Below are 144179 nucleotides of genomic sequence, written 5' to 3'. Positions count from 1 at the left end.
CAATGGCCCCTGCTTCGCGAGCCAGGAATGGTCCAACTTTGCCAGCAGGTACAACTTTGTGCATGTGACATCCAGTCCCCTGCACCCCCAATCCAATGGCAAAGCGGAAAAGGGCGTCCACATCGTCAAACGGCTTCTCTGCAAGGCTGCCGATGTAGGATCCGACTTCTACCTCGACATGCAGGCCTATCGTTCGACCCCACTCTCCACCGGCTTGTCGCCTGCCCAGCTGCTCATGGGTCGCACCCTCAGGACCACGGTGCCGTCCATTCACGTCCCAGACCTCGACCACGTTCTGGTCCTTCAGCGGATGCAACAGTCTCATGCACAACACAAGGCGGCGCATGACGCTCGGGCGACTGATCTCCCTGCTCTGGCGCCGGATGACAACGTCCGCATCCATCTTCTGGAGGGTGGCTGATCTGCAACTGCTGTGGTTCTTCGGCAGGTGTCTCCTCGCTCGTTCCTGGTTCGTCTGCCAGATGGTTCCATTCGCCGCCGCAATCGGCGTGGCCTTCATCTCGTTCCACGCTCGCTACGAGATCCTCCACCGGTGCCACGCCCTCCTGTTGTCTCCTATGTGGAGATTCCAAATACTCTGCATCCTCCTCACTCTGCCGTGGCCCAGCCCGTTCCTCAGCCGGTGGCTCCTGACCCACCCTTGAGGCGGTCAACCAGAATTCGTCGCCCACCTCAGAGACTTGACTTACGAGTTTTACAATGTTGGACTCTTTGATCTGTTCTGTTATCCTGTTTCATCGTTCCAGTAGTTTGTATATAATGTTCATTTCGTTGTTGGTGTGACACCCTATTTCTCGGCACCAGGCACCTTCCCGTGTAAATAGATTAGCCTCATGTACATAGTCATGTAAATAACACGCACACACATAATCAGGTACATTCACTACACAATATTTATTGTCACGCAGGCACATATTCTTTATATAAAAGGGAGGATGTCATAATATACACCAGTATATCATGGTGCAGACACACACACACACAGATGGACATGCAGTGGGGCCAACCAGCATACACAACACCGCAGCCAATCACTAGTGAGAGCACAAGCACTATAAAGACAGGGGACAGGAGAGTTCCCGCTCATTCTAGTAGCAGCCAGCTCGGAACACAGAGCTCACAGCCTGCAACACAGACATTTACCATGTGCTGAGTGCATCACCTGGTTAGGACTAGACAAGGGTCAACAGTTAAAGCTGGTATTGCATTTACCCACAGTTCAAGTATGTTAATATAGATAACTTTATAATAAAATAGAGTTGCACCACTTCCAGTGTTGGTGACCTGTTTGTGATCCAGAACACCCAACACATCAGTCTCCACTTGATTGCTACCCCTTCCAAAAACATTCACTTCCTCCACCAAAAACACACAGTAGCAGCAATGTGTACCATCTACAAGATGCACTGCAGGAACTACCAAGACTCCTTAGGCAGCACCTTCCAAACCAATGACCAGAGCGTCAAGAGCAGCAGATACCTAGGATCCCCACCACCTCGAGATTCCCCTCCAAGTAACTCCCCCTCTTGACTTGGAAATATATTGCTGTTCCTTCACTGTTGCTGAATCAAAATCCTGGAATTCCTTCCCAAACAGCTGCGTGGGTGTCCCTATATCACTGGAACTGCAGCATTTCAAGAAGCTCACCACTGTAGTGATATCATGGTTGTGTTGTAATTCACCGACTGACCACTAGGAGTCTCATTAGTATATAAGTGAATGTAAGAGTCAGGTGACCTCAGACTGTTTGAAGAGCTGGAAGAGAAAGGTTGCTTGTGCATGTTAATTCTGTTATTTATCTATTGTTTTGTGTATATAGTTGACCCATAGTTAATGTTAAATTGTTTATAGCTTTATCTATAAATGTTCTTGTAATATAAATCAGGCCAAGCGACAAGAACATTACATCCACCACCTTCTCAAGGGTAATTAGAGATGGGCAACAAATGCTGGCCTAGCCAGCGAAGCCCACATCCCATAAATTAATTCTTAAAAACTGTAGGATTTAATCACACTCACCAATGGCTCTCCTCCACCCCCCCCCCCCCCCCACCCCACACTCCACCCCTTCTCCGAGTGTTGGGCCCTCAAATATTGGAACTTTTTACCAATAATACCACTTTGTTATTCACACTGTTGCTTACTCAAATTATGGCCTCAGTCTCCATATGACTTGCACTAGTTAGCAACAAATACAGTCTGTGTTAAAAAGTAAATAGACCAATGATTTGAATTAAACAATGCAAACAACACAGCAAAGTAGGACTTGAATGCTGTAAAAATATAATTTCCAGATCATTTGAATGAAACAACTTAAATTAAGATGATTGGGGCAGCACGGTGGCGCAGTGGTTAACAGTGCTGCTTCACGGCGTTGAGGACCCGGGTTCGATCCCGGATCACTGTCTGTATGGAGTTTGCACATTCTCCCCATATCTGCGTGGGTCTCACCCCCACAACCCAAAAAGATGCGCAGGGTAGTTGGATTGGCCACTTAAACATTTAAATATATAAATAATATATATACTGATTATTACAAGGCCCAGCTCTTCAAATTGGGCTCAGAATGTGAAACAAAGTGCAAGTTCCATTAAGTTCTTCTGGTTGTGCTGCTGTTTTATTTATTTGTGTACTGTGCTCTCATTCATCATGAATGTGGAAAGATCAAACACTGAACAAGCATTTTTGGCATGGTTTAAAAAACATACAGAATAGCCAGCAGGTGGCGCAGATGATAACTAATACCAGGGCAAAGATACAATTCAGCCATAAATTCACATCTCTTTCATTGTGGCAGTCATCCATCAATAAAATTACAACATTAAGAATTAGCCTGGACACACTGTCATGTTTTGTTCGGAGTTTGGTTAATTTTTAACCTGATCAAAATCTACTTGATATATGAAGTTTGGAAAAGTAAAAAATAACAATGTGCTTCATGTTTCTGAGTTTATTTCTAGGCACTTTCGGTCTCAAAAAAGATAACTTCACAGGTTTTGAAATGAGGTCAAATGCTGCAGGCAGGTTCAGGAAGTCTTTAGTTTCAAAAATGCATTCATTGAAAAAGGAAAACCACAAATAGAAAAGGAACCCTGCAAAACACAGGAAACCCTTGGAACCAATTTTAATAGTTGCAATTATATATATATTTATTTATATATAAAGATCAGCAAGTACATAGGAGCCTGTTTTGCTTCATTGATTTTAGTTATGTTATTTTGGTGCATCTAATGTTTTTTGCACAGTCTGTGCCATTTGAACAAATTTACAAATTGATCAATGTTTATATAAATACATGACACTAACTATAGGAAAGCCGATTTTGCAAATTAGGCAAATTCTTATGGATAACCCAAGCTAAACTACTTTGAAGAAAATTTGATGCAAATGTAACTTTTTTTGAGTTCCGTGATGAATCAGATGATTCACTTGAACCCACTCAATCCTCTGTGTGGAAGATGAAAGCCTGGTTGGTGAGTTTAAATGTTGTGTAAGTTATTTAACAGTCGCATTCCATCTGGTGTATATTTGAGTATTCTGCCTACGAAACGTAAATTTATTTATAAAGAAGAGTCATACAGACATGAACCATTGGGCGCCATTTAATGGGACAGAAACAGAGTCCCGTTTTGGGCACGTTTAGGGGCGTGTTTCTTCGCGCTAATTAACGGCACTCTGCCCTGCTTTTGGCCTCGGTGAGGGACACCCCAAATGTTGCCGCACTTGCATCATTCCCTTCACTGACAAGTTCAGCCCTCCAGTGCAGAAAGAGAATTTGTGTAGTCGGGCACCATTTTTAAATGCCACCCCAATATTTTGACCCCCCATAGCCACCCTACCACAGCCTCCGGACCCCCTCACTCCCCCACTGCAGCCAACCTGCCTCTTATAGGGTCCTTGAGCCTCACCCCATCTCTTAAGGGCAAAGCCCGATCCCTGGCACAGGCAACCTTGGCATGCCACCTGGGCACCCTGGTAGTGTGCTCCAGTGACAGTGCCAAGGTGCCAGGCTGGCAGTGCAAAGGTGCCTGTAGGCCCAGGCATCAGACTAAATCACCTTCAATCTGGACCAAATCCACTAGGATGCCCGGGATGCAGGATTCTCCACCATCGCTGGGATGCCCCATGTCCAGGGGGCAATAGATGCAACGCATGTCGCCTTGCATGCACCAGGGCATCAGGGAGTGCCCTTCATTAACAGGAAAGGGTCCCACTCCCTGAATGTTCAATTCATGTACGACCACCACATCCGGATCATGCACGTGTGTGTACCCACCCAAGGGAGCGTGCATGACAGTTACATCCTGATCCCCGTCTTAGAGGACAATGTCAGGATGACAGGTTGACTCTTGGGAGATAAGGGGTACCCGCTGAGGTCCTGGCTGATGACGCCAGTGCAGAGACTGAGGCAGAGACCCCATATAACGATGCCCATGTTACCACCCGTGCTGTCATTGAGCGGTGCATCGGACTGTTCAAAATGTAGTTCCAATGCCTGGACCGCTCTGCAGAACCCCCCAACTCCATCCCACCCCACAATCTGGCCCAGCAGTGTGAGGAGAAGGGACATGCAGCCTTGTCTGAGGAGGAGAAAGAGCTGGACCAGGAGGGGCTGCAGGATGAAGGACAGCAGGCGGCAAGGTTCCGGCATGCCTGGAGCACAAGGGAGGCCCTCAGAAGATTCTCATAGGAGAAGGCTTTGTCCGTCAGCTCACCCCCTCCCCCAATTTCCCCTTCACTCCTCCTTTCTCTCCCCAAATCACCCCTTCCCCCATTCTTCCCTTCCTACTCATTTCCCTCCTTCCCTGTTCGCATTTCCCTTCTTCCTTCCACCCCACCCCTCTCACATTCCCTGAATCTTCCATACGCTCCCCCCCCAAATACCCTGTTCCACTCTCCCAAGGGTCTGTGCATCATCACTCCAGCGTGATGGGCCCGTGTCGGCACTGTCAACATACAAGGCAGGAGATGATGCTAACTCGCTGTGAGGAAAGCTCTGGTGCTCCTTAGTTTCTGCTAAAGTCTGAGTCCTGCCCTGTATCTCGGTTGATAGCGAGCTCATACCCATCCTCTGAATGGGGTCTGCATTGGAGGCGTTTGGTCCAGGGAGTGGGGGTGCAGGCAGATCTACTGTGAAAATTAACGTGACAAAGGCCTCACATGTATCGGGTGTAACATGTTTCAATTGTGAACATTTGACATTTTGATCCCCCCTAGCTGCAAATAGTGACCGCCCCTCCATGCCAATTAGTGATCCTCAATCTTCTTGACCTTTCGTGGTCTAGTGCTGCATCTAGGTGTGGAGCAGCCGGTTGCTCTCTGCGCCCTGTGGTTTTTCATGCCCTTGGTGAATGCTCTCTGTCGGACCTGCAGCCAAGAGTTCCGGGCTGACCTATTGATGTCACTGGCATCGCCATGCCACCCTGTTCTGCCTGCTACCCGGTGTCAGGAGGGTAGGTGGAAATCAGATGAACTGAAGACCACTGTTGTCTCCTTGGTGCCGTTAAATGCGGGCCGTGAACTTGCCAACCTGGCCGTCAACAAACACCCTACCAATCATGCCCAAAATTACACTTCAACATTTTTCCCTTAAATCAAAATGTGCCTGAAGTCATCGTTGGCTGTCCCTTGTTTTGAGAATGACAGCTGCTCAGGATTGTCTGCCCATGACTTTGTTTAACATCTGATCCTCTGGCACCATCATTGTCCATATGATCTTGATAGATTTTGATAACATGTCAAACCATGGTGACTGGGAGCATCTCCTGCAGCCTTCTTCCACTTTCTCAGCTGATGAGTCTAGAAGTATTCCTTTGCCTAGTCTGCCATTGAGGACTTTATGGATCACACTATGTCTGGCACCTATCCCTGACCTTCCCATCATGGTAGCGCCACCGAGGAACTCCTGATGACATCACTCAAGGGAGCGCACAAGCCTCTTCACCCCTTCAAGGTGGTGACCCACAGGAAGGTGGAATGGAGTAGGAGAGAAAGCAAACTGTTTTGTTGTGAGGAGACAAGTGATAGCCCAGTGAGAATAAATAGCCCAGGCGCCGTGCAACAATTATTAAAGATTAAATAAAGAAAAGACAAATACACACAAACAGGATGACTCTACTTCCATGCAATTAAGATGTATAGAACAAAGAACAAAGAACAAAGAAAAGTACAGCATAGGAACAGGCCCTTTGGCCCTCCAAGCTCGTGCCGACCATGCTGCCCGTCTAAACTACAATCTTCTACACTTCCTGGGTCTGTATCCCTCTATTCCCATCCTATTCATGTATTTGTCAAGATGCCCCTTAAATGTCACTATCGTCCCTGCTTCCACCACCTCCTCCGGTAGCGAGTTCCAGGCACCCACTACCCTCTGTGTAAAAAAATCTTGCCTCGTACATCTACTCTAAACCTTGCCCCTCGCACCTTAAATCTATGCCCCCTAGTAATTGACCCCTCTACCCTGGGGAAAAGCCTCTGACTATCCACTCTGTCTATGCCCCTCATAATTTTGTAGTCCTCTATCAGGTCGTCCCTCAACCTCCGTCGTTCCAGTGAGAACAAACCGAGTTTATTCAACCGCAATTGTAGCACTCTTGCGGTTTGGCTGGGGGGCTGCTCTTTCCCTCATTTACCCAGGCGGGGTTGTGAAGAGTGGTTCTTACTGCCTGCACGTCTGCGGTGGCTTGGTTTTCCTCGGGTGTTCTAGTGGCTGATTTACCGTGAGCTTGTTCCCAAATGCGGGACAATCTCTTGACCGCCCACTTCTCATTATGAGCCTCCTCCGAGGGGTCATAATTGCTACAGGCAATCTGTCCTGCTTCCGTGGCATGGGAGATAAGGGTGCGGGTCCACTTGGCCATATTGTCTGGGGACAAATGGGCACGATCTACGTTGCCGAAAACGGCTTCAAAATGAATCCACAAGCGTCCTGCGAACGCTGTGGGGTGTTCAGACTTTTTCTGTCAGCATTTATTCAGACCGTCTACGGGGTCGCCCCGGTTGTACCCGATCGCATCCAGGATGGCAGCCTGCATTTCTGCAAGGGTGCCTCCTCCTACATTTTGTGGGTCGGGAAGGGCTGCTGCGACCGATGGGTCTAAGCTGAGGACCGTGAGCTTCACCTGCTCTTTCTCATCCAGGCCGTACATGGTCGCCTGGTGTTTGACGGTGGCAAAGAAATGGTGTGGGTCTGAAACGGGGAGGAACGGTGTGATTTTGGCACATGCGTCCCGTAATTGGGTCACTGCGAGGGGGGTGGAATATAAGACGTCCGCCGCGTCTGCTGTGGCGGTGCGGTGGGTTGTTACAGGGTTCATGGGAGCCTGTATTACCTGTTGTGTGGGGGGTGGGGGTGCTTTCCTCCTTTGGGGTTTTTCCTGCGCACATGCTCCCTGAACATATCTCTGCGCTGTCTCCTGCAATTCTTCCCAATCAGGGCCGTCTTCCTGTTCTAAACTTTCCCCAAAGGTTTCTTGAAATCCCTTTTGGACATAAAGAAGTGCTTTCAAGTCTGCAACCTGCTTTCGGCACTTTGCATGGTCTAAAGTACTCTGCCTTTGTTCCGTTGTTGTGGCGTGGAGCGCTCTCAAGGCTGCCTTGACATCACTGCATTGTTTCTGGAGCTTCTCTAACTGGTTTTCTGTTTCTTTCTTTACCAGGACTGCACGCTGCAGGTCCTGATAAGCCTTCTCATATTGTGACTGGAAACTACACAAGTGCGCCAGACAAGATTGGTGACCCCGTTTGGCGTCAGCCACCTCTTGGTCCTTTGCTGCTAATTTCCCTTTCAATTCCTGGTTCTCTTTCTTAATTTCACATATATCGGTTTTACTTATCCGATGTATGCCTTCTATTTCCTTGCAGACTGTCCTGATGACCTCCTCTGTGCCTCGCAATTGTGCCAGACAGGACACAATTGCCATCGGCTTGCGCGCCTTTGCTAAACTCTTTCTGTGAATCTCACTCAGATTCTCCCACCAAGTATGCCCTATACTTCCAGGACCTGAGTCGTCATTACAGCAGAAATCCTTCCACACGGGCCATCCTTTGCCCTGCAGAAATTTGCGGATTTCCACTTCCCAAACGGGATACTGTCCCGCTCCTATGCTGCTGACTGGTGCGACAGCAAAATCTTCGGGGTTCATGAGGCGCTGCATCGCTTGCATTGCCTGCATGGCTCTCTCTTATCTGCTCGTTACATAGAATTTACAGTGCAGAAGGAGGCCATTCGGCCCATCGAGTCCGCACCGGCTCCCGGAAAGAGCACCCCACCCAAGGTCCACACCTCCACCCCATCCCCACAACCCAGTAACCCCACCCAACACCAAGGGCAATTTTGGACACTATGGGCAATTTATCATGGCCAATCCACCTAACCCGCACATCTTTGGACTGTGGGAGGAAACCGGAGCACCCGGAGGAAACCCACGCACACACGGGGAGGATGTGCAGACTCCGCACAGACAGTGACCCAAGCCGGAATCGAACCTGGGATCCTGGAGCTGTGAAGCATTTGTGCTATCCACAATGCTACCGTGCTGCCCTACGTTCGAATTTGGAACAGGGGGCCAAGGTGGTGTGGTAGATACGGGTACGGCTTGCGCTAATTTCCGAAATACCTACTGCCGATAGTTTTGACGCAACAAAAAGTCTATCAGTTTTGCCTTATAACCCTGTTAGTTACGCATGCATATACACACTTCCGAATTGTGAATTATTAACCAGAACCGCTTGAACACTTGTGGTTTTTTTGTTGTTGTTTCCGATTGGATTCTAATTCAAAATGTTGGGGTTCTCCCGGAGTGGTTTTCCACTTCTAAGTCGGGTCCCGGCAGGATGTCGCCAATTATGTTGCTCTTTCTAGCTTTATTCTATTTGCTCTGTTTCGGTCACCTTTGCTCACGAGTCGCCAGGTATCTTTATGATACCGCCACGTGGTTCAAGTTTAGGTTATGATTAATAACACAGCACACCGCTTAGTAAGGTTTAAAACAACGGTCATTTATTATATACAACAAGCAATATTAATACCCTAATACTACTTTCTATATAACAAACCTATCACTACTGGCCAATACTTAACTTAGGAAGAGCCCACCAGGTCAGGGAAACGAATGGCTTGTCCAATCAAATCTGGCCCGCGGGATTCAAAAGGCTGCTAGAGGTCGGTGGCTAGGTGTCTCTACCGGATAGCGATCGTTGGATTCACACTTACAGTGGCTGCTGGCTGGTCTTGTGAAGGTCTCGAGCAGGCGAAGATGAGAGAGAGAGAGATCTGAACTTGGACCTTTACTTTTATAGGGCCCAGGGGCTTCCCACCTCCCGGGGCGGCCCTTGACCCTGAGTCCCAAGTGATTGGATTTGTCCCCAATCTCTGGGGTTGATGTGTCCAATGGTGAGGCGATTCCTTGATCGGCCACTGCAGGCGCCGACAGGTCTGGCCCGGTATTCAATTGCTAATATGTTGCAATTGTTCCCGGGGATAGCCGATTTAACTGTGGATGACTGAGTTGATTAGGTGTAAACAGTCCTGAATGAAACTGCGGATACCTGGGTTGATGGGCTGTTGATAGCCCTGAGTATCGATCTGGGCTACGTTCCCAGAGCTGAATATGCGAACCTGTCTGCAGCTGCCTGCTTGTGTCTTCTTGGCTGCTTTTCCCAGCAGTCTTTCGGGTTAGCCATTTTAAACTGGGTTTTGGCCAGATTAATCGGAACGCAGCCATTTTACATGGCTACACAAGTTAGTGAGACACGACCTCCCCTTCACAAAACCATGCTGCCTCTCACTAATACGTCCATTTGCTTCCAAATGGGAGTAGATTCTGTCTCGAAGAATTCTCTCCAGTAATTTCCCTACCACTGAAGTAAGGCTCACCAGCCTGTAGTTCCCTGGATTATCCTTGCTACCCTTCTTAAACAGAGGAACAACATTGGCTATTCTCCAGTCCACCGGGACATCACCTGAAGACACGTCTGCGTGCCTGCGTATGCCGCGGCATTGGCCCCCTCCACTCCTTCTGGGAGACCCAGGATCCGCAGATTATTTCTCCTCGACCTGTTCTCCAGGTCTTCGAGTCTTCCCGCCCACTTCTTGTGTAGCGCCTTGTGCCACTCCACTCTCACCGCCAGGCCCAAGAGCTCGTCCTCATTCTCACTCACTCTTTTCTGTACCTCCTGGATCTTCACCTTGTGGGCCTTCTGGGTTATCCCTAGTCCTCCAATTACCGCCAGCATAGGCGCCAGCATCTCCTTGCGCAGCTCCTCGAAGCAGCGCTTGATGAATTCCTGCAGCTCCGGCCCGCACTTCGCTTTGTCCCCGGCCGCCGCCATTTTGATTTTTTTCCCTCACTTCTCCCGCTGCTCCAATGCCGCTTTTTTGGCTGTTGCACTTCTGGTCCGGTCCATAAAGGTTGGAGGGGGACCTCTCTCTTCACTTCCCCACGGGTTGTCGTCAAGAAAATTCCGTTGGGGCTCCTCCAATGAGCCCGAAAGTCATTAGTAGCAGGAGCTGCTGAATCGTGCGGCTTAGCTCTGCATAGCCACAACCGGAAGACGCCAATGAATTCCCCCTTAACTGTGCCAATTCAAAAACATAATCTCATAAACCAAAACCCCTTTTCAAGGGCGTGGTCCTGCATTCTCACTTGAATAAGACTGGCTTTCCCCGAGATTCTGACCCTGTCTCACCAGCAGGTTTAAACCCTTCCAGAAAGCAAACTATATATTTTAAGTAACCAAAGCAGGGAGCTATAATCAATGGTTTGCTTTTCTGGAACAACTCTTTAAAATGAAAATATAGAGAGACACGCCAAAATACTTATTTTCTCTGTAGTCCACAGCAGTTGAAAAACTGAACGTGAAACTAAAGAAAAACATCACAGCCACAGCTCAGCTCCACCCACAGACTGATATCACTGAAGCCATGTAATAAGACAAAAACCTTTCTTAAAGGGACACTCCCATGACAGTATATTATTTCTTAATTTTTATGGGGTGGGGGTTTCGAAACTAGGCCAACTTTATTGCCCATCCCTAATTGCCTTTGAGAATGTGGTGTTGAGCTCCCTTCTTGAACTGCTCCAGTCCATGTGGTGTAGGTACATCTACAGTGCTGTTAGGGAGGGAGTTCAAGGATTTTGACCTAGTGAGAGTGAAGGAACGACAATATATTTCCAAACCTCCAGGTGTTGATGTTCCCAGGTATCTGCTGCCCTTATCCTTCTAGATGGTCGTGGTCGTGGGTTTGGAAGGTGCTGCCAAAGGAGCTTTGGTGACTTGCTGCAGTTTATCTTGTAGATGATACATACTGCTGTCACGTGTCGGTGGTGGAGGGATTGAATGTTTGTGGAAGGGCTACCAATCAAATGTCTGCTTTGTCTTGGATGGAGTCAAGCTTCTTGAGAAACTCCAGCTGTGATGTCCTGGCATTGAGATGACTGATCTCCAACTACCACAACCATCTTCTTTGGTGCCAAGTATGACTCCAGCCAATGGAGAGATTCCCCCCTATTTCATACGGACTTCAGTTCTGCCAAGATTCCTTGATACCATAGTCAATCAAATGCTGCCTTGATGTCACCCTTGCTTCACCTCTGCAGTTCAGCTCTTTTGTCCATGCTTGAACCAAGGCTGTAATGGGGTCAGGAGCTGAGTGATCCTGGTGGAACCCAAACTGAGCGTCGTTGAGCAGATTATTGCTAAGCAAGTACCATGCGAAAGCATTGTTGATGACCCCTTCCATCACTTAACTGATGATCGATAGTAGACAGTTAGAGCGTAATTGAACAGTTTGGATTTGGTCTTCTTTTTGTGTACAGAACATAGAATTTTCTAAATTGCCGGGTTGATGCCAGTGTTGTAGCTGTCCTTGAATACCTTGGCTGAGTATACAGCAAGTTCTGGAGCACAAGCCCATAGCACTATTGATGGAATATTGTCAGGGCCCGTAGCCTTTGCAGTATTTAGTGCCTTCAGCAGTTTCTTGATACCATGTGGGATGAATCAAATTGGCTGATGACTTGCAATGTCTCTGGAGAAGACCATGACAGATCACCCACTCGGCACTTCTGGCTGAAGATTTTTGTGAATGCTTCAGCCTAGTCTTTTGCACTAATATGCTGGGCTCCTGCATCATTGAGGATGGGGACATTTATGGAGCCTCCTCTACAGTGTGTTGTTTAATTGTCCACCATTATTCATGACTGGATGTGGCAGGACTGTAGAGCTTGGATCTGATCCATTGGTTGTGGGATCATTTATTTGCTGGTTTTGATTGACATGCAAGTAGTCCTGTGTTGTAGCTTCACCATGTTGCCATTTATTTTCAGTATGCTTGGTGCTGCTCCTGGCATCCGTCCTACACTCTTCATTGAACCAGCGTTGATCCCCTGGCTTGGTGGTAATGGTAGAGTAGGGGATATGCCTGGCCATGAGGTTACAGATTGTTGCTGAGTACAATTCTGCTGCTGCTGATGGTCCACAATGTCTCATGGATGACCAATCTTGAGTTGCTACATCTGTTTGAAATCTATTCTATTTAGCACGATGGCAGAGCTACACAACACGATAGAGGATATCCTCAATGTGAATCCCTTTGGATTTCGGCGGCAGCGATGCGCAGGGGACCTCTGGGAGGTGAGTAGCGACGTTAAAACCACTTACCTTTACAGGAGCAGCCCTTTGGATTTCGGCGGCAGCGGTGCGCAGGGGCCTTCTGGGAGGTGAGTACTTACTTTAAAAAGCCTTGCCTTTACAGGAGCAGCCCTTTGGATTTCGGCGGCAGCGGTGCGCAGGGGCCCTCTGGGAGGTGAGTAGCGACGTTAAAACCACTTACCTGTACAGGAGCAGCCCTTTGGATTTCGGCGGCAGCGGTGCGCAGGGGCCTTCTGGGAGGTGAGTACTTACTTTAAAAAGCCTTGCCTTTACAGGAGCAGCCCTTTGGATATCGGCGGCAGCGGTGCGCAGGGGCCCTCTGGGAGGTGAGTAGCGACGTTAAAACCACTTACCTTTACAGGAGCAGCCCTTTGGATTTCGGCGGCAGCGGTGCGCAGGGACCCTCTGGGAGGTGAGTAGCGACGTTAAAACCACTTACCTTTACAGGAGCAGCCCTTTGGATTTCGGCGGCAGCGGTGCGCAGGGGCCTTCTGGGAGGTGAGTACTTACTTTAAAAAGCCTTGCCTTTACAGGAGCAGCCCTTTGGATTTCGGCGGCAGCGGTGCGCAGGGGCCCTCTGGGAGGTGAGTAGCGACGTTAAAACCACTTACCTGTACAGGAGCAGCCCTTTGGATTTTGGCGGCAGCGGTGCGCAGGGGCCTTCTGGGAGGTGAGTACTTACTTTAAAAAGCCTTGCCTTTACAGGAGCAGCCCTTTGGATATCGGCGGCAGCGGTGCGCAGGGGCCCTCTGGGAGGTGAGTAGCGACGTTAAAACCACTTACCTTTACAGGAGCAGCCCTTCGGATTTCGGCGGCAGCGGTGCGCAGGGGCCTTCTGGGAGGTGAGTAGTGAATTTTAAAACTCTTACCTTTACAGGAGCAGCCCTTTGGATTTCGGCGGCAGCGGTGCGCAGAGGCCTTCTGGGAGGTGAGTACTTACTTTAAAAAGCCTTGCCTTTACAGGAGCAGCCCTTTGGATTTCGGCGGCAGCGGTGCGCAGGGGCCTTCTGGGACGTGAATACTTACTTTAAAAAGCCTTGCCTTTACAGGAGCAGCCCTTTGGATTTTGGCAGCAGCGGTGCGCAGGGGCCTTTTTGGAGGTGAGTAGTGAATTTAAAAAGCCTTGCCTTTACAGGAGCAGCCCTTTGGATTTCGGCGGCAACGGTGCGCAAGGGCCTTCTGGGAGGTGAGTACTTACTTTAAAAAGCCTTGCCTTTACAGGAGCAGCCCTTTGGATTTCGGCGGCAGCGGTGCGCAGGGGCCCTCTGGGAGGTGAGTAGTGAATTTTAAAACTCTTACCTTTACAGGAGCAGCCCTTTGGATTTCGGCGGCAGCGGTGCGCAGGGGCCCTCTGGGAGGTGAGTACTTACTTTAAAAAGCCTTGCCTTTACAGGAGCAGCCCTTTGGATTTCGGCGGCAGCGGTGCGCAGGGGCCCTCTGGGAGGTGAGTACTTACTTTAACAAGCCTTACCTGGTCCCGTGTCTGTTCTTCTTTTCTGTTTTATTTGTTTTTATATAAGGCGGGAGCCGGAAGTTCGACCCGCGGACCTCTGGGAAGTCCCCCCCCCCCCCCAACCAATAAATTCTGGTGGAGAGGAAACCCGAGACACTACACGTGTAGTGTCTCCCACCCGCCCTCTTCCTCTAACCTAATAATAAGACCCATTGGTGTAAGGTAAGTGCCATATTATATTATTATTATATTATTAGCATTGTGCAGGTCAAGGTTCGGAGGTGGAGGAGCAGTCTCTGTCAGCGAGAGAACCTGAGAACATCTAAGACACTCAGAAGGTAAGTAAGTGATTTTTAAACTTATTTTTACTTTTATACCTTTTTTCAAATTGTGTGTGTCGGGGGGAAACTGAAGTGACATCACAGAAAAGCTGTGGCCAGAGTGGCTGGTTGGGATGCTACCCTAAATTTTAAAAAAATTTGAGTATTTGGTAACTAATTAAACATAATAACTTAATTATAATTTAGAGGGATATCTAAGCCAGAGATCGGAGAGTATTATAGTTAGCTATCACATTTCTATTAGAAATCTAGTGCTAGGAAACAGATAGTTGACAGTAACTTTGAAATTTTTATAAAAATATTTTTTTTAAGAAAAGACAAATTTTAATTTTAATTAATTGACGCAATGTCAGTTAGAGGGGTGCTGTGCTCTGACTGTGATATGTGGCAGGTCCGGGAGGCTTCCAGCGTCCCGGATGGCTTCATCTGCAGAAAGTGCACCCAACTGGAGCTCCTCACAGACCGCATGGTTCGGTTGGAGCAGCAATTGGATGCACTTAAGAGCATGCAGGTGGCGGAAAGCGTCATAGATCGCAGTTATGTAAATGTGGTCACACCCAAGGTGCAGGCAGAGAAATGGGTGACCACCAGAAAGGGCAGGCAGTCAGTGCAGGAATCCCCTGTGGTTGTCCCCCTCTTGAACAGATATACCCCTTTGGATACTGTCGGGGGGGATAGCCTATCAGGGGAAAACAGCAGCAGCTAGAGCAGTGGCACCACGGCTGGCTCTGATGTTCAGAAGGGAGGGTCAAAGCGCAGAAGAGTAATAGTAATAGGGGACTCTATAGTCAGGGGCACAGATAGGCGCTTCTGTGGACGTGAAAGAGACTCCAGGATGGTATGTTGCCTCCCTGGTGCCAGGGTCCAGGATGTCTCCGAACGGGTAGAGGGAATCCTGAAGGGGGAGGGCAAACAGGCAGAGGTCGTTGTACATATTGGTACTAACGACATAGGCAGGAAGGGGCATGAGGTCCTGCAGCAGGAGTTCAGGGAGCTAGGCAGAAAGTTAAAAGACAGGACCTCGAGGGTTGTAATCTCGGGATTACTCCCTGTGCCACGTGCCAGTGAGGCTAGAAATAGGAAGATAGAGCAGATAAACACGTGGCTAAACAGCTGGTGTAGGAGGGAGGGTTTCCATTATCTGGACCACTGGGAGCTCTTCCGGGGCAGGTGTGACCTGTATAAGAAGGACGGGTTGCATCTAAACCGGAGAGGCATAAATATCCTGGCCGCGAGGTTTGCTAGTGTCACACGGGAGGGTTTAAACTAGTATGGCAGGGGGGTGGGCACGGGAGCAATAGGTCAGAAGGTGAGAGCATTGAGGGAGAACTAGGGAATAGGGACAGTGTGGCTCTGAGGCAGAGCAGACGGGGAGAAGCTGCTGAACACAGCGGGTCTGGTGGCCTGAAGTGCATATGTTTTAATGCAAGGAGCATTACGGGTAAGGCAGATGAACTTAGAGCTTGGATTCGTACTTGGAACTATGATGTTGTTGCCATTACAGAGACCTGGTTGAGGGAAGGGCAGGATTGGCAGCTAAACGTTCCAGGATTTAGATGTTTCAGGCGGGATAGAGGGGGATGTAAAAGGGGAGGTGGAGTTGCGCTACTTGTTCGGGAGAATATCACAGCTATACTGCGAGAGGACACCTCAGAGGGCAGTGAGGCTATATGGGTAGAGATCAGGAATAAGAAGGGTGCAGTCACAATGTTGGGGGTATACTACAGGCCTCCCAACAGCCAGCGGGAGATAGAGGAGCAGATAGGTAGACAGAATTTGGAAAAGAGTAAAAACAACAGGGTTGTGGTGATGGGAGACTTCAACTTCCCCAATATTGACTGGGACTCACTTAGTGCCAGGGGCTTAGACGGAGCGGAGTTTGTAAGGAGCATCCAGGAGGGCTTCTTAAAACAATATGTAGACAGTCCAACTAGGGAAGGGGCGGTACTGGACCTGGTATTGGAGAATGAGCCGGGCCAGGTGGTAGATGTTTCAGTAGGGGAGCATTTCGGTAACAGTGACCACAATTCAGTAAGTTTTAAAGTACTGGTGGACAAGGATAAGAGTGGTCCGAGGATGAATGTGCTAAATTGGGGGAAGGCTAATTATAGCAATATTAGGCGGGAACTGAAGAACATAGATTGGGGGCGGATGTTTGAGGGCAAATCAACATCTGACATGTGGGAGGCTTTCAAGTGGCAGTTGAAAGGAATACAGACCGGCATGTTCCTGTGAGGAAGAAAGATAAATACGGCAATTTTCGGAAACCTTGGATGACGAGTGATATTGTAGGCCTCGTCAAAAAGAAAAAGGAGGCATTTGTCAGGGCTAAAAGGCTGGGAACAGACGAAGCCTGCGTGGAATATAAGGAAAGTAGGAAGGAACTTAAGCAAGGAGTCAGGAGGGCTAGAAGGGGTCACGAAAAGTCATTGGCAAATAGGGTTAAGGAAAATCCCAAGGCTTTTTACACGTACATAAAAAGCAAGAGGGTAGCCAGGGAAAGGGTTGGCCCACTGAAGGATAGGCAAGGGAATCTATGTGTGGAGCCAGAGGAAATGGGCGAGGTACTAAATGAATACTTTGCATCAGTATTCACCAAAGAGAAGGAATTGGTAGATGTTGAGTCTGGAGAAGGGGGTGTAGATAGCCTGGGTCACATTGTGATCCAAAAAGACGAGGTGTTGGGTGTCTTAAAAAATATTAAGGTAGATAAGTCGCCAGGGCCTGATGGGATCTACCCCAGAATACTGAAGGAGGCTGGAGAGGAAATTGCTGAGGCCTTGACAGAAATCTTTGGATCCTCGCTGTCTTCAGGGGATGTCCCGGAGGACTGGAGAATAGCCAATGTTGTTCCTCTGTTTAAGAAGGGTAGCAAGGATAATCCCGGGAACTACAGGCCGGTGAGCCTTACTTCAGTGGTAGGGAAATTACTGGAGAGAATTCTTCGAGACAGGATCTACTCCCATTTGGAAGCAAATGGACGTATTAGTGAGAGGCAGCACGGTTTTGTGAAGGGGAGGTCGTGTCTCACTAACTTGATAGAGTTTTTCGAGGAGGTCACTAAGATGATTGATGCAGGTAGGGCAGTAGATGTTGTCTATATGGACTTCAGTAAGGCCTTTGACAAGGTCCCTCATGGTAGACTAGTACAAAAGGTGAAGTCACACGGGATCAGGGGTGAGCTGGCAAGGTGGATACAGAACTGGCTAGGCCATAGAAGGCAGAGAGTAGCAATGGAGGGATGCTTTTCTAATTGGAGGGCTGTGACCAGTGGTGTTCCACAGGGATCAGTGCTGGGACCTTTGCTCTTTGTAGTATATATAAATGATTTGGAGGAAAATGTAACTGGTCTGATTAGTAAGTTTGCAGACGACACAAAGGTTGGTGGAATTGCGGATCGCGATGAGGACTGTCAGAGGATACAGCAGGATTTAGATTGTCTGGAGACTTGGGCGGAGAGATGGCAGATGGAGTTTAATCCGGACAAATGTGAGGTAATGCATTTTGGAAGGTCTAATGCAGGTAGGGAATATACAGTGAATGGTAGAACCCTCAAGAGCATTGAAAGTCAAAGAGATCTAGGAGTACAGGTCCACAGGTCATTGAAAGGGGCAACACAGGTGGAGAAGGTAGTCAAGAAGGCATACGGCATGCTTGCCTTCATTGGCCGGGGCATTGAGTATAAGAATTGGCAAGTCATGTTGCAGCTGTATAGAACCTTAGTTAGGCCACACTTGGAGTATAGTGTTCAATTCTGGCCGCCACACTACCAGAAGGATGTGGAGGCTTTAGAGAGGGTGCAGAAGAGATTTACCAGAATGTTGCCTGGTATGGAGGGCATTAGCTATGAGGAGCGATTGAATAAACTCGGTTTGTTCTCACTGGAACGAAGGAGGTTGAGGGGAGACCTGATAGAGGTGTACAAAATTATGAGGGGCATAGACAGAGTGGATAGTCAGAGGCTTTTCCCCAGGGTAGAGGGGTCAATTACTAGGGGGCATAGGTTTAAGGTGAGAGGGGCAAGGTTTAGAGTAGATGTACGAGGCAAGTTTTTTACGCAGAGGGTAGTGGGTGCCTGGAACTCGCTACCGGAGGAGGTGGTGGAAGCAGGGGCGATAGGGACATTTAAGGGGCATCTTGACAAATATATGAATAGGATGGGAATAGAAGGATACGGACCCAGGAAGTGTAGAAGATTGTAGTTTAGTCGGGCAGCATGGTCGGCACGGGCTTGGAGGGCCGAAGGGCCTGTTCCTGTGCTGTACATTTCTTTGTTCTTTGTTGTTCTTTGTTCTTTGAAGACAGGACTTTGTCTCCACAAGGACTGCGCAGTGGTCACTCCTACCGAACATGTCATGGGCCGATGCATCTGCAGCAGGAAGGTTAGTGGGTATGAGGTTGAGTACCCTCTTGTTGGTTCCCTCCCTCACAACCTGTCGCAGACCCAGTCTCGCAGCTATGTACTTTAGAACTCGGCCAGTCGTGGTGCTACTAAGTCACTCTTGGTGATGGACATTGAAGTCCCCCACCCAGAGTACATTCTGTGCCCTTGCCACCCTCCGTGCTTCCTCCAAGTGTTGTCAGCATGGAGGAGTACTGATTCATCAGATGAGGATGGACGGTATGTGTTAATCAGTGGAGGCATCCTTGCCGATGTTTGACCTGAAGCCGTGAGACATCATGAGGGTCCAGTGTCGATGTTGAGGACTCGGCAGGGGGCGGGGGAGAGAAACACCTTGTTGCCTGTATACCACTGTGCCACCACCCCTACGGTGATAGTGGTGCCTGGGATGTTATCTGTGAGGTATTATTCCTCGAGTATGATTGTCAGGCTGTTGCTTGACAAGTCTATGAGAAAGCTCTTCCAATTTAGGCACAAGCACCCAAATAGCAGTAAGGAAGACCTTTCACGGTCAACAGGGCTGGGTTTGCCATTATCATTGCCAGTGCCTATATCGATGCCAGGTGGTCTGTCCAGTTTCTTTTCATTTTATTGACTTTGTGGCAGTTTGATACAACGGAGTGTCTTACAATGACATTTAAGAATTAACCACATTGTTGTTGGAGATTTCCTTCCCTAAAAGTGCGTTCGTGAAGCAGCTGTGGTCTTTTTATAGGACAATTGACAATGGTTTCATGGTTATCATTAGATTTTTAATTCTAAATACAAATTGGATCAGATTTCTACCATCTCCCGTAGCGGGATTTGAACCCAGGTCCCCAGAATATTAACCTATGTCTCTGCATCAACAGTCCAGTGATAATATCGCTATGCCACTACCTCCCAGTGATACCTGAACTCAAGACTTTCAGTCTCCCAAAAAACATCCAAGTTGAATAGCGAGGTATAATTACCACACAGGGATGATGCTCAAATCTGGGAGCTGTCTTTTACTTAACAGCAGTATTAAGGTTTTCTGCACTGCCTTGGTTCTAAGATGTAGAAGCTGGTTTGCTGTAAACTTGACTGGAAAATAGCCATCCGATTTTCGGTGACTGCTAGATGCGTCTCCTGGCTTTTCAGATTCTGGGTCATATTCTTTGATTATGCGTTGGGTGTTCAGCTGTCTGCCCCATCAACTTCCTTGACTATACAGTAATGCAAGTCGATGTCAGGGGCCATCCCAATTGCCTAGAATGTGTTTCTCCTCCGTAAGCTAGTCACACTTGATTATTAACTAAACTGCCAATCTAAACTAGTTATGGGGAGTGATGCACATCAATTTTTTGACTTCCCATGTCAGTGCAACATCGTGGGCCGAAGGGCCTGTACTGCGCTGTATCGTTCTATGTTCTATGTTCTAATTGAGGCCCTTTGTATACTGCCTCTGGGCAAATTCATGAGAGGTGGGTTGCTACCGTGCATTTCCAATTACCCAGTTGTCAGAGGAGAGCAGTTTCACCCACACAACAGTATGTGACAGAGATAAAAAAAACAGCATAGAATTTTTTTTAAAAATGGAAACGCAAATGAGTTACCTCACAAAATAATTTCAAAGTGACCAAGAAGTACAAATAGAACTTCTTCATCTGCAGTTATAAATAGGAACATGATTCAACATTCAAACAATATGGCAGACAGAAACAGACCCTCTGATCAGTTTAGCCCATCAGAAAATTAATGCTGCAATTAATACTCAAAAGAAAATATCTGATAAAATTTGGAAAGACTTTTAGCCAGTTTAAAGAGCATTTATATAAAAAAGGCTCAAGAAACAAACAAAGTTTCATTTTCCATGGATGACTTATTTATAATTTTCCATCTGCGGAAGGCAGAGAGATTTGAAAGTTCAGTTTAAAAAGAATTGCTGAAGTATTGATTGTGCTGTATTTACTAGAACATAACAGCGCAGTACAGGCCCTTCGGCCCTCGATGTTGCGCCGACCGTGAAACCACTCTAAAGCCCATCTGCACTATTCCCTTATCATCCATATGTTTATCCAATGGCCATTTAAATGCCCCTAATGTTGGTGAGTCCACTACTGTTGCAGGCAGGGCATTCCATGCCCTTACTACTCTCGGAGTAAAGAACCTACCTCTGACATCTGTCCTATGTCTAGCTCCCCTCAATTTAAAGCTATGTCCCCTCGTGCTAGACATCACCATCCAAGTGATGCTCGATCAATAACTCCAGAAGCGAGATTGGAGACAATTGAAGGCTTTATTACACTAGATGTTTTCCCAGCAGCTTAGGTACAGAAGACAGCTGCTGGGGTGACACGGGCTCTTATACCCCACCTTGCTGGGTGGAGCCAGCAGACAGGCTTAACAGAAGTTGTGATAAGTCAGCACTAAAAGCAGATGGCTATATTGAGGTCCTGCAGTCAGACTTTAGCACTAGGGAAGAATTTATGTTGGACCTCTGGATTACTCCTAGTACCATATGCAGGAGGAGTGTGTGCCTAAGATTACTGAGGCACTGGCACCAATTCTGGGGCAGGTGGCAGCTATTCAAAAAGGGACGCGTCACACCTCAACAGGGCTGGGATCATTGTCCTCGTGAGGAGGCTCACGACTGTGCCTGGTTTTTCTTTTTGGGGGGGGGGGGGGGGTTGCTTAAGCGAAATGTACAAGGAATGGGAATGTTCATCAGCATATAGAAGTAGAAAAACTGCATAAGGTGCATAAAGGGGTGAATACTAGGAGGAAGTTGATGTTGTACCACATTAGATAGAAGGCCATAAAAGGACCACCTGGGATACAAAGGGAGGTTAAGATTGCAGGCATGCAAACAATATGGTAAATAAGGTTGGCGAGCTACAAGCTGGTAATAATAGATCAGTGGACTCCATTGGGACAAAGGTGATGGATGTTTAGAGGTGCAAGGCAAAGCTAGAGTATTTTGTATTTGTTTACCGAGAAAGAGGATCTGATAAAATATTAGCAGAAGTAGAGTTTTTTTTTAAATAATATTTTATTGAAAATTTTTGGTCAACCAACACAGTACATTGTGCATCCTTTACACAACATTGTAACAATACAGATAATAATGACCTTTTTTAAATTTAAACAAAAACAACAAATAAATAAATATTAAATAACAAAAAATAAAAACTAGCCCTAATTGGCAACTGCCTTGTCTCAGGCCCCCCCCCCCCCCATCCCCCCCATCCCTCCACCCCCCCCCCCCCCCAAGTCCTGGGCCGCTGCTGCTGCCTTCTTTGTTCTCCCCTATCTATCTTTCCGCAAGATATTCGACGAACGGTTGCCACCGCCTAGTAAACCCTTGAGCCGACCCCCTTAGGACGAACTTAATCCGCTCTAACTTTATGAACCCCGCCATATCATTTATCCAGGTCTCCACCCCCGGGGGCTTGGCTTCTTTCCACATTAGCAATATTCTGCGCCGGGCTACTAGGGACGCAAAGGCCAAAACATCGGCCTCTTTCGCCTCCTGCACTCCCGGCTCTTGTGCAACCCCAAATATAGCCAACCCCCAGCTTGGTTCGACCCGGACTCCTACTACTTTCGAAAGCACCTTTGTCACCCCCATCCAAAACCCCTGTAGTGCCGGGCATGACCAAAACATATGGGTATGATTCGCTGGGCTTCTCGAGCACCTCGCACACCTATCCTCCACCCCAAAAAATTTACTGAGCAGTGTTCCAGTCATATGTGCCCTGTGTAATACCTTAAACTGAATCAGGCTTAGCCTGGCGCACGAGGACGACGAGTTTACCCTGTTTAGGGCATCTGCCCACATCCCCTCCTCAATCTCCTCCCCTAGCTCTTCTTCCCATTTCCCTTTTAGTTCGTCCATCATAGTCTCCCCTTCGTCTCTCATTTCCCTATATATATCCGACACCTTACCGTCCCCCACCCATTTCTTTGAGATGACTCTGTCCTGCACCTCTTGTGTCGGGAGCTGCGGGAATTCCCTCACCTGCTGCCTCGCAAAAGCCCTCAATTGCATGTACCTGAATGCATTCCCTTGGGGCAACCCATATTTCTCGGTCAGCGCTCCCAGACTCGCAAACTTCCCATCCACAAATAGATCTTTCAATTGCATTATACCTGCTCTTTGCCACATTCCATATCCCCCATCCATTCCCCCCAGGGCAAACCTATGGTTGTTTCTTATCGGGGACCCCCCCAGTGCTCCGGTCTTTCCCCTATGTCGTCTCCACTGTCCCCAAATCTTCAGTGTAGCTACCACCACCGGACTCGTGGTATAGTTCCTTGGTGAGAACGGCAATGGGGCTGTCACCATAGCCTGCAGGCTGGTCCCCCTACAGGACGCCCTCTCTAATCTCTTCCACGCTGCTCCTTCCTCCTCTCCCATCCACTTACTCACCATTGAAATATTAGCGGCCCAATAATACTCACTTAGGCTCGGTAGTGCCAGCCCCCCCCCTATCCCTACTACGCTGTAAGAATCCCTTCCTCACTCTCGGAGTCTTCCCGGCCCAAACAAAACCCATGATACTCTTTTCTATCCTTTTGAAAAAAGCCTTCGTGATCACCACCGGAAGACACTGAAACACAAAAAGGAATCTCGGGAGGACCACCATCTTAACTGCCTGCACCCTCCCTGCCATTGACAATGCTACCATATCCCATCTCTTGAAATCTTCCTCCATCTGTTCCACCAACCGCGTCAAATTTAGCCTGTGCAATGTGCCCCAATTCTTAGCTATCTGGATCCCCAGGTAACGAAAGTCTCTTGTTACCTTCCTCAACGGTAGGTCTTCTATTTCTCTACTCTGCTCCCCTGGATGCACCACAAACAGCTCACTCTTTCCCATGTTCAATTTATACCCTGAAAAATCCCCAAACTCCCCAAGTATCCGCATTATTTCTGGCATCCCCTCCGCTGGATCCGCCACATATAGTAGCAGATCATCCGCATATAAAGATACCCGGTGTTCTTCTCCTCCCCTAAGTATTCCCCTCCATCCCTTGGAACCTCTCAGCGCTATCGCCAGGGGCTCAATCGCCAGTGCAAACAGTAATGGGGACAGAGGACATCCCTGCCTTGTCCCTCTATGGAGCCGAAAATATGCCGATCCCCGTCCATTCGTGACCACACTCGCCACTGGGGCCCTATACAACAGCTGCACCCATCTAACATACCCCTCTCCGAGCCCAAATCTCCTCAACACCTCCCACAGATAATCCCACTCCACTCTATCAAATGCTTTCTCGGCATCCATCGCCACTACTATCTCCGTTTCACCCTCTGGTGGGGCCATCATCATTACCCCTAACAACCTCCGTATGTTCGTGTTCAGCTGTCTCCCCTTCACAAACCCAGTTTGGTCCTCATGAACCACCCCCGGGACACATTCCTCTATTCTCATTGCCATTACCTTGGCCAAGACCTTGGCATCTACATTGAGGAGGGAGATTGGTCTGTAGGACCCGCATTGTAGCGGATCCTTTTCCTTCTTTAAAAGAAGCGATATCGTTGCTTCTGACATAGTCGGGGGCAGTTGTCCCCTTTCCTTTGCCTCGTTGAAGGTCCTCGTCAGTAGCGGGGCGAGCAAGTCCAAATATTTTCTGTAAAATTCAACTGGGAATCAGTCCGGTCCCGGGGCCTTTCCCGTCTGCATGTTCCTAATTCCTTTCACCACTTCTTCATAGAATCATAGAATCATAGAAGTTTACAGCATGGAAATAGGCCCTTCGGCCCAACCAGTCCATGCCGCCCAGTTTTTTTACTACCGTGATCTGTGCTCCCAATCCCATCCTTTCCTGCTCTTCCACCTTGGGAATTTCCAGCCGATCCAAAAACTCCATCATTCTCTCCCTCCCATCCGGGGGTTGAGCTTCATACAATTTTTTATAAAATGTCTTAAACACTTCATTCACTCTCTCCGCTCCCCGCTCCGTCTCTCCATCTTCGTCTCTCACCCCCCCTATTTCCCTCGCTGCTCCCCTTTTCCTCAATTGGTGTGCCAGCAATCTGCTCGCCTTCTCTCCATATTCATACTGTACACCCTGCGCCTTCCTCCATTGTGCCTCTGCAGTGCCTGTGGTCAGCAAGTCAAATTCCACATGCAGCCTTTGCCTTTCCCTATACAGTCCCTCCTCCGGTGCTTCCGCATACTGTCTGTCCACCCTCAGAAGTTCTTGCAGCAACCGCTCCCGTGCCCTACTCTCCTGCTTTCCTTTATGTGCCCTTATTGATATCAGCTCCCCTCTAACCACTGCCTTCAGCGCCTCCCAGACCACTCCCACCTGGACCTCCCCGTTATCATTGAGTTCCAAGTACTTTTCAATGCATCCCCTCACCCTTAAGCACACCCCCTCATCCGCCATTAGTCCCATATCCATTCTCCAGGGTGGACGCCCTCTTGTTTCCTCCCCTATCTCCAAGTCTACCCAGTGTGGGGCATGATCCGAAATGGCTATAGCCGTATATTCCGTTCCCCTCACCCTCGGGATCAATGCCCTACCCAACACAAAAAAGTCTATGCGTGAATAGACTTTATGGACATAGGAGAAAAACGAGAACTCCTTACTCCTAGGTCTACTGAATCTCCACGGGTCCACCCCTCCCATCTGCTCCATAAAATCCTTAAGCACCTTGGCTGCTGCCGGCCTCCTACCAGTCCTGGACTTCGACCTATCCAGCCTTGGTTCCAACACCGTGTTAAAGTCTCCCCCCATTATCAGCTTTCCGGTCTCTAGGTCTGGGATGCGTCCTAGCATTCGCCTCATAAAATTGGCATCGTCCCAATTCGGGGCATACACGTTTACCAACACCACCATCTCTCCCTGTAATTTGCCACTCACCATCACGTATCTGCCCCCGTTATCCGCCACTATAGTCTTTGCCTCGAACATTACCCGCTTCCCCACTAATATAGCCACCCCCCTGTTTTTCGCATCCAGCCCCGAATGGAACACCTGCCCTACCCATCCTTTGCGCAACCTAACCTGATCTATCAGTTTCAGGTGAGTTTCCTGTAACATGACCACATCTGCTTTAAGTTTCTTAAGGTGTGCGAGTACTCGTGCCCTCTTTATCGGCCCGTTAAGCCCCCTCACGTTCCACGTGATCAGCCGAGTTGGGGGGCTTCCCACCCCCCCTCCCCCCCCCCCCTCCCCCCTTGCCGGTTAGCCATCATCTTTTTCCAGCTTCTCGCCCAGTTCCCACGCGGCTGTATTTCTCCCAGACGGTGCCCCCCCGCCCATCCTTTCCCGCACCCACTCCCCCCTTTCCCCAGCAGCAGCAACCCAGTAATTCCCCCCTTCCCCCCCCCCCCGCTAGACCCCCCGCTAGCGTAATTACTCCCCCCATGTTGCTCCCAGAAGTCAGCAAACTCTGGCTGACCTCGGCTTCCCCCCGTGATCACGGCTCGCCCCGTGCGGCGCCCCCTCCTTCCTGCTTCTCTATTCCCGCCATAATTATCATAGCGCGGGAACCAAGCCCGCGCCTCTCCCTCGGCCCCGCCTCCCATGGCCAACGCCCCATCTCCTCTCCCCCCCCACCTCCCCCCATCACCACCTGTGGGAGAAAGAAAAGTTACCATACCGCAGGATTAATCATACAATCCCTCTTCGCCGCCCCCCCCCCCCCCCACTCGTCCCACCACTTTGTCCAAACGTTCATTTTCGTAGTCCAATCATTCCAATTTTTCTTCTACAATAAAAGTCCACGCTTCATCCGCCGTCTCAAAGTAGTGGTGCCTCCCTTGGTATGTGACCCACAGTCTTGCCGGTTGCAGCATTCCAAACTTTATCTTTTTTTTGTGAAGTACCCGCTTTGGCCCGATTAAAGCTCGCCCTCCTTCTCGCCACCTCCGCACTCCAATCTTGATAGACGCGGATCACCGCGTTCTCCCATTTACTGCACCGAGTTTTCTTCGCCCATCTAAGGACCATTTCTCTATCCTTAAAACGGAGAAATCTCACCACTATGGCTCTGGGAGCTTCTCCTGCTCTCGGTCCTCGCACCATAACTCGGTATGCTCCCTCCACCTCCAACGGACCCGTCGGGGCCTCCACTCCCATTAACGAGTGCAGCATCGTGCTCACATATGCCCCGACGTCCGCCCCCTCCACACCTTCAGGAAGGCCAAGAATCCTCAAGTTGTTCCTCCTTGCGTTATTTTCCAGTGCCTCCAACCTCTCCACAGATCGTTTCTGGTGTGCCTCCTGTATCTCCGACTTCACCACCAGGCCCTGTATGTCGTTTTCATTCTCTGCTGCTTTCGCCTTCACGACCCGAAGCTCCTGCTCCTGGGTCTTTTGTTCCTCTTTCAGCCCTTCAATCGCCTGTAATATCGGGGCCAACAACTCTTTCTTCATTTCCTTTTTTATCTCCTCCACGCAGCGTTTCAAAAACTCTTGTTGTTCAGGGCCCCATATGAAACTGCCACCTTCCGACGCCATCTTGGTTTCTGCTTGCCTTCCTTGCCGTTGTTCCAAAGGATCCGCTGCAATCCGGCCACTTTCCTCTCCTTTTTCCATCCGTGTCCAGGGGGAACACCCTTCTGGTTTACCGCACGGTGTTTTCAGCCGTTAAAATTGCCGTTGGGGCTCCTATCAAGAGCCCAAAAGTCCGTTTCACAGGGAGCTGCCGAAACGTGCGACTCAGCTGGTCATCGCCGCACCCGGAAGTCAGCAGAAGTAGAGTTGGTAGAGGTAAGGGAGAGCGTGAAAATTGATGGAAAGGATGTCCTGGAAAGGTTGGCTATGCTTAAGAGTGGGTAAGCCACCTGGTTGCGTTGACTTGTAACGCAGATAATATTGGACTGTTCCTCCCACCACAAACGTTGCCAGACCGGATGGGTTTTTCTGGCATTTTATTTCAGATCTATAATATTGAGGTCTAGACAAATGGAGCACAAGCACAGGGAAGCGGTGGTGAAACTTGATGATGCTCTGGTGTAGGTCACAACTACTGTATTGCATCCAGTTCTGGTCACAACATCTCAGTAAGGATGCAAGGGTCCTTGAGGATGTAAAGATGATTTACCAGCATGCTTCTAAGGACAGGAAATTACAAGGTTATATTGGATAAGCTGGAGATGTTCTCCTTGGAGCAAAGGGAGATTTGACAGAGTGTACATAATTGACAAGAGTGTACATAATCAACAGCTTTATACACGTTAGACAAAGAAAAGCGATTCCATTGGCAAATTGTACAAGAATTAGGGAACAGAGAGTTAAGGTTTTGGACAAGATATCCGAAGGCAATGGTTGGGGTTGCAGGGAGGGTGGTGGAAGCAGAGATGAATGATTTCAAAAAGAAAATGGCTGGGCACTTGGAAGGAAATTTCAGAGATAGAGTTGGAGACTGGGATTGAGTAGATTGCTCAACAGGGACTTGGCCCAACAGCCTCCTTGTGTGTTAGAATAACTCTCTTGATACTGCCCAATCAGCCAAAGGCTTGGAGGCGAGGCATTCACTTAGCAAGCAGAATTTAATTAAATACAAAATGAACAGTATTTATAACAAAATACTGCAAACAGAACTCAACCAAAATTACAATGATTATAGATAATTGTTATCACTTCAGTAAAAAAGAATGCTTAAGTGGCAGATAGTTGCATAATAAAAACGGATTGTTCCGATAAATTATGTGCACAAAATGCGCTAAAGCAGTGTGACCTTCAGGTGTGGTTAATGAGGGGGAAAAAATAAATCATCCAATTGTCTCCATTCTTACCGGGAATCGTGGAGTCGCAGGTCCTTCATTTCTTGGCTGTTTGTGGGACCTTGCAACGCACAAGGTCGCCATAGTGATTGCACTTTAAACACATGGTGGTATGTATTAGAGGTAGTACGGTACCTGTGAAGCCGAGAGGCTATTGGTAGACATACACTGGGTCCTGGTTGGATCTGCCGCCTGCTGGCTCCACCCAGCAAGGCGGAGTATAAGAGCCCGGGTTCTCCCAGCAGCCGCATTCTGTAACTGAGCTGCTGGGGAACAAGTCTTGCTTAATAAAGCCTCGATTGACTTCATCACTTCTCGACTCGTGAGTAATTGTTGTGCTACAACACATACAAATGCTTGAGGGCATTTCGGACAGGCTTTATATAAAAAGAAAGAACTCCCAAACATAGATCACAGGAAAATCTTAAAAAACAGGAAATGGGAATACAGTGAGCTGAGAAACAGATGATCACAATCGGACTGAAATAATCAGAAAATCTATAAAGATTCTGCCTGACCCAGAGCGGACATTTCTTGACTGTGACTGACGCATCACAAGAACTGGAAAATACTCCAGATCGATGGGTTTTAAGTACAGAAGCCAGGTAAGGGGAGGGAAGGGCCAAAGGCTTTCCTTTGAATACTCCAGCATCTCTCCTGGATAGGGTGGTAGGCAGGAACCATTAAATTAAAAATAATTGATGGAGCAAGATGAAAAAGGGGTGGCAATAGGACCAATACAGAAAATGAACGTGTCTTGAGCTAGTATAAACAGGAATAGAAGAACAATTACCAGTGCTACAGCCCAAAAACAACACAGGAGCACTTTTTAAATCATCTGAAATTGTGCCAAGTTCATAAGGTTGTAAAGTACTTTTTTGAAAGATTAGCTTGTGTAACCCAAAATAGCATGTGGTATCCAGTCAGATCAACGATTAGTATATACAGTATCTGCACAGTAGCGTTCCTCTCATAAATTAAGACTATAACATGGATCTTCTGGTCTCCAGTCAGAGACTGGAGGTAACCCAGAAGGTACCCACATAAATCATGACGCAAGCTCACCCCCAGTACTTCTACAAGTTAGAACTTCCGATTGCCAGTTGTACTCTGCCTGGATTGTACAGTGATTGGCCAGAGCCAGGTAGACTGGGGCTGGTTGCCCTATACTTACCCTGGCTTACATAAAGTCAGCAAAACCCGTAATAAATCAGCTGGAGTGTCAAGGCACTCCAGAACAAACAGCAATACTCATTCCCCCCCACCCTACCCCCTCAGACAGTGCTCATCCATTCTGCCTCCTCTCCCACTTACTGGAATCCCTGGCTACTGCCCGGCTGATGTGAGACAAAGCCGCTTTGGCATGGGGCGAGGCAGCATTCGACCTCAGCCGGGGCGAGCAGCATAGATTCGGAGGTTGACACCTCCAGGCAATATTAACCCCAGAAGATTTCTCCTCAATCTTGGCCTGTTCATTTAAATTACAAAAAAGAATGCTGGCCACAGGATATTTAAAACTGCAAAATTAACACTTTTTTGGGGACATTTAAACTATTACCTCCCAGAATATGACAACTAGCGCTATGAAAAGGGGACATGCAGGGAGTTGGCTTTTCCAGGGCTGCACCGATACCGGCCTGGTTTTCTATGGTGGAGGATTCTGGGTGTGACCAGCATTGGAATTCTGGCTTTAAAAGACAACGTGTATTTTCTCCTGTGATTGTCATCAAGTCAGAACCACTGTGGAGCCGATTGGAAGATTTGGACTTATGAGCTGAACAGGGAGCATATAGCTTATGTTACGACACCCTGGGCGAGTGTGTGGTCAATTCCAGCCCCACAGACCCAACATAAGTAAATTAACCAATAATTCGTGTTTTCCTGAAATATTTAACCCGACTGTTCCATAGAGTTAGACACCAGAGGTATGTGTAAAGCATTAGCAAATTGTTTATTTATAGCAAGGTGAGCATATAAAGGAAATCACGGAACAATGGTCTATCAGTCCCCCTATCCCAAAACCACGTCCCACCCTGCACCCAGACACACAAGATAGACACATGGTAAGAGGGGAAGAACTAAAACAATGGGAACAATAAGGTTGGAGATGAATCGTCGCAGCTGCGGTTGTGGCCTCTGTAGGACATACAAAATAGATCCAGATCAATGCAATTCTGACCTTCAATCACCAGATGGCACCTTACACAGGAGATTTGGGTCGGTGCAATTCTGACCTCTGAACACCAGATGGAGCCTCCATCTCCCAGAGATATCACTGGCGCTTTTTACCCGAGAATTTTACAGGCTTTTCTGTTCGCCTGATCTCTTGTACAGAAACTCTGTCTGAATGGCTGGAAAAAACCCAAACTGAGAACTCTCCTCATAATACTTGAGGTGGCATGGTAGCACAGTGGTTAGCACGGTTGCTTCACAGCTCCAGGGTCCCAGGTTCGATTCCCGTCTTGGGTCACTGTCTGTGCAGAGTTTGCACGTTCTCCCCGTCTGCGTCGGTTTCCTCTGGGTTCTCCGGTTTCCTCCCACAGTTCAAAGATGTGTGTGTTGGGTGGATTGGCCTTTAGTGTACAAAAGGTTAGGTGGTTTTACTGGGATAGGGGGAGGTGTGGGCTTAAATATCTTTCACTACACAGTTCTGACTGCGGCCAGCAGTTCTGACTGCTTCCCAGTTCTGAATAGCAGCAGAGAGAGAGATGCCCCTTTTACTGCTCCATAGCTGGGAAGACCAGAGGGGTCCAGCTATCCATGCCCACACATTCTGGTCCTACTCAAAACTGGCTGGATTCGGGACTACATTCTTTGAAGACATGTCAGAGGTCACGGCGGGGGGGGGGCACAAAGAAGAGACACAAGGTGGAACCATGCCCACTTTGATCTTCGGGGCGTCAGACCGGCAGGAGCTCTTGAAGGGGAGGGGGCCAACATCACAGCCTTTTGCGTGGGGACAACTACTCAGGTGGAGATTGGCATCGCTGCCAAGGGCCTCAGACAGGCTGGCAGACTTGGCAGAATTCCTGAGGCTAGAAAAAAATCTAACTTGCGATCAGGGGGTCAGAAGAAGGGTTCCACTCCAGGTTGGGGGGGGCGGGGAGAAGAGGGTTAGAAAGAGTGGGGAGTCAGGGGAAAGCTAGGCGAGAAAGATCAAAGGGAGGGGGAGAGTTAACAATACTAAAATCTAAAAACACCAAATTGTTTGCACTACATCCATTGTACTGATACGGGCTGTATGCCGATTATGCTTTTCTACAACTTTTTGATTAAAAAAAGATAATACTGGTCTACAAATTCTTACGCAGTTGCTTTGACATTCGTACTATGAAGGCCTGGTGTGCTTAAGCAAGCATGGTTAATACTTCTGTTGTAATCGATGCTTGCATAGCGAGATTTAAAAAAATAATAATCTGCTTTACAAGTTAGGCATTTGTTTGTACCCACACGGAGTATAATTTCTTGAAGATGAACATTTAGTTTATATATCAAAAGTAAAATTATTATAAATAAACACAATGACAAGAAAAGGTAGGCTTTATTTTGCTACATTTCTCAGCAGTAGGCAGATATCTATAACACTGATACACAAGATTTGAACTACCATTAGCTGAAAATACAGAAACATTGCAAAAAGGGTGTTGCAGTACATTATTAACAGCAAATAATTTCCAGATAATTTGCTCTTTGCTCCAATAATTCCATACAGCATTAAATTTAAACATTTAATTCTGCCAATGTTAGTTGAAAGTTCTGCCTTTCCTTGCACGACCCTAAAAACAGATTTTCCTTGATTTATAATAAAAAATTAACTTAAATTGATGCTCAATATCTTACACAAGAGGCAAATATTAAATGTTCTGATGATCACTGGTAGTTGTGACATGATCAGTCAGTCAATCAGTATGAATATATGTATAAACCAGCTTTGAAAACAGGGAAAGGCTAAATAGCATAACGTTAAATATATAGTACGAAGTCTTACAACACCAGGTTAAAGTCCAACAGGTTTGTTTCGATGTCACTAGCTTTCGGAGCGCTGCTCCTTCCTCAGGTGAGAAAGGTTTCACCTGAGGAAGGAGCAGCGCTCCAAAAGCTAGTGACATCGAAACAAACCTGTTGGACTTTAACCTGGTGTTGTAAGACTTCGTACTGTGCTCACCCCAGTCCAACGCCAGCATCTCCACATCATGGTTAAATATATAGACCTGCCTTCATCATCGAACTACATTCCAACATAAAGAATTTTAAAAACATTTTTTTTTTTTTTTACAAGTGCAAGCGGTTTAAACATTTTTTTTAAAAACAGAATAGATGCATAGAAGCTACAGGCGCTTTCATTTTAAGCTTTTCAGCCGTCAGCTACATTCATGGTTATTTCAACACCTGGCTATGATCTAGTCTCAAATAACATTTCCATAGTCATTCACTGAATATTTACAACCCCCCATAACTAATAATTGATTGAAACTAAACATCAGATACATTAACTGCATTCAAAAAAAAAAACAAGACAACTGCATGTAAACATGACCTTAAACTTTGAGTAAGTCTGTTGAAATGCTCCATCGCTGCATTTATTGTAACTGCAGAAAACAGAATGCCAGCCACTTTAATGCATGATGCAGTAAAATTGGGCAACTGAATCTGTCCACCAAACCATTAGGAATGAGTGAAAGGCATCTGCTGCAAGCTAAGCTTGAATGCCAAGCCAGTGGTTCTTTATCACTGTCCAGACAAATGTTTCGGATATCAGAACTGACTTGCACTGCTTGGGTCACACTGTAGTAGCCGGACAATGGAAGGGTCGCTCTTGGCACCTTTTATAAATTCTTCAAGCGAGAGTTTACCTGGAAATAAAATTAAAAAGAAATGGGTCATGGCCATCTCATTAAAGTAGAACATATAGACCTCATCCACCCACCTTTCCAACACCCAGTTTTCCATCAATTGAACTGCAGTGCTGTTTTCAGTTATTCACATAGTAACTCTTGGTGTCATTAAGGCGGATATGGATGGAGAAAGATTATATTCCTTAAACAAGTATAGCTCAACCCAATGTCAATTTAATTGCATATTTGCTAATTGGAATATACTACACTTGTTTGAAACATGTTAAATCAGCCGAACAGATCAGGAACGTTTTAGCTCTAATTTATCAGTACTTGTAGTATATAATTAAGCATTTTGCACAATGGAATACAAACTAATTTTGTGACCTGCACTATTCAATTTTGGCAATATCAGTGTCAATTTAGATTAAAATGTCACCTTGAAGGTGCCAATTGCTTGTGTACTCTGCAATTAATTGTTCAGTCATTACAGGCAGATGGCTTTGGGTTGTTGCCATCTGTTGATTTAATTGTAGCAAACCGACACATTTGAAATGATTGCGCACACACAGTTGTACCAAGGGAACCAGAGAGCCATTGATCTCTAATGATCCATTTCTAAACAAGAGTGAGAGAGATGAAATGCTCTTAAATAAAGAGGGAGTCAAACAGTGGCCAGTCATAATTTTATCCTCAAATAATACAACTCCGATGTCAAAAGCCCCTGCTTTTGGAACACCTTTATTGATGGACTGAAATGACTATAAACTGACTGGACAGAAGGTGAATGGTGCCTTACCAACATCAACTAAGTTTGCTGTTATAGATCTAGAATTGACAATCTCTGAACCAGCAGTTGGCTGACACCCTAGATCAGCTATCAGGGATCGCTGCACTGACAAAGGTGCCATCCTATGGCTGAGAGGTCAACCCAAGCCATGTTGGCCACTCAGGTGAGCGCAAATATTCCAGGCCATTTCTTTGAAGAGCAACAAGGGAGCTCTCCCTCGTGTCCTGATCAATAATTTTAGCCATTCCAGCATCACTATAATAGATTATCTAGTCACAACTACACTCTTCCTTTTTGATCTTGCAGTGGAAAAACTGGCCGCACCTACATCACATCAGTGACGACATTTCAAAAAGCATTTCACTAGTAGCAAAGTGCTTTGGGATGTCAAGAGATCAAGAAAGACTAATGCAACGCTTGGCTTTCTTTTCTACGTTTTCAGCACAGCTTCTTTACAGATATTTGGGATCTCCAACTATACACCAAGTTGAACTGGAGTGGGGCAGCACGGTGGTGCAGTGATTAGCACTGCTGCCTCACGGCGCCAAGGTCCCAGGTTTGATCCCGGCTCTGGGTCACTGTCTGTATGGAGTTTGCACATTCTCCCAGTGTCTGCGTGGGTTTCGCCCCCTCAACCTAAAGATGTGCAGGTTAGGTGGATTGGCCACGCTAAATTGCCTCATTGGAAAAAATGAATTCGGTACTCATTTAAAAAAAAGTTGAATTGAAGTGGCAGTGATGTTTACTCTTCCTTCTTTAATTAAATCTTTCATGCATGGTGTTTACCCACAGTACAGATCTCAGATCTGTTTGATTTCCTGTCACTATCCCCATCATTGTTTACACCAATCTGACTAGTATACACAGAAATTTAGAGTGGTATCTATAATAATTAGATTACAAGTAAAAATTAAAAAAAATTAAATAACATAAGACTTTAAAAATAGGGCTGAGTTAAGGTGTGTGTGCGCGCGCGCGCGTGCAAAGATAGTGGCGGATTCAGCACTGGTATTGCCATTGAATATCAAAGGACTCTTGAAGATGGTCATTGCCTGGCACTTAATGTTACTTGCCACTTAGCCCAAGCCCGGATATTGTCCAGGCCTTGCTGCTCTCTAGGCGTTAAATAACAAGAAACTGGCTCGTGCATTAGTCATTTCCCCAACTTTCTCCTTCACCACTGTAGACTGGATGCAAAATGCCGGTCTAGGACTAAATCAAATATAGTCTTTATAACTTACTATTATGACCCCGAACCAACCCCAACAGTGGGAGGATACTGGACAGATATTTTACTTAATTTGCAAGACTGGCAAGGAAAGGATACTTAGCATCAGGAGTAATTCCCCTCACAAATAGGGACATAGTATATTAAAACAAACTATTACTAACACACTATTACTACCTTCAGCATCACAAAGGAAAATAGCTTACAATTAACATGTAAACAATGCTTAACAATACAATGATACAATATCCCGTGGTTGGTGGCTATCTTTTATCACCACTCAAACAAAACCCATTCAGGTCAAAATCCGAAATAAATAGTTAGCAGGCCCAGGAATACTTGCTGTGAAGCGATGTCTTGTATAAACCACTTTGAGAAAGAGATCCTCTCGGAAATTTGTAGATTCCTGCCTGTCTCAAGCCACTGCTTAAACTGCCAGCCTTCTCAAACTGCTGTACACTGTACACAAGTCGAATGTTTTAAACTGCTGGGAGAGCAGTTAAGACTATTCACAGACAGATCCAACTGAATTCAAACTGAACCCAACATCTGATTGCTTCAGCTCCTGGCTCCTCCCATTAACTACAACATTATACTAAAACTAAACACAATGGCTGGAAGTTCCTGATGCGGCAGAGAATCCCATGTCAGGGGAAGAAAAACGGACTCGGCGCCCTCTGTTTCCAATGCTCTCGTCCTGTCCAGTCACCTGCTGGCGTCGGAAAAGAGGTTCGCGACCCACATTAGTGGGAGCATGCAAATGGGCTATTAATGGGCCATATCCTCCTGGCCCTAGGTGATTCTCTGGCCCTCTCTGGGAATCACATGGGTGAGAATTGGTGCTCTTGACAAAGTGCATACCTGTCACGGTGGGCCAACGGGTAACTCTTGAAGAGTCCCCAAAGTCCATCAGAGGGCCACCCTCACCATGCAAGACTTGCTCACCCAACACCACCAGACTATTTCCTCCTCCCCCCCCCCCCCCCGCAAGAGATACCTCTGTCTGGAAGTTAGAGAGAACCCTCCGTACGGGGTTGACCCCCAACTCCACCAGAGATCCCCTAGTTAAAGAGAACCGCCCCCCCCCGCTCCCCAGAGACCCCCAAATAAAGCAGCACACTTTCTTCCCTCACCCCCACCCCCCAGAACCTGTCTGGAAGCCCCCCGCTCCCCTCCGATGAGATCTCTCCAGACTGGAAAGCAGTCCGACAGAGGCACTGCACAAAATCACTGCTTTAAAACTGACTTGTGCAATGCACCTGCTGGCTCAAGCACAGGAAGCAGCATGTCAATTCCGAGAAAGAGAACAGCAGTCAGCTGGGTTTAAACACCCTCGGGTCTTTGATCTGCAGACCATTCATTAATTTCTCTTCGATATTGATATTACTAGGCTGTGATTGGCAGCTTCCACCCCCCACCCGTCAGCCTTGTTCCGTTCACCCTCAATGACTTTGAAGTAGTCAGCTGTGAAACTGACTGCAATGTTATAAAAATGTCAAGCTTTGATTGACAGCTCCTGGACCACATCAGAGTATTTTTTTTTAAATTTAGAGGGGGGGGGGGGGGGGAAGGAGAAGAAAGAGATCCACGCAAACATGGGGAGAATGTGCAAACTCCACACGGACAGTGACCTGGGGCCGAGATCGAACCAGAGTCCTGGGCGGCATGAGGCAGCAGCGCTAACCACTGTGCCCACAACAACAGTCAATTGCTTTCAATACATCTTCCTTCAGGCTTGAGCGACGTTGACATAGTTAACAGTGAAACTAACAGAAAGCATTCAACTCATGATGTGGGGCACGATTTAATGGAAAAGCACAAAATGTCATTCCAGGTGCAATTGGCTGGGTGTTTCCTGACGACCACATTGGTGGGATTACGGCCTGTATTTATTGGCACATAGTGCCAAAAATGAGCCCCCAGAAGCTTCATGCCAGTACTGGTTGTCCCATCATCAGATACACCAGACTCACTTCCAGTAACTCCCCACCAACAAGGGGGAGCTGCTTTTAAAAGCTCCCCCACAATACTCCCAGTCAGAACACCAAGCATGGCACCACGCTTCGGGGATGCCAATCTTGCCAGGCTTCTTGACGAGAGACGGGACATACTGTTCAACCGAGGACGGGCTGGGGTTGGAAGACCAGCAGCAGGCCAGCCAATGGAAGGCAGTGGCCGTCAGCATGACCAGGAGGACCACCGTACAGTGCAGGAAGACCAACCATCTCCATTGAAACACAAAGCGGCTCACAAGCGTTAGTTCCACCTGCCACACCACTGACCTCCGACCCAACCTCCGCCCCCAACAAATCAATGACTGGCACCTCGCACTTTCCAATCACTTGAGTTGTGCCCAGCACACTCCTGGCACCCCCCAGCACAATCCATCCATGTCCAGCCACACATGCCACCTGCCACAGACCAAGTGTGCGGCTCACAATACCCCCTTCTCTGTCCCCACAGGAGATGTTGGCCCATAAAAGGCATGAAAGAGCGGAGTTCCTGACATCAGAGTCCTCACCCCTATGAGGACTGGGCTCTGCAGATCGCAAGGTTACAGAGGAGGGTTACCGACAGCAAGGTTGGCCTGCACCACAGAGATGAGGACCCATGGTCCTTTCACCCAGATGACCTGCCTCAAGTGAGTGGTTCATATCAAACAAAATTATCCTCTCTCTCGCTAATCACATGTCCATTCTCTCGCAGGATTGCTCATCTGATGGGGCCGACCACCCGCCACTTAAGAGCACCTCGCAGGAGAGTGCCTTTGAGACCACTAGCGAGGTGTCACAGCTATTATCCCCACCTTCCACCAGTGCAGAGACACACACCTCGGTGAGTGACACAAGTGGGCAGCCTTCTGGGCTCAATCTGGTGAGCATCACACAAATGTTGACGCACATCAGTTGGAGGCAGGAACACCCTAGGGAGTCAGCAGCCGGCGGTCAACTGAGTTGCAGTCAGATGCCGAGCCTCTGGGCAAGGTTATCCCAGAGCTGATGCAGAAGCTAGGGCACAGCCGTGAGATTCAGGAGTGGATGTCAGGGACACTCTGATGAGTGCACAGCCAATTTGAGGAGTCTCAAAAGGCTACAGGGGCAGGAAATGATCAGTGATGCATCGCACTGAGGCCAACACTGCTAGGGTGGCAATCGCGGTGGCCCTAGCCATCAGGATTCCCTCAAAGTTCCTCGTCATGCAAAACAGCGTGAGCACAAAACAGGTGCAATTCAGCTCCAGTGGGGGACCATACTTTCCCAAGTGGAGAATCCTTCCCAATGTCTCCAATTATCGCCAAGAAACTTCCATTATATAGATAAAAGTCCATTCGCTCAACCTCAACAAACAATATCAAAGGCTGGAATAAATTTTGGTCTTCATTTTACGATGCTTTAATTGTACCTCTGTCTCCTAATAATGTCTGCCGCCTTTCAATCCAGGATTTGTTCAAAACGTGACTGCTGCAGTCACGGACCAACTCCGGCTTTTAACCATCATGGCACCAACTAAATATAATGTAGATATTCCTGCATTCATCATAATACAGTCCAGGAAAGTGAAAATTGGCCGTTGTGTGAAACGCGGCATTTAATCTGCAATGTCAAACTGGCAAGGGCCATTATTGATGGGTTTGTAGAAGAATGAGTATAGGCTTTGAATAAATATGGTGACCTTTAAAGTTAATTTGAATACTTCTATTGTAAAAATGGATTTTATGAACAGCCTGCAGTCTTGAATCAGGAATGGAAAAGGAACATTTGGTCCATATTTCCTGAATTTCTGGCTCCTCCCATCTCCAAATATTTCCCTTCTTTGAAATCTCCAGTTCTTTTTTAACAAATTATGTACTCTGTACATAGAACACAGAACATAGTGCAGAAGGAGGCCATTCGGCCCATCGCGTCTGCCCGACCCATTTAAGACTTCACTTCCACCCTATCCCCGTAACCCAATAACCCTATCAAACCTTTTTGGTCACCAAGTGCAATTTATCATGGCCAATCCACCTAACCAGCACGTTTTTGGACTGTGGGAGGAAACCAGAGCACCCGGAGAAAACCCACGCAGACACGGGGAGAACTTAAAAAAACTCTGCACAGACAGTGACCCAGCGGGGACTCGAACCTGGGACCCTGGCGCTGTGAAAGCACAGTGCTATCCACTTGTGCTGACCTGGTTTTGTATGAATAGAATAAACTGCCAAGTAGGAAATTGTTTCTAGGTCCAACCATCTTGCTGCTTCATCAATGACCTTCCTTCATTCGTAAGGTCAGAAGAGTGAATGTTCACTGATGACTGCACAATGTTCAACACTATTTGTGACTCCTCAGATACTGAAACTGTCATGTCCAAATGCAATGGGACCTAGACAATATCCAGGTTTGGGCTGACAAGTGGCAAATAATATCTGTGCCACACAAGTGCCAGGCACTCGCCATCTTCAATAAAGAAGATTCTAACCATCACCCCACGACATTCAATGGCATTACCATCGCTGAATTCCCGACATCAAGATCCTGCGGGTTACCACTGACCAGAAACTGAACTGGACCAGCCATAGAAAATATTGTACCTACAAAAGCAAACTAGAAATTAGGAATTCTGCGGCGAGTAACTCACCCGACGCACCAAAGCCTGTCCTGCCATCTATAAAGGCACAAATCAGGAATGTGGTGGAACACTCTCCACTTGCCTGGATGAGTGCACCTCCACCAACACTGAAGAAACTTGACACCATCCAGAACAAAGCAGCCTGCCCGATTGGCACCCCACCTACATTCACTTCCTCTACCACTGGCTCAGTGGCAAGGAACTCAGCGAGGCTCCTTAGAGAGCAACTTGCAAACCCATGACCACTGCCATCTGAAGGGCAAGACACATGGGAACACTGCTACCTGAAGTTCCCATCCCAGCCACTCACTATCCCGACTTGGAAATATTGACATTCCTTCATGGCCCACATCCCACAAATTAATTCTAAATAGTCTTATATTATATCCTTTGCGTTTAGTCCTAGTTTCACACTCATTTAAGAATGGTTGTCCTCGCCTCATGTGATCAAGGATCATCCTGATTATCCCTTGAGCAACCAACAGTTTTGTAACAATTTCTACCAACAAATGATGATCACATTGTGATGCTATCTTGGAATAAACTGCAATTGCATCTTTTTACAATAGTTACATCTTTCAGACAATCAACTAACCAACATTCCCACTCAAATCCTCCTTGTATCCATATTTCCTGTAACAACTTACATTTATATAGAGGTTTTGACAGAAAGGTGACCCAGGTGCTTCATAGAAGCATAGTCAGACAAAATGGGCAAGTTGAAGAATGGGATATTAGAAAGTTCCACCAACGGCATAAAAAAAGGTGAGTTTTAAGGAGTGGCTTAAAAGGAGGAGCAGGGAAAGTGTCAAAAGTTTAGGAGAGGAAATTCAAGGATGTAGTCTTAAATGGTTGACAGCACAAGCACCCAACAAGGTAAGGAAATGGTGCTCGTAGCAGAGTCAATAACGGTGACTTTGGTCTTCCCCAAAAAGTGGTTCGTCCTGGACTAGATGTCAGATAAATCACAGAAGCTTGAAAAATTAGAGCCAGAAATTGTCAGAATCACATTCATCACAGCACAGGAGAATGCCATTTGGCCTGTTGTGGGGTGCTAGTTCGCTGGGAGGAGCAATTTACCACATCCCCCCACCTTCTTCCCATAATCCTACACATTCTTCCTTTTCAGATCCATTTCCCTCTTGAATGCAATTGAGCTTGCCTCTGCCCCACACTCGGCAGTGAATTCTAGATCTAACCATTTACTATGAAAGTTTTCCTTCATGTTGCCATTGTTTCTTCTAACAATTACCTTAAACCTGTGCCTTCTTGTGCTCAATTCGTCCACCAACAGCAAGTTTTTCGCCATCTGCTCCGTCCTTACCCTGCATACATGTGGAGGCCGATATAATGCCTTGAATGATTCTATGATGAATCAACATGTAGACGAGCAACAGGAGGGGATGCAAGATTGAGTCCTGGGGAACTCAAAGGGATAGTGCAGGGTGGGAAGGAAATACATGGTGGGAAGAAATCCATGGTTTTAATTGGATAGATGAGAAAGGAATCCAAATAACAGCACTCCCATCGACACCAGAGGATATCCTTTGTGAATTGTAGACAATGTGAGGGGTTGCAGTAGAAAACTACTGACTGACTGAAGGCACAAACAGGTGACTGGGACTGCAAATATGTCGAACACAGCAAGATAGCTAATTATGCTGATGATTCAAGATGATAAAAGGTCGCAGGATTCAGTGACACAGGAAGTTAGAGAAAGTTTGGTTATTCATTCACGGGATTGAGCAATCTTAGCAAGGCCAGCATTTAGGGTCATACCCAATTGCCCGAGAAGTTAGTGGTGAAGCCACCTTCCACAACCTCTGTAGCCCATGTGGCGTATGTATAGACAGAGTGATGTTAGAACAAAGAACATTACAGCACAGGAACAGGCCCTTCGGCCCTCCCAGCCTGCGCCGATCCAGATCCTGTATTTAAACCAGTCTTCTATTTTCCAAGTATCTACATCCCTCTGTTCCCCGCCCGTTCATATATCCGTCTAATTGCATCTTAAATGATGCTATCATGCCCACCTCTACCAGCTCTGCTGGCAAAGCGTTCCAGACACCCACCACCCTCTGCGTAAAAAACTTTCCACGCACATCTCCCTTAAACTTTCCCCCTACCACCTTGAAATAGTGACCCCTTGTAATTGACACCCCCACTCTTGGAAAAAGCTTGTTGCTATCCACCCTGGCTATACCCCTCAATTTTGTAGACCTCAATCAGGTCCCCACTCAACCTCCGTCTTTCCAACGAAAACAATCCTAATCTACTCAACCTTTCTTCATAGCTAGCACCCTCCATACCAGGCAACATCCTGGTGAACCTCCTCTGCACCCTCTCTAAAACACCCACATCCTTCTGGTAATGTGGCAACCAAAACTGCATGCAGTATTCCAAATGTGGCCTAACCAAAGTCCTATACAACTGTAACATGACCTGCCGACTCTTGTACTCAATACTCCGTCCGATGAAGGCAAGCATGCTGTATGCCTTCTTGACCACTATCGACCTGCGTACCTTCAGGGTACAATGGACCTGAACCCCTAGATCTCTCTGTACATCAATTTTCCCAGGACTCTTCCATTGACCGTTTGGTCCGCTCTTGAATTAGATCTTCCAAAATGCATCACCTCACATTTGCCTGGATTGAACTCTCTGCCCAACTCTCCAATCTATCTATATTTTGCTGTATTCTCTGACAGTCCTCCTCGCTATCTGCAACTCCACCAATCTTAGTATCATCTGCAAGCTTGCTAATCAAGCCACCTATACCTTCGTCCAGATCATTTATGTATATCACAAACAGTGGTCCGAGCACGGATTCCTGTGGTACACCACTAGTCACCTTTCTCCATTTTGAGACACTCCCTTCAACCACTACTAGGAAGTGACTCTAGGACTTTGAGCCAGTAACAGTGAAGGAACATCGGTGTAGTTGCAAGTTAGGATTAATTAATTATCTTTATTGTCACAAGTAGGCTGACATCAACACTGCAATGAAGTTACTGTGAAAATCCCCAAGTCGCCACATTTCAACAACTGTTCAGGTACACAGAGGGAGAATTCAGAATGTCCAAATTACCTAGCAGCTTGTCTTTCAGGATTTGTGGGAGGAAACCAGAGCACCCAGAGGAAACCCACGCAGACACAGGGAGAACGTGCAGACACCACACAGACAGTAATGGTGCGCAACTTGGTGGTGACCTGAAAGTGATGGTGTTATTATCCATCTGTTGACCTTGTTCTTGGTGAGAAGAGGTTGCAGGTTTGTAGATGATATACACTTCCACCACTCCATTTCCTAGATGGTGAAGTGTGCTCCTGACTTGTGATTTGAAACCCCAAACATTCTCATGTGACTAAAGTGCTGCAACTTCTCATTACTGCCCTTCCTTCCTCCAAGTAACTTGTCTTATGATTTATTTAGGGCTTTGTCGTTCTCCTTTTTCAAAGATAGTGAAACCAAATGGTCTACTTCACTGTGCAGTGAATGCTCCTCTCCTGTTACCAATATAAACATTCATCCTTTTAGCTACTGGCTCTTGCTGCAAGAAAACTAGACACTTGCTTACACATCTGATACATTTCCTTTGTTACTTACCATCATTGTTTGTGTCCATCTGTCTGAAAATCTTGTCTGTCCGTTTTTCTGGTGTAGATTCATCTTCTGGCATCTTCATCACAGAGGATACCATTTTGTAAATTGCCTGATGCCAAAAAAAAAAAAAACAGGAATGGTTAGTTTATTTCATATACAGGACAACGAAGAAATTGAGAATACTTCAACACCGTTAAAATGTATAAAATGTCAAGCGGGGGACTGAACAAACACTGCGAGCGGGGGATTGTAAACTTGAGCAAAGCGTCAAAATCTGAACTATATGATCCAAAGGTTTATCTCATTCGGACATATGGTGATAAACAAAGTATTGTACTTGTTGCAATCTTTCCTAAGCAGGGCTTTTTAAAATCAGTGAAATAAGGTGGGATGGAACTTTTCCTGGTTTTTTTTGGCAGTGTCACAGCAGGCAGGAAAACAGAGTTAAAACCACAGGCAGCTTTCTCCATTGTGTTATCAGGCATTAGTAAAATCAAGTTGAGGGGACGGGACCACGACATCACACTGGCAGAGCCTGCCCCTACCAGCAACTTTGTTTTAAAAAATAAATTGGGGTGCCAATTTTAAAGGCTTTCCGATACCACAGCCCATGCCACAGTTCCAGGGAGGGGGGGGGGGGGGGGGGGGGGGAAGACAATGCCCGACCATGACCCATGTGTGTAGTGTGTGGAATACAAGAGATTCAGGCATCTGGGGTTCCCGATGTTGATGTCAGGATTCCAGTTAAAATTAGGGCAGCACGGTAGCACAAGTGGATAGCACTGTGGCTTCACAGCGCCAGGGTCCCAGGTTCGATTCCCCGCTGGGTCACTGTCTGTATGGAGTGATGCACGATTAATGACCACTAAAGCGAGGTTGTAGTCCAGCTGAAGGCGTTAATAAGCGACATGTTTTCCCCAGCAGCTCAGGTACAGAATGAAGGCTGCTGGGGCAGCACGGGTTCTTATGCCCTGCCTAGCAGGGCAGAGCTACCATACATCCTAGCCAATAGAAAGCATACAGTTTCCACCAATGGTGCTTCAGCCTATCAGGTACCGTAATACCTATAATACCACATGGAGTCTGCACGTTCTTCCCGTGTCTGCGTGGGTTTCCTCCGGGTGCTCCGGTTTCCTCCCACAATCCAAAGACTTGCAGGTTAGGTGGATTTGCCATGCTAAATTGCCCTTAGTGTCGAAAAAGGTTAGGAGTTATTGGGTTACGGGGATAGGGTGGAAGTGAGGGCTTAAGTGGGTCAGTGCAGACTCGATGGGCCGAATGGCCTCCTTCTGCACTGTGTGTTCTATGTACCTATGTACTGGTAATTGAGTCACACCTTTACTTTGGCACACAATGTGATTTGGGCCTCTTGCAGGATTTTCCACTCTCGTCACAGATCGCATCCAAATGGAAACGGGAACGGAAATTCCCCTCCCCACCCAATGTATAGGGAATGTAGAAGCATGCTGCACACCTATTCGCAGGATATTAATAATCTCTTCCCAAGTCTAGGCATCTGGAAACTTTGTTATGCTTAATAACAATGAGGTGGATTTAAAACCTTCAGGAAAAAGCAACAAGGAATAGATGAGAACACAGAACTGCAAAATCCATTTCTCCTCCCAGTATGTCAAGGATGCACCTTTCCAAACACACACCTTCAAAAGTTGAACATTGTAAGCATTTAAGGGACAGGTTAGTGAGAACAGATTGTGAAGTGCCTCATCGGGTATCTTCAGATTAAAATGACTGCTTGAGCCAACCTGTTAAATTCTTCAGGTTAGCAAAGCATTGCAGTCACACCAGATCCCACTTCTAGGTCAGCAAAGTCACAGCCACTTTCAAGTATAAAGGCTGGACCATCCAACCTATGCAGAGCTGGAATTGTGTGTTTGAGGGTGGGAAGAGGTGTGGTGTCAAGGAACACAAGAAATAAGAAGTTATTGTACAAACAAATAGAACATTGGCATACCTGCACAATCTCCAGCATTTCACCTCGGCTAATGTACCCATTCCCATCCAGGTCGTACATACTAAATGCCCACTTCAATTTCTGTTCAAGCTTCCCTCGGGATGTGACACTAAGTGCAATGATAAATTCTCTGAAGTCAATAGTTCCATCAGCATTTGTGTCAAAGGTGCGGAACACGTGTTCTGCAAACTTTGACGCATCTCCATATGGAAAAAAGTTTGCATAGATTTTTTTGAACTCTTCTACAGTTAAATGTCCACTAGGGCAATCTTTAAGGAAGCCCTTGTACCACTCTTGAAGCTCATGATCTGTGAATTCTGTATTTTCTCGCAGGTCCTGAAGCACTTCTGGACGAAGTTTACTGTTCTGCTTTCCCATCCTCTTGGTTTTGTTTCAAACCTACAGAAAACAGGAAATGCAAGTTGATGTTACTGTAGAATAAATAAATATTAGCTTGCAGCTGAGATTCCATCATTGTGTCTGTCACCCAAGAACCCCAATATGATTAGGCAAAGAGAAAAATGCAAGTGCAGTCCTGTGCTCAAAAATTCCAGATTTGCCACATGTATGTACTATGGGCCAGGGTTTAGAAAACTCCATATCATGGAGTTCACCTGACCTACAATTGCTTATTAATTTTGGTTACGGGGAGCACAAGGGCCTGCCTTTCAGGTGTTATTCAACAGAGGCCTGAAGCACTTTGGAACGAAAAACAAAAGTTTATTCTACGAATTTAGCTAACATTTTATAAACACACACAGTAAGCAGTTTTATCAACAACAACCATAAATACCCCACACAGCTCTCTATGTACAACCCTGAATAAATTTCCCCCTTTAAGCTGTCACGGTGCCGTGAAGCAGCAGTGCTAACCACTGCACCACCGTGCTGCCCATCTTCCACTTTTTTTAAACTTTACTCCCAGTACAGATCGCCAAATATTATACTTTGTTGAATGAGGTGTAACTGTTTTTAAACTAGGGTTATAAAAATGAATAATACATCTTGCACAGAAATATTTGTAAAATTTCTCTATTTATGATAACGTTTTTAATATTTGAAACTTTTCCACAAGTTGGTCTATGATATTTCAGTGTCTACTGAAATATGGGTCTTGGGGATGGTGCAAATGAACTTGAAACCCCCTTTTCAAAGGTGTGGCCCAGCACACAGCCCTCAATACCTGGTATAGGTACTTCTTGTTTCCTGTCCAAAACAGCAGGTTTGAACTCCTTCCAGAAAACAACTATCACTTAAGTTATCAAGTCATCTGGAGACAGCTTTTAAACTGAATGTAGAGAGAGGCATTGCAAGATACTTGTTTGTCTGAATACAGCAGCCAAATGTCAAAATGAAAGCAAACTCTGAGCCAGAAAATAACCCAAACCGAAGCAAAAGTAAAACCCAGAGCCACCGCCCAGTTCCGCCACACAATGACATCATTGAAGCAATTTGAGAAGGCAAAATAATGACATTTAATGATGTGAGGGAGAAGGGGGGGGGGGGGGGGGGATCTCCTCACCACGTTATCGCAGTCCTTGATATCCTTAAAGGATAAGGACCTGGAGCAGTGTGCATCCGACCGTCCGATATCAGTTGAATGTAGATGCCAAGTTGCTGGCAAAGATCTTGCCTTCGCGGATTGAGGACTGTGTGCAGTGGGTGATAGGGGAAGACCAGATGGGGTTTGGAGACATCTATCGGCTAACATGAGACGTTTGTTGAACGTTCAACAAACATCATACGTTATAATGGTGCCCTCGGATGTGGAGGTGGCAGTCGCTATGGTCGCGGAGAAGACCTTTGATCGGGTAGAATGGGAATATTTGTGGGAGGTACTGGGGCGGTTCGGGCAGGGGTTTGTGGATTGGGCCCAGTTGGTGCATCGTGCGCCGGCAGAGACTGCAAGGACGAACTGGGTGAGTTCGGGGTATTTCATGCTGCATCGTGGGACGAGGCAGGGATGCTCCCTTCCCCATTGCTCTTTACCTTGGCGACATAGCTATTGGCAATGGCGCTTAGTGCATCAAGGCGTTACCAGGAGATGTGCAGGGGTGGGTGGGTGGAGCACAGGATCTTGCTATATGCAGATGATTTATTGCTCTACATATCGGACCCATTAGAACGTATTGGGGTGGGGGGGGGGGAATCATGGTCTTTTTGGAGGAATTCGGCCAGTTCTCTGGGTAGGAGTTAAACATGGGGAAGAGTGAGGTCTTCCCGATCCAGACAAGGGGGCAGGAGTGGAGGTTGGGTGAGCTGCCGTTCAAGGTGGTGGGAGCGAGTTTCAGGAAATCTGGGCATTCAGGTGGCACAGGGTTGGGAGCAATTCCGTAAATTGAAGTTGGCACACCTGGTGGAGCAGATGAAGGAGGATTTTAAGAGGTAGGACGTGCTCCCACTGTTATTGGTGGGGCAGGTGCAGGCCGTGAAGATGACTGTACTCACAAGGTTTTTATTGGTGTTCCAGCATTTTCTGATTTTTATTCCAAAGACTTTTCTTGGGAAGATTAATGCGCTGATCTCGGGGCTTGTGTGGGCATGGAATGCCCCTCGGGTGAAGGTGCTGCTGGGGTGGGGACATGGGGGGGGGGGGGTTGCTGGCTGGCCTTGCAAAATATGAAGAACTACTACTGGGCAGCAAATATAGTCATGGTCATGAAGTGGTAGTGAGGGAGGGATCAGTGTGGGAGTAGATAGAGGCAGCCTCTTGCAAGGACACTAGCTTCGGACATTGGTGACGGCATCCCTACCATTCTCACTGGCCTGGTACTCCACATGTCCGGTGGTGGCGCCAGCCCTGAGGGTGTGGAGACAGTGGTAGCAGCACCTGAGGCTGAAGAGTGCCTAGGTTTGGGCACCGATTTGCGGGAATCACAGGTTTGCTCCAGGGGGGGCTGGACGCAGAGTTCCGGGGTGGCGAAGGGCAGGGATGGAGTGGTTTGAAGGCCTATTCATGGGGGGCAACTTTGAGCTTCGAGGGATTGGTAGAGGAGTACAAGATGCCCAGCGGGATTGTTTTCCGGTACTTACGGGTGCAGGACTATGTGAAGAAACAGGTGCCGTCCTTTCTGGACCTGCTGCCCCTGGGGTTGCAGGACAAGGTGGTGTTGAAAATAGGGGTTAGTGATGGCAGGGTGTCGGAGGTCTATAAGGACTTGATGGACCGGGAAGGCACCCCCGGTAGGAGAGGTTAAGTGGGAGTGGGAGGAAGAGCTGGAGAGGGAGTTGGAGGCTGGGTTGTGAGAGGAGGCTCGGAGGAGAGGTGCCAGAATGAAGGTTGTCCCAAGTCCAGAAGTGGCGACTTTGAGTGCCAGCAGACCCGGGAGTCCAGGGGGCACGAGAAGCCAAAGTTTTGGCCTTTGCCTCCCTGGTAGCCCGGAGACGGACCTTGTTGAAATGGAGGGACTTGGGCTGCCGATGCCGGGAGTGTGGGTGAGCGACCTCACGCAATTCTTTAGGTTGGAAAAAATCAAGTTCACCTTGAGGGGGACTGTGAAGGGGTTTGCCCAGAGATGGAAACGGTTTATCGACTGGAGTTGAGAAAAAAAAAAAATCAGAGCCAGGTCATTCAGAGGCAGGAAAACACACCTTCAGGCAAAGAAGGCCCCCCACAAAATGCATAAAGCGACCTCAATTAATTTCAAATCCAAGATTGATAAGATTTTTTTGCTAGCCAAGAGTATTGTAACAACATGAGGTAAAGACAGATGGTTGAAGTTAGGATAAAAATTTGCCACGATCTAAGGTGAATGGCACGTCATTCTCTAGGAGCTGAATGGCCAGAGAGATTTGCATAGGAGTCGTTACCGGTTGCAGGCCTCTGTGATTACATGTGTATGGTGCAAGTGCATTTTTGAGTGGATAAGGGACAATTGAGTGGAGGGATGGATCAGAAATGCACCCCATATTGTTTTGTTCATCCGCATCTGGAATGTATGTAGAATTCAGGCTGGTATTACAGGTGATTGGACTGCGTTTCCTTGTGGAACTGAGAAGCTTTCAGATGATAGCAGATTTAAGTATTCTTACAGCCAGAGAAATAAAATACCCGGTGTGTAGAGAGATAAATTAACAGAGAACATTTATTAGGGCACAGTTTAGAGCACTCCCAAGCAGATTTGAGTAACCCTTTGTAGAAAAGGGCTTTATAAAAGTATGTTTCCCAATCCAACTAGCCAGGCACTGTTGGATGTTCTGGGGAACAAGTTTGTCCAAGTGGATCAAATATTAAGTGGGAGAGCATTTTGGGGACAGTAATCAAAGTAAGATTCAGGTTGGCCCTGAAAAAGGACAAAGAGCAATCCAGAGCAGGGATAGTTAAATTGTTAGAAAGCCAACTTTGATGGATGAGAATGCATCGGAATTGAGCAAGTTGGAATCAATTGCTAGCACAAAAAACAATGGTTGAACAATGGGCCACCTTCAAAGTATTGCAGGCAATGCCAAGATATATTCCCTTGAAGAGAAAAGTTAGAACAAATAAATCCGGAGCATCCTGGATGAGGAGAGAGATAGAGGAAGGAAGTGCACATACAATGTTAGAAAGGCTATCTTTACTTAAAAATAGATAAGCTACCAGGACCGGATGAGATATATTCAAGGATAACAAGGGAGTGAGAACGGAAATTGCAGTGGTGTTACTGATAACCTCCTAATCTTCATGAGACACAAGGGTGGTTGCGGAGGACTAGAGAATTTTGAATGTTACACCTTTTGAAAAGGAGGACAAGGATAAGGCTGGCAACCCCAAAGTCCCGAAAAGACATGCTTGTTATGTGAACTCCACATTCAGAGAATCAGGCTGAAGATTAAAAAGGACCAGAAGAAAAAAAGTGAAAAAGGAATGTGGCAGCTAACGTAACAGGGAATCCCAAGGTCTTCTCGAAGCACGTAAATAATAAAAGGGTGGTAAGAGAGAGTAGGGCCAATTAGGGATAAAAAGCCAGATTTGAATGTGGAGACAGGAGAACGAGCAGAGGTATTAAATGAATACTTTGCACCTGTCTTTACAAAGGATGAAGATGCTACCCAGACTAAAGTGAGAGAGGAGATAACTTGTACACAAAGAATTTACAATTTGATTGGGGCGGGGGGGTGGGGGGGGGGCACAAGTGGAAGCATTAGAAAGTGTATCTTTACTTAAAAAAAAATAGATAAGATACATTCAAGGATAATAAAGGGATGAGATTGGAAATTGCAGTGCCACTACTGGTAACCTCCTTGTCTTTATGAGACACGAGGGTGGCTGTGGAGGACTGGAGAATTTTGAATATTACACCCTTTGAAAAGGGGGGGACAAAGATAAAGCTGGCAACCCCAGACCGGTCAGTTTGATTTTAGTGGGAGGGAAACTTCTGGAAACTATGGTTAAGGACAAAAATAGATAGTCTCTTAGGTGCAGGATTACGGGAAAGTCAGCATGATTCATTAAATGAAAATAATGTGTGGGCAGCACAGTGGTGAGCACTGCTGCCTCACAACACCAGGGACCCGGGTTTGATTCTGACCTCGGTCACTGTCTGTGTGAAGTTTGCACGTTCTCCCCATGTCTGCCTGGGTTTCCCCCCTCAGTCCAAAGATGCAGGTTAGGTAGATTGGTCATGATAAATTGCCTAAGTATCCAAAGGTTAGGTGGGGTCAAGGGGTTACGGGGATAGGGAGGAGGATTGAGCCTGGGTGGGATGCTCTTTCAGAGTGTTGGCGCAGGCTCGATGGGCCTAATGGCCTCCTTCAGCATTGTAGAGATTCTATGTATGACTAACTTGCTGAGTTTTTGAGGTGGGAAGAGAAGGTTGATAAGGGCAATGTTGTTGATGTGGTGTATATGATTTTTCAAAACAAATTTTTATGCAGTGCGACACAACAGACTTGAGCAAATGCTAGCTTGTGGAAAAAAGGGAAAGTAGGCCTTGGATAAAAAATTGGCTGAGTGACAGGAAACTATGATAAACGATAAAAGCAAATTACTGCGAATGCTGGAATTTGGTAGCACAGTTGTTAGCATGGTTGCTTCGCACGGTTGATTCCTGGTTTGGGTCACTGTCTGTGCGGAGCCTACACATTCTCCCAGTGACTGCGTGGGTTTCCTCCGGGAGCTCTGGTTTCTTCACAAAGTCCAGAAAGACGTGCTGTTGGGCGAATTGGACATTCGGAATTCTCCTGAACAGGCGTCAGAATGTGGCGACTAGGGTTTTTTAAATTTTTTTATTATTTTTTTTTTATACAGTAACTTCATTGCAGTGTTAATGTAAGCCTACTTGTGACAATAACAAAGATTATTGGACATTCTCACCAGGTCTGACAGAATCTGTGGAGAGAGAAGGGAGCAAATGTTTATAGCCTGGATGACCCTTTCCCAAAGTTAGAAAGAACTGGTAATAGGATCAGATTTATGTTGAGGGGTGTGCATTGAACAGGGGGCTGGATAGAGAGCCAACGATAGGTGGCGATTTGCAAATATGTTGTGGACAGAAAGGCAACAGGAATGTAAGTGAGATTCAGGCCAAGAAGGGTGCTGATAGTGGCACATTAGGAGATCAGAACGAGAGATCAGAATGTTAATGGCAGAACAAAGGTAAGCAGTATGTCAAAGGACAACTCAGAAGAGGGAACAGATGGCCTATGTGAGGGGGGGGACGACATATTGAAGGAAGAAATGAAGATGAATTGATGGAAATAAAAATGGAGTGAAGGTGTAGGAAAATGAGTTCACAGCCTGAAGTTGTTGAACTCAATGTTATATTATGATCCCAAACCAGACCTCAGTGGATAGAGGATATTGAACCGAAACAATAATATCTTAGTTTATTTATAAGACTTTATGGAAAGAATGATTCACTCAATAGGGCTTTGGTATTTCTAAAACAATTATGAATATAATATTAAACTTTTTAAACTTCACGTCCGAAAAGAACAGCTTGCAATTACCCCTCAACAGTACTGCACAATTTCCCATTAAAACAACAAGAAACATACAGCTCTCAATCGATCCTAAAAACTAGCATGGCTTATAAAACAGATTTGGGGCTCTGGATAGAACCCCTTCAGACTCTGGCTGAATGTCTTAAAAACAAACTTGTTCACCTGGCATGTTTTAGCTTCTTCCTTGTCCCCAGACAAGACTACTCTGCACATATATTATAACTATCCTACAGTGAGAGAATTGTGGACTCAGGGTCAGGCAGATCAGAATTCAGCTCCTTTGTCTCCCAAAAGCTTCTCCAAAACTCCCACTGACTCTCTGCATTTCTGGGCTCCATCCAGCAATGACCTCATCTCCCAAGCTGAAAAATAAATGATCACTGCAGGCTGCAAAAGCACATTAACTCCTCACGGATTTCCCCAGTCAAAAAACATTCCTCTGGTCAATTTCACTTGCTGTTCCCTATAAACAAAACAAAATCCTTTTTAAAACCACTGCAGTCAAACAGGGTATAATCCCAGGCTTTTAACCCTTAAATTGCCCCAATATTTAGAAGCCAATGTTTCTAAAATCCTCCATTCATTACAGTTAAGTCAGAAGGCTGTAACATAATGGAAGATTCGGTGCTGTTCCTCCCAGCTTGTACTGGGCTTCACTGGAACATTGCAGCAGGTCAAGGACAGACATTTGAGACGAGAGGACGGAGATGAAATGAAAAGTGGCAAGAAGACCTGGGCCATGCTTATGGATGGACCGAAGGTGTTCTGCAAAGCGGTCACCCAGTCTGCGTTTAGTCTCTCCAGTGTAGAGTAGACCGCATTGGGAGCGGCAAACACAATAGACCAGATTGAAGGAGGTGCATGTGAAGCGCTGTCTCACCTGAAAAGTGTGTTTAGGCCTTTGGATGTGAGCAGGGAGGATCAAGGTGAAGGTGTTGCTGTGGGAAGAGGGCGAGGTGTTGGGGGTGATTGAGGAGTGGACCAGAATATCCAAGAGGGGACAGTCCCTCCAGAATGCAGACAGGGAGAGTGAGGGGAAGATGTGTTTGGTGGTGGCATCATGCTGGAATTGGCAGAACTGGTGGAGGATGATTCTTTGAATGTGGAGGCTGTTGGGGTGAAAAACGAGGACAAGGGGGACCCGATTCTGGGAGGGAGTGGAAGGGGGAGAGCAGAGGTACAGGAGATGCATCGGACATGATTAAGAAACCATGACTAAAGAAGAAGATGAAGGAAGAATGAAGACATGTCAGGAGCATCATTTTGGAAAGTGACATCATCAGAACAGGTGTGATGGAGGTGAAGGAACTGGGAGAGTCCTTACAGAATGTAGGGTGTGAACAGCGGTAGTCGTGAGAGTTGGTGAATTCAAGCAGAAAAATCAAGGTTGATGCCCCAGTGTAGTTCTGAGGGAATGCTGCAGCGGAGGTACCATTAAACCGGGATCCGCAGCTGGATGTAAAAGATCCCACAGAACTAATTTTGAGGAACAGTAGGGGAGGCACCTCAGTGTCATAGCCAATACGTATCCCTCAAATCAACATCACAAAGAAATGGTCGTCATTATTCATTATATTGTGGGAACTCAGTGTGCAAATCGGCTGCCACATTTACTACACTACAGCAAGTGATATTTTATGTTCATGAAGAAATGTTTTACAAATAAATTTATGCTGGATTTAAATTTACTGCAGTCAAACATTGTGTGCTTGCATAGCAAAAGCATGGGCAATCAGCTGGGTCCTGAACCCAAGGTACAGAACGACACGCAAGTACAAAATGTATCGTCGATCACAGGTGTGAAATTAATTACATAGTAGGAAGATAAGAGCAAACACATCCCTGGCAATAATCCCAGTAGTTTTACAAGCAAAGCTGCTTCTACAACAGAACATACATACATACAAACAAAGGCAAGGTTTTTTTTTGAGTCACATTTTATTTCTCTTCTTTCAGCTTCACTTGGGGTTGCCACAATGCTGGTTTATCAGCCTTTGCCATCTCCTCCTGTGCATCACCCACTCCTCTTTCAATTCTGCCACGTTTAATTCTCCCACCACTGCATCTTTCTATCCCCTCCTGCTCCTCTTCTTCCCAGCAGTCCTATTTCCAACACTCACCTCACCATATTTCCCCCCCTCACTCTCTCTCTCTCCACAACAAATGCCAATACCATTTAAATTCTTCTTGGCTCCCACATCATGTGTCTCTCAACAAAACCGGCAAGTGAAAAATTAAGCAAACATGCAGAATATTTCAAATGAGCAAAAAAATGGCTTTAAAAATTAGATCCAATTAGGAGAGCCTAGTAACATTAATTAGTTCAGTACGAAGTCTTACAACACCAGGTTAAAGTCCAACAGGTTTGTTTCGATGTCACTAGCTTTCGGAGCGCTGCTCCTTCCTCAGGTGTGGGTGACTCACCTGAGGAAGGAGCAGCGCTCCGAAAGCTAGTGACATTGAAACAAAACTGTTGGACTTTAACCTGGTGTTGTAAGATTTCGTACTGTGCTCACCCCAGTCCAACGCCGGCATCTCCACATCATTAATTAGTTCAATTAAAGCATATGCCAGGAGCGGCAAATGTTGTAAAATAAATGGAAATGGATAATCACTGTATATTAAATGTTCAAAATAGTGACATTATGGGGCAGCACAGTGGCATGGTGGTTAGCACTGCTGCCTCACGGTGCCGAGATCCCAGGTTCAATCCCAGCTCTGGGTCACTGTCTGTGTGGAGTTTGCACATTCTCCCAGTGTTTGCGTGGGTTTCACCCCCACAACCCAAAGATGTGCAGGCTAGGTGGATTGGCCACGCTAAATTGCCCCTCAATTGGAAAAATGAATTGGGTACTCTAAATTTATTTTTTTAAATAGTGACATTATAGAATGGTTTGCACTTGCTGCAACATTAATGGAACATTTCTGTACATTTGAGAATGGCTTCTTTTTGTTTTTTATAAAATAAAGCACGTTTAATGTAGGAAAACCCTTCAAGGCATACAAGTGTAATCAAGCTAAAAACGGAGTGAAATGAGGGAGATATTAGGGTTCGCAGCCAAATGAGTGATTAAAAAAACATGGGAGGAAGGGTTTAGGGAGGAAATGACAGTTGAATAAAATCTGGCTAAGCTTTGTTGCATAATACAAATTTGCTTTTATATTGTCCCTTTCCCCACCCCCGAAACATCTCAAAGCGAATGACGTACTTTTACAATGTGGCACCCAATTTGTGCACACCTACAACAGCAATGTGAAAGTGCCCAGATAATCATTTTTATTTTGTGACATTGATGGAGGGATAAATATTGGCCCATACACTGGGGATAATTCCCTGCTCTTCAAAATCGCACCATGGGCTCTTTTACATTTCAATGACGGGGGCAGTCACGGCCTCCGTTGAATATCTCATCTGAAAGATGGCAGCTCCTACAGTGTAACACTCCCAAGTATTATGCTGGAGTGTCAGTTTAAACTGAACCATGGTTTGCACTCTGAAATGTATCTTTGTGAGTTCTTTTGATTGTATGACTGGAGTGTAACAAAAACACTAAACTGCTTCCAGAAAATACAAAGGCACCTGGTCAGAAACAAATGTAATAGCAAGCATGTGGTTTCATATGCAGGTCAGCTAGAATGCCCTGGTTAAGGGGATAATTGAACTTAGTCATCTCAAGGAACTACCAGAATTTGTAGTTTTTCTTGTGGTCAAGTGACAAAAGCAAGTGAACCACCAGCTGGCTAGGAAGCTGCATTTCACACTTCTGTCTCACGGCACCTAGTTTAACTTTGCCATTACCGCTTTCGAACCCTCCATCATTCTTATCAGACTATGCATCCAACATGCTATACTAGATGAGCAGAAATTTCATCCGATTAAATATTGAGAAGACTAAAGCCATTATTTTTGATCTGACATTAAAGCAGTCCGTTTGCAACTTGTGTCACATTTAATTCTAATACAGGCATCTAATCTCATTCATGCCATCATGAAGGCCACCTATCCCACCTCCTTATCACTTGACTTCCCCTGTATCAATTCATTTGCTGCTAAAACCCTCACCCATGCCTTTTGTTACCTCTAGATTCCACTACTCCAACACATTGCTGGCTAATCATCCTCATTCTATCTTGGGTAAAATGTATGAGGTCATCCAAAAACATTGTTGGCCATGTCTTAAATTGAGGCAAGTCAGATTTCCCCATCACTCTTGTACTGACCTACATTGCCTCCTGTTCAAGCAACACCTCGAGTTAATCTCATCCTGGTTTTCAAATTCTCCATGGCTTTGCCCCTCCTCATCTCTGTAATCTCCTCAAACACCACATCCCAGAGATATCTGCACTTTAATTCTGGCCTTTTGTGCATTCCCATTATAATTGCTCCAGTATTGGTGGCTGTGCCTTCAGCTGCCCAGGCCCCAAGCTGTGGAATACCCTCATACTTACTTTCTTTAAGGCAATGTTTTTCAAACTTTTTTTCTCCCTCACTTTTGCCAACTGGCTGATCTTTAGCACCCACGACACATTTCTATTCGGAGTTAAGATAGTGTTTGAGACATAAGCTTTCTAGCTCCTAGCAAGGGAGGGAAGTAAAATGGTCTTATTTTCCTGTTCTTAAATCAGTATCCAGTAGCCCCTGTGCATTGAATTTATGTCAGCATTGAATGAAGACAGGATTAAGCATGCTAGTGATGCCCTATCTATAAACTTTCACTGTCCAGGATGTCATGTGAGAGTACCTTAAGAAATGGATGTTTATAAATGGGTGTGCATACAAATATCTGTAGTGAGAGTACCTTTAAGAAATGGGTGCTTATTACTGCAGTGATGTCAGAGAGTGGGTGGAGCAGAGGTCTGTCAGTCAGCTTTTTACTTTTGTTTTAGGCTGTTTGCTGCAGGGTGTTTTATAGTTTCATTTTCAGAGCTGGATAGCTGCAGTCACAGCCAGAAGGGGTATAAGTCTCTCTCTCTGTAATCTAAAAACTGTAAATCGATCCGTTGGTGATTTAAAACTAATAACTGCTCTCAGTAGTGACTTTAACCTGATGTACTTCTGTTAAAACTTATTTTTCAAGTCTTATGGATATTAAAAGGACAGCTTAAGGATTACTTAGCGCTGTATTCTTTGGGGGTTGTATTTGAATTAATGGTTGCCAAGATGTTCACTGTATGTTTTAAAAAGGCTAACTTGAGTTCATAGAATAAACATTGTTTTAAAAATATACTTTTCCATTTCTGCTGTGCCACACCTATAGAGTGGGCCGTGTGCTCCCCATACCACAATCTATTAAAAGTTGTGGGTCAGGTGAACTCCATGATACACTTTGGGGTTTGCTAAACCCTGGCTCATAACAAGGGTTACGCATGAAGAATAGTTACTCACGAGAAATACTGGCGGGCTGCCAACAATTGTAAACCTGCATTCATTGTGTGACACTTTCTCAAGGGAAAAAAAAAAGTGAAGGAAGAAGACAGGAGGAAGAAAACAACAGACATCACTACAAGAGAGCCATGTGTGGTTCCAAAGAACAAAGAAGCACAGGAACAGGCTCTTCGGCACTACCCGTCATGATACCATCCTTGGCCAAAACACACAGCACTTCCTAGTGTTACATCCTTCCATACCCATCCCATCCATGTATTTCTCGAGGTGCCTTTTGAATGTTGTTAATGTACCTTCTTCCGAACCTCCCCTGGCAACGCGTTCCAGGCATTCACCACACTAGTGTTAAAAAAAAATCCTGCCTCGCACATCTCCTCTAACCTTGCCAGACGGACCATAAACTTATGCCGCCGGGTGACTGACCCTTCCACCCTGGGAAAGAGTGCTTGCCCATCCACATCCCTCAATCTTGTTGATCTCTATCAGGTCACCCCTCAACCTCCTGTCTTTCGATTGAAAACAGTCCCAAGTCTATTTAGCCTCACCGCATAGTGAACACCCTCCAGACCAGGCAACATCCTGGTAAACCTCCTCTGCACTCTCTCCAAAGCCTCCACACCTTCTGGCAGTGTGACAACCAGAATTGTGCGCAATATTCCCAAGTGCAGCCGTACCAAGGTTCTATACAACTGTAGCAGGACTTGCCAGTTTTTATACTCGATGCTCCGTCCAATGAAGGCAAGCATTCCATATGCTTTCTTGACTACCTTGTCTACTTGTGTTGCCACCTTCAAAGATCTGTGGACCTGCAAGCCCAGATATCTGACTTTCTACATTAAGCGTTTTGGCATTTACTGTATATTTCCCTTCTATCGTAGACCTGCCAAAACGCATTACCTCACATTTATCTGGATTAAACTCCATTTGCCATTTCTCTGCCCAAGTCTCCAACCTATGTCCTGCTGTATCCTCTGACAATCCTCAGCACTATCTGCCGCTCCACCAACCTTGGTGTCATCTGTAAACATACCAATCAGACCAGCTACATTTTCCTCCAAATAGTAAATGTATACTATAAACAACACAGAGCCCCCAGCATAAAAACCTGTGGAACACCACTAGTCAAAACTTTCCATTCAGAAAAACAACCTTTTATTGCTAACCTTTCCCTTCTGTGACCGAGCCAGTTCTGTATCCACCTTACCTCTGATCCCATGTGACTTCACCTTTTGTACCAGTCTGCTATGAGGCACCTTGTCAAAGGCTTTTTGAAGTCCATATAAACTTCCACCGCCCTATCCTCATCAATCATCTTGGTCACCTCCTCAAATAACTCGATCAAGTTAGTGAGACACGACCTCCCATTAACAAAACCGTGCTGTCTATCGCAAATAAGTCCATTTGTTTTGAAATGGGTATAAATCCTGTCCGAGAATTCTCTCCAATAATTTACCGACTACCAACGTGAGGCTCACCGGCCTACAGCTTCCTGGATTATCCCTGCTACCTTTCTCATTAGCTATTCTCAAGTTCTCTGGCATCTCACCTGTAGCCAATGAGGATACAAAGATGTCAGTTAAGGCCCCAGCAATTTCCTCCCTTGCTTCCCTCAGTATTCTGGGGTAAATCCCATCCGGCCCAGGAGACTTATCGACTTTAATGTCTTTCAAAAGTCCCAATACCTCCTCCTTTTCAATGGCAACATGACCCAGACTGTCCATACACCCTACCCAAGAGTCATCTTCCACAAACTCCTTTTCTTGGTGAACACAGATGCAAAGTACTCATTTAGCCCTTCGCCCATTTACTCTGGCTCAACACAGATTCTCCCCCCCACTGTCTTTAAGTGGTCCAATCCTTTCCCTGGCCACCCTCTTGGTTTTTACATATGATGGTTCTGGTAAATAAACAGCCATAAATCTGAAGGTAGTGACATTAAAATCTTGATTATAATTGGCTTAAATGCAATTCAATGAATTGATGCGAGTTTATTCAACTTCAAAGTACACTATTAGAAACAAGGTCATCAATGATGATGAATGCTGACGACACTAAAACTGACCAACAGACAACTGACAAACTAACTGTTCTGTTTAAGACCATAAGACATAGGAACAGAATTAGCCAATTCGGCTCATTCTCAATCATGGCTTAAATGTTTATCATCCCCATTCTTCTGCCTTCTCCCCATAAGCCCTTATCCCCTTATTGATCCAGAACCCATCTAATCTCTAGTCTTAAACACAGTGATTTGGCCTCCGCAGCCTTCTGTGGCAAAGAGTTCCACAGATTCACCACCCTCTGGATGAAGAAATTCATCCTCATCTCAAGGATTGTCCCTTCAGTTGGAGGTTGTGGCCTCAGATTCTAGTTTTTCCCTACTTGTGGAAACATCCTCTCCACATCAACTCTATCCAGGCCTCTGTTTCAATAAGATCTGCCCTTATCCTTCTAAACTCCAACGAGTACAGACCCAGAGTTCTCAACCACTCCTCATATGATCATTCTTGTGAACCTCCTCTGGACCCTTTCCAAGACCAGCACATCCTCAGATAGAGCCCCAAACTGCTCGCAAAACTCCAAATGGGGTCTGACTAGAGCCTTATAGAGCCTCAGAAATATATTCCTGCTCTTGTATTCTTGTCCTTTTGACAAGAAACTAACATTGCATTTGCCTTCCTACTGCATTTGCCTTCCTAACTGCCAACTGAACGTGCAGGTTCTTAGGAATCAAGTCACTTTGTGCTTCTGATTTCCTAAAAGCTTCTTCCCATTTAGAAAATAACCAATGCCTCCATTCTTCCTACCAAGTGCATAAGCTCACATTGGATTCCATCTCTTTTAGAACCCTGGGGTGTAGTTTATCTGGTCCTGGTGATTTATTCATCTTCAGACCTTGCAGTTTCCCCAGAACCTTCTCCTTAGTGATGGCCACTACACTCCCCTCTGCCCCCTGATTCTCCTGGAGCTCTGGCATCCTACTGGTGTCTTCCACCGTGAAGACTGATGCAAAGTAACTACTCAGTTCCTCTGCCATTTCTTTGTTTCCTGCACTACTTCTCCAGCCTCATTTTCCAGTGGTGCAATGTCTATTCTTGCCTCTCTCTTACCTTTTACATATGGGGAAAAAATTCTGCATCTTCTTTTATATTACTAGCTAGCTTACACATTTCAGTTTCTCCCCTCTTACTGCTTTTTTAAGTTGTCCTCGGCTTCCCGATCCTCTCACTTCCCACTAATCCTCACCACCTTGTGCTTTTTCTTCCCGATCCTCTTGCTTCCCGATCCTCTTGCTTCCCACTAATCCTCACCTTGTGCTTTTTCTTTTATGCAATCCTTCACTTCCCTCTTCAGCCATGGATGCCTCGCTAAGGGGGGAGGGGGTGGGGGCATGTTTCCTCCTCCTTGGGATGAATTTTGTTGTTGTCTCCCGAATAACCCCCAAAAACCTCTCCAGTTGCTGTTCCGCTGTCATCCCTGCTAGGCTCTCCTTCCAATCAACTTTGGCCAGCTCCTCCTTCATGTCTTTGTAGTTGTCATTAATCAGATTGCCATGATAGACGTGAACAAAGTTCTCTCATATTAATTATTTCGTCAACATCTTACTATAGTCCACCTGGAGGGTTTCGGACTTGTCCACTTCTTTCCCCACAGCATAGCACCCAATGCTGGAGAGCAATATTGGGCAGGATTTAATGGAAAACAGAGTTCCATTTTGGGCACGTTTAGCAGGGTGTTTCCCCGGCACTTGCAGTGCTGAGAAAGACTCCTCTATTAAATGGGCCTCTGCGAGGAATGCCCTGGCAATGCCTCACTTAGACCCATTTCCTGCACTAATGATCTCAGCTCGCCAGTGCAGGAAGAGATCGGGCACGATATGATCTCGACGCCCCCCCCCCCCCCGAACGCCCCAAATTGCCAATTGGGGGTCCGCGAGCCCCCTGCACCTCAAGGGCTGGGCACCTCTGGACCCCGATGCCATCCTGGCATTGCCCCTGCCAGCACCACCTGGCATTACCAGGGTGCCCATGTGACAGTGCCAGGGTGCAACCCTGCCCAGTGGCCTTCGATCACCTGGGGGACTCAGCTGACTTCTGTGAGCCATGCCACGTTCACTTGCCTTTAATGAACCTAAAAGGACATTAGTGAACCAGATGGGACAATGAGCCTGCTTGGTCTTAACAATCTCACTCCAGGTTCACAGGAGTCAATTTGATCTTTGCGAGAACGGAAAATCCAATCTTGCAGATGTAGGTCATTGTGAAGGGCACTAGCAACAAAATGCTAGTTTTACTGAGCATTAGATCCCCCTGGAAGATGGTGCTCCAGAATGCTGGCAACTTCATGGACTGGTGGCGTGCTTTTAGTGTGCTCTCAAAGGTCAGGTGCAGCGGTTCAATCTCCTCACTTGGAGTCAGCCATTAGGTAATTTTTCATCCACCACTTATATCTGAAACTGCTCTAGCAAGCAGCGACAAACATCATCAACGCAGCCAGATGCAACTGAATAAGGCTTGCCAGACTACCGGCTGCTCCTTACTAACACTGTTTTCTTTGATATGCTGTAGCAGTGTGGGGAGCATGTAGTAGTTTTGGTTTTGTACTCACATTTGCCAAACTTCTTTGTAGGCTGTTCATTGTACACTGAGCTAACACTAGCACCGCTCGGTTGTCATGGACTCTACTGACCAGCTCTTTCCAACAGATTCCAATGTGAGATCCTGGCCAGCAGGCACACAGCCGATGTGTCTCTCTGGTCATCTTTCTTGTAACAAAATTATCCAGCTTCACAGTCCTCTTGCCTTGCTAGCAGCTAGGAAATGGAAGACGCTTGCCTCCACAATTTTGCACCCAAAGCAAGGTGCTCGGTGTCAAGTGCATGTGCAGGGCGCATGGCCTGCTCACTGTTGCCTCTTATGGTCGCAAGACTGCATGGCTGATAATGTAGCCATACTCATTTAAATGCTGCTAGCGGCCGCTGGGTGCTTCTTTCTGAATAGGGAACACATTGACCAAAAAACAGTCCACGACCTTTGACACCCATCCAGTGACCGACCCACAGGTCACGACTGCACTTCGAAAAACCCTGCTTTAAAGAGACTTTAAAATATACCTCTGAACAAATTTTTGGTCATCTGACCCAACATCAATGTGGCTCAAAGTTAATAAATACTTTGCATTTATGCAGTGCTTTGCATGACCAGACGTCACAATGCACTTTTTGGAACCGCAGTGACTATTGTAATGCAGGAAACATAACTAATGATAAACACCCCCACTCCTTCAAGACAACAATATAATGACTAGCTAATCTGCTTTAACGAGACATATATTGGGTAGTTTAAGGAACAATTCACTGACCCTTCAAAATAGCACCAGGGTATCTTTTACATCCACTTGTGCAGACAGGTTAATGTTTCATCCAAAAGATGACACCTCAGTCGGTGCAGCACCTCCTCAAGTCAGCTTGGGTTGTGCGCTTAATGCCTGGAGTGAGACTTTATTCTTTTGTCGGATGTGGGCATTGCCGGCTAGGCCTGTATTTATTGCCCATCCCCAATTGCCCATGAGGGGCTCTTTGAGACTCGCACGTCTATCAGGCCTGGTAAGGACAGCAGGTTTTCTTCCCTAAAAAGGACATTAATGAACCAGATGGGACAATGGTTTAATGGTCATCATTTTTAATTCCAGATTTTAATTTTCCATGGGGTGGTTCAAACCGGGTCCCTGCATTACTCGTCCGGTGACAATACCACTACGCCATTGCTCCCACTTGAACCTGGAGATGCAGAGGTGAGTGCGCTATGTGCAAAAGCATTCCTAGGTCCTTCACAAGTGTATGATTCAGACAAAAATAAACAGAGGCAAAAGAGGACAGGATGTCCAAAAGCTTTGGTCTTCAGAAGGGCCTCAAAATGAAGTTCGGAGCTTGGACCCCAGGTAACTGGAGGCACCACTGGCAAATAGTGGAGCATAGCTAGAGAGGCTTACAGAGACATTCTTGGGTGCAATTATCCAACATAAATAACTTTGACAATAGTTTCAAGCCAGAACAGATGGCTGTGAATGGTATTTACACTGTTTCAAAGCACACAAGCATGAGGCAGGCATCACAAGTGATTTCTGGTTTCTGGGAAGTTATTCTAGAAAGAACAATTTCCAGGTTTGTGTCACAATGTCTTTTATGGTGTATTGTTTACTTATAGAAACCCCAGCCACTGTGTAATCTTCAATTGAATTACCTCAAAATAAATCTTAGTCAGTAGTGGTTTGGCTTGTATTATATAAAAAATGCCTTCAATTTGTTGTAGGGACATTTGCAGGAGATGATGAATTGTTTTACAGATAAGCAATGTGCAAAAACTTAAAAATTTTTTTTAAAAATTAAATCAGATCAGAATTGCAGAGAGGACATAAAGCTGTTAACACACAATAGACCAACAATAAACTTGATTGTCTCAATTTCATGAACAGTCATTCAAATGTAAAGGAGGAACAAAAAAAGATCAGTTTTGCCTCTCTTTTGACAAGGGAGTCAAGAAAGTTTTGTTCAATTTTGTTGAATCCAAATCTTTATTTAGATTTAGCTCGCAAAGGAGCAGCACAGTGACACAGTGGTGGTTATCGCTGCTGGCTCACGGCACCGAGGGCCCTGGTTTGATCCTCGCCCCAGGTCAATGTCCGTGTGGAGTTTGCACATTCTCCCAGTGTCTGCATGGGTCCCACCCCCACAACCCAAAAAGATGTGCAGGGTAGGTGAATTGGCCACGTTAAAATGCCCCCCAATTGGGAAAAAAAGAATTGGGTACTCCAAATTTAAAAAAAAAAGCTTTAGCTCCAGACGCTCAGTTTGGGTTCCGCCAGGGTCACTCAGCTCCTGGCCTCATTACAGCCTTGGTTTAAACATAGACAAAAGAGCTGAATGTCAGAGGGGAGTGTTACTGCCTTGATATATAAAGTGTCGTGGGAGTGTTCCTTTAAGAAATGTTTGTCTTATCACATGGCTTCAGTGATGTCATTGTGTGGGTGGAACTGGGCTGTGGCATTGTGAGGTTTTACTTCACTGAGTTTGGACTGGTTTTGAACTTCACAGGTTGAAAGAAGTGTTTCTCTATCTTCATTTTAAAAGTGGTTTCCAGACTACTTGATAACTTAGAGATAATTGCTTTCTGGAAGGAATTCAAACATGCTGTTTGAAAAGGGGAACAAAGTATCACTAACAAGTCTGATACCAGTAAGAATGCTGTGTGCTGGGCCACACCTTTGAAAAGGGGTATCTGGTTTTACTTCGATTTTGTTATTGAATTGGAACAGTTAAGGGGAATTCAGTAAGGGTTACATAGAGTACTGTAGCTGTATGGGGTAGTTATGTTTGTACTTGATAAAAATTCATACTGTGTGTTTATACAAATGTTAACTAAATTTGTAGAATAAAGCTTGTTTTTTGATTAAAAGCGCCCAAGAACTCTGTTGAATAACACCTAAAAGGCAGGCTTTTGTGCTCATGACAACCAAAATCAATAGTCATAGGTCAGGTGAACTCCCACACTATACTTTGGTGTTTTCTGGTCCATAACACAACACGGTATGACATCAAGGAGCCCTAGCTAAATTGGAATTAATGGGAATCAGAGGGGAAACTCTCCGCTGGTTGGAGTCATACCTGGCACAAACGAAGATGGTTGAGGTGGTTGCAGATCAATCATCTCAGCTCCAGGACATCACTGTAGGAGTTCCTCAGGGTAGTGTCCTAGGCCCAACCATGTTCAGCTGCTTCATTAACGACCTCCCTTCCATCCTAAGGTCAGAAGTGGGTATGTTCAGCACTATTCGCAACTCTCAGATATAGAAGCAGTCCATGTCCAAATGCAGCAAGACCTGGACAATATTCAGGCTTGGGCTGACAAGTGGCAAGTTACATTCGTGCCACACAAGTGCCAGGCAATGGCCATCTCCTACAAGAGAGGATCTAACCACCGCCCTTTGACATTCAGTGACATGACCATCACTGAATCCCCCCCAGTCAACATCCTGGGGGTGCCAGTGATCAGAAACTGAACTGGACTAGCCACATTAGTACTGTGGCTACCAGGGCAGGTCATCTTCTGACCCCCCAAAAACATGTCCACGCAACTACAAGGCACAAGTCAGGAGTGTAACGGAATACTCTCCACTTGCCTGGATGAGTGCAGCTCCAACAACACTCAAGAAGCTCGACACCATCCAGGCCAAAGCAGCCCACTTGATTGTTTCCCCTTCCACAAACATTCAAAACCTCCACCACTGCATAGTGGCAGCCATCTGCACCATCTGCTGCACTGCAGTCACTCACCAAGGCTCCTTAGACAGCACCTTCCAAACCCATGACAACTACCATCTAAAGCAGGCATTTTCAAAGTGGGGGTCGCGATCCATGGACGGGTCATGGAGCCATCCATCGCGGCATTCCCCATCGTGGGAATTCAGGCACAACAGCCATAGCAGCCAGTTTTTAAAAATGCCAGCTTCGACCAGCTTTAAAAATGCGGGCATGCTGTGCACTAGTGCTCACTCATCAGTGGGCATGCCCGGAGCCCACAGAAAAACACCGTCTCCTCCTGACGTCAGCACGCTGACCCAGAAGATATTCAGTCTTCCTGCATCTGTCTTGAATATGCTTAATGGCTGAGCTTGAAGAACTCGCTTTGATAGTGAATTTTAGATCTTAAAAAGATTCACAATATGTTGAGTTAAGCAATTCCTCCTCATCGATGTATAAAATCATCGCATTGTGATTTATGGACTATATCCCCAGGCTGTAAACCAATGAGGAAAACATTCTGCATCTGTTCTGTAGCCGGAGAGAATAATGCCCGTTTCAGCGAGGTCATTTCTCATTCTTCGCCACTCTAGACTATAGAATACCAGCCCAGGCTCACCTCTCGCATTAAAGGAATGAGAAAATGATGGGTCGAGAAGGTCGGTCGGTTTGAGTCGCAAAGTTCAGCTGGTGTTGGCCGCGATGATAGCCGATTGGTAAAAATGGGGCCCGGGCAAAAAACTTTGAAAAACACTGATCTAAAGGGACAAGAGCAGCAGATAGCTGGGAACCCTACCTCCAAGAGGTTCCCTTCCAAGTCAGTCACCTACCCCGGACTTGGAAATATAATAGCCTTTCATCACTGTCGCTGGGTCAAAATTCTGGAACTCTCTCCCTAACAACGGTGGGTGTGCCTACACCTCAAGGACTGCAGCAGTTGAAGGCAGTTCACCACCACCTTCTGAAGGGCAACTAGGGATGGGCAATAAATGATGGCATAACCAGCGATGCCCACATCCCGCAAATGAAGTAAAGAAAATTATCCAGGTCATTGAAATGCACAGGTTAACAGCGACCTTTTGGTCATTCATCCAATGTTTGGTAGTACTGACTGAATGGGGTATTTTGAGAGTTCTCAAATTGCTTTGAGAGAATAGTAACATGGTCCTTAGCCTCCGTTTGAACCACTTACTAGGTCACCTAAAGGGCAACCTATCACCTCCTCCTCCCAAGTCAGCATACATTATGTGCTCAAGTCTCGAAATTTAGTTTGAACCTACAACCATTGAACTGACAACTTTGGACTGTGCCATAAACTCCAAAAAGCATATATAACCCCAAAAGTAGTTACATTGTCTCAGGGAGGAACTTCAAAATCTTCTCAGAGCAGCCTAGAAAATAAAGAATGTGAAGTTATTAGAGAATCTGTAAAAAAAGATGCAGGGAAGAGGCTATATGGTTAGGTTTGGGAATCTGGGGTTATTTTTGTTTCAGCTATTCAAAATCACGAAGATCTGGACAGATTGGATTGGATGAATCAAAGGTCATAGATTTAAAGCGATTGGCAAGAGAGAAAGAAAAACATGCAGTGAGTGGTCAAGATCTGGAATACACTGCCCAAGAGTGTGATTGAGGCGGGGTTCAGTTGAAGCCTTCAAAAGAGAATTGGATAAGTATATGGAGGCAGGCTAGTTGCTGTTGCAGAGCTGGCACAGGTAATAGGCTGCACAACTTCCTTCTGTTTCTAATTTGATTCAGCACAAATATCAGCAATTGAGAGAGTTAACCAGAAGGGGCTGGTTTAGCACAAAAGGCTAAACAGCTGGCTTGTAATGCAGAACAATTCCAGCAGCACAGGTTCAATTCCCGTACCAGCCTCCCCGAACAGGCGACAAGGGGCTTTTCACAGTAACCTTATTGAAGCTACTTGTGACAATAAGCGATTATTATTATAACAGCTTTTCCACATTAAAAAAAAGTACAATCAGTGGCATCTAAATTCAGAATCAAAAAGGGACCCTTTGGGGTCAATGGGGAGAAATGCAAATTTTGAAACTTATGAATTTTTAATGAATGTTTTTGACTACATTGTAATGTTCTTGTCGGATGGCCTGCTTTATATTACAAGAACACTTGTAGCTAAAGCATAAACAATTTATGAACATTAACTGTGGGTAGACTATATACAAAACAACAGATTAATAACAGTATGATCATGCACAAGCAACCTCTCTCTCTATTTCCCTCCAGCCAGTCTGAGGGGGTCATCTGACTAACATTCACTTATATACTAATGAGACTCCTAGTGGTCAGTCAGTGAATTACAATACAACCATTTAAAAAAAAAAAAAACTTTATTGGCTTTTCTCATATTTCTAAACAGTTACTGTATACACATTACATTTTTCTTGCCCGCGCTAATTTACTTTATTTTACAGAGGTTTGTTTTGTCCTTCATTTAACTAACTCTATGTACATTTTGTTGCCCTCTGGATCGGTCTTTGATTCCCCCCCCACCCCCCCATTGGCTTCAGCACCCTTCCCCTTCTCTTGTGGTTACCCCGCCTTCCTTCTGCCCCCTCCCCCCCCTCTCTGGTTGCGCAGTCTTTTGGTTTCCCATCTATCTTTTTTTTCCCTGGCTTACTCCTCGCTGCCAGCCTCAAACAGGTTTTGGAACAGGCCGACGAAATGCCCCCAAGTATCCAGGAAGCCTTCCTCTGACCCTCCCAGAGGTCAGCGAGCCAGTCTGCAGCTTTGGATGCTGCTGCCGATCGCTAGCCGAGCAGGATTCTCCGGCGTGCGATTAGGGAAGCGAAAGCAAGGGCGTTGGCCCCCTTCCCCATGTGTAACTCTGGCTGCTCTGATACCCCGAGGATTGTCACTATTTGGCATGGCTTCACCCTCACCCCCACAACCTTGGACATTGCCTCGGAGAAGGTTGTCCAGAACACAGCAAGCTTGGGGCAAGCCCAAAACATGTGGGTGTGGTTGGCCGGGCCCCTCTGGCACCGCTCACATTTGTTCTCCACTTCCGGGAAGAACCTGCTCATTCGGGTTCTGGTCAGGTGCGCCCTGTGCACCACTTTGAGCTGCATTAGGCTTAGCCTTGCGCAGGAGGAGGTGAAGTTCACCCTGCTCAGTGCTTCGCTCTAGAGTCCCCATCCTACCTCTGTCCCCAGTTCATCCTCCCATTTTTGTCTGGTCTCGTCCAGTCATATTTGAGCCCTGTCCAGTAACTGTCCATATATTTTCCCACATAGCCCTTCCCTTACACCCCCCCCCCCCCTTCTCACTCCTTGTGCCTTCAGGTCCTCTAGTGGTGTGCTTTCTGGGGCCCCGGGGTACCCTACTGTCTCTTTGTGGAGGAAGTGTTTTATTTGGAGGTGTCTCATTTCCTGTCCTTTTGCTAGCCTCCACTTCCTCATCAGATCGTCCAGTATCGCCAGTCTGCACCCTACGTAGAAGTCCCCGACCGTCAATGTGCCCCCGTCCCGCCTCCATCTTTTGAAGGTGGTATCTAGCACGGCTGGGGGAAATCTGTGATTGATGCAGATGGGGGCCATGGGGGACATTTTGGTTATCCCGAAGTGTTGTCTCAGCTGGGTCCACGTTCTCAGCATGGCCACTACCACTGGGCTCATTGTGTACCTTATTGAGGAGGATGGGAGTGCTGCTGTGGCCAGGGCCCGGAGGGTTGTTCCTTTGCAGGATGCCTCCCCCATTTGTACCCAATCTGTGTCAGTTTCTTGTACCAAACTCCTCACTCCTTCTGCCGTTGCTGCCCAGTGGTAGTATTGTAGGTTCGGTAAAGCCAAGCCCACTTTGACTTTTCCTCTTTGCAGGTGTCGGTTTGGGAATTCTCAGGTTCTTACCCCCTCCCCCCCCCACACAAACGCCATGATTAGACTAATTACAATACAACCATGATATCACCATACATATTATGCTCCAAATTAACTGAAAGCACGAGATGAGTCAGCCATTTAGTCGGTCACATATTCAAGGGTTCTTAAAAGTCCACAGTAGGATGAGGGTTTGGAAATAGTAACCTGGCAACTTACCTGGAGCTACACTGCTGAAACTTGGAGCACAAATAAAAGACTCAAGTGGAAACTAGAGCAAGAGATATGGAATATAGAGGTTTTTTTTTTTTTAAAAAAGCCTTTCACCTAGAAGGCATTGCACAACATTAAAATGTTGGAAATCAAATATTAAAAACAGAAAATGGTGAATCAGCTGGTCCCCCGAATACAATGGATGTATAGTCCCTCATAGAATTTATAGTGAAGGAGGCCATTTGGCCCATCGAGTCTGCAACAGTCATTGGAAAGAGCACCCTGACCTAAGCCCACACCTCCACCCTATCCCCATAACCCAGTAACCCTACCTAACCTTTTTTGGACACCAAGGGCAATTTAGCATGGCCAATCCACCGAACCTGTACATTTTTGGACTGGAAATCAGAGCACTGAGGAAACCCACGCAGACACAGGGAGAACGTGCAGACTCCACACAGACAGTGACCCAAGCCGTGAATTGAGCCTGGGACCCTGAAGCCGTGAAGCAATAGTGCTATCCACTGTGCTACCGTGACACTCAACACCCTTCTATACCCTGTACTTTGACTGTCCACTCAGACCCTCCACACAAAAGCTGCCACTATGGGAAGCGAAGCAGCTTAGTTCCGAACGATAACCATCTTTTTGTAGGAATACTCAGAATCCCTCCTTGACCAATTCTTCTGTTACTCTAGTGGGGATCATCACTACTGATATCGCTTTGCCTTGCTGCTCAAATCTTGAAAAATTGTCATCCTTCTTTCACTAATCCTTTGCCTTCATATCATGGCAGTGGCCACACAAAGTCACTGTCTTCTTCAGCGAACCACACAAAGTACTGCATTGTCTGTAAAGCATTTTGGATGCCCAGGAGGTAATGTTAAGATGCAATATAAATTCAAATCTTTCTTTCATATGATCCAACCGCAACTTTTCCAGCTCTCTCTCATCCTGGGCATCTGATCCAACCGCAACTTTTCCAGCTCTTTCTTATCCTTGCCAATCTATTTCACGTTAACCAGCAACAACTGCTTGAGAGTATACTTCATTTATTAATATTTGGAACAAAGGAAGAATCCACAGAACTCTTAATCAAAGGTGTTCTCAAAAGTTTGAGCTAGAGATTTAAAGAAACATCAACATAAAACATCTAATGTAGACAACAGATAGATTCGATTAGAGCAGGAATAAGGGATATGGGAAATAGGTTAGTGAACTGAATATTTTCTGAGGCTTTAGAAAAATGGGTGATGTGACAAAGGTATTATACAAGAGCAGATGACAGAAAAAAAAAAAGAGACATTGTAAAAAGCTTGCACTTGTATGGGATGTGGGCATTGCCAAATTTTCAACTGACAGTCAGCCAATCCCAAATAAATATCTCAAGGAAAATACAAAAAAAAAAACACTTCCAATCAGGAATGAAGACTCCATCTGTGAATAAGTTTGTGATGGTGGGATTAAGGAAAACAAGAATGATATTGAGTAAACCAGCTGGAAAATGGGCCTTTTGAAAATGTATGAAGGGTGAAAACAATGATGGATGCAGACTTTTTAAAGCCCAATTGGACGTTTTGGCAAAGAAGCTCTGAATTATACCTATTTTCACATTTCAAAATCAATTTATTTTAGAACACAAGGTTTTTAAATACCATAACATGGTTATCCCTGGATAGAATCAAAAACAATTATCTGAAGTTACACAGCTGTTGTAAACATTTGGTTCGGTCTACACTTAGCACGAAGTTCAATAAGGTTTTATCATTTTTGAAGTTGTTTTTCATGTCGATATATTTCAAATGTCATCTGCAGATATGTTATTCGAAGGTCATGTTGGAATTGCGTTAGATCATTTTGGAAAGATTAAAATACTTCAAACAATTTTTCAATTATAATTCCTAAACTGCTCTTTGTGCACTTTTTTTCTGGAGCGGTTGTGAAATTCAAACATTTAAAATATGCATGCAGATGTATTGAAAATAGGAAACCTTCAGCACTTCTTATTTTGTTCAATGTGTAGAAACCAGATGCCCATTTAGAGTTCCTGGTCGGAATTTAACTGAGCCCATGGGAAGGGCTTGGTGAGCGGGGAGATGTCAGGAGAACCCGGAATTAATTCCTAACATTGGGAAAATTTGTCAAGTTGGGCGCTGGAAGGGCCTGATGTGGAAATCTGCCGGCCAGCGGCAGGGTGTCAATAAGCCTAATATAAAAGTTGTGGGGGAGGTCCCTTGTTGTGAGTTACATCATTCAGTGCCCAATTGAGGAACTCAGAATTTGGAAGGGTGCCAGAGAACAAAAAAGAGAGAAAGCCACTCACCCGGCCTTGCCTCGGACCGACTCCCCTCCCCCTCTTCCACCCCCCCACCCCTCCAGCTCCATGATACCCTCCCCTTGCACCCCATTAAAGAACACACAAACAAGAATTAGGAGGAGGTGGTCATTCTGCCACTCTTGCTCTGCTATTTAACAAGATCATAGTGACTCCGATTGCAGTCTCAGCTCCATTTTCCCGTCTGTGCACCACCTCCCCACCCTGCAACACACACACACACACTCTAACCCATGCTGGCAAGTACCTGATGACACTGAATTGTGTTGGGCCTCCTCCATTGGTTCTCCAAATAGTTTGGGGATCCCATTGTGGGAACTAAATCCTGGCCCATTTCCAACTGTCATTAACTTGCATTCTCTGACACAAATCGTATCAATATAACCTTAATTTTCAGTTATTGGAAAATTTTCCTTGAATATTACAGTGAGAAAAATAGGGTAGATGGAATCTCGTTTCCAGCAGATAGTATTAACATGGGGTCAAATACAGCACCATATCCAATACAGGTTTAAAAAAATACTGCCTGATAATAAACCATCACAACAAACCCATTCTCAATTAATACAGACCTAAAAATATTGATAGCCCTAAAATTCGTTAGAATTTCTCCTCATTTTCTGACTGAATGTTGCAAGAACTTTCAAGTTCTGAAGAGGCTGATTCAGCTGTGCAGAGCAATTAAATGAAGTCTTACTGGGCAACAAAATGCCGAGTATGCCAATCTGAATTTCAGCTGCGCAATGTTAGAGAACTTAATTGAGCACACAGTCATGCAAGGCAAATGCTAACTGAACACAAATGTTGTAAACATACGCTTTAGGGAAGGACAGAATTCCAACAGTAGTAAAGCATTTCTAACAATCATTATCTTATACTGTGGTGCCTAGTTCGATTTCACTAAAACAGTTTGAGAATGTTAGTTCCTAGTTTGATAATGCAGAAATGTATCATGGATAAGCAAAGTCCTAATTTTAAAGAGCTATGCAATAAGCCATACTTCCCACAAGATGAAACGGCGAGGATACACCAAAGGCAACACATCTAACAAACTTCATTCATTTTCACAAATGGCAAGCCACAAAGTGGAGACATTTGATGGATTCATTTAGATTTTGGGCAAAGCTGGCCTTACCAGATGCAGAACGATGTTCTGAAGCAACAAGTGACACATATTCACTATTTTAATGCTTGAAAATACCAAACATAAATACCAAAGCACATGTTGCTCCCACTTCTGCAGCATAGGTTTTAAGAGAATGAAAGAATATATCCATAGTTATACAGTACACCCAAGCCACCAAGCTCTGTAGGGGGGAATTGGAGAGAGAAAAAAGGTTTCTTGTGGAAATGGGTCATTTAGGCATAATTTCCTGTTGATTTACCCAGTTTAAAGTGGCAGAAGCAGAAGGGAAAAATCAGAGAAATAAGGAGTAGAATGTTGGAAAGTATCACTGTTGCTGCAACAAGAAAGAAAATCGCCATATCCATTTTCATCAACAGCAGGCCAAGGTTCACCAATAAGTCCATAAAAATAAGGTTATCTTCCTTCATCACACAATGACTGCTCAAAGTAAAATTTCCAAGAGATATTTATGGAGAGCACATCCTAAGGAATGAATGTGTTGGACCCCCCCCCACGCTGGATGGATTCGATTGTGTGGGCTGTTCGATCTGGTGCTCGGTTTAATAATATTAGTAAGGATGTACTCAAACTTATACCACTGAACACCTTAAGAATCGAACAAGATTTTATTTTTGTGAAAAGAGTGGTGCAGCACAGGGAATGAGGTTGGAAGCAATATAATTTTGATCTGAGATTTACTGAATGCCAACCAGAGGGAAAAAAAAATTCAGAGGGTAGTGGAACGGGCTGCCAGAGGCAGTGGTAGAGGTGGGTACAATTTTTTCCTTCAAAAAACACTTGGAATATCGGCCAAATGCGGGCAAGTGGGACTAGCTTAGTGATAGAAATTGGGCGGCATGGACAAGCTGGGCCGAAGGACCCGCTTCCATGCTGTAAACATCTATGACATTTCCAAAATGAGAAAATGAAGTGTTCCTACAAAAATATGCAATGTATGGATTTAAACGATGAAGAGGGTCACAGTTTAGTTGCAATTAAATTAAATTTCACATGCTACCTTTTCTTAAAAAAAAGTCAGATTGGCTCGCAAATTCCGTGACCACTGTGGCTTTATTTTGCCGGAGTGACAAAAATTGTTGCAAAACACCCAACAGTGTTCTGCAGATTTACAGTAAACATCTGTAGATCCTAAAAAGGAAAATGTTCTTCTCAATAAAAGCAATAAATCCAAAGGCTTCCACAGAGCTCACTTGTCAGGAAATGGAATTTGTACGTCATCTTTATTTTTCCATGTTAAAATTAATTGGCAAAAGTGGACTGTAACTATCCAGAAAAAAATTGCAGCTAGTGCAAAAATTATGCGACCTTACCGGAAGACAATATGAACTGCTTACTAAAGTTGCACATAACTTGTCCACTGAACGGAAGGTATATAAACAAAGCATTTGTATATGCATATACATAAAACAGACAAAAAAAAATACCAGTCATCTTTCATATAGAATGTAGATGCAGAATATACATTTAATGGCTATGTAAAAGTTTTGCAGATTTAATAGAATGGGCAGGGGGGAGGAGAGCGGCACGGTAGCGTCACGAAAGACGTGCTTGTTAGGTGAATTGGACATTCTGAATTCTCCCTCCGTGAACCCGAACAGGTGCCGGAATGTGGCGACTAGGGGATTTTCATAGTAACTTCACCGCAGTGTTAATGTGAAAAATGAAATGAAATGAAAATGGCTTATCGTCACAAGTAGGCTTCAAATGAAGTTACTGTAAAACGCCCCTAGTCGCCACATTCCGGCACCTGTTCAGGAAGGCTGTTACGGGATGTTAATGTAAGCCTACTTGTGACACTAATAAACATTATTAGCTCCTTCTGTAATTGTCAGGTTCAAATTCAATTCAGCGTCTCAATTTCTGTCGTTCCTTTGAAATGGCAAATGGTCCTCTTGTAAAACACACAAGCACGTTAGGCCAAACGGCTCCCTCCCTGGCAGTTTCATCCTATAATTGGATAGATTATTCTTTTATGGGTCAATTTTTGTGCTCAAGGAGAAGAGACACTAGCTCCAGGAGAACCTGTGCACTAGTGACTTGGGATCTAACAAGCATGGCTGACTTCAGAAGAAGGTCTTTAAAACTCACTTTTAGCCCAATATTTAAAAGCACAATTCCTCGTCCACAACACAAAATCAACAAACACCAGACATTTAAATGCAATTCAGCGCTGATATCGCAAGTATCCAGACAAGCCTTTTAATACAGCAACCTCAAGTTTTTGTGCAGTGCAAAACAGAAACAGAATTGTTGACTTCCTTTCCTTTATACAAGTATTCAATTTAAAAATAATGTGCTGCAAAAATTTCAAGTTTGGTGAAATTAAGATTACTTACTTTATTGTAAATTGCACCACACGGCTATTCCAGTAAACTTGCCAGAATACACAAAAGACAGTCGCAATAATGATTAAGAAGCTGCCATTGCATTTAAAATTCAAAGAGATTTATGAAGGAAGCACAATTAGCTGCTTCATCGCTTCTTCACTGCATTTTTAAAACTGCTGCAACAACATGGGTGCAGACTCCTCTTGCGGTTGACCTTCGCTTTGAATTCTGCCTGGGCAACCATCTGACTCACCTAGAGGGAGCTACCCGATAGTCCGCAGCTTAATACAGATTTTCTTCTATCTGCTTCACAACTCACACCTAAAGCTATTTACAATATGTATTCGGAACAGTCCAAGTAAAATAGTAAAAATATTATGGCAGGGCCTTCAAACTGTTGAATAAAGCCGATACGAGAAGATTGCTGCAATACTAGAGTCTGAATCAATAAGCAAATTAATGCTCATTCACTATTCGACTAGAGTGTTGCATTAGCGAATATCTCCACAAGTATTCGAAATTAATATCAATAAAAGGAATAATACACCCAAGGATGATTCATCTACGCAAGAGTTAATTTAATGTTGGAACCCATAATCCTAAACTATTCCCACATCCATGATCAGCTGTTTAAACCGACAATTAAAGGACAGTGAAATTCTAACCTTGTGGTATTTTTTATACTCATTTAACAGAGTTCGCAGAGAAAACAGAAGGATGAGATGTGCTCACGTGTCTTCTTTCCTCAGGCTGTTGATCACCAAGCTCGTGTACCTTTTTTGGAAGACGACTGCTCAGAAAAGTCATCACAGTCGGACTTGCTGAGGGTTAGCAAATCCTTTTACGCCAGATGGTAGCACTACCACCCAGTCTGCACTTTTTAAATCACAAGCGAGGTCTGAGACGATTGCACACAGGAGAATCTGGACAAACTGCTATGACTGAAGCTCTCTAGTCCTTGGAGAAGGGTGAAACACCTGAGCGCGACAGATTGCCGTTTTAGTTCTATTCGGCTCTGTGGGACTAGATTGGCCCTGCCCTGGTGGAATTGTATGCGAGTATGCTTCTGGAGGACAGCATGTCAAATTCTAGAAGGAAAGTTATCATCCTCACCTACAGGTGGAGGGTGAAAGGGAGGCAATTAAAATTGCCGACCCATTTTACTGTTGAGTGTAGACGTTCTGTTCAGGGTCATTGCCAGTCAGGTAAAATCTTCTGAGGAGTTGCCCAGACCTTCATTGTATGCGGCAGGAAGATCTCTGATAGGCAATTGTGTCTCTGCGCAGCAGGAGGCTACGTACACCTGCCTCATCAGCGTGGACCAGAATATCACACACCTACATGATGGATGTACACTGCAGAATGCGGTTTGGGGAGTGAATCCACAATTGGATCCAACTGTTCCACAAACATTAGCAGCACAGTTTCAATCAACAGGTGGAAATGAGAAAGCTTTTCAATCAAATCTGGAGTCAGGTCGGACTGCCTGCTCTCTCCTGTCCACGTGTTGAGTCCATCAGGAAAGATTCTGCCGTAAGATGATCCCAGTCAGGCCAACATGGACTGTACATGGACAACATTACCATTTTTTGCTTGGTTCCGCTGTCGGTGTGCAGACTAATGAACATCGGTGACCCTCGAACTGGCCTCAGGAGCCAAGATAAATCACAACAAGATCAAGGCCATTTGCTTTGGGAACTGGGCTGCATGATCCTTTGTCCCCTTCACTCAGGTCAGACATAGAATATAGAACATTACAGCGCAGTACAGGCCCTTCGGCCCTCGATGTTGCTCCGATCTGTGAAGCCACTCGAAAGCCCATCTACACTATTCCCTTATCGTCCATATGTCTATCCAATGACCATTTGAATACCCTTAGTGTTGGCGACTCCACTACTGTTGCAGGCAGGGCATTCCACGCCCTTACTACTCTGAGTAAAGAACCTACCCCTGACATCTGTCCTATATCTATTTCCCCTCAATTTAAAGCTATGTCCCCTCATGCGAGACATCACCATCCGAGGAAAAAGGCTCTCACTGTCCACCCTATCCAATCCTCTGATCATCTGGTATGCCTCAATTAAGTCACCTCTTAACCTTCTTCTCTCTAACGAAAACAGCCTCAAGTCCCTCAGCCTTTCCTCGTAAGATCTTCCCTCTATACCAGGCAACATTCTGGTAAATCTCCTCTGCACCCTTTCCAATGTTTCCACATCCTTCCTATAATGCGGCGACCAGAATTGCACGCAATACTCCAAATGCGGCCGCACCAGAGTTTTGTACAGCTGCAACATGACCTCATGGCTCCGAAACTCAATCCCTCTACCAATAAAAGCTAACACACCGTACGCCTTCTGAACAACCCTCTCAACCTGGGTGGCAACTTTCAGGTATCTATGTACATGGACACCAAGATCTCTCCGCTCATCTACACTGCCAAGAATCTTACCATTAGCCCAGTACTGTGTCTTCCTGTTATTCCTTCCAAAATGAATCACCTCACACTTTTCTGCATTAAACTCCATTTGCCACCTCTCAGGCCAATGCCACAGCTTATCTATGTCCCTCTGTAACTTGTAACATTCTTCCGCACTGTCCACAACTCCACCGACTTTAGTGTTATCTGCAAATTTACTCACCCATCCTTCTACACCCTCCTCCAGGTCATTTATAAAAATAACAAACAGCAGTGGCCCCAAAACAGATCCTTGTGGTACACCACTAGTAACTGGACTCCAGTTTGAACATTTCCCATCAACCACCACCCTTTGTCTTCTTCCAACTAGCCAATTTCTGATCCAAACTGCTAAATCACCCTGAATCCCATGCCTCCGTATTTTCTGCAGTAGCCTACCGTGGGAAACCTTATCAAACGCTTCACTGAAATCCATATACACCACATCAACTGCTTTACCCTCATCCACCTGTTTGGTCACCTTCTCAAAGAACTCAATAAGGTTTTGTGAGGCACGACCTACCCTTCACAAAACAGTGTTGACTATCTCTAATCAAATTATTCCTTTCCAGATGATTATACATCCTATCTTTCCAAGATTTTGCCCACAACCGAAGTAAGGCTCACTGGTCTATAGTTACTGGGGTTGTCTCTACTCCCCTTCTTGAACAAGGGGACAACATTTGCTATCTTCCAGTCTTCTGGCACTATTCCTGTAGACAAAGATGACTTAAAGATCAAAGCCAAAGGCTCAGCAATCTCCTCCCTAGCTTCCCAGAGAATCCTAGGATAAATCCCATCCGGCCCAGGGGACTTATCTATTTTCACACTTTCCAGAATTGCTAACACCTCCTCCTTATGAACCTCAAACCCTACTAGTCTACTAGCCTGAATCTCAGTATTCGCCTCAACAACATTGTCTTTTCATTTCGCACCTCTCCTATCTCTTCAGACTCCACGCACAACTTCCCACTACTGTCCTTGACTGGCCCTACTCTTACCCTAGTCATTCTTTAATTCCGGACATATCTGTAGAAAGCCTGAGGGTTATTCTTGATCCTACCTGCCAAAGACTTCATGTCCCCTCCTGGCTCTTCTTAGCTCTCTCTTTAGGTCCTTCCTAGCTAACTTGTAACTCTCGAGCGCCCTAACTGAACCTTCATGTCTCATCTTTACATAAGCCTCCTTCTTTCTCTTGACAAGTGTTTCGACTGCTTTAGTAAACCACGGTTCGACCGCTTCCTCCCTGCCTGATAGGTACATACTTATCAAGAACACGCAGTAGCTGTTCCTTGAATAAGCTCCACATTTCCATTGTGCTCATTCATCCCCTGCAGTTTTCCTCTCCATCCGATGCATCCAAGTCTTGCCTCATCGCATCATAATTGCCTTTCCCCCAGATATAACTCTTATCCTGCGGTATATACCTATCCCTTTCCATCACTAAAGTAAACGTAATCGAATTGTGATCACTAGCACCAAAGTGCTCACCGACCTCCAAATCTAACACCTGTCCTGGTTCATTACCCAGTACCAAATCCAATATGGCCTCGCCTCTCGTTGGCCCATCTACATACTGTGTCAGGAAACCCTCCCAAACGGACCCATCTAAAGTACTCGAACAATAGCGTTTCCTGTCAATATTTGGAAAGTTAAAGTCCCCCATAACAACTACCCTGTTGCTTTCGCTCCTATCCAGAATCAACTTTACAATCCTTTCCTCTACATCTCTAGAACTTTTCGGAGGCCTATAGAAAACCCCTAACAGGGTGACCTCTCCTTTCCTGTTTCTAACCTCAGCCCATACTACCTCAGTTGACGAGTCCTCATCAAATGTCCTTTCTGCCACCGTAATACTGTCCTTGACAAACAATGCCACCCCTCCCCCTCTTTTACCACCTTCCCAGAGCTTACTGAAAAATCTAGACCCCGGCATCTGCAACAACCATTCCTGTCCCTGCTCAATCCATGTCTCCGAAATGGCCACAACATCGAAGTCCCAGGTACCAACCCATGCCGCCAGTTCACCCACCTTATTCTGGATGCTCCTGGCATTGAAGAAGACACACTTTAAACCACCTTCCTGCCTGCCGGTACACTCCTGCAACTTTGAAACCTTACTCATGACCTCACTACTCTCAACCTCCTGTATACTGGAGCTACATTTCAGGTTCCCAAGCCCCTGCTGAACTAGTTTAAACCCTCCCGAAGAGCATTAGCAAATTTCCCCCCCCCAGGATATTGGTACCCTCTGGTCCAGGTGTAGACCATCCCGTTTGTAGAGGTCCCACCGACCCCAGAATGAGCCCCAATTATCCAGAAATCTGAAACCGTCCCTCCTGCACCCACCCTGTAGTCACGTGTTCAACTCTTCTCTCCCCCTATTCCTCGTCTCGCTAGCACGTGGCACGGTTAACAACCCAGAGATAATAACTCAGTTTGTCCTAGATCGAAGTTTCCACCCTAGCTCCCTGAATTCGTGCCTTACATCCCTATCCCTACCTATGTCATTGGCACCTATGTGGACCACGACTTGGGGCTGCTCTCCCTCCCCCTTAAGGATCCCGAAAACACGATCCGAGACATCACGCACCCTGGCACCTGGGAAGCAACACACCAACCGCGAGTCTCTCTCGTTCCCACAGAATCTCCTATCTATCCCCCGGACTATGGAGTCTCCAATGACTAATGCTCCACTCCTCTCCCACCTTCCCTTCTGAGCAACAGGGACAGACTCTGTGCCAGAGACCTGTATCCCATGGCTTACCCCTGGTAATTCGTCCCCCTCCCACTCGTTTCTAAGGGGAACGACCACAGGGGATCCCTGTACTGACTGCTTCCTCCCAGCCCCTCTCACCGTCACCCATCTATCTTTATTCTTCGGAGTAACTACATCCCTGAAGCTTCTACCTATGACCACCTATGCCTCCCGAATGATCCGAAGTTCATCCAGCTCCAGTTCCAGTTCCCTAACGCGGTTTCTCTGGAGATGGGTGCATTTCCCACAGATGAAATCATCAGGGACACTGACGGCGTCGCTCACCTCAAACATTCTGCAGGAGGAACATTGCACTACCTTCCCAGCCATCCCCTCTAGATAAAAAAAGAGAAAGAAAGAGCTTACCTGTTATTCCTAGACGGTATGAAGTGGAGATATGTCTCGGGGTGGGCGCGTGGGGGCAAGTGAGGGCTGTAGAACATTTGCACATCATTGCACTTTGTGATGGCCATTTTGAAATGCTTTGTAATGATACTCATTAGATATTTTAAGAATAAAATATATATTTTGCAAGAAAAAATTTATCCATAGATGTAAAATTATACAGTCCGGTTAAAATATTTAAATAAACCTCAATTAAACCTCCACATCTTCCTTTCCAATTGAATGAACAGAAACAAGAAAGTAAAGGTGGAAAGATTCAGAACCATGCACTAGTTTAATCCCCATACTCATCAGTAAGGAATACCTGGTTCTGGAATTATCACCAACGCCAAAATACACAATTTAACTACCTGCTGTAGACAGTCGGAACACTTTCAGTAATATGCTGAGCTAGTTTTAAATTAATGTCATTTACTATCTAAAGTTTCAGGTGACTTCCGGTGAAGAGGATGTGCTGAGAAATCGCACATCAGGTGGCTCTCCTCCCACAAACTGGAAAAAAAGCCACTTTTCACCTGAAACATGCTAAAAACTGAACAATTCATCTCAACGACTTTAGCAGAACAGGGGGCGGGGGAATGGATGTCGGGCAAAAGCCAATCCAGGGGCCGCACAGAAACCAGGAGTGGGAAGAGCCTGGATCAACAACGAACGGACGAGCTGACTGGCGCACTAGGTGGCGAAACCCGAAATTCGCCGGAGCGAGAGGACCCGACCAGTCGCGCACAAAGCCCTCCCTCACCGTGGGTGCCTGGAAGACATCCTGCTCAAGAGCATTGCGGGAGCAGAAACGAAACAAAGTCAGACATTCAGGCAGCGAAGGGCGCAATAGCCAAAGCTCTGGCACACATGCAACTGGCCCTGAACAATGTCGAAAAGCGACTGGAGGCGACGATCACAGACCTGGAAAGGACCGCAATGGACCAGAGCGACCAGATATTCACCCTGGAAAAGGAGGTGGTGAGGCTGGTCACGATACAAGACAGCCTAAAAGGAAAGGTCGAAGACTAAGAGAACCGGTAAAGACGGCAGAACTTGAGAATTGTGGGCCTACCGGAGGGAATTGAAGGTAGGGACCCCATAGATTACGTGGCCCAAATGCTGGGCAACCTGTTGGGAAGGGAGACCTTCCCCAACCCACCAGAAATAGAAAGAGCACACTGGTCACTCAAACCAAAACCAGGACCCAGCCAATGGCGCTTATTGCAAAAATGCACCGGTACCAAGACCAGGAGAGAATCCTGCGCTGGAAAGGTCACAACATCCGGATATACCAGGACATGGGGCTGACCTGGCCAACTGCCGGGCCAAATTCAACAAAGCAAAGGCCGCGTTATACAAGAGTGGCGTAAGATTTGGAATGCTGTACCCAGCCAAGCTCAGGGTCACATTCCAAGGCAAAGAACACTTTGAAAATCCACTTTAAACTATATCTTATTTCTAACGTTTACAATACAAATATAAATCCCTTATTTTCCTCACACTTGCCCGCAACCACCTTTTAAGAATTCCAAAGTCTCGCAATCCTCATTTTCCCGATCTCGGTCTTAAATGGGTGATCTCTTATTTTTAAACAGTGGCCTCCAGTTCTAGGCACAACATCCGCTCCACATTCACCCTGTAAAGATGCCCTCAGGATCTTGTATGTTTCAATCAAGTAACCTCCAACTGTCTATTCCAGGTATTAGTCTACATTGAACATAGTGGATGAGGCCGCCATTCGGCCCATCGAGTCTGCACCTACCCACGTAAGCCCTCACTTTCACCCTATCCCCGTAACCCAATAACCCCTCCTAAACATTTTTGGACACGAAGGGCAATTTATCATGGCCAATCCACATATCCTGCACGTTTTTGGACTGTGGGAGTAAACTGGAGCACCAGGAGGAAACCCATGTAGAAACAGGGAGAACATGCAGACTCCGCACAGTGACCCAGCGGGGAATTGAACCTGGGACCCTGGTGCTGTGAAGCCACAGTGCTATCCACCTGTGCTACCGTGTAGTACAAAATAGTACATTTTCTCTGAACTGCTTCCAATGCATTTACCTCTTTCTTTAAATAAGGTGTGGAGATGCCGGCGTTGGACTGGGGTGAGCACAGTACAAAGTCTTACAACACCAGGTTAAAGTCCAACAGGTTTGTTTCGATGTCACTAGCTTTCGGAGCGCTGCTCCTTCCTCAGGTGAATGAAGAGGTATGTTCCAGAAACACATAGACAAATTCAAAGATGCCAAATAATGCTTGGAATGCGACCATTAGCAGGTGATTAAATCTTTACAGATCCAGAGATGGGGTAACCCCAGGTTAAAGAGGTGTGAATTGTATCAAGCCAGGACAGTTGGTAGGATTTCGCAGGCCAGATGGTGGGGGATGAATGTAATGCGACATGAATCGCATTAAATAAGGTGACATTAGAACTTTGAACACAAGGTGTGGGTTGACAAGTACCACTCCCCAGATTCACTTTCTATAGGACCAAAACTCACTTTAACTAATTTTAAAAAATACATGTAAAATAATCGGTTCTTATATTTCTAGAGAGCTCTCATTCTCTATTTTCTCCCTTCTTTGTTTTGTGTTATATATTCCAACTAATCTAACCTGCCACCCGTATTTGCACAATTATATGGATTTTCTTTAAGTTTGATGCTATCTTCAACTTTTTTATTACGTTAACCACAGATGGTGGGGTCCTCCCCTTGGAATTTTTCTTTCTCATTGAAATGTACCTATTCTATGTATTCTGAGCTATTTCCAGAAATGTCTGCCACTGTATCTCGATTTACCAGTTCACTCACCAGCTCAGCTTTCATGCCCTCATAATTGCTCTTTACTAGTCTTACTACTCGTCTTAGACCCACACTTCACTCCCTCAAACGGAATGTAAATTGCAATCATATGATCATTGCTACCTAGGAGCACCTTCATGGAGGTCATTAATTAATTTTATCTCTTTGCACAACATCAGGTCTAGTATAGTCTACTCCCTGATTGATTCACGATCTAAGAAATTATCCCGAACAAAAAACATTATGAATTTGTCATCTACACTACCTTTTCCCATCTGATTATTCCAGTCAATAGAATCCCCCATAGTAATCATTCAAACTTGTTTGAGACAGTTATATCAAGGAAGCCTACATATTTTGGACACAAGATGTGAACAGGAGCGTGTTTGGAAAGAGGAAAGATATGGCAGCACACCTAGAAAACATACACAATTAAGACCCTAGATTGCATGGATGGATAATATCAGAACATGGACTGGCCTCTCTATGGGACAAGCAATGTGGAGACTGGAGAATAGAAAGATTGTTCACTGTACAGTTAACCCTTCGAGCAAGGACAAAGTAAGACAAGAGTATGCCATTTTCTTCAAAAAAAGGGAAATGAAATGCGTTACCACTGTAGTCGTAATTTGTATAACACATTTTTGTTAAAGCACTCGATCAGAGCTCACAAACTTTAAACCCAATCACCACAGTAATATTGACTGCAAAAGGAAAGCATTCTGATAAAACACCACAAATTCCACTTGTCACTCACCTCAAACAACCTCCAAGGGAAAATTGAAAAATCCAAATTTTACTCATTTTTGTTGCCTTTGAAACAACTTGAATGAACTGAAATTATCTTCCTTTCTCGGTTCAAAATAAAATTACATTTTATTTTGTGCGCCATGCATCATGTACTCATTTTGCGGATCAATATCAGGGTGCGGTCTGTGTACACATTTAAACCATATTTGTCAACATAAGCCAAGTGGCATAATTAAGATTCAGCCAACAGTTTCAATGTGCACATTTATCCGCATACATTCAAGGCAGGAATCCAACAGGAAGCAGGGGCAGTAGCCTCATAGCCAGCATGGCTATTTTACCACATGCAGACAGCGTGTGGGGGAGGGGCAGGGGGACATGGAGGAAATATCGCCAAGTTTAAGTAAATCCTTAAATAAAAATAACAACTGGAAATAACTCAGTAGGTCATTGTTGTGGGAGAGAATTACTGGGTTGGATTTAATGGGGTGACTGGGGCCCATTAAAGAGGTAATTCCACCCCCCCACCCTTTCCCACCACCAGTCCACTTAATGAAAACTGCTAGGCTGGGAACTTATGCGTGTTTCCCCCACAAGCCTCTGCTGCCACCAGTTAAATCCCAGCAGTGGGATGATTAGTTAGCCATTTAAAGGCCTCATTTGGCCCATGGGCCAGACATTGCCACCACTGGCAAATTCCAACAGGGACAGGGGTGGGCAGCAGTCACAGGGCCCACTTCATTTTACAGGCCACCAGCTGCAAACTCACTGTTGGGCAGGATCAGGGGGTAGCGGTCAGAAACAGTCCACTGTGTCAGTTTCAGTACTTGTCAAATCTCTTCAAACCTGCTGAGTATTTCCAGCATTTTTGGTTTTGAAGTTCAGATTTCCAGCATTCAGCTTTTCTTTTCTAAATCACCACATCAGAGCCTTCTTCAGCAGGTGTCATTGAATACCAATCCTGATGAAGAAAAGCAGATTATAGTCACTTCCCTAGCCCAAGCAATTGTATTGCTTTCACAGGTGCCTAAGCACAGTCTAGAAACAAATCCAGCTAGGTTTTAAAAGTAGTTGATTGACAGAGACGGATGTTAAAATTGCACTCGCCCTGCAATCAAGTGCAATTATTCAAGAACTATAATAAGTACCAAGAAGCAGACTATAGTCCAAGCTGTAGGAAGATCTATCCCCACTGTCAGGCTAAAGAATTCATCCAACTCTCAGGCTACAGCTACATGTTCAATAATTCCACACCACAAAACCCATCCTTAAAGAAGTGAACTGCTTGTCCATCTCTGAAGGTGGCCCCTGCTTGGGGATTTGTTTTTTGACTTTTTTTTTGCCTGCTTATTGGGTACTGTATAGGTGGAAGTGTGGTGTAGGTGGAGAGTTTGGATTCTTCCTCCAGCATGCAGGGGGGGGGGGGGGGGGGGGGGGGATTCTCCAACCCCGCAGCAGAGTGTCCATGCCGTCATAAACGGCATCGCGTTTTACGGCGGCGTGAACAGGCCGCTCCCTACAGGGGGCCAGCACGGCGCTGGAGCGGTTTGCGCTGCTCCAGCTGCCGATCCCGGCGCGTACTGTGCGCCGCGGGATCCGCGCATGCGCAGCTGCAACGAGGACATGCGCAGTGGCGCCGGCACCAACGCACATGTGCAGTGGCCTCCTTCAACATGCCGGCCCCAACGCAACATGGCGCAGGGCCACAGTGGCCGGCGCATAGGAAAAGAGGCCTCCAGCCACAGAGGCCGGACCGCCGATCGATGGGCCAGACCACATCGGAGGCCTATCCCGGGGTCTCTCTCTTTCTCTCCCCCCCCCCCCCGGCCGCCACCTGACCCTTACATGCCGAGGTCCCGCCGGCTCAGAGCAGGCTAGAACGGTGCCGGCGGGACTCTGCTCTTTTCCTACAGCCGCTCGGCCCATCCAGGCCGGAAAATCGGTGGGCTGGCCGCGTAGAGCGGCCCTCAACCGGTGCCGTGCCAACCACGCTGACGCCAATGGCACCGATTCTCTGCACTGCGGAGAATAGTGTGCCGGCATTGGGTGGCATGGCCCGCTCGCTGGGATTCTCCAGCCCGGCTCATGGCTGGGAGAATCCCGCCCGGGATGTCTGGAGGTTATAACATGAGGAATAAGTAGAGTAAGGGGTCCTTATCTGACTCAGAAGGCCCTCGAGTTACAGGAGGAGAGAAAATGGCAGAGACCTCTGTCGTTGTTGCCCTCTCAGTGGACTACCGAAGGGCATGTGAAATTCCTGGCAGAGGAGTTCTGGAAACAGAGGCAGGAGGTCACTGGTGATCTGACCAAGATGTCTGAGCCTATTCGTGCAGCTCTGGACAGGGTGGAACAATGGTTGGATGTCCGGGGCTCGACGATTCAGAAGATGGAGGAGACGGTGACGTAGCCATGATGATCGGATCCCCTCCTCGGAGGCAGAGGTGGCAATGTTGGCAGAGGGACAGAAGACATTGAGGGCCACGGTCAACTACCAAGAGTAAAATTGCTCCAGACGTCAACATTTAAGATGTGTTGGCTGCGGGAGGGCATAGAAGGTGCGAATGCCATGGACCATGTGGCAAAGACATTTGGGAAGTTGGTGGGGGAGGGGTTCCTCGCAAACCCTCCCGAAAAAGACAGGACCCACCGGTCGTTGCAACAGAGGACCAGATCTGGGCAGCTGCCACGGGCGATCATTATCCAAATACCTTTGGAGTTGGACTAAAAGAAAAGATCTGAAGGTGGGGGAAGGACATTCGAGACTGCAGATGGAAAGGCCACACCATCAGAATTTATCAGGACCTGGGGAAGAACCGGGAAAAAGGTGAGCGGGGTTCAATACGGTCAAGGAGGCTCTTTATAAGAGCAAGTGAGGTTTGGAGTGGTGTACCCGACTCTCCTGCAGGTCATGTTAGGAGACAGGATCCGTTTATTTCGACAAGCCAGAGGAGGCAAATGACTTTGTAAAGAAACACAGATTGGTTACAGCGTTGGGTTATTTACTTTTTTGCTCTTGTATTTCTCACATTATTCTTTACCATGTATCTGGGTTACCTTGTATCTGCGTTATTGGTTTTAAGTTTCTCATGTATTGTTGGAAATGTTTGGGGGTGGGGGGTTGTGCATAACTTGCATTTTTCCCCCAAGTGGGGATCACCCTGCTAACAGAGATACTAGTTTTAACGGGAGCAAAGCGAGGGAGAGGGACGCAGCTGGTTAACTGTGTGTGCGTGTGCGCGTGTTTGGGGGGGGGGGGGGGGCGCAGGGCTGGTTGTTTCCTTCGTTCGCTAAGGTAACTAGTCTATGGTGGTTAGTTTGGGGGAGGGGGGGAGGGATTGTTGAGAGTGAGGTGGGTTGCTTTTTTGGTGCTCAAGGGGAGACGGGGAGGGGCTGAGAGGGACAGACGGCTGACTATGAAGGTTCCTCTATGGAGGTATCGGTTTGAGAGCATGGTGGTGGCATTCATCTTGGGTGGGCCTGGAGCAGAGGTGAGGCCTTGTCAGACTTCCTTGTGGGTGGGATTTGGTTGATCATAGCTGGGGTACCCCCGAAGCTTCCGATCAGGCTGGTTACATGGAACGGGAGGGCGTTCAATGGGCCAGTTAAAGGATCCTGGGTGTTTGCCCATCTAAACAATTTGAAGGCAGACGTGGTTTTCTTGCAGGAGACATGTGGTGGGTATGGGGGAAGAGAGGAAGACCGGCATATCTGACCACCCTACACACTATGTGGATTTATGTTTGAAGTCAGGCTGCGCTCAGCATGGCTGAATGGCTCTCTTATGTTATAGGCTCGGGCTTTGAAACTCCAGTGTTTTGAAACTCACCTGACCAAATTTTTATGTTGAATTTGGCTAGGATGAGCACAAGAGCCTTCACTTCAGGTCTGATTCATCAAACTGCCTTAGCACTTTTATCAAAACAAAGTTTATTATAAGAATGTAGTTACATATTATCAATTGCAAACATTAAAAAAACACAACAGCTAAAGTAATCTCTGTATATAACTCTTAATGAATCCCCCTTAGTTGTTCCAATTCAATACAAACAAAAACAAACAAACGTGGCCTAGCACACTCTAATCTCACTTGAATGGGACTGGTTCTTTCCCTGAGATTCTGGTCCAGTTTCCAACCAGCAGATTCAAAACTCCTTCAGGAAAGCAATTCTGGCTTTAAGGTTACAAGACAATTTGCCACACCCAAAGTGCTTACAGTTCACTGAAACAGCTTTAACATAAAACCGAAAACAGGGAAACGTCATGCAGCTATTAACACTGCTTCCTCTTCTGTGGTCCAAACAAACCAACCGAAAATGAAACCAAAAACTAAACCCCTTCTCACCCGACAGCCACAGCCCAGCTCCACGCACAAATGACATCACTGAAGCCATACGGTAAAACAAAACCTTTCTTAAAGGGGCATTCACATGACACAGGTTACTACCCTACCTTGCCTGATATGTTCATGGGTCTGATGAACAGGGATTATTGTATCTGGAAGAAATAGACACCAACTCTAACTCTATCTGAAGCTTCTTCCTCCAGCAGCTCTGCTGTTGGGACAGCCGAGTATTGACAGTCCACCTCACTCCACCAACCGCTGACTCTTCACCCTACCAGACTTATCTCGGTAAGCTCTAAATCAAAATTAACTCTCCCTGTGCTCACCTTGGAAATTCAAAGACACCATATTTGCTGGTTTCCCATTATCCAGCCTGATTGTCACTGTTAGCAAAACAGAGACAGTTTTAAGGAGTTTATATTTGTAGTGGCAAACATTAGAAATATGGTGGAGATTTAAGTGGGTTTAACTTAATGCTTCTGTGCCTGGAAAGGACCTATAGTCAGAATCGTGCTGGGCTTTGTGAAGGGGTTGGTTGGTTTCAGTATCACAATAGAATCCCAATTGGAAGAGAGAGCTATGGTGTAAAGAGAAAATATAGTGGGAAAAAATTCCTTTGTTCTTCAGTTTTAGTTGGAAGCTGCAGCAGTTTGTAGCTTGATAGCTGGAGGGGGATCAGCTCTGCTAAAAGCTGTGATTTTAGAAAAGTAAAGAGGGAACATCTCACTCAGCCTTGCTATAAGGAAAACCATACAATGGAGTAATGGTTATATAAAGAACAGCTAAAAGGAAACTAGAGAAATGAAAATAAGTCTCCAGGTAGTCAGAGGTTAAAAAGGTACAAGAACATGACTACTCACTAAAGACAACAGAAGAAGGCCGAGATGCCAGGAAGACATCTGAAGTGATTTTCAGGTTTGAGATTTTACTACAATCTGTGGAACGCAAATTGAAATATCTGAGAATTGGTGGCTGGATCTCAAAAGCAATCGAGACAAAGTAATCCTAAAAGGGGTTGGTGTAAAGTCCTGGCCTGGATTCACTGGTAACAGTAAAGTGGAAACTCTGTTCACAGGTCTTTTTAAAAATGTGGACTGGATGTCGGAATACAAACCACTAATGGAAAGCATGATTATGAGAGAAGATTTTAAAGCATACAACTCTCATATGACAACCATCGGGTGATTCGGAGGGAGATGTCCACAGGCATTAACTTTGCACGGCGTTGTGTGTTTGACCTCAAACAATGTTTTTTTTTTAAAAAACAGAAAGGACCGTATGCTAATGAGACCATTATAGCTTCAAATGTACCGTGTTATCAGTATTAATCTTAAAATTGGTGTGTAAGTGTTAGTTGCCTTATTATCTGATTTTTCCATGTTGAATATTTTTGTTGTTGTTGTTAAAAGTAATTAGCAGTGATGCTCCCTCCACGTTTGATAAGTAAAAAAAAAAACGGTCCTTTTAAAATAAATTTAGAGTACCCAATTCATTTTTTCCAATTAAGAGGCAATTTAGCGAGGCCAATCCACCTACCCTGCACATCTTTGGGTTGTGGAGGTGAAATCCACGCAAACACTGGCTCACCACCCACATCCTTGCCCCACACCAAATATTGGGAAGGCGTGAATCAGGGCAGGAACACTGCCCAACATTTCTAATGGCTCCAGAGTCCTTACAACTCTGCAAAGGTCTGGCTGTTACTGTCAGTTTTATATTTTTAAGCTAGCTTTCTCCCATGCTCTTAATTTCTCCCTATTTCCTTTCCCTGTTAAAAAGTAATTCTTAGCTGATTTCTGAATCTGTCCAACCTTCTGACCTACCGCTAATCTCCACAATATTGTGCGGGTGCTTTCTATCTGATGCGTCCAATTGTCCATGAGGAAATGCAAGTTTTAATCACCTCATCTTTAAGTGCAACACTTAACAAAGCTTTCTCTCCACTAGGGAAAGAAATAACTAATTCAGATATCCCTCCCATCATTGATCTCCAAGTGAAAGCTTTGATTTGAGTGCACTTTCAATGCAGTCAATTTGTTATAGATTATGCATATGCATCTTATTTAACCCATTACTGATGTCATCAGATCTAATTCTATTAGTTATTTTGATGTTTTTCTAGCTGCTCCCGTTGGGAGTCCATATTGGGTTTAATACTTCGTTATTTTTATATGTTTAAGATTCACAATGCATTGACCCCACCTTTTTGTGGTCAAGTTGCCACACAATTCATTCCGCATTTTGATGAATAAGAAATGGAGGCAACGTATGCAGATGCCAGCAGTTGATGGGGACAAAAATGGCACAAGGAATTTGGCAGTGACCCCAGCGGAGACTAGTTTCACATGCAAGGCAGACATTTTGCAAAGGACCTGAATGTTCTGGTGAGGTGCACCAGAAAGCTGCCATTTCCTCAGCTTGCTGCATGTCTTGGAAACCAAAAACGTGATGCAATTCTCAGTGGCAAAAAAGGAAGGAATCAAATGAGGATTATTTGGCAAAGTAAAAACAGCTGATATCCTTTTTGTAGAGGGAAGTTTAAAGCATCATGCAAATTCAGATGATGTCACAGTGTATGGGTACTAATCGATTGTGGTACTTCACAACCTAATTGACAAATACAAATGGAAAACCTCAGAAGATGGCAGGATTAAGTGCTAGGCCATTAGACACACAAGGAAATGGCCATGCATCTCAAAGCCACTGAAAATGCCAAGACGTCAGTGTGTGGTAAAGTTTGACAAGCCAGAGTGAGGCTCTTCACTGTAATCAATCGTAAAGAAAGGAGTGAAGGAATTAACTAAAATTTGAGCTGGACCACTGGCGAATCAGCAAGGTTCAGGAAGTATTGCACTTGAATTGATGTGCTGAAAAAACTCTAATTAAGACAATTTCTGCCAATAGTTTTGAGCTTTATAAAACTATAGCGTTGTTATAATGAGGTGATTGCAAAGCTAGTTCTTTTAGTCTTGGTAGTTAAAGCGGAGGGCAACGTATAAAAGAAAGTATAGCTATGCACCAGGATAGTGATGCAGAGAGAGAAGATCCATTTCCAACTCTGGAAATGGCAATAATAATCCACTTCACTCGGATCCAAAATGGAGTGTCCAACAAACCAAATTCACGAGCAAGATTTATCTACCCCAAACGTTCAAAATATCTAGTATGTCTGAGCAAACTTGGAATTTATGTAGCATTCTGGCCTTGGGTGACTGTGTGGAGTTTGAACTTTCTCGCAGTGTCTGTGTGGGTTTCCTCCCACAGTCCAAAGAAGTGCAGGTTAGGTGGATTGGGCATACAAAATATCTTCCCTTAGTGCCCAAAGATCTGTAGGTTAGGTAGGGTGCTCTTTCAGAGGGTGGGTGCAGTCTCGATGGGCAAAATGGCTTCCTTCACTATAGGGATTTAATGATTCTTTAACGTAGGACAATGCCTCAAGGTGCTGCACAGGCATAATAAACAAAATGATGCAGAGGCATTGTTAAAACCTAGCCGAGTCTTAAATGGAGAAAGGTAGAGAATTGTCTAACTGGGACAATGGGCTGGGTCCTCTGGTCCCCCAGCCACGTGTTTCTCAGCAGCACACCATTCGCTACTCCCACCGTTTGTCAATGGGATTGAAGCCACCCCATGCCACCAGGAAACCAAAGGACAGAGGCATGCTTCCGGTGGGATCAGAGAATCCCAACCAACATGATGGTACATGATAGGATGGTGAATGGAGAAAGGATGGTGAATGGAGAAGGAAAATGAACACTGTTTGCAGCGAGGAAACCAGAGAAGATGCAAAATTGATAGTACTCCAGACTGGAGTTTGGACTGCCTTGACTGAATCCTGGCCAGCACCAAACCGAGGAAACAAAATAGAAACCATTTGGTGTGCAGTAGCCTTTACATTGGATGTCTGACATTCTCTGGGTTTGGTGCAATCCAGCTACAAATATTTACCAAACTGAAGCGTGATGTTAGCGAACCACTAAAGCACATGATGGGCAGGAAGGAATTAAATGCAACTTGTCAAAAGGTTTATTGATCAAATCTACAATTTTGACATCTTTTTAAATTATTCCATCGGATGTGGGCAACTCTGGCTGGGTTAGCATTTGTTGCCCATCCATAACTGCCCTTAAACAATGTGGCTTGCTAGGCCACTTCAGAGGGCAGTTAAGAATCAACCACATTGCCGTGGGTGCATCTTTCCACCCCCCCCTCAAAGAAAAAGACATGCGAACCAGATGGGTTTTTACAACAATCAACAATGGTTTCATGGTCCTCATTTTAATTCCAGAATTTTGTGGAATTCAAATTTCACCACGTGCATGGTAGGATTTGAACCAAGGTCCCCCGAGCATTACCCTGGGTCTCTGCCTTACAAGTCCAGCGACAACACCACTATGCTTCTGCCTCCCAAGCGTCAAGCCATTAATGTATTTCAAGACATAAATGTGCGTCAGCTAAGATTTTAAAGCACAAAAGACTTCCATTTATATATAGAATGTCTTTCACAATCACAAGACATCCCAAATCACTTTGCAGCCAAACAAAGAGTTTTAAAATGTAGTCACTGTTATGTCAGAGCTGACAGCTCCTTTGCACACAGCAACCTCCCACAAACAGCAATGTGATATTACCAGATAATCTGTTTTGATATGTTTGACTGTTTGACTGACAGAAATATTCACCAAGGACACTGGGGCTATCTCCCCTGCCTTTTAAAAAAAAATAGTACCATGCAATTTCTCGTCCACCTGAAGTGGGTGGGCAGGGCCTCAATTTTGAGTCTCACTTTGATGGCATCCTCCAACAATGCAGTACTCAAATCAGTACTGCACTGGAGTGTCAACCTTCATTCATGTGCTTCAAGCCTTGCAGTGGGACGTGAAACTCACAAACTTCTGACTCAGTGCTAGCAATTGACAAAATGCACAAGACTAAAGGTAATTTCAAGGCATAATAACATAATGTCCCAAGTTGAGCCCATGAATGCACTACTGAAAGGTTCATCACATGGCTGGAGATCAGAGCTACTTGTTGACTAGACAATTTTTATTTTCTTTCAAGGGAATGTGGCATCACTGGATAGGCAAATTTCCCTTAAAGTGGCGGTGAGCAGCCTTCATGAACTACTGTAGTCCATTTGGTGTTGGTACACCCACAGTGCTAGACGCAAGGGTATTCCAAGATTTTAACCGAGTGACAATGAACAAAAGCGATAATAATTCAACATCAGGGTGGTGTGTGATTTGGAGGGGATCTTGCAGGCGGCTCCTGTTTTTACCTTTTGTCATGGGCTTGGAAGGTGCTACCGAAGGGAGCCTTGGGAAGAGTTGCTGCAATGAGCCTTGTAGATGGTACAGACTGCCACGGTGCATTTGGTGGTGGAGTGAACACTTGTCTAATGTGGTGGATGGGGTGCCAATCAAGCAGGCAGCTTGGACCTGAATGGTGACAAACTTCCAAGTCTTACTGGACTGCACTTATCCAGCCAAGTGGAGGGTATTCCATCATACTGACTTGTGCTTTACAGATGGTGAACAGGATTTGGAGTCAGGAGTGAATCACTCACTGCAGAATTCCCAGCCACTCACCTGCTTTTGCAGCCACAGTATTGATATGGCTGGTCAATTTCAGTTTCCGTCAGATACAAGACGGTTCGTTTGGACAATAAGTAGTAGGTCTAAATAAGGAATTTGGATCGGTGGAGGCTTTCTGGGTCAAAGGGCCTGTTCCTGTGCTGTAACGTTCTTTGGTCAATGAAAACCCTCAGGCTATTGCTAAGTGGGGGATTCAGTGAAGGTAATGCCATTGAATGTCAAGAGAAGATAGCTAGATTCTCTCTTATTGGAGATAGGCATTGCCTGGCACTTAAGCGGTATGCCTGGCACTTAAGTGGCAAGTAACTGGCAAAGCCCGAATGTTGTTCAGGTCTTGCTACATATGGGCAAGAATTGCTTCAGTAGCTGATCAGTCATGAATGGTGCTGAACGTTGTGCAATCAGCAAATATCCTCACTTTGAACCTTATGATGGAGGGAAGGTCATTGATGAAGCAGCTGAATTATGGCTGGGCCGAGGGCATTACGCTGAGAAACTCCTGCAGTGATGTCCTGATTGAAAGGTGTTGTTGAAGGAGACTTGGGTGAATGACTGCAATGCATCTGATCCAATCTTGGAGGTATTTTCATGGTAATTTGACATGAGCTTTTTGGTCTCGACTCCCAGTATTGCAATAATTCCATTTTCTACCACACTAGCATTAATTTTCCACATTGACCACCAGATACCCATGTGCGAACTATGCCTAGAGTTTTGAGTAATGACAGCACCAGTGCAGGCCTTTACTTGATAAAATATATACCGCAGGCTGCAGCCTTGACCAGGAAGCAGTTGGCCGTCAACATGTACCATCCACAGACCCAAAATGCATTAGCATCCTACCAATAGGATGTTACGGAGAGAGGAAAGGGTGAGCAGCTGGTTAAAGGGCACCAGGGCCAAGTGAGGTGCCTTGCCAAGAGGGTTAAATTTATTTCCTGTCTCAATAACTACCAAGGAGTGGGATAATGCTGCCTGGAACATTCTGGTGGCAACAGTCATGTCCTGTTTATTCAAAAGTTTGCTAAGTAAACAGATTTTGAACCAAAGGATTAAATCTTAGTCAAAGTCAAAGTTGCAAAATTAGTAATTCCTCAAATTTACATTAATTTAACTAATTTTTCCAAAATATAATGGGCTGGATTCTCCGTTCCTGAGACTAAGTGTTGGCGCCGGGCAGAATTTGTGGACTTTCACAACAGCAACACTGGCACCGAACCTGGACCAATTCAACGACTGTGGAGGGGCTAGCACCGGCACCACGTGGAACACAATAGATTCCAATGAAAACCGGTGAGGAATGTTCCGGGTCAGTGATTGGCACTCGGGAGGTTGACAAGCTGCAGCCGCAAATACACATTACAATCCCCACCACACAATCATCCCAGTCAACAAGATGGCACTGGTTGTGCTGGAGCGTGCCCATTCAGCTGATGTGTCGGCTGGGGCCAGAGGGCACCTAGGGGGTGGCCTGTGGGGGACACCAGTTAAGTCAATTTGTGCAGAGCCAGATCCTACAAACAGCATGTGTTAATGGCCAGTTGTTTTTATTTCTTAGGCGCTATTGATTAAAGGGATAAATATTTTGCTGAGTGACTTCAGTGCTTACTGGAGCAGCTGAGTCGCACCTGATTCAGAGCAATGAATGTGGACATGACATTTGAAGGATGAAAGATGCATTCAGATGTGTGCGAGAAGAAAAGAAAAATCACCAAAAATGGAGATGTTGAAATTATTTGTCCTGCACTCAAATCGGGACAAACACAAGAGTGCCAAGTTCAAAGGATCACAACAATTGGATAAAATGGGCGCCAATTGATTGGTTAGCAAATTAACCATGTGAGCAAAGTATTGCCAAGGCAAAATCAATGGGGAACTAAATGCTCTGCAGACACAAAAAAGGCACAAGGTATAAACACATTCCTTTAATTTGCCGAGAACATGCACTTATGAATGTGTGTTGCTTCCAATAAGTGTAAGTGAGCCATATTATGAGCTTGACTGATCTTAAATTGTTATTAAGTATAGCTATTAGCGGGATCAGGTTCAGCAAGTCCCGCCCAATCACAGAATCACATCTGCCAGTAGACGTTTTGTTTTGAGAGCGAGTGCAGGTGGAGTAGTCTGTACTCTGCCATTACAAACAAACAGCTGGCGGAACAGGTTCAATTCAGCCAATCGTTGGGATGTATGGTCTATACACAAATCAAACATGTACCTCCAGCTGCTCATAAAAGGCAGGGTACAAACTATACTGAACCAGCCAGGCTAGCAAAACCCAAAACAACATGTTTACTGTTAGACGTGATGACGGTTGTAATCAAAGGATTGTTCAGCAAGTGCTGAATCAAGAGTATGCAATCAATTTGAGATAATTAGCCAAGTTGGTAACGTGGTTCATTTATGCTTCCTAGAAACGACAGGACCCGGCTCTTTGCAAACAAAAGGAATATGCTCAAACTTTGCACCTATTATGAATTGCTTAAGAGCTTGGGTAGCCAATCATCCCCATTGCTTTCTTCATGGAAATGCCTCAGCCAGAGTCATCTTGCCAATAAACCCTTGAAGTTGTGATCAGTTTAAAATTTGGCATTCTTTAATTTGTCCTGATCAGTGCACTATGTAAAGCTTCAGCAACATCTCTCTGCTGAACAATAATTCAAAAAATTGTTGGAAGATTTGAACACATTATTCATATCCCAGAATGCTCTTTAAACTCCCTGAATTTTTAGATAATTTAAAGATTATATCATTAATAAGTCCCAAAGTTTATCAGAAGCATCATGAAGCAAAATTTGACAGCAAGCCATGTGAGGTGGGGGGGGGGGGTGAAGAGATTTGGAGAGGCAATTCCATCGCTTGGGGCCATGTCTGTAAAAGGCATAGCTATCACAAGCTCATTGGTATATATATATTTTTTCTTTGTTGTTTATTTATTTTATTTTGGGGGGGGGGGGGGGGGGGGGGGAGAATTGTAATTGTTGAAGTTAACCGAAGGTTTAAGACATGGCAGGAGATCTCAGACCCGTGTCATGTTCCTCATGTGCGATGTGGGTGCTCAGGGACACGTCCACTGTCCCTGGCTCCTTCACGTGCAAGAAGTGTGTCCAGTTGCAGCTCCTGTTAGACTGCTTGACGGCTCTGGAGCTGCGGATGGACTCACTTTGGAGCATCCGCGATGCTTTGGACGTCGTGGATAGCAGTTTAGCGAGTTGGTCACACCGCAGGTGAAAGGTACTGAGGGAGATAGAAAATGGGTGACCAAAAGACAGAGCAAGAGTAGGAAGGCAGTGCAGGTGTCCTCTGCGGTCATCTCCCTGCAAAACAGATATACCGCTTTGGATACTTTTGAGGGAGATGGCTCACCAGGGGAAGGCAGCAGCAGCCAGGTTCATGGCACGTGGCTGGCTCTGCTGCGCAGCTGGGCACGAAGAAGAATGGCAGGGCTATAGTGATAGGGGACTCAATTGTAAGGGGAATAGACAGGCGGTTCTGCGGACGCAATAGAGACTCCAGGATGGTACGTTGCCTCCCTGGTGCAAGGGTCACGGATGTCTCAGAGCAGCTGCAGGACAATCTTGGGGGGGGGGGGGGGGGGGGGGGGTGGAGGTGAACAGCCAGCTGTCGTGGTGCACATAGGCACCAACGATATAGGTAAAGAAAATGGGACGAGGTCCTACAAGCTGAATTCAGGGAGTTAGGAGTTAAACTAAAAAGTAGGACCTAAACATAGTAATCTCAGGATTGCTACCAGTGCCACGAGCTAGTCAGAGTAGGAATGTCAGGATAGATAGGATGAATGCATGGCTCGAGAGATGGTGCAAGAGGGAGGGATTCAAATTCCTGGGGCATTGGAACCGGTTCTGGGGGAGGTGGGGCCAGTACAAACCAGACAGTCTGCACCTGGGCAGGACTGGAACCGATGTCCTAGGGGGTGGGGGGGGGGGGGGGGGGGGTTTGCTAGAGCTGTTGGGGAGAGTTTAAACTAATGTGGCAGGGGGATGGGAACCGATGCAGGAAGTTGGAAGGTAGTAAAATAGGGACAGAAATAAAAGGCAGTAAGGGGGAAAGTGTAAGGCAGAGAAGCCATAGTCAAAAATTAAAAAGGGTGACAGTACAAGGTACAGTGACTGAGGGGAGCTCAGTGAATAGGACCAGGAATACTAAAAGGAATAAAACGGGAAGTGAAAACATTAATGGTAAGCGACGCGGCAGGTTGTTACATGAAGATAGGGGTTCAACGACAAGGAAAATTAGGAGAAAGGTTAAGAGGAAATATAACTTAGGAGAGGTTACTGATCGAGGTGTTAAGATTCAGAACAGAGGTAAAAAAGCCAACACAAGTGTACTTTACCTGAATGCTCGTAGTATTCGGAATAAGGCAAATGAGTTGATGGCGCAAATCATCGTGAATGACTATGATTTAGTGGCCACTACTGAAACATGGATAAAGGATGGTCACGGCTGGGAGTTAAATATCCGAGGGTATCAAACTATTCGGAAGGACAGAGTGGATGACAAGGGAGGTGGTGTAGCTCTGTTATTTAAGGACGTCATCTGGGCAATAGTAAGGGATGACATCAGTGCTATGGAGGATAAGGTTGAATCCATTTGGGTGGAAATCAGGAATAGTAAGGCAAAAAAGTCCCTGATAGGAGTAGTCTATAGGCCCCCAAATAGTAACATTATGGTGGGGCAGGCAATAAACAAAGAAATAAACTGATGCTTGTAGAAATGATACAGCTGTTATCATGGGGGATTTTAATCTACATGTCGATTGGTTTAACCAGGTTGGTCAAGGCAGCCTGGAGGAGGAGTTTATAGAATGTATCCGCGATAGTTTCCTAGAACAGTATGTAATGGAACTTGAGGGAACAAGCAGTCCTAGATCTGGTCCTGTGTAATGAGACAGGATTGATTCAGGATCTCATAGTTAGGGATCCTCTCGGAAGGAGCGATCACAATATGGTGGAATTTAAAATACAGATGGAGGGTGAGAAGGTAAAATCAAGCACTAGTGTTTTGTGCTTGAACAAAGGAGATTACAATGGGATGAGAGAAGAACTAGCTAAGGTAGACTGGGAGCAAAGACTTTATGGTGAAACAGTTGAGGAACAGTGGAGAACCTTCCAAGCAATTTTTCACAGTGCTCAGCAAAGGTTTATACCAACAAAAAGGGCGGTAGAAAGAGGGAAAATCGACCGTGGATATCTAAGGAAATAAGGGAGAGTATCAAATTGAAGGAAAAAGCATACAAAGTAGCAAAGATTAGTAGGAGACTAGAGGACTGGGAAATCTTTAGGGGGCAACAGAAAGTTACGAAAAAAGCTATAAAGAAGAGTAAGATAGATGAGAGTAAACTTGCTCAGAATATAAAAACAGATAGTAAAAGTTTCTACAAATATATGAAACAAAAAAGAGTGGCTAAGGTAAATATTGGTCCTTTAGAGGATGAGAAGGGAGATTTAATAATGGGAGATGAGGAAATGGCTGAGGAACTGAACAGGTTTTTTGGGTCGGTACAGTGGAAGACACAAATAACATGCCAGTGACTGATGGAAATGAGGCTATGACAGGTGAGGACCTGGAGAGGATTGTTATCACTAAGGAGGTAGTGATGGGCAAGCTAATGGGGCTAAAGGTAGACAAGTTTCCTGGACCTGATGGAATGCATCCCAGAGTGCTAAAAGAGATGGCTAGGAAAATTGCAAATGCACTAGTGATAATTTACCAAAATTCACTATACTCTGGGGTGGTCCCAGCGGATTGGAAATGAGCAAACGTGACACCACTGTTTAAAAAAGGAGGTAGGCAGAAAGCAGGTAATTATAGGCCAGTGAGCTTAACTTCAGTAGTAGAGAAGATGCTGGAATCTATCATCAAGGAAGAAATAGAGAGGCATCTGGATGGAAATTGTCCAATTGGGCAGGTGCAGCATGGGTTCATAAAGGGCAGGTCGTGCCTAACTAATTTAGTGGAATTTTGTGAGGACATCACGAGTGCGGTAGATAACGGGGAGCCAATGGATGTGGTATATCTGGATTTCCAGAAAGCCTTTGACAAGGTGCCACACAAAAGGTTGCTGCATAAGATAAGGATGCATGGCATTAAGGGGAAAGTAGTAGCATGGATAGAGGATTGGTTAATTAATAGAAAGCAAAGAGTGGGGATTGGGTGTTTCTCTGGTTGGCAATCAGTAGCTAGTGGTGTCCCTCAGGGATCAGTGTTGGGCCCACAACTGTTCACAATTTACATAGATGTTTTGGAGTTGGGGACCAAGGGCAATGTGTCCAAGTTTGCAGACGACACGAAGATAAGTGGTAAAGCAAAAAGTGCAGAGGATACTGGAAGTCTGCAGAGCGATTTGGATAGGCTAAGTGAATGGGCTAGGGTCTGGCAGATGGAATATAATGTTGACAAATGTGAGGTTATCCATTTTGGTAGGAATAACAGCAAAAGGGATTATTTTTTAAATGATAAAATATTAAAACATGCAATGCTGCTGTGCAGAGAGACCTGGGTGTGCTAGTGCAGGAGTCACAAAAAGTTGGTTTACAGGTGCAACAGGTGATTAAGAAGGCAAATGGAATTTTGTCTTTCATTGCTAGAGGGATGGAGTTTAAGACTAGGGAGGTTATGCTGCAATTGTATAAGGTGATAGTGAGGCCACACTTGGAGTAGTGTGTTCAGTTTTGGTCTCCTTACTTGAGAAAGGACGTACTGGCACTGGAGGTTGTGTAGAGGAGATTCACTTGGTTAATTCCAGAGCTGAAAGGGTTGGATTATGAGGAGAGGTTGAGTAGACTGGGACTGTACTCGTTGGAATTTAGAAGGATGAGGGGGGAATCTTATGGAAACATATAAAATTGTGAAGGGAATAGATAGGATAGATGCGGGCAGGTTGTTTCCACTGGCGGGTGAAAGCAGAACTAGGGGGCATAGCCTCAAAACAAGGGGAAGTTGATTTAGGACTGAGTTTAGGAGGAACTTCTTCACCCAAAGGGTTGTGAATCTATGGAATTCCTTGCCCAGTGAAGCAGTAGAGGCTCCTTCATTAAATGTTTTTAAGATAAAGATAGATAGTTTTTTGAAGAATAAAGGGATTAAGGGTTATGGTGTTCGGGCCGGAAAGTGGAGCCGAGTCCACAAAATATCAGCCATGATCTCATTGAATGGCGGAGCAGGCTCGAGGGGCCAGATGGCCGACTCCTGCTTCTAGTTCTTATGTTCTTATAACTTCATAAGATATAACAGTAGAATTAGGCCAGTTGATCAGAGCCTGCTCCACCATTCAATTATGGCTGATCTCATCCTGCCTCAACTCCACCATCCTGTCCGTTCTCCATAACCTTCAACCATCACCAATTAAAAATCTGTCTAACACCTCCTTAAAATGGACTCACTGTCACAGCATCCACCACACTCAAATTAAACATTAACAATTCTCTGGAGTCCACTGGAGAGTTCTCTGGAGAGCACTGATACTGAAGGATTGAAGCGGTAACAAATGTAGTTCAAAAGATTCTGCAGTTTAGATTTGATAGAAGCATTAAAAATGTATCTGCATGGTTAAGTGGTAAGTATCTTATCTATTGCAGATAACAGACTCTTCTCACCTTTGTTACATTGCCATGGTCCGGTCATAAAAACACAAAAATAATATTTATAAAATCATTACTATTCATATACAGGTTACATTCTTGCTCAATGTGAATTTTTATTGCTGAAACAGTATCTGAACTGATCTGGAAATGGATGGACGCATAGTGGCAATATCTAGTAATTCAGAGACCCAGTTAAATGCTCTATGAACAGGAGTTCATATCCCAAGGCAGAATTGCACTCTGAAATGGCTTCAGAAACCACTCAGTTCCAAGGGCAATTAGGGATGGACAACAAATACTGACTGGCCTTGCCAGCGCTTCCCACATCCCATTACAGAATAAAGAAAATCTTACATATCTGCCCTTTCCTGAATTGGTTTGAGTCTATTCATCGGAAATTTGGCTAAAAATATTTTGAAGGTTCCAATTTATTTCTGTAGAAACAAATATAGTTGGTATAGTCAAAGCACCACTTTTTTCAGCCAACATGCTTTCACTAAGCTATTTGGATTGGATTGGTTTATTGTCACGTGTACCGAGGTACAGTGAAAAATATTTTTCTGCGAGCAGCTCAACAGATCATTAAGTACATGGGAAGAAAAGGGAAGAAAAGAAAATACATAATAGGGCAACAACATATACAATGTAACTACATAAGCACTGGCATCGGATGAAGCATACAGGGTGTAGTGTTAATGAGGTCAGTCCATAAGAGAGTCATTTAGGAGTCTGGTGACTGTGGGGAAGAAGTTGTTTTTGAGTCTGTTCGTGCGTGTATTTTTTAGACTGATGAAAGTCCCAGACTGACTAAGGACAATGCAAGTCAGCATTGCCAAATGAAAAGAACAAGAATGTTAAATAAATATGCATTCATGCAAACTATTCCCTCCACTGAATTATTTATATCCCTAGTAATGCACGCAAAACTTCCGCTTCAGACAGTTGAAGCTTACACCATGCAAAATAGTTTTGTTTGTTCTGTGCTCTACAAGCCAATAGTAGAACATTAAAAAAGGAAACCTATCGGAAAGAGGACTGCTCAGAAACCGATGCTGATTAGTAATACACAGAAATATCTGAGCCAACATTTTCCATTGTCTTTAGATGTGGTTTCTATTATGCTCCACCCCAAAGCTCAAAAATGTTGAAGTAGCTAATTGGTGTGCAGATAAATCTCAATGCACGTGCAAAACAATTTTCAAAACAGAGCTCTCCCAGAATCAAGCCCAAACACAAAATGGAAAAGTAAACGCATTATTTCCCTGACCCACGCCTCCCCCGCCACACCCCTCCATCTTTTTCTTGACTTATTTTCACCCCGACATTTAACCCATGCCAAGATACTCTCAGATGAGCCAGTTGGCCTCTACTGCCTCACTCAACAGGACAGCACTGAAGATTAAAACTCACAGGAATCCGGACAGGCCTTTATGTATTGTAGGCATAAACCATTTTCAACTCATTCACAGATGTAGGCATCACTGGAGAGGACGGCAGTTATTATCCATTCTTCTGCCTTCAAAAAAGATAGTGGCGAGACACTTTCTTGAACTGCTGCAGTCTGCATGAAGATACTCCCATAGGGCTGATTGGTCTGAAGCAATGCTGTGTTGTAATAATGAATGTGCTGTGGACGGGACTAACAGACTGCATACAATGAGGAATCCCTTTCAGATACACCTACGCATAGCTGTGCAGCAACCTTAAAAGGGACCACATTAATAGTAATGCGAAGAAAATCCTCTGGTGCACTTGCAAGGCACAACTGCTGGCAATACCATTGCACAATATCTGCTAGCGTCTACATTTGGAGGACCAATCAGCCAGCTTGATCAACTGAATATTGGCAAGTTGTACCAAATATCAGAATATTGACTCATTCATTCTTACATCCAAATCAAACAAAATAAATTCTCAGTCCAAGCTCAGAGCCCAAGAATAGCAGTCATTGCATGGAGCTAGAATGGCTCAAATGACAGGTTCTATTTCTTTAAATTACACACACACAAAAAAAGATACATTGGAGAACTCGATGTTTAGCAAGATAAAATACCAAACATTTCCTTGAATTCTGCCTTGCAAAGCACATCGGCATAGCGACATTTCTATTCAGTAAAATCCCTTTCATTTTAGAATTTAACAAAATTGTATTTGCATTCCTGTTGCAATCTGCTCCAAAGCCCTTATAAAAACTTAGCTTCTTTATTGCACCATATAAAACTTTTTTAAAATAACATGTAATACAGAGAATAGAGATAGCCTCAGGTGGGATTAAACAACCAAAAGGTGCAAATTCCATTCCAGTTTATAGTAAAATATTTTGCCACACTTCCTACAAGGAGAAGCTTGGTGGCTTTCATGGGTGCAAAAGGAACCAAATTTCAAACTGCAGTACTGATGTTCCACAATATTAAGCCGACATCCTGAAAAGCAGCTAGTGACTTTAAACGTTACTCTTGAGTATTATTTTTCTCTAGCGGTTTCAAGACTTTATACTAGGAAACAATTTCCTTATTGCCTACAGGAATAAGCATTTAGCCCAAGATCAACATTTTTCTTCAAAAACAACATGACAGTTTAAATCCAATTCAGTCACATCAATCCCCAACTTACAAAATATTTTTTAAAAATATTTTGTATGTCCTGACAACAACTTCTTTCCCAGGAGTGCACAGGAAATTAATCTTTGGACAACTCCAGCACAACCCTGGAGGGTTGGCAACAGTTATTGGTTTCAAAAATTAATACATTCAAGGAATTCACATTTTCCTGTACTCGTTCACCAACTTCTATAAACCTGAGATGCAAGAAATCAGGATAATCAATGTGAGCCACACTAAAAAAAAGTGCAACATATTTTTTTAAAAATCTAGATTACTCTTCATTGTTCATCAAGTTAAAGAATGCCAGTGCTGGGGAACAAAATGTTTTTCATTTTCCAATTCAGGCAGTGTCAGCATTACGCACAGTTCAGCTACAGAATGCCTACATTTAAACCTAGGCATGTTTTGCCCATATCCTTGCCTGACTCCAATTTTTTATATCTACCATCCTTCTAGCTTAATGAATCTACCACATTTCCGGAGAGTTTTGCGCATCAGCCCATGTCTCCTAAAAACAGGTTGACTACCAAGTTACATTCACTTAGGACTATTTTAAGCAGAGGGAACCTTCATCCCCCATCACTTTGGGGTGTAATGGACAACAAAGGTCAGTGAGCCATAAACCCATTACCGTTTTAATTTTAACAAAATAAACTGGAAACACTGTTAGAATAGGCATGATTGTTAAACAGTGATACAGAAAAGGATACTGCAAATCTGGGTAGAATTATTTTAAAAACATTAATCTGCACATTAAACCCTCAATTATTAGACTCCAAAATCCCTTTTATCCAACTGTGAAGCAAGCTAAACCGTCTGTCAAGAAAATGGCAGCGAAAAAGGAAAAGTAGATCAAGAAATAAAACATATTGCTTTTCCAAATACAGTGAAACCTGCACAGCCACCTAGGGCATTTTTTGCAGGTGCCATTAGTTTACAGTAGTTAATGGTTCGATCGCAAACTGCTCCCCTCATGTAGTTGCGTAATTTCAATCGATTCAAGATCAACCAATGTCTTGACATCAACCAGATTTTCCCTTTAATGCAAATGATCAATAACAAACCCTGGGCGCGATTCTCCAATCGCAGGACAGAGTGTCCGCGCCGCCGTGAATGCCGTCGCATTTCACGACAGCGGAAAACGGGCGCGGGCACTAGCGATTCTGTCCCCCATAGGGGGCCAGAATGGCGCTGGAGCTGTTCACGCCGCTCCAGCCTTACTTCCTGGCACGCACTGGGGACGGCGCCAATCCATGCATGCGCAGTGGCGACGCGCCGACCCGCGCATGCGCGGTGGCCTTACTGAACGCTCGTGCCCCGATGCAATATGGTGCGGGGGTTCTGGGGCCGGACACACAACAAAATAAGCCCGGGGGGGACCGCCGATCAGTGGGTCCCGATCGCGGGCCACACCCCATTGGAGGCCCCCTCTGTGGCCGGAGCCCCACCCCCACAGGCCGCCCCCTCCCCCCCCCCCCTTCAAGTAGAGTTCCCGCTGGCTGCGACCAGGTGCAGACGGCGCCAGCGGGACTCTGCTTTTTCCGCGTGGCTGCTCGGCCCATCCGGGCTGGAGAATCGGTGGCCCCGCCACGTACAGCGGCCCGTGCCACGCCCAACGCGCCGGCGCAAATGGCACCGAGTCTCCGCACCTCGGAGAATCGCGCGCCGGCATTGGGGCGGGGTGGCGCGGTTGCAGCGATTCTCCGGCCCGCGCAGGGCTGGGAAAATCACGCCCCAAGTTTGCCGGTCTGAGGAGCCATTTCCATAGTTGCAAATTGAAGCAGCCACAGCATTTGCAACCTTGGCTCGAGAGTTCCAACATTTGGCTGTCAAACTTGGCAAACACTAAACCGAAAACGTGAAGGTTGCCAAATCACAGTGCATGGGAGGGGAGGGAGAGCAATGCCAAATCATGGAGCAACAAGATTCCATTCTGGATTTTGTTATTCCAGCTCTGCTGTTAAAATGAAAGAATCCAGTGAAGCTCAGAGGGGCAGCAACAACAACCCTACTTCTGGCATCGGCCTCGGTGGCCGAGAAACAAAAGCTAGTGAGATATTGCACTTTGGCACAAGTAATTCCATATATAAAAGACAGAAAAGTATTGCCGTTACAGAGATTACTCAGACCTTCATTTGAAACATTATATTCAGTTTTGAACATGCCACCTAAGAATTGTCTTTCAACGTTCACTAAGTAAACGGACTTGGCACTTTGAAAGTTCTCCAGAGACCATTCATGCACACTTGATGTTTAAGTGCATCTTTTAAAATGTCTAATATTAGGGATGGTCATAAATTTGCTGGAAAAAAAAAACATGTTTGCAGAGCCTGGAGGATTTTAATAGCCAACAGATGAAATTAATGAAGGAATGAGTTTCAGTCTAGGCTAATGGACAGTGGTTTGACTGGGGAGTTGATGTGCTTTTGCAGAGAGAATATGTTTTTTAAGCTTGGGGAAATGAGGTCATTACTGGGTGAAGCCAAGCAATGCAAAGTGACATTTTGAGAAGCTGTGGGGGGAGGCAGTTTGGAGAAAGATAAGGAGGGGGGGGGATTCTCCGATAATGAAGAGTATCCGCGCCGTCATGAACACCGTCGCGTTTCACGATGGTGCGAAACAGCCGTGGGCACGATCGATTCAGGCCCTGAAAAGGGGCCAGCAGCGGGGCCGCGAGAAACGAGGTGGGTGTGGCGCCAGAGCAGCAGCGTCAACACACGACGCCCGGCTAACGCCACACCATGTCATTTAAAGTGCGCGATCCGCACACAGGACCCGAAGGATCGAGATGGCTGAGCCCCGCCGTGCCACTCCCATGTTCCGCGACAGTGATCTCGAGATGCTGCTGGACGCTGTAGAAGAACGCAGGGCACTGTGGTGAATGATATCTGTATCCATTTGTACCCTTAATGCGTAGGCCCCTTTAAGACCGGGGTTGGAACCCTGGGGGACTCCGGCTCCGCCCCCAGGAAGCTGTACATATGGTTACGTTCAGTAGGCAGCGTGCAGTGAGCACACTTCTCGGAAGCGGTCTGGTTTTCTGGTTATTAAAGCCTTTGTATTATCGAACTCCTCTCCAGAGTCGTAATTGAGGGTATCTCAGCCATCTTGTGCCCAAGATGTGGGCACCGGCAACCATCTGGCATTGTAAAGCGCGGCTACTGTGAGGCACACCATGCGGTCTGGAAGAAGCTCCATGACCTCACGAGGGCTGCCAGGGTAAGTATCCCAAGGGTTACCCGGGCCACACCCCACCCCTCCCTCCCCCCGCAGGAGGGGGGTTGGCACACCACGTCGTACCCGGCCCACATGGGCAACACCCCCCCCCTCGAGAGCTGCCATGGCATGGTGCCCAGTGTCCCCCACCCAGTCATAATGTTGCCAACACCTGCGCATCTTGATGGTGACCACCTAAACTCTGCTGCTCTCACCCTACCCCCCCCCCCCCCCCCCCGCAGGACAAGACTGCTCACAAGCAACGTGAGTGTTCAAGAACCGGAGGGGGGTCACCTGTGCTGCACCCCCTCACCGTCCATGAGCAGAGGGCTCTGGGGGGACACGCGCACACCATAGCACTGCCCCCAAGCCCCTCCTTTCAACCCACCATGACACATACACCCCCCCGACACTCCACCCCTTCACAATGCCCCCTCCACCCCCCTCCACTCAACCCCCTCACAATGCCTCTCTACCCCCTCGACACTCCACCCCCCTCATGCCCCCAACACTCCACTCCCTCCACCCCATCATCCCCTTGACACTCTACCCCCTCCACCCGACACTCTACCCCCTCACAATGCCCCCTTGACACTCCACCCCCTCATGCCCCCAATCCCCCCCCAACACTCCACCCTCTCACAATGCCCCCTTCACCCCCGACACTCCACCCTCTCACAATGCCCCTTCCACCGCCTCGCATGCCTCATTGTCTTCCCCAGGGCTAGGAGCCGATCGTCGCGGACAAGCCCCCGCCGTTCAGCTGCAAGCTCATCCGCCCCCACGGATGCACGGCCAGGGTGGGGTGGGGGAGTTTTGGGGGGGGGGGGGGGGGGGGGGGGAGAAGGAAGACTGACAGGAGAGCCCTCCTCGGAGGCCAGGGGCACTGGAGGGGGATGCACAGAGGGCAGACAGACACAACACGGATGAACACAGGACGGACAGTCAGGACACTGATGGTCGTGAGTCGGACGAGGAGAGGGCTGCGAGCCAGGACAGTGACGGAGACTCTGGACAGTGACGCACAGAGGATGGCCAGACAGTCGGCGGACACGGCACCTAATGTGGGCCTTGGACTAGTTGCGTCGGTCCAAGGATCGACCCAGGAGATCCCAGACCTGGAGCTCGAGTTTGCGGCACTGCTGTCATCCACAATTGCAGATGCACTCACCTCGGTTGGGCACATAAGTGATGAGGCTTCGGGGGTCACTGACTGGTGCGCACCACACAGCCGAACCGGTACAGTAGGTGGAGGTAGGAGCAGCCGAGGGACTGGACGGTCGGTGGGCAGCCCAGGCCCAGCAGCCGTCCAGACAGTTCCCGGGTGGAGACACATCGTCAGCCAGCACGACTGGCTGACGAATTTATTTACCAGGGGTGAACGGCGATGGCTTGACCTGGGTCACTCCGTCGTGACTTCGCCCATCAGGCCCACTGAATAGCGACAAGGAAATGGCTGAAACAACCGAGTTGAAGCAGCTATTTGAAGATATTCAACAAGAGTCTTAAGGGGTTTATAATAAGAGGCAAATTACTCTATGCCCTGCTAATTTTAAGATGGATTAAGAGATGCGGGTTTCTTTTTCTGTTGTTTAATGGGAAATTGAATAGTTGTGTTAAGCGCTAATTGCAAGCTATTCTTTTTCAGGTTGTGAAGTTAAAAGTTTAATATCGTATATAATAAAGGTTTTGTTTTAGAAACACCAAAGCCTTGTTTTTTCATGCATTCAAGCCTGGAACAAATCTTTCTTTCCGCACACAGCCTTAAAATAAACTAAAATATAGGGGTTTCGGTCCAGTATCCAAGCCATTGTTGGGTCTGGTATGGGTTCGAAATAACAGATTTCACAGCAGTAGCAAACAAATTTCATAATTGGAATTAACAAGTTGAAAGCGTCAACTGATGATTATTGTTAATGTAACTACCATACATGTAATCAAGTCTTGAGAAATTCCAGCCAAGCCTATATTTTCCTAATGCTCCCTCAAAAGAAAATCCCCTTTTGAGAGTTAACGTCCACTATTTCAAGCCACCAAAGTGCTTGCTGCTCACAAATGCATTTGGTTTATTCTCTCACCTGGAGGTAGCTGGATCTCAAGCTATTGCTCTGTTCATCTAATGTGGCAATATTCAAAAATGTTAACTATTTGCCAACTTCAATCCCAGCTCCCACCGCCGAATTAATCTCCCTGCACCTATTGCACATTGCTGCATCCAATGATAAAAATAGCAAGATTAAGGTCAGGTTAGAAAGTTTCCATTTAAAGACGTATACAGTAACTAATGCATAGAAACTTAATATTAAATGGCCTTGCACTGCTCAGAAATATTAAAGACCAAATCCCCCACACACTAACAGAAGCTTTATTTCATAGAACCATAGAATTTACAGTGCAGGAGGCCATTCGGACCATCGAGTCTGCACCGGCTCTTGGAAAGAGCACCCTACCCAAGGTCAACACCGCCACCCTATCCCCATAACCCAGTAACTCCACCCAACACGAAGGGCAATTTTGGACACGAAGGGCAATTTAGCATGGTCAATCCACCTAACCCGCACATCTTTGGACTGTGGGAGGAAACCGGAGCACCCGGAGGAAACCCACGTACACACGGGGAGGATGTGCAGACTCCGCACAGACAGTGACCCAAGCCGGAATCGAACCTGGGACCCTGGAGCTGTGAAGCAATTGTGCTATCCACAAGGCTACCGTGCTGCCCCAAATTTCTTGGATTCTCAAGGAAGTGCAATCATATTTTGCAAAAGTGCCCTCTATAATGCACTATACATGATTATACACTACCTGTAGGTGATATCCAAGTGTCTAGTTATGACCATGCTGCACTGCAAACAAGGCAGATTTGGAGTTGAAGTAGTTGGGAGTTTAGGCTTGGGAATTGGTTGCGTATTGGGCAAGATGGAGAAAAGAAGATCCTGCTTATTTTCAGCCATACTAAAACGAGATGCATCTATTTGCATTGAATGAATCAGTGTGACCATTCCTATCAACTCAATTTAAAATCAGACTAATTAATTGGAAACGATAAGTAGTTTTTCTGTGATGAAGACTACTTGCTATTAAGAGGGTATTGAAGAGTATAACTGAAATATTTCATCTTTTCTCTTTACAAATGCTGACAGCTGTGCTTTTTCTGTAATGAGCAAAGACAGACCTAAAGGCAAAAAATTAAAACCCTTTCATCTATTATACAGCTTCCAAGTTTCGGCCAACCAAGCAATCCAAAACTACATTTTAAGTTAAATACCAATGAACTGATCAAAAACCACCCAACTTATGCAAAACCGCTTGATATCGCCAAATTAGCAGGTATTGAACCAAGTCCAACCATAAATAAACTACTAATTATTACCTTCCACCTGCACATATACTGGTGTCATATCCAATCTCATGCTCAGACAATGGATAGCTGGCCTTCTTTCAGCACCTCTTCAGCCAGTTTCCAGAAAGTGTCTGAACCAGTCCTGCTCTTGGCTCAGTGCCTTTTGTTGACTGCGTGGCCAAGACTAGAATCTCACTTGATGGGAATTCAAGGACAAGCCTATATTTCATCACTATGCAAAGTACATTTGTTTCACATTGCTTGGTTTCACATAGTTTCAACTTGTCAAAATGAAATCTTTGGCAACATTGTATACAAACTGTTAAGATCATTGAACAATGCCCAAATTGCCATGTCCGTATAGAGCAGACATCCAGATAGATTTTCAGCTGGTTACCTGCTCGCCTAAAGGAAACAGGAAATTATCATTGGGCAGTTTAGTCAATAGACGCCTGCTGGTTTTATGCCAGGGTGGCAAGCAGAAAATACCCATTTCCAATATTGGCCAGCTTATATTGGTTACTAAACAGACCAAACAAAAGAAGAAAGAAATGGGAGGAAAGAGTAAAATGTTAGTAAAACAAATTTCTAAACTAATTTATAAGTGGTGACATTTTCCTTATTGTTACTCGGAATATTACTCACTCAAGTTCAAGTGAAACTGGATAATTTGCTGAGGAAGTAGACAATTTTAGAACAGTGGGACATGCTGTGATTTTAAGTTATTTTTGCACAAATTGCGTGGGTTTCCTTCCACAGTCCAAATCAAAAAATCTATTTCTTGTATCTAGTCTAGCCTATCAGGGTGGGCAATTTAGTTTTGCTAAAGGTTTAGTCCCGACATCTAGGCAGCACGGTAGCACAAGTGATTAGCACTGTGGCTTCACAGCGCCAGGGTCCCAGGTTCGATTCCCCGCTGGGTCACTGTCTGTGCGGAGTTTGCACGTTCTCCCCGTGTCCGCGTGGGTTTCCTCCGGGTGCTCCGGTTTCCTCCCACAGTCCAAAGACGTGCAGGTTAGGTGGATTGGCCATGCTAAATTACCCGTAGTGTCCATAAGGGTTGGGAGGGGTTATTGGGTTGCGGGGATAAGGTGGAAGTGAGGGATTAATGTGGGTCGGTGCAGACTCGATGGGCCGAATGGCCTCCTTCTGCACTGTATGTTCTATGTAATCTATAGGAGGGCAAAATATATTTTGAGTAGAGACAAATGTCATCTACCAATGAGAAATATAAATGTTACTTTTCAACAGAACCAAGGGTGTCACTTCATTATTGCAGCATTTACTACACAAAGTTTCCAATACTAGTGATTTTGGATGAGATTTTCAATTGGAAGGTTTTGATCTCTGCTGTCAGTCGAATACCACCTCACATAGGAAAACGGGACAAAAGAAAAAACTACCACCAGTACATAATGGTCAAAACAACTGGCTGATGCAGAGCAATGTTAGTGAGCTACTCACAGGATAATTTGGCTATAAATTGTCTCTAATGTGGGGAAACCGCAAATTAAGGAGAAATTATATAATCAAAATTAGATTTCAGTTACATAATGGATCCCGAGATGTAATAGGATTTATTAACCTTGTGGACTGTAACTTGGCCAACCTAATCATATAATAGAGCATTGCAAAGCTATTCGCCTCCCCCCCCCACCCCCCAAAGTAAAAATTGATAATGTGTAATTTAGTATCTTTAAATCCTCAATTCTCACAATGGCTTAAAGAATCCAAATGCGATTAGTTTAATTTCAATTGATCATATGATAATTGAATGTTTGCAAAATCTACATTGAACCCCAGTTCTAAAAAATGCAAAGATTGTCCACTTCTTGGGCACAATCTTAAGTAAAGATTTGAACTTTATTGCAATTTAGTTGTTTGTATATGGATTTTAGGGATAAAAACAGAAAGTGAATAAAGAATTGAGAATAGTTCAATGATTATAATATTTACAAAATTAAAAAAAGCTTCTTAGCCAAAATCGAGTTGAAGGCACAGATCTGGATACATGTCTGGTTGAGATAATTACTCCTAAAATCCAACATTTAGCTGCCACCCACCATCACATGCAAATCTGTGTACACTTTTATACACAATTTAGGTGATCCAACTTGTTAGGACTGGGCTCAAATTATACTAGTGACCATTCAATGTTCATACACACAACTGAGAACAAACGACACTGCTGAAGCTAATGGATGCAGATCTTTAAAATGGGTTAAGAATACAAACATTATGAATAAATATCTTGAAAAAACTCACCAACTTTGCAATGCTCAGGATTAAACAATTAGGTTGGCCAAGTTAAAGTCCACAAGGATAGCAAATCTCCAGATCCATTTATATATCTAAAGTCTAATTTTACAGTTTATTCACAATGATGGCTATTTACAGAAGGTTTGAGTCATGATTTAGCCAAATTTCTCACGTGAATATGGTGTTACTGTGAGAGCAACCGGTTTCAATATTGGGACCAAGGTGGTTAAATAGAAGGAATTCAATAAAATGGTTTTTTGACTGTAAAAACCACTGATAGGCCCATTTTCAAATAGTGCAAAACCTTTACACTGACTTAAAGATCAATTGGTTTGAAAAATGAGTGGGCAAGGATCTTGCTTGCATTAAGGCATCTAGGGTGCTCTTTCCAAGGGCTGGTGCAGATTCGATGCACTGTAAATTCTATGATTCAATAAATCGCACTTAGCAAAAGGATCAAACTGTATGTGAAGCCATTTGATTATATGCAATCTCTCAGAACACAAGTGTCCGATTATACTTCAAAAGTGTTATATTATTGATGGAAAATTAAAACCTTTTCTTTCTAGAACTTGTTGATAAAGGTATTTATTTTCCCTTTAATACCAGGATATAATGGCAGGATACCAATAAACAGGTCCTTTCCATTTTTTAACATTACATAAGGGACATGGGTGTTGCTCGCTTGGCTAGCATTTTTATTGCCTATCCCTAATTACTCTTGAAAAAATTACAGTGATGTGTCTTTGTGAACCACCAGTCCATGTGGTGTAGGTACACCCAAGTGCTGTTTGGGAGGGAGTTGCAGGATTTTGACACAGTGACAGTGTGCAGGTAATATGTTTTGTCATTTATTTCCAAGTGAGCTTGGTAGGTAACTGGAGGACAATGTCAGGATAGGTGTGACATCAGGTACGTGTTTAAACTTGCCCCTAGGTTCCAGCGGTCTTCATTTCCGGAAGCGAGAGAGAGGGAGCCGGAGCGCAACGAGTGCAGCTTGGAATTCAGGTAGGTGTTTAAATTTGCCCCCAGGTTCCAGCAGCCTTCATTTCCAGGAGCGGGAGAGAGAGAGGGGGAATCGGAGCGCAGTGAGTGCAGCTTGGGATTCAGGTAGGTGTTTAAACTTGCCCCCAGGTTCCAGCGGCCTTCATTTTTCAGAGCGGGAGAGAGAGGGAGGGAGCCGGAGCGCAGCGAGTGCAGCTTGGGATTCAGGTATGTGTTTAAACTTGCCCCCAGGTTCTAGCGGCCTTCATTTCCGGGAGCAGGAGAGAGAGGGAGCCGGAGCGCAGCTTGGGGTTCAGCTATGTGTTTAAACTTGCCCCCAGGTTTCAGCGGCCTTCATTTCCAGGAGCGGGAGAGGGGGAGCCGGAGTGCAGCTTGGGAATCAGGTAGGTGCTTAAGTGTTTGATCTTTACCTCTATTAAAGTTGGACGGTTGCTAGACCCGAGACATTACACTTGTAGTGTCTCCCACCCTTCCACCTCCTCTAACCCAAGGGGGTGAGTGAATATCAGGTAAGCTCTCTCTTTTCTTTTATCCGCAAGTAAAAGCTTCAGATTTTCGGTGGGAGCAGTGGCCTGTCGGGAAGGTAAGTTTACCCTTTTAATAACTTACCTTGCAGGAGAAGCGGCCTTCAGATTTTCGGCAGGAGCAGTGGCCAGGGGCCTGTCGGGAAGGTAAGTAGCTGGGAGAAATTTAACTCTTCCTGGGCTGGTAAAGTATTGTGATTGGTAAGTAAAATCCTTATTCCTTTCACTTATTCATTATTTGATATTATATTTGTATTCAGTTAAGGTAAAGTGTAAAAATGGCAGGAAATCCCAGACCCGTGTTATGCTCCTCGTGCTCAATGTGGGAGCTCAGGGACTCGGCCGATGGCCTGACTCCTTCATGTGCGGGAAGTGTGCCCAGCTGCAGCTCCTGTTAGACTGCATGACCACTCTGGAGCTGCGGATGGACTCACTTTGAAGCATCCGCGATGCTGAGGAGGTCGTGGATAGCACGTTCAGTGAGTTGGTCACACCGCAAATTAGGGTTGGTGAGGGAGACAGGGAATGGGTGACCAAAAAGCAGAGAAAGAGCAGGAAGGCAGTGCAGGTGTCCCTTGCGGTCATCTCCCTCCAAGTCAGGTATACCGTTTTGGATATTGTTGGGGGAGATGACTCACCAGGGGAAGGCAGTAGTAGCCAGGCTCATGGCACCGTGGCTGGCTCTGCTGCACAGAAGGGCGGGAACAAGAGTGGGAGGGCTATAGTCATAGGGGATTCAATCGTAAGGAGAGTAGACAGGCATTTCTGTGGTCGAAAACGAGACTCGCGAATGGTATGTTGCCTCCAGGGTGCACGGGTCAGGGATGTCTCAGATCGGCTGCAGGACATACTGAAGGGGAGGGTGAACAGCCAGTTGTCGTGGTGCATATAGGCACCAACGATACAGGTAAAAAACAAGATGATGTCCTACAATCAGAATTTAGGGAGTTAGGAGATAAGTTAAAAAGTAGGACCTCAAAGGTAGTAATCTCAGGATTGCTACCAGTGCCACGGGACAGTCAGAGTAGAAATTCAAGAATAGTCAGAATGAATGTGGCTTGAGAGATGGTGCAGGAGGGAGGGATTCAGATTTTTGGGACATTGGAACCGGTTCTGGGGGCGGTGGGACCATTACAAATCGGATGGTCTACACCTGGGCAGGACTGGAACCAATATCCTAGGGGGTGCTTTTGCTAACACTGTTGGGGAGGTTTTAAACGAATGTGGCAGGGAGATGGGAACCAGATTAGGAAGTTAGAGGCCAGTAAAGAGGCAGCAACTAAAGCCAGTAAGGTACTAGATAATAAACTCAATGTGACTAAGGGGAAGAGTAGACAGGGAAGAGATGATGAACGTAAAGGGACAGGTGATCTGAGGTGCATTTGTTTCAATGCGAGAAGTGTAGCAGGTAAGGCAGATTAATTTAGGGCTTGGATTAGTACCTGGGAATATGATGTTTTTGGTATTACGGAGACTTGGTTGAGGGAAGGGCAAGACTGGCAACTAAATATCCCAGGGTATAGATGCTTCAGGAGGGATAGAGAGGGAGGCAAAAGGGGTGGAGGAGTTGTATTACTGGTCAGAGATGATATCACAGCAAAGGTTAAGGAGGGCACGATGGACGATTCGAGCACTGAGGCAATATGGGTAGAGCTAAGAAATAGGAAGGGTGCAGTAACATTGTTGGGACTTTACTACAGGCCTTCCAAAAGCGAGGCGAGCGTGAAGTAGAGGTACAAATATGTAGACAGATTATAGAAAAATGTAGGGGCAATAGGGTGGTCGTGATGGGAGATTTTAACTTCCCCAGCATTGAATGGGACTCGTGTAGTGTTGGAGGTGTAGATGGAGCAGAATTTGTAAGGAGCATCCAGGAGAGTTTTCTTAGAGCAGTATGTAAATAGTCCAACTCGGGAAGGGGCCATACTGGACCTGGTATTGGGGAATGAACCCGGCCAGGTGGTTGAAGTTTCAGTCGGTGATTACTTTGGGAATAGTGATCACAATTCCGTAAGTTTTAGAACACTCATGGGCAAAGAAGAGAGTGGTCCTAAAGAAAGAGTGCTAAATTGGGGAAAGGCCAAGTATAACAAAATTCGGCAGGAGCTAGGGAATGTGGATTGGGAGCAGCTCTTTAAGGGTAAATCTACGTTTGAAATGTGGGAGTCTTTTAAGGAAAGGTTGATTAGAGTGCAGGACAGACATGTCCCTGTGAAAATGAGGGGTAGAAATGGCAAGATTAGGGAACCATGGATGACGGGTGGAATTGAGAGACTAGCTAAGATGAAAAAGGAAGCATACACAAGATCTAGGCGACTTAAATCTGATTAAGCTTTGGAGGAATATCGGGAAAGTAGGACAAATCTCAAACGCGCAATAAAGAGGACTAAAAGGGGTCATGAAATATCTTTGGCTAACAGAGTTAAGGAAAATCCCAAAGCGTTTTATTTGTATACAAGGAACAAGAGGGTAACTAGAGAAAGGATTGGCCCACTCAAAGACAAAAGAGGGAATTTATGCGTGGAGTCAGAGGAAATGGGTGAGATTCTGAATGAGTACTTTGCATCGGTATTCACCAAGGAGAGGGACGTGACGGATGGTGAGGATAGGGATGGATGTTTAAATACTCTAGGTCAAGTCGGCATAAGGAAGGGGGAAGCTTTGGGTATTCGAAGAGGCATTAAGGTGGACAAGTCCCCAAGTCCGGATGGGATCTATCCCAGGTTACTGAGGGAAGCGAGGGAAGAAATAGCTGGGGCCTTAACAGATATCTTTGCAGCATCCTTGAGCACGGATGAGGTCCCAGAGGACTGGAGAATTGCTAATGTTGTCCCTTTGTTTAAGAAGGGTAGCAGGGATAATCCAGGGAATTATAGGCCGGTGAGCTTGACGTCAGTGGTAGGCAAACAGTTGGAGAAGATACTGCGGGATAGGATCTATTCACATTTGGAAGAACATAGACTTATCAGTGATAGGCAGCATGGTTGTGTGCAGGGAAGGTCATGTCTTACAAAACTAATAGAATTCTTGAAGGCAGTGACAATGTTAATTGATGAGGGAAGGGCTGTAAATGTCATAGACATGGACTTCAGTAAGGCGTTTGATAAAGTTTCCCATGACAGGTTGATGGAAAAAGTTAAGTCGTATGGGGTTCAGGGTGTACTAGCTAGATGGATAAAGAACTGGCTGGGCAACAGGAGACAGAGAGTAGTGGTGGAAGGGAGTGTCTCAAAATGGAGAACGGTGACTAGTGGTGTTCCACAGGGATCCGTGCTCGGACCACTGTTGTTTGTGATATACATAAATGATCTGGACGAAGGTATAGGTGGCCTGATTAGCAAGTTTGCAGATGATACTAAGGTTGGTGGAGTTGCAGATAGCGAGGAGGACTGTCAGAGAATACAGCAAAATATAGATAGATTGGAGAGTTGGGCAGAGAAATGGCAGATGGAGTTCAATCCAGGCAAATGCGAGGTGATGCATTTTGGAAGATCTAATTCAAGAGCGGACCAAACGGTCAATGGAAGAGTCCTGGGAAAATTGATGTACAGAGAGATCTGGGAGTTCAGGTCCATTGTACCCTGAAGGTGGCAACGCAGGTCGATAGTGGTCAAGAAGGCATACAGCATGCTTGCCTTCATCGGACGGGGTATTGAGTACAAGAGTCGGCAGGTCATGTTACAGTTGTATAGGACTTTGGTTAGGCCACATTTGGAATACTGCGTGCAGTTTTGGTTGCCACATTACCAGAAGGATGTGGGTGTTTTAGAGAGGGTGCAGAGGAGGTTCACCAGGATGTTGCCTGGTATGGAGGGTGCTAGCTATGAAGAAAGGTTGAGTAGATTAGGATTGTTTTCGTTGGAAAGACGGAGGTTGAGTGGGGACCTGATTGAGATCTACAAAATTGAGAGGTATGGACAAGGTGGATAGCAACAAGCTTTTTCCAAGAGTGGGGGTGTCAATTACAAGGGGGTCACGATTTGAAGGTGAGAGGGGGAACGTTTAAAGGGAGATAGTTTAAGGGAAATGTGCGTGGAAAGTTTTGTTTTTTTAAAAACGCAGAGAGTGGTGGGTGCCTGGAACGCTTTGCCAGCAGAGGTGGTAGAGGCTGGCACAATAGCATCATTTAAGATGCATCTGGACAGATATATGAATGGGCGGGGAACAGAGGGAAGTAGATCCTTGGGAAATAGGTGACAGGTTTAGATAAATGATCTGGATCGGTGCCGGCTTGGGGGGGGGGGGGGGGGGGGGGGGGGGGCGAAGGGCCTGTTCCTGTGCTGAATTTTTTTTTGTTCTTTGTTCTATCTCAAGTCATCCATTTTATCACAGCAATTAAAAGTGCGACAATTGCTTAGGCCGGTCTGAAGCATAATGTTGAAGAATTGTTTAAAGTCTATTTTAATAGGTTCTCTTGTTCAGTCTCTTCACCTCCATCCCCTCCAGCCATAATTGCTCAGTCATACAATCTCCATAAATCAAGGGAGCTGGTTCTCTGTTACTTTTCATTAAAAATGTATAACAAAAGATAGTGAAGCATGAACAATTTTTGCTCCACCCATGGCTTCATTTCTTAATATCATGTAATGTTTTACTCCCTGCAGCCCAATAGAGAGTAGATTATTCAACTCTAAAAGGTAGAGTAGGAAAGAAATAAACTTGGGTGGAATGAATTGGGGAATCATCCTTTTAAGTGTAGGACCTGGACTTAAATTTGGTTTAAACGTGTAGAATTAAAGTCCTCTTCGTAAAATGTCTAACATAAATAGTACCAATCTTAGTCGTCCTATTCATCCATTAAGGCAAGAGTAGCTGGTCCAGTAAATAGAGAAATTCATAAAAGCAAATTACTGTGGATGCTGGAATCTGAAATGAAAGAGAAAATGCTGGAAAATCTCCAGCAGGTCTGGCAGCATTTTTAGGGAGAGAAAAGAGCTAACGTTTCGAGTCTGATGATTCTTTGTCAAAGCTGCAGTCTGGAGGTCAGGGTTTAGGTCAGTGTAATGTTTGCGCACAGTCGATAAAGCTTTAATTTGGTATGAAACGTAACTGACCTGTAATGCTTAGGTGGCCAGAGGATACCAAACATAGGGCATTTACCCGCATACTAACATTCATCTTAATAGGCACAAGTAGTTGCAAATTATGCTTTCAGGAATTTCAGGAGGTTGACAGAGTTGGAAAACCGGTATTTTAATTAAGTACAGTCTCCATTCACTTCATCGGACATCCAGGACATACATGCAAAGTAAATATAGCTCGTGGAATCCCCTCATACATGTTGAATCCGGTAAAACTTAAGTCACCACAGAGGATTAACAATCCTATAAATAGGTTTTGAATTAATCAAAGAATGACATTCACATCGCCTTTCAAGACTATCAGTCTGCAAATCATTCCTTTAATGTAATATTGTAAAGTAATGGTGTGTATTCATTAAGCTAGTACAGTACAGGATGTGCACTCGTAGGCATTCATTGTCTGAAGAGGAGCTCCTCAGCACAATCTGGTTTGAGCTCCTTAAGTAACATTACTTTCAAAGTGTACCCTGCACTGGTTAACAGCACTGGAAGTGGATACCTTGGAAACATTATTTGAATCGGAGGCTCATATCTTTGACTACTCTAATAACTTAAGGAAAGACTACCATCAATTTCTCTCAACCTCACCATTGGATCGAATGCCTGGTTTGGACTCCTGAAAGTATAACGAGGAAACATGAAGCAAAGGCCTGGGACTAGTGCTTCACATGTTGTACTTCTGTCATAGGCCCACTACACTGAACAAGCTTTGTCAGGATTATTCATCTCATCCGTGGATTATTGCATCGCATCTTGTGGAACCAACGGATAAAGTATTTTCAAACTTGTTAATGATATTTCAACAGTTTTAAAGTGTAGCGGCTTAATGCACCTCGAAGAATAGATTTTCCTTAAGCGTTAACAGCATCGAGTCTTGTATCTGATAAGTACAATTACGTGACACCGTTTAGCATAAACTATCTCAAAAGTAAAATCAGCAGTGTTTTTCTTATCAGGGGAAAGTGCCGAGTTTATTGTACACGATACTTTTTGAGAAGAACCGTGCGTGTGACTTTAGTGGGTCACTGCGAAGGACATTGTTCGAGTAATCCTACAAAGCTGGACATTTGGAAGTTCACATTCCAAAAAAAAATACAAGCACGCACGCCGCTGTTGAAAGGACATGGAAAATACCGCTCGTCAGCGAGCGAGAAAAAAGCAGGATTTCTTTTCCAAGAGGTATTTAAAACACACGCTCATCCATCCCCAAATCCCCATCGAGCGACAGGCTGAGTGTTCCTGTCATCACCGGGGGGGGGGGGGGGGGGGGGTCTGCTCGCCCACAAAATCCCGCCGAAGAGAGGGGGCCCTGAAAAGGTCACTTTTGAGGAGCACTCAGCCATGCTTCCAATAACGGGGAATCGTTTTTAAATCATTCGCTCCGTCCCTTGCAACACAATACAAGCCTAAAATAAAACCCAGAACTTTGCGCTATCTATTTTTGTTGGGATTCATCTATGGTCCAAAATGACCCGAAACCAAGGAGTGAAGGTGGGTGGGTATTACATGAATGCTTGTTTAACAGCTGCTTGCATGGAGCAGGGAACCCCGACACAATGTGCACTTTGTCCTGGCTGCTCCGTCCCTTCTCCTGCAGCCTACAGAAGTTGCTGCTTTGCAACCCCGCTGCGCGCTCTCTCTCTCTCTCTCTCACAGGCACATATAATATATATATTCACGCAAAACACTCACCAACTACCCCAGAGGGCTCCTTTCGAGTACCCTTTCTTCCTCACTTTTACTTTGTAGGTCCGGTGATCAGAAGTTGCTTTTGAAACAAGGTTTAAAAAAAAAAGAAATAGCTAAACAAACAAAAAGCCCAGCCCAGTTAAAACATAGATGCTTTTAAAAAATGCTTTTTAGTCAATCACAGTGCGGTAGGAGGAATTAAAAGCCGGAGATGAATTGCAGTAAGAGAACATCAGTGAGTTGCAGGTACACTTGTCCAGCCCTCCACCTCTTTCCATTTCAGGCTAAAAGATGAGGAGCCGCCGCGCGGCTACCATGTAACCATTTCCATGGGCCAGCCCACCCACTGAAAAAGGGGGGTGTTCAACCTTCACATGCTGAAGTCCGTCCCCTTTTCATTATGGTGCGATCCTCCTACACCCGATACTCTGTGCCTTTGTTAATCACCTCCTGTGGAAGGGTAGGAATGCCGCATAGTTGAATGTCAAGAAAAATGAAAGCACACGAGCCAGCCAACTCCCCCGCCAACCCTAGTTTTCACTTAGCACATCCCGGCGTGTCAGTGGTTCTCAGAGTGACAGGAAATGAAGCCAGGCCCTGAACTGATCCTTAAATCTACACCAGTTTATTGTCTAAATTGACAACTCGCTGTCTTTCTTAGTGGATAATCCATTTAGGTGGGAAAGAAGGTTACATATCTGTTTCCACATCTTAAAAACATATTAGCCTTCTTTCTTGCTGCCGCTTTCCTTTCATTGCTACAGGAGAGGCTCCTTAACGGTATTACAGCAGAAGTTTCATTTATCCTATTTTTGGACAAGGTAATTGGATTGTAAATGCTTAGAATACAGCCTACAGAGGACGTACTTGCGCAATTTGTCAATGGGATATGTGCATTGGTGCATTTCGACCATGTATAAGTAATTTATTAGAACTGCGATTAAATATTACAGGTACAAAATGTTTCATTATTTAATATCTAAAGTAAGATCATATTTCTCGCAGCAACTTATTTTTTATAATCTGTATTGTGACAATATATTAACACTGCAAAGAAGTTACTCCGGCACCTGTTCAGGTACACTGAGGGAGAATTCAAAATGTACAATTCACCTAACAGCAGGTCTTTCGGGACTTGTGGGAGGAAACCGGAGCACCCGGAGGAAACGCACGCAAACACGGGGAGAACGTGCAGACTCCACACAGACTGACCCAAGCCGGGAATCAAACCTGGGACCCTGGAGCTGTGAAGCAACCTAAACTATGATTTGGCAACATACGTCCAAACGTTGTGAGGCAATAGAGCAGTTTTAACCGCCAGAAATATCTCAAAGCAAATATTTTCCGGGTATTTCCAGCAAACAGAAACTTTGTTTTTACTTTGCTACAGTCACTAACCCGACCATAATCCATACAGATCAATGGTACAAAAGCTCCAAATACTTTCTTTTTAAATATAACTTTTATACACTGGGAGTCTGTTTAGAGTTAGTGCTAGTGCCGTCATTAATATTTCCGTAATAACTGACTGAAAAAAATTGAGTCATGTGAGGAAGTTTCCTTGGAAAGAGTGCTACAAAAATGCAAGAGATTGAATCATGGATGAGAAAATTGCCCAGTGGACAGTGTTTGCGTAGAACAGGCCTCGATTTTCTCCTGACGGGAGAGTCTAAATTAGTAGACTTAGGGCGCGATTCAGTTGCCTCGTTTCGCTCAAGTGAGAGCGCAGTGAGGCCGGTGAATAGCGGGAGAGGTCAAATACAAGAACCGGGCCGGCCTCCAAACCATTGCAATGCAACTGGTTTGAAGGCGGGAAGCCAATTATCACCACTTAAGCACTATTTCCATACAATTAATGGGAGGCCATCCAACGGCCTCCTGTTACCCAGTGCCTCCCCAGCAAGTTGGCACGCTGGCACCAAATTAATACTCCTTTTGAAAAACGTGAAACTGGCGGAAGGGCTGCTGCGGAGACCCTAGGAGGCGAGTAGCCATCTTTTGGACAAGGTAATTGGATTTTAAATGCTTAGAGTACAGCCTACAGAGGACATATGTGCACAATTTGTCAATGGGATATGTGCATTGGTGCATTTACACCGTGTATACATCTATTAGAACATGCTCCCCCCTGTGCTCGGAGGGGTGGGGGAGTGCAGCCTAGGTTGGGGTGGGCTGTCATGGGCCGCTGGGAGCATCGGAACTGGTGTGGAGGGGGCTCTGTTTAGGGGGGGGGGGTGAGCAACCATGCCAACATCTGGATCATGTGTACCCATTCCAGGGGCAACCCTAGTCCCTGCCTGTCTACCCCACCGCCCACCCATAACTCCTACTGACTGCTGAGGCCTCTGGCCATGCAGCTGAAGGCTATTGCTAATAGGGAATTGGTGAGCACTTCACACATTCCAACCCAGTGGGTGCGTGGGCCATGTAGTATGTGGGGCTCATTGCCTAGCATCCCAAGCACACGTTGATGCATGGACACTGTGCTTGAACACTATGGGAGGCAGCATCACAGATGGAGCTGCTAACATCCTAATACCCAGGGGATGGATCACATGTCCATGGCCAGGGTATGGCAACATTCTGTTTGGATGTCGGGTGTAGGGTGTGAGGTCTGGTGATCAGCACCCCGCCCCCCCCCCCCCCCCCCCCCCCCCCCCCCCCCGCCGTGGCCACGTGTGCGTGGGAAGGGCATGGTGGGGGAAGGGAGCAGGACACCATGTCTGAAGGGTTGGGGCATGGGCTGAACAAAGAGGCATCACACTGGCTGTAGTGAGTTTTTTAAAAAAAATTTAAAATACCCAATTCATTTTCCCAATTAAGGAGCAATTGAGCATGGCCAGTCCACCTACCCTTTGGGTTGTGGGGGCAAGACCTATGCAGACACGAGGATAAAGTGCAAACTCCACACGGACAGTGACGCAGGGCTGGGATCGAAACTGGGACCTCGGCACTGTGAGGCAGCAGTGCTAACCACTGTGCTACCATGCTGCCTAGCGGTGAGACTTTTAAAAATTTGACTTGTACAAGTGTACACCACTGCCCCACTCTCCCGATGGTGCTGCCTCACTCTCCCCACCCACGCCCAACACTCCCTCCCTCAATCCCCCCACACACACTCCACCCCTTACCCCTGACCTAACCCCCCTCCCCCAGTGCCCTCTCAATGATCCTCAATGTGCTTGGCCTTCCTAGCTCTACCACTGTGTCTAGGTGTGGCTCCAGGATGCACATCAGAGGTGGAGACAGCTAGCTGCTTACTACATCCCGTGGCCTTCGGTGCCCCAGGCGGGCATCCTCTGGGTGCTTTTGGGCCAGTCGGTGCCCATTGGGCCCTGGGGCAGCTGGATTGAGCCCCGATTGCCCATGTGTCATCTGGCCCTGCCAGCCCTGGCGGCTCCCCAATGTCTGCAACATGGTGCCGATGCCCTCAGTGATAGGTTCATGCTCTGCAGTGCCTCAGAAATGCCCACCTGCGACTGGGACAAGCTCCGCAGCGCTTTGGCCATTCCCATCTGAGACTGGGACATGACCCGCAGTGCCTCATCAAGGTCTGCCTGGTACTGGGTCACGTCCCCCAGCGAATCGAACAGTCTACCGAGGCCCTCAGCCATGGCCATCACTGACTGCGCCATGCCTTGTACACCCCCACGAATGCTGCCGAGATCCTGCACCACGCTCTCCACTGCGGTCGCCACCCTTGCAGTGTTGGCCTCAGTGCCACGTATTGCCAGCGACATCTCCTGCAGTTATAGTCTCTGGGACTCCTCCAATTGGCTATGGACCTGCTAGAGTGTCACTGACATCTCCCTCTCAATATCACGACTGCACCCTAAAGTCAGCTCCGGGTAAACATGTTCCAGAGGCTCTGCATCTGACTGGGATCCAGCAGATCTCCGACTTCTGTCTCGCCAGAGTGTCACTGCCTCCACCTGATGTGCACCAGCAAATGTGAGGTGCTCACCTGAATGTACTCCAGAAGCCTGACACTAACATTGCCCAAGGATATGCATGTCTCTGCACTGGTGGAGGGTGGGGATGACAGCTGCCTCAATGGTTGCATCCTCGGAGCTCTCCTCAGAGGTGGTCTCATGGGAGGCAGGGTGAGGACCACCCCAGATGGGCCAGCGCTGTTATCTGGAGATTGCAGGAGGATGAACACGTGGGCAGTGGGAGGGATGGGACAGTCCGTATGGCATTAAGAATTCACATTTGACAGGTCCTCCAGGTGGGGTTCTGCGACGTGCTGTGACCTCCGTGTGGTGACTGCTCTGTTCTTGGCCACCCCTTCACCCCCAGTGCTCCTTGAAGCTGGTGAGGATTTTTATGTCCGCACACCCTGCACCCAGATACCCAAACAGAACATCACAAAACCGTGGACATGTGTCCGGGGCGGAGGCCCATCCCCTGCGTGTTCTGATGTTGGTCGCTGCGTCAGTGGTGCTACATCTCACCAGTGTGACCATTTGCTGGTGAAGCCAAGTGGATATGGGGTGGCTCCTGTTAATTGTACAGAAATAAGGCTTAAATGATTATTGATTTTCTCCATGCTATGGTGGGATCCAGATTCACCTACGGGAGCGGGCAGGTTGCATCACAAACGGCCTGGTGCCCGGTCCGGTTCTCTTTTTTGGCCTCTCCCTCCATTCACCGGCCCCATCGTGCTCTAGCTTGATCGAAATGAGGCCACTGAAATGTGCCCTTGTAGTACGGTGCTTAACAATGTCAGTGATGTAGGTTCAGTCTCTATTCAAGCAGAGGTAGTTCTTCAGGCCTGCCTCTTCTACTGACCCCATTGTAATATCAAGGAACGGCCACAAGAGATCAAATGTGTGGAGAGCTAGGATTAGCAACCCTCGGACTACCAAGTAAGTGATTATGAAGAGAAAGGGAGGTGGAAAGTAATTGACCCAAAACAGTTTTCCTCTCTGTCGAGGTGCTGCCTGACCTGTTGAGAGCCTGCAGCATTTTCTTTTATATTTCAGATTTCCGGTATCATGTCGTATTCTACTTTACTTGGAAGAGTATAATTCACTCCTGTGTGTATTTGGTGGGAAATTTGGTGGCCAGAGAAACTAAACTGTCCCTCAGTGGGCGGTTTCACATGCTTGTCACTGCATGCCAACACCAACCTACCATGGTTGAGGAATACAGCAGCGTGTTGAGTCTTATAGCCCGTAGTCGAATAAGCAAAATCTATTGTTGAAGTGGTGTTTTTAAAGCGCTCAATTCCTTTTACTGTGAACTGTCGCTTTCTTCCAGTCTACATGTATCACATTTTAATGAGTTTGCTGTGTGCATGAACTTCCACGTGAGCAGGTTTCATTGTAATTTAACCTTGGCAGAGGAGTACCTTTGATCAATCCAATAAATACCTAGCGATGTTGGACCAACATTTGTTGTATGACTGTGCTCTTATTTGTAATTTACCAATGTCCAAATTCACAGCCCACATAAACAGTATTCTTTGACTTAAAATGTAACCTTTTTGATGTATTCAAAATTCTGAAGAGTTTTGATAGAATAGATTGGAAGGCACTGGTAGGAGGTTGTTAATAATCAAAGGGCACTTATTTAAGATCATTGGCAAGTTGGTATCGTCTGGAATATACTGCCCAATAGGGTGGTGGAAGTAGACTCAATAATACATTTAAAAGGGAACCAAGTATATACTTGAAAAGGAAACAAACATGGAAAATAAGATCAAGAGAAGACAATTTGACCCTTCTAGCCTACTCTGCCATTCAATATGATCATGGCTGATCATACAACTCAATCGCCTAATCCCGCATTTCCCCCCCATATCCTTTGGTCCCCTTCCCCCCTAAGTGCTACATCTAACTGCTTCTTGAAAACATACAAATGTTTTGGCCTCAACTAGTTTCCGTAGTAATGAATTCTACAGGCCGACCACTCTCTGGGTGAAGAAATGAAATGAAATGAAAATGAAAATCGCTTATTGTCACAAGTAGGCTTCAAATGAAGTTACTGTGAAAAGCCCCTAGTCGCCACATTCCGGCGCCTGTTCGGGGAGGCTGTTAAGGGAATTGAACCGTGCTGCTGGCCTGCCTTGGTCTGCTTTCAAAGCCAGCGATTTAACCCTGTGCTAAACAGCCCCTCGGAAATTTCTCCACATCTCAGTTCTACCCCGTATCCTCAGTCTGTGACCCCACCATCGGAAACATCCTTCTTGCATCTACCCTGCCTAGTCATGTTAGAATTTTATAGGTTTCTATGAGATTCCCCCCTCATTCTTCTGAACTCCAGCGAATATAATCCTAACCTCAATTTTTCATCAAACATCTGTCCTGCTATCCCAGGAATCAGTCTAGTAAACCTTTGCTGCACTCCCTCGAGAGCAAGAACATCCTTCCTCAGGTAAGGAAACCAAAACTACACACAATACTCCAGGTGTGGCCTCACCAAGGCCCTGTATAATTGCAGCAAGACATCCCTGCTCCTGTACTTGAATCCTCTCGCAATGAAGGCCAACATACTATTTGCCTTCTTTACCGCCTGCTGTACCTGCATACTTACCTTCAGTGACTGGTGTACGAGGACACCCAGGTCTCATTGCACATTCCCCTATCCTAATTGAAGACCATTCAAGTAATAGTCTGCCTTCCTGTTTTTGCTACCAAAGCGGATAAGTTTGCATTTATCCAAATTATACTGCATCTGTCATTCATTTGCCCACTCACTCAACTTGTCCAATCACACTGAAGGATCTCTGCATCCTCCTCACAGCTCACCCTCCCACCCAACTTGGTGTCAACTGCAAATTTGGAGATATTACATTTTGTTCCCTCATCAAAATCATTAATATATATTGTGAATAGCTGGGGTCCCAGCACCGATCCCTGCAGTACCCCACTAGTCACTGCCTGCACCTGCCATTTGGAAAAACACCTGTTAATTTTTACTCTTTGTTTCTTGTCTGCCAACCATTTTTTTTATTCATCTCAATACACTATCCCTTATCCCATGCGCTATGGGGAAGAGCAGGGAGTGCAAAGAATGGGATAGCTGTTCAAAGTGCCGAATGATCCTTTGCTGTAATATTCTATTATTCTATCCTGTTAATAACTACGGGTCAGAGTTTAAATGTACTGATATAGCTGAGGCCTGATTTGTCATGCTTTGTAAGTAGCATGGACCCTTGTGGGTTGTGAAATCAAGCATGCAGCATCCAGCCTCTGCAGTACTGTTCCCTCTGAGCTGCACAGCAACTTGAAAAGTTCTGTGTACTCCCTGCACAATTGGCTCCTTTACGTTACAGTGTGTGCTTAGCTAGACAGAAGAATTTAAAGGGCCCACACACTTAAATGAATTGACTAATCACTACAAAAAAGGAGGTATGTTGATCACCTGTGGCAGATGCTAGATTTTACCAAAATAAATGAGATTGCTCTAAAGTATGAGTGGTGTTATCCTTGCTAAGTTAGCATAAACAGGTGCTCTCTGGGGACCATGAGTCAATCAAAGGCAGCTGGCTGCCGAAATGGATTAATAGAACTTTTATGGTGCAGGGACATAGGTATTGTGGCTATTATATGTAATCCATGAAGGACACTACTGTATGAGAATTACCATATATTTAAAGCATTAATTTACTTATCAATTTCATGATAAAAAACATGGTTAAAATTGATAGCAGAACAAGAATTGTCTTTTAATTGTCAACAATAGGTTAAATAACTTTAAAAAGATGTGTACGCTTTTGTTACCACCACAGCACAATACAGTAACAGTTCGATACTTCTGAATAAGCAAAGTGAGACCATGGGCAGACGCATTATTTCAATCACCACAATATCCATTTTGTTCTGCAATTTTCTCCACTCCCACAAACAGCAGTTCATGGAGAGGTTTGGTTTTACGCATGCTGGCAGCCTTCTTGTACCTCACCCAAGTGGCCATACTCTATGTGGTAGTCTGGATGGAGAATTCTTTCATTATTTAACGTGGTCCATCACAACCAAGGCCAGTGTCGTCCTCATCTGATGTGCATGGAAATCTAGAGAGATCTGGGAGTCCTGATTGACAATAAATTGGAACTATTGCAATGATTCTCAGTGGTAGCGAGTAAAGAAAATCAGATGTGGGTATGCATTAAAATGTTAATATCGAACTGCATTCATGAGGTAATTCTGCCACTTTATAAATTATTAGTGTGACTGCACTTCAAATAATGTGTCCAGTTCTGACTGTTGCGGTACTGAAAGTATATTGAAAGGATACCGAAGAGGTGATTGGGAGGAACAATTATGTAAATTGGGCAAATTTTAAAAAAAATAACAGAAGCTAATATGTGTGTTGCTTGTTAAGTTCGAAGAGACGAGATAACATAGAAGAAGTCAACCTGTTCTGCCATGTCCAACCAGAAGACATCACATGTAATTGAGGAGTGAAAGGGTTAAGTTCAAAATAAATCTGCAAAAACTGGTGGGTTTGGGGAGAGGGAGATGTGAAAATTTTTTAAATCTTAAACTCAAACCCACCCACATTCGCCTTTAATGGATGTCGAACAGGAGGTGGACAACCAACTCAGTCCCAGAAACAAACTGCTCATTTCAGTACTTGAGTAGAGTTGCGTGCCTCTATCTCATCTCTTTTCCATTCCTAATGTTGGACAGTCTGGTTCCCCAGGACATGGGAAACCCAGCAGTTAGAGGGAGGCGAGGGCTGTGCACAGAAGAGGGAAGTGATTTTCCAGCACCGGCTACAGGCCATGTGAATGGGAGTGTTTCCCCCAGCCCGAAGTAAGCCTGATTCACTACCTGTAATTGCATTCCCCAAGACACTTCTCCCCATCTCTGTCTCTGGTTATAACCTAACCCACTATGATCCATTCCCCCCTCTCCATACCAAATCAAAATTGTCAATCAGGGCTGGCTGACGATGCTGATCCTGCTCGGAAAATACAGCACACAGACTCCACAACATTCATGAATACACAAAATTCCAGATCTCTCAACCAGAACTGTTTGGGAACAAAACAGAACTTGCATTTGAAAATGACTTTCACATTCTCAGTGAATCTTTGCAGCTAATGCATCACTTGTAGCCCTTTATACACAGTGAACAAAAGAAGAGAAAAGTGAGAATTTAATCTGATTTTGAGGATGTTGATTTAGGGATAAAAGCTGGGCATGATATTCGGAAACATTCATGCTGCAATGACATAGATCCATTATGTTGACCTGAACTAGGAGATAGAATCTCAGCTCATCATCTTAGCTCATCATCTTATACAAAGTACAGCAACTCCAGCAATGTAGCACTCCCTCAGAGTGCACTGGCATCTCAGATTACGTCAAAGCCCAACTGGAGCACAAATATTGGAAGGAGTGGTCACTGGGAACTGGTTAGAAGGCATACTTGGCCCACATGAAGCCAAAAAGAATCTTAAAGCAAGCTCTTATCATGAATTCTTCACTTGAATGCCCATTGTGCTTAAAGCATAAACAATCGTGTCCACATTTGCTCCATAAAGTGGAATAAAATACTATTTGTACAATAAGCTATTTTATTCTCCTTAATATAATGTATTACCACAACACTTCCCTTCTTTGAAGGTGTATAGTGCTTATCTTCCAGTACCTAATCTATTGCTCCCTGTTTAGGTAACTGTCTGGCTCTACTCTGAGTTGAAGTGATCTGCCTGTTTATATTGCAGCATTTCTAAGATACTGTCAGTGATTTTCCTTCTACCTCACCCCCTTTCAATCAGCTGAGCTCCTTGTCTTCAGGTCTCTGATTTCTGCTTGGCAGCCCTCCAGTCTGATGAACGATGTGGCAACAAGCCTCCTACCCTTGGTGGTAAGGCTATAAAATGATCAGCCTCTGTGTTCAATTGCTCCAGCCTTTTACACTTCTGATCAAGTGACCAGATTCTTAAACTACCTGGCACAATTTCCAAAAATATTTTCCTTCACATTAAATGCCAAATACCCTCATAGCCTGTTATACCGATGCTTTTCAACCATATCTGCTGGTGTCCTTTAGTGTTCACAGAACAGGTAAGTGCAGTATTAATTGGCAGTACCAGTCATGAAACTCCAAGTGTAACTTTGTAAATTAAGAGCACAAATTGCCGAAAGTACTCAGCAGGAATGACAACATATGTGAAGAGAGAAACCGAGTTAATGGGCGCAATTGAACAGAAACATTTCTTAGCGTTAATTTGGGCGGGATTGGCAGGATGTTTCTCGACGGGCGTAGTGGTGAGATTCCCACTCATATTTAACTGCACTTAATGCCAAAAATAAGCCCCCATGAGCGTCTCGCCATCCGATTCGCTGGACCCGTGCCTCAGCATCTTGCCGCTAACAAGAGAAATCTGCTTTTAAACGCTCCCTCACCACTCACTCCAGTCAACACACAATGATTGGCAGTGCGCAGACCTGCTCCACACTTTGGCGATGCTGACCTGGCCAGGCCTCTTGACACTGGATACGAGATGGGACATCCTCTTACCTCTAGGGGGTCGGAGGACCAGCAGCAGGATCACCAATACCACCCGGGAGCAGTGGCAGCGGCTGTCAGTGCAGGCAGTATGACCAGGACGACCAGCATCCAATGTTAGAACACCAATGACCTCCACCGAGCTGCAAGGGTAAGTTACCACCTCTCTCCTGGTATCAGTTCCGCCTGCCATCCCTCAAATTCTCAACCCCCATTCCCTCCCCCCCACAAATCACTGGCTGACAGCTCGCATTCTCCCCACGTCCAATCTTCATGCTTGTTCCTCAGCACCCCTGACACGCACAGCACAACCTCTCCATGTCTGGCTGCGGTGCCAACGCAAGCCACCTGATATAGAGCCCCCATTCCATCAAGTATGTGGCTCTCTTTGTCCCCGCAGTAGAAGATAGCCCATAATAAGTGGGAAAAAGCCAAGACAGGGGCAGAGTACCAGAGATCCGAGTCCTCATCTTCTATGAGGAACTGGCCCTGGAGATCACGGGGTTGGCCGACGAGAGAGCAGTCACCAACGGTGAAGTGAGGATACATTGCCCTTTCACCCAGACGATCTGTCTCAAGTGTGTTCACACCAGACAAAATTATCCTTCCCTCTCACTGACCACATGTCCATTCTCTCGCAGGATCTCCATCTGATGGGGCCTGGCCACCCGGAGTCCCACCGCCACCCAAGAGACCACCTCGGAGGAGAGCTCCGAGGAGACCATCATTGAGGCATCACAGCTACCACTGAGGGAAAAGGGGAGGGTAATGGGGGAGGGGAGTTGGAGAGGAAGGTGGGAGGGGAAGGCTGGGGAAGACGGGAATGGGGGGGAATTGAGAGGAAGGGAGGAAATGGGGAGGGGAATTGGGGTGGAAGGAAAGGAATGGGGGAGTGGGAGGAGAAAGGGGAGTGGGAGGGGAAGGTGGGGGGAGGAAGGGAATGGGGAGGGGAATTGGGGAAGGAAGGGAATGGGGGAACGTAAGGGAATGAGGAGGGGAATTGGGGATGAAGGAATGGAATGGGGAGGGGAATTGGGGGAAGGAAGGGAATGGGAGGGGGAGGAAGGGAATAGGGAGGGGAATTGGGGGGAAGGAAGGGAATGGGGGGAAGGAAGGGAATGGGGGGAAGGAAGGGAATGGGGAGGGGGAGGAAAGGAATGGAGGGAAAGGAAGGGAATGGGCAAGGGAATTGGGGCGGAAGGAAGGAAATGGTGGGAAGGAAGGGAATGGGGAGGGGGAGGAAGGGAATGGGGGGAAGGAATGGGGAGGGGAATTGGGGCGGAAGGAAGGAATGGCGGAGGAATGGGGAGTGGGAGGAGAAAGGGGAGTGGGAGAAAAAGATGGGGGAGGAAGGGAATGGGGGGAAAGGAAGGGAATGGGGAGGGGAATTGGGGTTGAAGGAAGGGAATGGGAGGGGAATTGGGAAGGGAATGGGGAGAGGAATTGGGGGAAGGAAGTGAATGGGGAGGGGGGAGGAAGGGAATGGGGGGAAGGAAGGGAATGGGGAGGGGGGAGGAAGGGAATGGGGGGAAGGAAGGGAATGGGGAGGTGGAAGGAAGGGAATGGGGTGAAGGAAGTGAATGGGGAGGGGGAGGAAGGGAATGGGGGGAAGGAAGGGAATGGGGAGGTGGAAGGAAGGGAATGGGGTGAAGGAAGTGAATGGGGAGGGGGTGGAAGGGAATGGGGGGGAAGGAAGGGAATGGGAAGGGGCAGGAAGGGAATGGGGGGAAGGAAGGGAATGGGAAGGGGCAGGAAGGGAATGGGGAGAGGAAAGTGAGGGGTGGATGGAAGGGAATGGGGGAAGGAAGGGAATGGGGAGGGGGAGGAATGGAATGGGGGGAAGGAAGGGAATGGGGAGGGGGAAGGAAGGGAATGGGGTGAAGGAAGTGAATGGGGAGGGGGTGGAAGGGAATGGGAAGGGGCAGGAAGGGAATGGGGGAAGGAAGGGAATGGGAAGGGGCAGGAAGGGAATGGGGAGAGGAAAGTGAGGGGGGGATGGAAGGGAATGGGGAGGGGAAGCTGGGGAAGGAAAGAAATGGACGGGGGGATGGAAGAGAGTGGACGGAGGGAAAGGTGGGGGGGGGAAGAAGAGAATAGGGGGTGGCAGGGAATGGGGGAAGTAAGGGAATGGGGAAGGGAAGGTGGAATCCTGCAACCCGGGCATCTTGGTGAGCCAGCTCAAAGTTGATATCGTCTGTTGCCCGGGCAAACAGGACACCCGTGACCTCACGGATGCACTTGTGGCTGTAACTTGGGAAATGCCGCTCAAGCCCTGGTATGAACCAGTTGCATAGATGTTCAGGGCTGCAGTAACCTTCACATCCACCAGAAATGCTGTCCTCCTCCAAAGAGTGGCAAGTCCACGAGGACATGACAGTGGTGCCACACTGTATCTTTGTTGAGACGGAGTCTCCTGTGGCACACGCTGTCCGTCATCTCCTCGAAAGACCAACGACACTTGTACACCTTGGGCCATCGCTGGCGTCCCCCTCTGGGTTTGTCCTCGGCCTGAAGGCTTGTGTCTACAGCTTGTGTCAACGCTGCTGCTGCCTTCCGAGTCATCTGGCCATCTGTGCTTCCCCCAGCACCGTAAGGGCAGCCTCTGCGGGACCGACATAATCAGCCAAATTGTTATATCTGTAAGGAATTGGAGAAGGAGAGAGACTGACAATCAGTTAGGGCTTCCACCCCGGGACCCTCAAATCCCCCAAGCCTCCCCATCCCTGCGTGTCCTGCCTTCACTGAGTGCCATCCAGTGAGCCAGTTGTGCTGGAACACGTTGCACTGGACTCCCACCCCTAGCCATATCAGGAGCCCCTGGACCCTAGACCCCCTGTGACCTCCCCTGATCCCCAGTGCTGGAGCCCTGCTCTTTAGTGTTTGATTGTTGACTACTGCCTCTATGGTGCTGGTACCTCTAGAGGTCAGGTACACTGTTCAGGCTTCAACGTTTGATTGAAATGAAATGCAATAATCATTGTATGAGACATGGCACATGTAGCCACTTGAGCTCTTTTGAAGTGCTCTCACAACTAACAAGGCTAATTCCTTATTAGCAATAGCCTTCAACGGTGAAGCTAGAGGCTGCTCACAGCCAAAGGGAGTTAGACCTTCAGTACATAACAGGGCTCTGTCTTGAAGATTTTTGGTGGGACAGACAAGCAGCAGCTATAGTTGCCCCTGTTGTGGATCTCCACAATATTTAAAGATGGCTTGAAGGCCCCACAGATGCAAAGCTCCTCACCTCTCCCCCGGTCCAGGGGCTACCCCTAACCTGGAACGCTTCGCCCCCCCACCCCCCCCCCCCCGACCAAGCCCAGCCCCCCGAGGTGTTCCACTCCCCCTTGAGCACTCGGGCAGAAGCTCCATGCCCTTGAGCTGCATGCCTGAAAATGGAAATGGCTACTCACCTCCTCAGTTCCCGTCAGCATACATTGCGTCAACTTCACTTTTTAAAAAGTACGAAACAACACCCGTGTGATTTTTCACTGGGGATCCGGTTAATTCCCGGGATGTCGTTACATTTGACTTCAATCTCGCCAATGAAATTAATGCAAATCAGGGTTAACGATTATGCTCGCCATATTTGGATGAGATCTGGAACTCGCCATCGGGAGCAGGCTGGTTAGATGGCAAACTGATTCATGCCCTGAAATCTCAATTTCGGCCTTTCCCGCTATTTAACCTGATACACGGCAGGTGCAACACGGTGGTTAAATCATGCCCAATGTTTTGAGTTGAATTGGACCTGTCTTTAGAAGCAAGTTATAAATGTGATAGGTTTTACGTGTTGAAAGACAGGAAATACAAATGGGAATGTCAGAGGGCAGATTTCCAGCATCCACAGTATTTTGTTTCAGTTATGTATGAGTTTGTGTCTGTAATCTAAGGGCTGAATTTTCCCGGATATCGGCAAAGGCCAATAGCGGGCAGGAAAAGCGACACTGAAGTTGCTGACAGCAATGGTGGCTTTCTCTATTGTATCATCCTGGACTTAGTCTCAAAAACATAAAGGGGGTGTCTCTTGATGTATTGCTGGTGGGGTGGGCTCTGATTGAATCCGTCTCTCCACTGCCAACACCTTAGTCCCTTGAAGATTGTGCCGTCATTATAATAATAATCTTTATTATTTTCACAAGTAGGCTTACATTAGCACTGCAATGAAGTTACTGTGAAAATCCCCTAGTCGCCACATTCCGGTGCCTGTTCGAGTACACAGGGAGAATTCAGAATGTCCAATTCACCAAACAAGCACTTCTTTCGGGACTTGTGGGAGGAAACCGGAGCACCCAGAAGAGAAGCACGCGGACACAGCGAGAACGTGCAGACTCCTCACAGACAGTGACCCAAGCCGGGAATCGAACCTGGGACCCTGGAGCTGTGAAGCAACAGTGATAACCACTATGCCACCGTGCCACTCAGTAAAAGACTGTCCCAGCACACAATAATTCACTTGGAATCACCCCTCAATCCCTGCAAACTTGCTCCCGTTGCTGAACCCGCCTGACAAAAACGGGGGCAGAAAATCCCGGCTCTCTGCTCATTTAACAGACGGCAAGTAGGTACATAATGAATGAATAGGGGTTTAATGGGGAAAAGTGTATTTGTAATATACCACAAATGGATGCTCCAAACTGAATAAGTAAGATGAATTTAGAGTTTGTGACCCAATGTCCTTTCTTAGCCTCGTTGGTTCTAATTATATGTCCCGTGGTCCCAGGAGATTAGCAAATGGCTGGTAACTATAAAACACCTTCTTTATATCTGGTGATGCAGAAGGCTATCCACCTTTAGACAGAGGCAAATTTGATACACCAGGATCATGTGCAGGGTATTCTTAAATGAGATGCTGTCACCCTTATATCCAGGAAGGAAGAAGTACATTGCACAACAATCAGTTTTGTACAGGATTGCTTCCAACCAGAGTGTTAATTGGCAAACTCAAGGTAATACCCTGGATTACACTGTACAGGAGCATGTATTTATCTGGGGCATTTAATCTACTGGGGAAAATTCAATGCATTCTTATGAGTTGCCTCAATCCCTCTTGTAGGGTATTCTGTAGTGTCGATCCTACCAAAAGCACTCAAAAGATTTACCACATTCACCATTTTGCAACTTCCCCATCATTGGTTACAATTTGATTCACTAAAGTACGTACATGATGAGGCCCAGTGTCTGGCACTTGACTGCACTGTGGACCTGAGACTAGAAATGCATTCCTCCGCTGCCTTACCATGCTATTCAGTCTGCTCTGTCTGCAGTCACAGACCTACTTAGAACATCCTGAACGTGCACACCATGTTCCCTACGGACCCAAATGAAGCATGAAAACTATGCACAATGTCCAGTATCTTCCGCTCGAGGGAATCTGCTCAGAAATGTTTCAGGAACATTCCGAGCAATTCACCTTCTCCACACATCTTTGTGCATCCCTAAGGATTTGCATACTAACAGCCACTCACCAGTAGCAAATTCACCAGCCTATCCTGTTAAATTGGTGACTTCTTGTCATTAACTTGTCTGGAGGTTTAATATTCCTCCTTGTCCTCTTGCTCTTTATCTTGCAGAATACCAGTAGCCAGACTTGTGGTATTGTTGCCCAGGACAACAGAGACGTGGTTATTTTAATGTCAGTCATGGCAGTATGTTCTATGTGAAAGTCTTTCCTTATTGCTAAGATACAGTGATAGAGCAGGTGCACAGATTAAGTTTTATATCTGTATGGGTGAATCAGGGATAGCAGATTCACATTTGAGGACAACAGGTTCTATTTATCCCTAGCTGTGTGAAGTCATACATAGGGCATTCCAATTTATCCACAACATTTCAAATGCAGGGTGTAACTGACAGTCGGTGTATATATTTATTTTCCATAAAATGCCTCCCGTTCTTTCATGGGATGTTGGTACCACTGGCAAGGCCAGCATTTGTGCCCATCCCTAACTGCCTTGAACAAAATAGCTGGCTCGGCCATTTCAGAGGGCAGTTAAGAATCAACCACATTGAACCCCCATGTGTAGGCCAAATTCAATAAGGATGGCAGAATTCCTTCCTGAAAGGAAGGGTGTAATTGAGCCAGATAGGTTTTTTAATGGCAGTTTCAGTTCCTGATTTACTAATTGGACGTAACTTTCCAACAGCTGCCGTGGTAGGATTTGAACAACATTGGCAGAGCATGAGCCTGGATCACTAGTCCAATGATGTTACCACTTACACTCCCATTTCCCCTGAGGGTCACTTGCCTTTATTGGACTGTGCATGCTTCCTTTATTAATAGGCATTTAAAACGTAGTCTGAGTTTTCTTCTCAGTTAGGGTCTGCTCTATTTATAACCCATTGCCTTGTGTGCCGTTCACAAGGCCAGGTTGCCATCCCCGCTTGCCACCCCATTTCAATGGCAGTCCAACCGTTTTTCAGGTGAGAAACAGGTGGCTGTGGTTGAAAATCATCCCTATTCTACGAGGATGGTCCTGTTCACCTAAAAACAGTAGGAGATACTTCCTAACTGGCGTGGTTGGGGGGAGGCGGGGGTGGAAGGGGAGTTAGTAACTGAATGAATTGGCAGTCTCAGTGGCCACTTCATGGCCAGGAAGGGTGTTAGAATCTGAAGTTGATGTGGACTCTTGAACCAGTTAGGGAACAAAAGGACAAAGACATATACCCAAACTCCATTTTCAGTTGGGGGAGACAGATCGGTGTGTGGGGCAAGTCTTCCCTATGATTCAACTGATCAGGACTGGCTGACTAGAACAATGATTTTTCGCACACTAGAGACAGTGTTGTTTCTCTTCTAGCACCTTATTGGGTGCCGGGCAAACTTTCACCTGTTTCCATGGCAAGTTTTCCCTGGAACAGGTCACTAGCCGGTCGCTGGAGGCTTATAGCTTGAGGAGTCTCTCCCACTCTTACCGCCTGCCTTTGGTCTGTGTTGGAAAGATTTGGCAGGCTGCTGCTCAACCTCTAGGCTGTCTTATAAACACACCTCCTTTGGTCATCAAGTCCTGGGGTGGGACTGGGACCAGAGTTTCTGGCTCACAGGCAAGGTTACTAATAGCCACAGTGCCACACGACCTCCTATGTGGTACTGTGGTAAACTCTATTTTCCATGTTTATGAGGAGTGATGAAATAATTAAGTTGAAGTTTGGTCAGATTAATTTTAAATGTTGTTCTGCTCACTCACTTGTCCACTGTAAAATGGCCCTGCTTTGTTGATTTTTCAATTGACCTCTTCTCAAGCAGTCACCTTTCAGAAGTCTGGAAAAGTCCGCACGTAAGATTACAGTATCCAGATCAAATCACACAAGGGTTTCATTTTTTAGAATCCCCCAACCCAAAGTCATTTTATCAAAAGGCCAGAGGTTGGACAATAAAGGTAAGCTAAGTGTACACAAGGAATCATGTACGGGAGTGACTAGCGGTGGCTCTGAACCCCTCCTGCAGCTCGTACGGACCCGAAAATTGTAACTTTGGCATTATAAGAGTACGACAAGATTGGGCAGTTCCCAGCATTTACCTTAACACCAAAGTGCTGAGAATTGCTGCCAGTAGAGCTGAAACAAGAATATCAGTACTGCCAAAATGGACATCATTACTGTTACAGGGATGCTGATGTAGCATAATCACCAGTAACAAGGGGTACATTCAGAAATAAACAGTCTTCATTTAAAGTCAGGAAGACAAGATTGCTGCAATGATTTTAGTTATTTTCATTGAACTACAATAACTGTTTTGCAGCATTTTCCAAATTTGCCTCCGGGTGGGCGGGGGGCATTGATATTGAATAATTTCATGGATTTTTAGATCTCCAGCACTTTAGATAACTGCTATGGAATGCTTCCAGTTGGAATTCTTTTTATTGCATTCCTGAGTGGTCAGTCCTTGACCACAAATTACGTATAGACACACAGCTATTACTTGATATTGTTCATGCAGCTACTAATAGTCTATTGATCATACTGGGTTGTTTTTTTAGCCAAGGATCTGTGGGCTGTGGCTGCAGGGACTTCATCCAGTAAATGATAGGCCACAATGTTAATGTTTTATACTTGTCATTGACCTTTTATTTAAAAAAACACCCATTTAATAAATGCACTTGTGAAACACTACTTTCTCACTGTGTACATGTTTCATTCTTGCACGGATATGAAGTTAGATATTGTGCCTTTAATGACTTTCACAAAGGTCAGCTGACAGCCTGAAATTATATTTTGCTGTATCAGTCCATATGACAAAATTACACCGGATTTGGTATCAGCCAACCTTTCGGAGAATGCCAATCTCATAATAAGCAGCAGCTCACCTCTTTCAGATGCCTGAGTAGCATAGGTTTATCTACAATCCTGCTGCGTCATAGAGTGGAAAGTTTCTACCCACTTTTCTCCCATAGTAATCAGCCTGGACCTTCTGGTGGAGGTACCAAGCAGACAATAGGAGTAAGAGTTTTTTTCCAGAGGGTTCAGAGAATCGGAGGGCATGTCACCTCCTGGCTAATCTTATACATTTCATAGTGAAAGGAGATATTGCCGAAAGGATTGTGAGCAGCTTGCACCCCTATCCTATTGGCTGGATAATGGAAACGTTGCACAAGATGATGTTAAAAAGGGATTAAAAGAATGAGAATTATTTTTCAAATGTCAGATTCCTTTTGCAATACAGTTCCAAGGACTCTTTCTCTAGAACACTGCCCATTCGCAATATTTGCCTGGAATAGAAAGTGGAGTCTGGTGGGGAAAGAAATATAGGGTTTATTTGTTATTGGACGATGTTTGCACCATGGAAAAAGTCTTGTAAAAAAGAGTTAAACGCAGTACTGAGAGTAAAACACCAAAATGAATAAATCTAGATTTTTCCATTCACTTAAACATTATTTATTCAACAGTTAATACTTTAAGCGGAGGGACGGCGTGGTGGCACATTGGTTAGCACTGCTGCAGGGGCAGCACGGTAGCATTGTGGATAGCACAATTGCTTCACAGCTCCAGGGTCCCAGGTTCTATTCCGGCTTGGGTCACTGTCTGTGCGTAGTCTGCACATCCTCCCCGTGTGTGCGTGGGTTTTCTCCGGGTGCTCCGGTTTCCTCCCACAGTCCAAAGATGTGCAGGTTAGGTGGATTGGCCATGATAAATTGCCCTTAGTGTCCAAAATTGCCCTTAGTGTTGGGTGGGGTTACTGGGTTATGGGGATAGGGTGGAGGTGTGGACCTTGGGTAGGGTGCTCTTTCCAAGAGCCGGTGCAGACACGATGGGCCGAATGGCCTCCTCCTGCACTGTAAATTCTATAATGCTGCCTCATGGCACCGAGGACCCAGGTTCGATCCCGGCCCAGGGTCACTGTCCGTGTGGAGTTTACACATTCTCCCCGTGTCTCTGTGGGTCTCACCCCCACAACCTAAAAGGCAGGGTAGGGGAATTGACCACGCTAAATTACCCCTTAATTGGGAAAAAAAGAATTGGGTACTCTGAATGTATTTTAAAAAATACTTTACGAGGGAAGCGTATTATTAGAAAATATAGGAAACTGATTTGGGTATGTCATCTTAAGCTTTTCATTGTTTTAGCATTGGGTAATGTAAGTAGTTTGAATGCAACTGGATTTTTGTTTCTCTTGTATACGTTTCTTGAGAAGGTTGTTTCGCCCTGGAATAAGCATTTTTCACAAAGTGCAGGATCTGAAATTTCGGTCAGACCAGGCAGCTGGCTCAGCATCCCTGCGCAAAGTATGGTTTCCATTTGAACAGTATTAATACCCTCTTTTCAAGTCTATTGTCTTTTGTTTCTTCATGCAGAAGCCTCCCACCTTTTCACCGGCAGCAATATTCAGCACTTTGGTGTTAAAGTTAATGCTGGCATCTGCCCAATCTCTACTTACCACTGATAATGCCAGTTACAATTTTCACATCTGTGCTAGCTATGCACTTGGGTTCACTATCACTGGTCACTCCCAGAAGTGATTAGCTTTACTTTTGCTGTCCAAATGTTTGGAGTAGACCTCAGGTCTACCCGGGTAGAGAGACCCAGTCCCCATCCCCAACTATTGGAATGGTGTTATTTATATGCATCAGGTAGGTCCAGCATGTCAATAAAGGCAATTCAGTGGCACAAACAATGGGCTAACAGCTGTAGTGCCCGAATGTTGCTGGACCATTTCACCACGAAAGGCCCTGGAAAGTTCTAAGCAAGATGTTGTGAAGTATTGAAAGACACTCGACACAAGTTAGCTGTAAAGTGAAACAGGCAGTAGTTTACTCAAACCCTAATTATACTGTTGATCCTAAATTGCTTCTGTAAATTCAGCAAAGCTGAGAAAATACGTAGTCTCATGCACATATGTAATCTTGTGCATTGACCCCTTCACAAGACGTAGATTTTCCAATTAACTATTCCTCAGGGAACATTTGGCTAATATCAAGCATGAGATCAGGTGTAATGCCTGTTCTTGTCAGCTTGGATCTGGTATGTCCCTGTCTGACAACCATGAATTTGATTGAATTGAATTGCTCGGAAATGAATTTGGGGCATTGGCTTTGTAACTCTGAGAAAGGAATGACATTTTTAAAACTTTAGCTTTTGCAAATAATTGATTCTGAATTGATCAGTTATCTCAGCCGACAAGGATTGGGCCTTTCCTTGGGGCTTTCTTGTGTTTCACACTGTATCGGTTGATGTGAATTCTGATGAGGCCAGCCACGATTGAAAAGAACAAAATTCCAAGATAAGACTGGAACAACCCCAGACATACTGCTTTGACATGGATAAAAAGGTGAATGGAAATCTCTCTTTCTAACCCACTAATCCCTCCCCCCTCCCCTTCCTCGATAATTTAGGTGGTCTTATGCAATGGGATGAAGGGCCAATGGAACGGACATTTTGCTTCAATTTCCTCCCCGCCATCCCAAGCACCTCTTCACCCTCCCACCCCCTCCCCTCTGACAGAAAAGTAATTCCAAGAATTTCAGCTCCATGATGTCTGAAATGTCTCACTAGGAGAAAGTAACATCTGGGAATGTGATGTGCCAGATGCTCTGAAATAGATTTTTGAAAATGCTTACTTTTTCCATCACTGCTCTATGAATTGTTTTAATTGGAGCTATGCCGTGCTTTAAAAAAATTGAATTATATATGCAGCAGGCTGATGTAGAGGTGTTTGGTCACACCAACAATTATATTGTGTATATATATTTAAGTGCACTTATTGGAAT

General features: G+C 45.7%; 1 protein-coding gene across 2 annotated transcripts; it reads right to left on the bottom strand.

Annotated features, from left to right (window-relative positions):
* Window positions 1-32100: 32100 nt before the first annotated feature.
* LOC140410543 (hippocalcin-like protein 1) lies at window positions 32101-123021 on the bottom strand. 2 transcript variants are annotated; one of them, XM_072498772.1, is made up of 5 exons: window positions 122515-123021; window positions 65592-65726; window positions 45619-46017; window positions 43650-43755; window positions 32101-33431 (listed from the first exon to the last, which is right to left on the bottom strand). In XM_072498772.1, exons 3-5 carry the CDS (start codon window positions 45994-45996, stop codon window positions 33334-33336), a joined length of 582 nt encoding a protein of 193 aa, XP_072354873.1. In that variant the 5' UTR covers window positions 45997-46017; window positions 65592-65726; window positions 122515-123021; the 3' UTR covers window positions 32101-33333. The 2 variants fall into 2 exon arrangements, with proteins under 2 accessions (XP_072354873.1, XP_072354872.1); XM_072498771.1 differs by lacking the exon at window positions 65592-65726 and having other exon boundaries at window positions 122515-123019.
* Between the last annotated feature and the right edge of the window lie 21158 nt (window positions 123022-144179).

This window comes from Scyliorhinus torazame, chromosome 4 (genome assembly GCF_047496885.1).
Source record: "Scyliorhinus torazame isolate Kashiwa2021f chromosome 4, sScyTor2.1, whole genome shotgun sequence".
NCBI classification, from domain to species: Eukaryota; Metazoa; Chordata; class Chondrichthyes; order Carcharhiniformes; family Scyliorhinidae; genus Scyliorhinus; species Scyliorhinus torazame.
The sequence above is the reverse complement of the archived record's forward strand: the minus strand, read 5'-3'. Positions and strand labels throughout refer to the sequence as shown.

What these genes read in the sequence shown, in the direction of transcription:
- LOC140410543 (XM_072498772.1), bottom strand. Translation starts at nt 45,996, where the DNA reads ATGGGAAAGCAGAACAGTAAACTTCGTCCAGAAGTGCTTCAGGACCTG. An exon ending in AAATGCTGGAGATTGTGCAG is followed by an intron (nt 43,756 to 45,618) that starts GTATGCCAATGT and finishes TTTTGGCATCAG; the next exon opens with GCAATTTACAAAATGGTATC. An exon ending in GATGGACACAAACAATGATG is followed by an intron (nt 33,432 to 43,649) that starts GTAAGTAACAAA and finishes TTTTATTTCCAG; the next exon opens with GTAAACTCTCGCTTGAAGAA.